General features: G+C 41.3%; 12 protein-coding genes and 1 long non-coding RNA gene across 38 annotated transcripts; 5 read left to right on the top strand and 8 right to left on the bottom strand.

The window, feature by feature from the left end:
* Positions 1-1331: 1331 nt before the first annotated feature.
* On the bottom strand, positions 1332-15330 carry Atg16 (Autophagy-related 16). 4 transcript variants are annotated; one of them, XM_002050864.4, is made up of 11 exons: positions 15006-15330; positions 14634-14895; positions 14414-14576; positions 13690-13778; positions 12602-13053; positions 12395-12537; positions 2260-2560; positions 2105-2189; positions 1898-2041; positions 1630-1760; positions 1332-1567 (listed from the first exon to the last, which is right to left on the bottom strand). In XM_002050864.4, exons 1-10 carry the CDS (start codon positions 15103-15105, stop codon positions 1667-1669), a joined length of 1833 nt encoding a protein of 610 aa, XP_002050900.1. In that variant the 5' UTR covers positions 15106-15330; the 3' UTR covers positions 1332-1567; positions 1630-1666. The 4 variants fall into 4 exon arrangements, with proteins under 4 accessions (XP_002050900.1, XP_015030170.1, XP_070065819.1 ...); XM_015174684.3 differs by having other exon boundaries at positions 12602-13077; XM_070209718.1 differs by lacking the exons at positions 14414-14576; positions 14634-14895; positions 15006-15330 and adding an exon at positions 14217-14336 and having other exon boundaries at positions 1439-1567.
* Positions 3708-13484, top strand: LOC6626146 (uncharacterized). The gene is made up of 9 exons (XM_032436019.2): positions 3708-3927; positions 7782-8194; positions 8281-8449; positions 8871-9031; positions 9151-9352; positions 9510-9761; positions 9838-10772; positions 10967-11215; positions 11276-13484. Exons 1-9 carry the CDS (start codon positions 3893-3895, stop codon positions 11443-11445), a joined length of 2586 nt encoding a protein of 861 aa, XP_032291910.2. The 5' UTR covers positions 3708-3892; the 3' UTR covers positions 11446-13484.
* A 1459-nt stretch (positions 15331-16789) lies between the features above and the next one.
* Positions 16790-61964, top strand: Liprin-gamma (liprin protein kazrin). 8 transcript variants are annotated; one of them, XM_015173562.3, is made up of 12 exons: positions 16790-17556; positions 47340-47865; positions 48416-48941; positions 51663-51971; positions 52621-53523; positions 53579-53639; positions 53716-54401; positions 54481-54642; positions 54806-54950; positions 58816-58927; positions 60413-60436; positions 60501-61964. In XM_015173562.3, exons 2-12 carry the CDS (start codon positions 47752-47754, stop codon positions 60939-60941), a joined length of 3483 nt encoding a protein of 1160 aa, XP_015029048.1. In that variant the 5' UTR covers positions 16790-17556; positions 47340-47751; the 3' UTR covers positions 60942-61964. The 8 variants fall into 8 exon arrangements, with proteins under 8 accessions (XP_015029048.1, XP_015029047.1, XP_015029044.1 ...); XM_015173559.3 differs by lacking the exon at positions 16790-17556 and adding an exon at positions 38935-39213; XM_070209776.1 differs by lacking the exon at positions 16790-17556 and adding an exon at positions 46816-46962.
* LOC6625801 (uncharacterized) lies at positions 44772-45314 on the bottom strand. Its single transcript, XM_002050863.2, has one exon. It carries the CDS (start codon positions 45312-45314, stop codon positions 44772-44774), a length of 543 nt encoding a protein of 180 aa, XP_002050899.2.
* Positions 61965-64133: 2169 nt separating the features above from the next.
* LOC6625799 (uncharacterized) lies at positions 64134-64555 on the bottom strand. Its single transcript, XM_002050861.4, has one exon. It carries the CDS (start codon positions 64501-64503, stop codon positions 64339-64341), a length of 165 nt encoding a protein of 54 aa, XP_002050897.1. The 5' UTR covers positions 64504-64555; the 3' UTR covers positions 64134-64338.
* A 436-nt stretch (positions 64556-64991) lies between these two features.
* On the bottom strand, positions 64992-67491 carry pgc (polar granule component). Its single transcript, XM_002050859.4, has 2 exons — positions 67391-67491; positions 64992-65590 (listed from the first exon to the last, which is right to left on the bottom strand). Exon 2 carries the CDS (start codon positions 65556-65558, stop codon positions 65346-65348), a length of 213 nt encoding a protein of 70 aa, XP_002050895.1. The 5' UTR covers positions 65559-65590; positions 67391-67491; the 3' UTR covers positions 64992-65345.
* On the top strand, positions 65665-67433 carry T3dh (Type III alcohol dehydrogenase). Its single transcript, XM_002050858.4, has 5 exons — positions 65665-65789; positions 65845-65929; positions 65990-66364; positions 66426-66567; positions 66627-67433. Exons 1-5 carry the CDS (start codon positions 65740-65742, stop codon positions 67367-67369), a joined length of 1395 nt encoding a protein of 464 aa, XP_002050894.1. The 5' UTR covers positions 65665-65739; the 3' UTR covers positions 67370-67433.
* An 804-nt stretch (positions 67492-68295) lies between the features above and the next one.
* On the bottom strand, positions 68296-86390 carry Gp150 (glycoprotein 150). 3 transcript variants are annotated; one of them, XM_015174681.3, is made up of 8 exons: positions 86254-86390; positions 85969-86040; positions 72129-72720; positions 71933-72069; positions 71724-71855; positions 71327-71657; positions 69590-71276; positions 68296-69525 (listed from the first exon to the last, which is right to left on the bottom strand). In XM_015174681.3, exons 3-8 carry the CDS (start codon positions 72702-72704, stop codon positions 69221-69223), a joined length of 3168 nt encoding a protein of 1055 aa, XP_015030167.1. In that variant the 5' UTR covers positions 72705-72720; positions 85969-86040; positions 86254-86390; the 3' UTR covers positions 68296-69220. The 3 variants fall into 3 exon arrangements, with proteins under 3 accessions (XP_015030167.1, XP_002050893.1, XP_070066385.1); XM_002050857.4 differs by having other exon boundaries at positions 86274-86327; XM_070210284.1 differs by lacking the exons at positions 85969-86040; positions 86254-86390 and having other exon boundaries at positions 72129-72731.
* Positions 86391-87029: 639 nt separating this feature from the next.
* On the top strand, positions 87030-90412 carry YME1L (ATP-dependent zinc metalloprotease YME1L). Of its 5 annotated transcripts, none has more exons than XM_015173564.3 (9): positions 87030-87287; positions 87373-87800; positions 87864-87923; positions 87993-88182; positions 88245-88337; positions 88609-88691; positions 88749-89065; positions 89135-89525; positions 89585-90412. In XM_015173564.3, exons 1-9 carry the CDS (start codon positions 87261-87263, stop codon positions 90243-90245), a joined length of 2250 nt encoding a protein of 749 aa, XP_015029050.1. In that variant the 5' UTR covers positions 87030-87260; the 3' UTR covers positions 90246-90412. The 5 variants fall into 5 exon arrangements, with proteins under 5 accessions (XP_015029050.1, XP_032292327.1, XP_002050891.1 ...); XM_032436436.2 differs by having other exon boundaries at positions 87032-87287; positions 87990-88182; XM_002050855.4 differs by having other exon boundaries at positions 87033-87287; positions 87990-88182; positions 88752-89065.
* On the bottom strand, positions 87990-90727 carry LOC116650989 (uncharacterized). The gene is made up of 2 exons (XR_004304001.2): positions 90623-90727; positions 87990-90547 (listed from the first exon to the last, which is right to left on the bottom strand). It is a non-coding gene; the product is annotated as an uncharacterized lncRNA (long non-coding RNA).
* Positions 90728-90788: 61 nt separating this feature from the next.
* EMC8-9 (ER membrane protein complex subunit 8/9) lies at positions 90789-92281 on the top strand. Of its 2 annotated transcripts, XM_015173565.3 has the most exons (3): positions 90789-91061; positions 91131-91541; positions 92097-92281. In XM_015173565.3, exons 1-2 carry the CDS (start codon positions 90864-90866, stop codon positions 91539-91541), a joined length of 609 nt encoding a protein of 202 aa, XP_015029051.1. In that variant the 5' UTR covers positions 90789-90863; the 3' UTR covers positions 92097-92281. The 2 variants fall into 2 exon arrangements, with proteins under 2 accessions (XP_015029051.1, XP_002050890.1); XM_002050854.4 differs by lacking the exon at positions 92097-92281 and having other exon boundaries at positions 91131-91868.
* On the bottom strand, positions 91605-99304 carry PIP5K59B (Phosphatidylinositol 4-phosphate 5-kinase 59B). Of its 8 annotated transcripts, none has more exons than XR_001450315.3 (18): positions 98869-99304; positions 98280-98314; positions 98031-98180; positions 97766-97963; positions 97557-97699; positions 96976-97491; positions 96807-96911; positions 96607-96739; positions 96463-96550; positions 95824-95886; positions 95558-95575; positions 95323-95406; positions 94912-95259; positions 93758-94004; positions 93517-93689; positions 93332-93417; positions 92540-92711; positions 91605-92462 (listed from the first exon to the last, which is right to left on the bottom strand). XR_001450315.3 is itself a non-coding variant. In XM_015174675.3 (17 exons), exons 1-17 carry the CDS (start codon positions 98954-98956, stop codon positions 92703-92705), a joined length of 2472 nt encoding a protein of 823 aa, XP_015030161.2. In that variant the 5' UTR covers positions 98957-99304; the 3' UTR covers positions 91605-92702. The 8 variants fall into 8 exon arrangements, 6 of the variants coding, with proteins under 6 accessions (XP_015030161.2, XP_015030165.1, XP_002050889.3 ...); XR_001450314.3 differs by having other exon boundaries at positions 91605-92474; XM_015174675.3 differs by having other exon boundaries at positions 91605-92711; positions 96807-96899.
* Positions 99305-99547: 243 nt separating this feature from the next.
* LOC6625121 (uncharacterized) lies at positions 99548-102728 on the bottom strand. 2 transcript variants are annotated; one of them, XM_032436440.2, is made up of 6 exons: positions 101838-102728; positions 101583-101776; positions 101259-101421; positions 100437-100545; positions 100179-100370; positions 99548-100079 (listed from the first exon to the last, which is right to left on the bottom strand). In XM_032436440.2, the coding sequence occupies exons 1-5, from the start codon at positions 101899-101901 to the stop codon at positions 100181-100183; spliced, it is 720 nt and encodes a 239-aa protein (XP_032292331.1). In that variant the 5' UTR covers positions 101902-102728; the 3' UTR covers positions 99548-100079; positions 100179-100180. The 2 variants fall into 2 exon arrangements, with proteins under 2 accessions (XP_032292331.1, XP_002050888.1); XM_002050852.4 differs by having other exon boundaries at positions 100189-100370; positions 101838-102725.
* Between the last annotated feature and the right edge of the window lie 517 nt (positions 102729-103245).

The raw sequence follows: 103245 nt of genomic DNA on the forward strand, positions 1-103245 counted from the left end.
CAAGTGTACCAAGGTAAACGATCTTTGCCAACTAGTCTATACACACACAGAGCTCTACCAAGTGACTTAGTTGCTTTCATTTAATGCCCAACGCTTTGTTATAAAATACATACTTACCTCTGGTCGGCTATCCCAGCGAACTTAGCTGAAAATGTTGTGATTTTTATGATAACTCTTCATGACTTAAATGTCACTAAGGAGCATTGACATTGCATTTATGTTCGGCTCTGCCTTGACAGTTAAACGGCAACGTTCTATGGAGCTCAATTGTTGAAAATATCTTGCAAATCCTATGATCTTTAAGCAATTAGTATTCTAGTTTTCTTAAGATATCTAAAGAATAAACATTTCTTTCGTGCAAGTTGTCGCCCTTAAGTTCCCATGACGGCCATCGTATGATATACTGGTGCGATCCGCCCGGCCTGGACATATGTACTGGCGGCGTGCAACTTTACAATACCCTCTATTTATCCAATTTTAACGGCTACCACAGGGTATTAAGCACTTCAAATTTATAACGATGAAGGCAACATTATTTTTAATGCCATAATGACTCGGCATTCTTGCGGCTGCTTAAATGCTGCTGCATGCCAACAGCAGATGATTTAAATTGTTGCCTCTTACGTTTTAGATAAAAGAATGTTGTTAGCCAAAGAAAGGCAGACTGAAAAGATGAGGCGTGTTATAACTAACGCTTTCATTTGGCCAAGTCAGAGTTTTCTGTTCTACGCTTTAATATTTCAATTTGCCAAATATTTTGATTTAATTAAGATGTAATAGATATTTATAGAAACAATATATGAATAAACGAGATATTAAGAGTATCTTGGGTACGTACAGGTACCTACTTTTCGGTCCTATGACAGCTTTGTCAGTCCGATCCGGCCGGTTCCAATATATGTCTACAACAGAAAGTCGGACCTATGACAAGCTAAAGGACGATAGCCTTAAAGCTGAGCTTTAAAACAGGCAGACGGACAGACGTACATGGCTATATCAAATCGGCTGCTAATGCTGATCTAGAATATATATACCTCTTCGTGTAGGAATGTCTCCTTCTACGCGTTACACATCTCATGACAATATTATAATACACCCTAAAAGGGAAACGAAATATATTATTTTTTGTAGTTTATATTTTCATATTTACATATTTAAAAAATATTTTTTACATTTTTTTTAATCAGTTAAAAAATAATTGTTACGTGTTTATAAAATAAATATTTTGTTTTGAAATAACATATGTATTAATTGCTAAATTCGTTCAAACCTAAATACACAAAAATTCAAAACTAAATATTTAAAGAGTAAAACATACATACATATAAAAAAGGGGTAACCATCTAAAGTTAACTCTATAATAAGAATTTCATACAAAATATGTGTGGGTGTGTGTGTGTGTGTGTGTGTAAAAAAGTTGATTACATAAAAATTTGAATCGGTAAAAAGCTGGTTCAAGATACATATAATATAACATGAAAATATATATAATAATTTTAAGGAGGTGGTAGCCAATGACCCAAGGCTGACTTGCTATACTCAGTTACAGGCATCCGGAACTATATGCCTGACAAAAGTAAGTGTAGCTAAATGATAAAAAGCTGAAAGCGTCTGGTGTTAGTCACATACTTATATGTATTCATTTGTTTCGCAGTTTCAGTTTGGGCTACGAGTCGGAGTAAATGATGCATCTTTTACTCTTCCCCACAGACGCCAGCGAATTGCTGTTTGGACTCCAACTGACTGCATTCACGGCCGTGCTGCAAAAGAAACCGGAACCAGAACTAGTTGCGTTAGGATTGACAACATGACAAAAAAGTGCAAATAAAGGCAAATAATACAAAGGTGTGTAACTACGGAATCTACGGATTGTTGCCTAGTTTTGAGTACAACACACCTGTGGCCCTTGAGCGTAGTTTCGAGAAATCCGTTCACATTCCATATATATATTGCACCGTCTGCCGATCCGCAGGCGATCTTCGAAGCGCAATTATTAAAAGCTGCCCGAGCGAAATCACAGCTGATCTTAAAATGCTCGTTTCTGTGATATGAAAGCATATTATTTGTATTATTATATTCGGTTCGACAGTTGAATTGAACTTACGAAAATGTGGATATAACTTGATTCTTGCGTAAGTCTAATAGTTTTATTGTATCATCTCGCACAGAGCATATCAGATAATTGCAATCTGTTGGAAAAAAGATTATAGATTAACAATGAGTTTTTCTTAGTCTCATCATAGTTTGAGCTACTCTCACCCTTTGATAAGTCCAGCGAGGTGATTTTGGCAGGCATAAGCACATCGTCAGCTTGTTTTTCCGTTCGTATATCCCAGAAGCGGATCTTCTTATCATAATGGCCACTAATTATTGTCGAGCCGAGGCTATCCGTTGTGCACAGATCATTGCAACTGGAGCCGGCAAACTTGGTCTCAATGCAGGCAATGCTGCGTAAGTCCCAGATCTTTAAAGTGCGGTCGTGACTTCCGGTAACCACTTTAATTGGCTCTTGGACATATTTGGCGGCCATCACCTTGCCACTGTGACCCGTCAGTGTGTGCTTTAGCGTATGGAAGATAAGTGTTAGTCCGTTAAAGAACAAATATATGCAGGCAATTACATAGTTACAGCCGGGGGCAATATAAACTGAGCGCGTTGACAATATGTGAGCAATAAATTTTGGGACGTCTAAGATGTACGTAATACGCTCAAAGTCACTTACTAATTACTCGGCGAGGCCAAGTTTTACCAAGAACAGCATGTAATTAAAGTTGTCGTAAACCCAAACCATGGACAACAACAAACAAATTATTGAATTATGTTCTGTTCAGTTCTGTCTCTGGAGTTCTTCGCGTTTGCTCCAAAAAAGAAGCTAAATAAAAAACTGGGTGGACAAGGGTTAAGAGTGGCAACACTTTAATGTACTGGAAGAAAGTTACGGTTAGGATCAAGAACGCAGCTATTCATGGCCAAAAGCCATTTACCTTTGCGGCTAAGTTTGTTTAACTCTAAGAATTTTGACTTTAATTTAGACTTTTTCAAAGATTGTATTAAAAACTTTCAAGATGAGCGATCACAAAGTTTGCAGCCTCTCGTTCAGTGCACATATCAAATATATCGGCATATGTATATTTTCTTTTTTTATGGGGTCGACTTTAGTGCGTAACACGTTTCATGCCAAAACATAAATATATGTACAAGCAGACATGCATGTATATATCAATGCAAATAAAATTGTTGTGGGTATTGGTAACCAGAATAGCCTGTTCATGTCCCTGACCAAGTTTTTCTTGGCAATAGCAAGTGATGCGCAGCTCCTACTGCTCTTAACCGAGCTCCGAAAGAGCACAAAGGGGAATGTTATCAACCCGGCAACTGAAGCTGAACGGTCAATGCACGCTCTGTAGACTTGTAGACTGGCAGGTAACCAGAATAAGACAACAGGTTTAATAGTTGGCTTCTCTGTGCGCTCTTTCATTCGCTCTTCTTTTCTCTCAACGTGGAGACTTCGGCTTAGAAGTTTGGCACAGGTTGACGTATTGTCAGAATTTAAACATAGACTTCCTCTCTTACATTTTCACACATTCAAACTAAGCTTAGTGCCAGGTTCAGCTTCAATCTTGAATGGAATGCTGAATGAGCATGCAACTGTTCGCTGTCTAAGTGCAGCGAGGAAAGGCCTCTTAACTTATAAATATAAGAACATAACATTGGTCAAATGTCTTTAGTTCTGCGGCAACCTTTCAGTCATCAAGTACATCCTCCAATTGTGCAGCAGTTGGATCAGTACACGAACTTCTTTTATTGAAACTAATATGATTTAAAGTGTTGTGCGTCGGTGTCAACTAAATACAGTTAAATCTAAATTAAAAAACATAAGTATATAAAAATCATGTACGAGACAGAAAGGTACTTAGTGTCGCAAAGGTAGGTTGTGTCTAAAATATATAAACAATTAATGAAATTATAAATTGTAATTGAGAACATTTCAATTAAGTGCTAAAAAGGCAACTAGTTGCACATAAAATTGATAAAAGCGTTTTATTTATAGCAGTCAGAGGAAGTTGCAGTCAGGTGCAACAAGAGCGAGCAACAGGTGGAAAAGTATCTTTTTGGATTATTGAATTGTTTATTTGACATCTGCAGAGGCGGAAGTCTGACTCGATCTTTCGTGAAGGTCGCACTTATGCAATAGCATAAGCCGGGCACCTAAAATCGTAAATTCTTATGTGACAGGGTTTTACACTTTTCATTTTCGAAATTGGAAATTTTTCTTTTTCGGCTAGTTTTGCAACTGACCTTCACAGTTATGTTGTTGCAGATTCGATTCGCTATTTATCCGTGACCCCAAATTGAAGAACTTTCTCTGAAATATATGCATTTCATACATTCAAAAGAGATGGGGGGACGGGCATAGGAGAAGATTTAGTATTTTTCTTTATTTAATTAACTAAATTTAAAAATGCATATGCTATTTATGAATCAAAAATAAGAGAATTTCAGAAGCAAGAGTCCCGAAATTTGATATGCATTTAGAGTTAGAAATAGTATTTAGATTTTATTTTTCGCTGGTTCGCAGCTAAATAAAGATTTAAAAATGAAAAGTTTGCTAAAACCAGCAAGGTTTAAGGTTTTTCAGGTGTGTAGTTGTAAGTGTAGTTATACTAATATTATTATTATTAATTGTAGCTATATTAATCCGAGCTACAAGAAAAATTGCTGGTAGTTCGGGTTACGGTTCGAGCCAGCCTTCTTTCGGTTCTGGTGGCTCGAAACCTAATTTTGGATCTAAGCTTAATTTTCATATTATTAATATTAAATTTTCAATGTAACAAATCATTATTTTACTTATAAATGCCCGTTCTAGTAAAAATATTGCATACTTATGCATATTTTCATCTGGAAATTGCGGGCTAGATTTGAGCTCTACCCAAAATTGACATCTACCAAATATGGTTTAATAAATCCAATTGTGGGAAGCCAATTTAATGGGACTAGAGTTTACTACTTCATTTTACTTATTAAAAACGAAAACTTTTTTAGTTTATGTTTTGCAAAGTAAAATACATAGCTTATGTAATTTGATGCAACAAATTAGGCTGTTGAGATATGAGGATGTGTTTTACACACAAGTCAGGTGCGCTGTAGTAAACTGGGTTACGTCTGCCCGAAAAGGCCCATTAAAAGGCCGGCGGATAATGAGCACAGTTTTGAGGCTGAGAAAAGGTTTATTAAGGAATTGGGTCGCGGTGGCAGAAATGCAATCGGGCATGTTTTTCGTTTTGGGCAATTAAATAACCAGCCGAACAAAATGTTGGTATTGGTATTGGTATTGGAAACCGTTTCGAGTGATCTCCGCGCTTGTCATTAATTCAATAGCAATAATTCAGCCGAGTTGTGGAAGCAAGTTGGAAGTTGTCGCGGGAATCGCGGCATGATAAGGAGGAGGCAGCTTAAGTCAATGTGCTCATTTCAATGCCCGCGGACAGCGGGACTATCTCAAGATGTGCGCAAAAAGAACCGTTTAAATGTCAATCCAGAAATACCAGTTAGAAAAGGTGGTGCAGCAGCCGCCGCAGCCGCAGCCGCAGCAGCATCAGCAGCAGATACTTCAGATAGATGCATAGAAAGAGTAGGAAGAAATCGTACTTATATGTTTAGTCACATGCTCGCAATGTGTAGCACCAAATGCTGCTGCTGCTGCTGCTGCTGCTGCTGGTGCTGTTAGCCAGGCCTAAGTTGCCTTGATGCTATTTAGGCCAAGTCAATGCGGGTTGTTCTCAGCCTGTTGTCATATTTAACAATTTATTTGATTTGCTCGCAATGTGCACATGCATACCAAAGGAGGACGCCTGCGCCCAATCAATCTGGTTCTTCATATATATATACCTCGAGAATAGTCAGCAGAACTATTTTCTCCAAATTTCTCCTGGAAATAATTTGGTAATAAATCTCTTTACTTTTTTTTACTCTGCATATGCAGCTAAAAGAACCTTCATCTAGAATATATATATATTCTTATATTCGTATTCGTATATATTTATGTATCTTTAATTCACAGCCAATCTCTACCAAAAGATAACTCTCTCTTGTATCAAACGCGATTACTCTTAAGCATATATCCCAGATATTAGCTGCACAGGCAACACTTTGTTTCCGTCTCGTCTGAAAATGGGTTATAATGCAGAAATGTCTGTTACCTTTGTTTACAATCTGTAACTAATTTACATAGGGTCATGTGTGGAAACGCAAATAAATTAAAATGCTAATATCTTGCCTGGGAAATGCAGCGGTAACAAAAACCCACTAACATATTAAAGTAGTCTGCTTTCATCTCATGTTTACGACATGCAGCTAAATCCATAATTTCCATTTTGATTGCCACGCCGGAAGGAAGGTACTCTCAAATAGTTATTCAAACTGAACAGAGTTTCTAGATCGTGCACCTGCTTTAAGGATTAATTCGCATCGCTCACTTTCGATTGAATCGATATAATTCTAATTCTACAATAAGCCGATAGTTATCGATTTTAAGAGATAGTTAGATAGACTCCTTTATACCCTGATCGAAAGACTGTTGGTAGATCGCCTCACCTGATCAAGAATATATAACTTTACTCTATTATCCCATTTGTTCATTCTACACAAACAAAGTTCCTTCTGTTCTGCTGTTCACATTTTAAAACTTATACTAAGTATAATCCACAAGTTGGTCTACGTCGAAAACTGTCAATCAGCAGATGTCACTCGTCAATGTTGCATTCAAGATGTTTGTGTCATTCCATAGATGTCAACTAAAGAGTTCAGTAGCCTCGTTAGTTGGCAGTGTTTTATTTTTTCTTCTTCTTAACTGTAGCGTCTCATCATTGGGATTGTTTGCCAAGTTAACAATGGGTTGGACTTAAATCAATATTAAAGCATTTCTTACTAAGAAAACATTATAGAAACCGTCAAAGGGCAGTTGCTCGAGTAGAAGTAAAGCTAGTTGTCGAGCCTACAATAATTCTTGTTTTTCTGACCATATATATCTTAAAGTTGATATGCATCTTCATTTCTTGATCATATCTGGAACTTAAGAATGCTTTAGTTTAGGGATACCTCGCCTCAATCCCTCTAGATATAGAAGAAAAAACTCTTTTGTTAAGTTAAAACTTGCACTTGGGTATATACACACTTTAGCATGCTATATTTAAGACCATAAAACGGCATAAGGATCGGACTATAAAGACCGAAGTTAGCCAAGAATGCATTTCCCATACATAGAGTGCGGCAAAGAAAAGAAGAAGAAGAAGCACAGTCACTGCATAAGGTGCACAGTTTGCGGCGCGCGTTCGTGCATAAATGTGTATGTATGTATGTATGTATGTATGTATGCATGTGTGCATAGAACAAAAGGTAGAATGCTTTTAACTCGATTCAGGGTGTCTAACTTGTTAACTATTAATAGTACTTAAGCTATTGGAAGGCTTGGAGTTGCCTTTGGGCATGCCCAACTCTAATTTAAAATAACAAAGATTGTTTTTCTAAAGATTTTATTGTAAGAGAAAAAGAGCCTCTGGGTTGTCTGATAGATAGATAGATAAACGCAAAGGTCATTAGACCATAATAAGCCTATTAGGCTTATTAACAACAACTACTTACATACAATTAGATGGGCATAATGGTATCTGCCCTGGCAGGGCGCCAGAGCAATTGAACGGACTAAACGACACCTCGTGAAGCTGGCACGAAAACATAATTAAATTAATACCTTTGCTATTGTTTTTCTTAACGTTTTCCAGCGTGCCGGCTACGAGGAGCTCAAAAATAGACAACGTGCGCAGTCCACGCATATCGAGGAAAATATTTCCAATGAAAAGCAGCATAAAACCATTACGCAGCATGAGGGAAACGCACTCACTCCTTCTCCTACTGTTGCTCCTCCTCGCCTGCCTGTGTCCACAGCCAGGAGATGCGGCCGCAACACTGCAGCCAGCTGGAGGCAGGGACAATTTGGCGGACCTGGTGCCAGTCGTCATTCAACTGGCACCACCACCACCACAACAACAAGCAGCATCAATGCCTGAAAGTGACAAAACAAAGAGTACCGACAGCAAGGCAGCTGATCCCAGCCAGAAGAATGATCAATCATTGTACGTGGCCAATGCCACGGGGCAGCGAGGGGCTGCGGCAACAAAGACCAAATTGGTTGACGGTAAATACCTGCAATACAGTAGCTGCGGCTAACTCGGCCCGATAATGCCGCGATTAACCATGACACTGGTCATTTTCTACCGATAGATGCCAGCCAGGCAGACGCACAAATGCCCTTATCCAGCGAACAGACACATCAGCCCCACATCGATGAGGACATTGTCTTTGAGCGCATTTTGCCAGCCACCCATTCAAACGATCACAATTCGGTTGAGGAATGTGACCCAGATTTGCTGGGCTTTGAAATTATTACGGGGTAAGGTAATTTTTAATGCATCTTAAATATACAAAAACATATATATTGCATTCTATTGGATTATGAAGATTATTTTCTGTTGTGAACCATGAACAAGAAGGTTGCTGGTTCAAATCTCAAATGCCAACGTTATATAAAAAGTTAGACAGTTTATAACTATATCCTATGTAATCCTAATCAGAATCCACACTTAAATCAGATACAGCCTCATCCAAATCCTACAACTTTATTATATAGGAACCATCGATTGCACATATGGTTTATTTTTACTAAGTGTATTTAGTCTTCGGCTAGCCGAAGTTAGCTTTTATTTCTTCTGCATAATAACAGCTACTTTTCTTAAGTGTTCACGATCTTTAGGGCAGCATATATGATTTATTCATTATGACTTATTATCATTGTAATTGAATATCATTTACAGTTATGTTTTCTCAGCGCCGGGAAGACTGCTGGACTCATTACCCGGCACTTTGATGCTCACAGACTGTTTAGAATCTTGTCAGAACAATGAAACATGTCAGGCCGTCAACTATGAGACAGGACTTTGTGTTCTATTCTCATCTAATGCTGATATTTTGCCGGGTAAGTTAAGGCCAAAAAGTTCAAGTTTTTATTTGAAAGTTACATTTATATTTGTGTTTAACTCGTAAATCAGTTTAATGAGGTTCATTAATGGTTCCATTTTTTTTTTTTTTTGGTAGGTGCCCTAACAAAATCACAATTTCCAGTTTTTACGATATATGCACAAAAAACCTGCTTGGGAGTGCGCCCGTGTGCCAGAGCTTGGTGTATTGATCGAGTCCAAAACTACAGACTGGATGGACATGCTAAACGGGTCATTTCGGTCACATCTCGTCGTGATTGCCTCGAGTTGTGTCTCGGCGAAACTGAATTCATATGCAGGTGAATCAAGTTAGAGAGAGGGTTTCTATTGCGACTAGTTAAATTATTAGAAGAAGAAACTGGCGGGCAGAATTAGGTTCTTGTTTTTATTGTGACAAGAAAAATATAGATATCTAGTCAAATATTTATTTCATATTTTGTTCAAATTTTCTTGCAGGTCGGCAAACTATTATCGCGAATCCAAAACATGTGAGCTAGCCGAAATGGACCGCTTTACATTGGCGGGTTCGAACTCGTTCCAGGCACATGTCGGCACAGAATATTTGGAAAACAATTGTGCGGAGGAGCCGAATAAGCTATGCGAATTCAAGCGTTTGCCGGGCAGAATACTGAAAACTGTGGACTCGGTATATCAAGATATTGGCAGCGTTGACGAGTGCCGCGATCTGTGTCTTAATTCGCCGTACAGGTTAGAAAGAGGACAATCAATGCATAATTAGAATCATTTGTTGAGAGAGCATTTAACAAAACTCTTGGCGTTTCAGATGCCATTCGTATGATTACGGAGACACTGGCGACATGGTCTGCCGCCTCTCGCACCACAGTCGAGCAACGCTTTCGGATGTGCAAGATCCCTATTTGGAGGTGCCAGAGGCGTCTACCTATGAGCTGTCATCCTGTTATAATGTGACCATCGAGTGCGGCGCAGGAGACATGGTCGCTCGCATACGCACATCTAAGCTCTTCGACGGCAAGGTCTATGCCAAGGGCGCGCCCAAATCTTGTGCCGTGGACGTGAGCGGTTCGTTGGACTTTGAGATACGCATGGGCTACCAGAATCTCGAGTGCAATGTGCGTCAAAGTGGCTCGGGTCGCTACATGAACGATGTGGTCATTCAGCACCACGACACCATAGTCACGTCTTCAGATCTGGGCCTGGCAGTTACCTGCCAATATGATCTGACCAACAAGTCGGTGACAAATGATGTTGACCTGGGCGTGAAGGGCGATGTGGAGACAGCGCTCTCCGAGGAGGTTATTGTCGATTCGCCCAATGTTCTGATGAGAATCACATCCAGAGATGGCTCCGACATGATGCGCTCCGCCGAGGTGGGCGATCAGCTAGCACTCAACTTTGAAATAGCCGACCCACAGAGCCCCTATGAAATATTCGTACGTGAACTTGTGGCGATGGATGGCGCTGATAACGCAGAGATAACGCTTATAGACTCACAAGGCTGCCCCACAGATCACCTCATCATGGGGCCTATCTACAAAAGTGCATTGTCGGGCAAAATTCTATTTTCGAATTTCGATGCCTTCAAGTTCCCATCGAGTGATGTGGTACAGTTCCGTGCTTTGGTAACGCCCTGTATGCCCAGCTGTGAGCCGGTGCAATGCGACCAGGACGACATTACGGCGGAGTTTAGGACACAAGTCTCTTATGGACGCCGGCGGAGGCGCGAGACTTATGCAGAATGTAAGCATGTGCTATTGCATAGTTGATTTTTAAGAGTTATGCGTCTAAAACGACATATATCGATATTTTGAATATGGGAAGAGTTGGTGAAGCAAATGATAAACAAGAATATATATTCAATCTTTCCTATACCTATATCTTCTATATCCTATAAACCAATCAAGTCTGAAGAGTTCCAATTTGTACACTTATAGCAAATGTTGTGGGTCACCAGCAGCATCTGTTGTGGCGCACAAGTCGCGAGGCTAAGGCTGGCATGGTCAAGAACAAGCCCAGCCAGGAGGATTTGCTTCTGGTGCAATCGATTCAGATAACCGATAAATTTGGCTTCGCTAAGAAGCAGCAACAGGAGCAGCAGACAAATAGGGCCAAGGACTACGATAATTATGACAATGTGCTCTTTGTCAACGACACAATGCCTGGTTTATGCTTTGATGGCATCGGTACGTATAAGGGAATACCGGATCAAAGGTATTTATTGATTTATATGTGTTTTGTTGCAGGCTTTATTGTGGCTGCCACCGTGTTTTTTGTGGCCCAGTTCATTGTTATTGCCATTTGGTCATTTTTATACCGTCAACGACAGGTTCACCAGCCATATGTTAATCATTTTCCGAATGCGGCAACAAAATACCGGGGCAATAACTGCAACAATATCACATTTGATAAATAAACTGATAACCCACCCAGCGAGCGGACTCGATATACCCACTTTGGCAGCCGGGCCCCAGCCTGGGAGCCCGAACGATGGTAGTAGTTAGTATGTAATTGGGGCCTTTTTAGAATTGTGAGAAATCTTGGAGTCGGTGCAACAACATGATGCAATATTTTAGATATGAAAACGTAGGAACGCGTAGCTTAATTTAAGTGAACAAATTAAAATTATAAACAAGTGATATTTCGAAATTTAACAATTTGCTTAGTGTCAAATTTTGCAAAACATTAATATAAAAGTAGTTAATACTTAGTAGCAATAACAAACGATATTAATTTATTAATTTTGGAAAAATAGATGACTGTTTTCTAATGCACTTGTCAATTTTTCTGATTTGTTTAATAACTGTTTTAATTAAATTCGTATATATAAGTTAAATAAAATTAAATAATTCCATCATTAATATTCATACAAGAAGCTTGCAATTCTACGAAAGAAATATTATAAAAATATGTCGAATGTTTCGAATTTGAACAGGGTGTGTTCTAGTCGGGCACACTAAATAGCTTAGAGCACTATCACTTGATTTGAATATTAGTTAAAGGGAAAACAAGTAAACAAGTATTGCAATAAAAGGCTAGACAAGTTTGATAAACACTTGCTGATAATTTTATCAACAAGTTTTTAGCTCTTTCTAAGAATTAATTAATCTGTACGAAAATCTCGAAACAGGGTATAATATATAATAGCGACTCTTCAGTATACAGTAAGATATATATATATTAGATGAATTCGTTTAGAATGCAGTTTTGTATATCATAGTATTTTCCAGTTGTATTTAGATAAAGATAAGAACAGGCACATTATTCGTCGGCAATGAGAATTACCCATAGTTATGCCTTTGCCTTGCTCAAATAGTTTTTGTTTTTCCATTTTTGTTTTAATTATATTCCTAACTACCACTCACCCTTAACCGGTTATCCATTACAGTCCATACTCGAGCGCCATAATCGTTTGATGTACCCAGAATGTAAGCGCCGGTCGAGTCAAAATCGACAGAGTTAATCCCGGCACTACTCCCACTAAGCACAGCACGGGGCTCCGTAGAACCTAATTAGAATTGTATACAGTTAAAAAAAAACGAACAGCTTTGCGTCTGCAGCACAGTAATTACTTTTGCCGATATCCCATAGCTTGACTTTTCTATCGGCGCCGCCCGTAGCTACCATGCGCTCTACCGGACTCCAGCGTACTGCATGCGACTCGTTCTCGTGGGCTTCAAACTTCATCAGTATTTTGGTCGGATTGGGCTGGCCCAGATAGCCTGCCGCCTTAAGTGTTTCCATGGACATATTCGTGCCGATCCGTGCTAAATCATGGCCAATTTCACCGGCTGTGAATCTTGCACTGATATATTCCTCATCATTGAGTCCCAAGGCTTCCATGGCGCCGTTTATAAGGCCCTCATCGATTTCCTCGTCACTCACAGTAGTCCCGCTAAACTGGGCTGGACTCGAGTTACGATGCAGTGGGGTGCTGCCGGTCGCAGGAACTATCTGGTTTATTGCCGAATTGGGTTCACGAACGGCGTCTTCCAGGTCACGTTTCAGTTTTGCCGAACGTTTTCTGAAAATTGACGGCAGTCTTTTTCTAGATATTTTTGAAATCGGTTACATATTTTATGTTGAACCATATAAAAGCAAAACAAGAAAAACAAATCATTAAATTCGAGAATGCCCGTCTGTTGAGACAAATCAGCATTATTTACCTTGAATAAAGCAATGTGTTTAATTAATTAAATGATCCAATGAACAAGCTTGCGAATTATTGAATTGTCGAAGTTCTACTAAGTTATTTCAATCTGCCATCAATCTAGAGTTCGTTTTTTCGATAATATAAGAAAAATAGATGTGGATACAAAACTGTCCCCCAAAATTCAGAGCTGTGAGAGCCTAGATTGTCTTCGATGTGATGATAACTTTTTGATAAGCACTTAAGAAGACAACTTTGAAAACTCTTGATCTTGTATATAATACTTTATAGACAACCCTATAAAATACAAATTCGTAGACTTCTTAATATGAGAACTGATTTGACATGAAACCCATGCGCACCAAAACTACGTATATTCAAAGTTTTGTCCAATACTTATCAACATTTCCATAAAAATGATATGTTTACTATATCAAAAGCACGATCCGGTAATTGAAATATGAATATAGTGCAATGTATAATAAAAACCATTCTTTACTAATTGATTACCTTATGATACTTTCGTTTTCCTCATTCAGTTTATCGGCATCTTTGGCCCTATAGCGCATTAATCTTTCCAACAAGTAGCGATTTTCATCCTGTAAGTCAAGAGAAGATATGGAACATTATAACAAATAATTATATATAATTTTTCGCTTGGAATACAGCTGTATATGGCCTGGTAAAGGAATCTGTATATAAATGAGATCAAACGAACAAGTTGAATGGAAATATTATTGTTATTATTAAGTAAATCAATTCGACTCTTTCTATCACATAATGCCTCGCTGCATATACGATTAAATAAGAAAAGTCGATCAAAATAGCAAAACACATCTTCACAGACAGACGGACAAGACTATATAAACGGAATATATTATTGAGCAGAGCATGTCTTGTTTATCCATTTCAAATTTAGTCGAATTTTTTGTGGATTGGATGAGTACATAATTAACTTAACTATTTAAAAATATCTGACTATTTGAACCACACACATATTCTGTGCTATAATATACAAAGATATATTAACTACTTACCAAATTACTTCAAATAGCGATTAGGCAATAATAATGACATACAATTTATAATATGAGATAATTTGGAAAAGGTTACAATTTTTGAAAGCTTACAATACTAAAATGTTATGAACAATAATTGATAGAATTTGTTAGCAATGCTACCAAGATGACACCTTTTAGTCAGACGTACCTGGAATGACCATAGATCTACTGACCTGTACGTTGCGCATCTTATCCTCGAGGGAACTGAACGCCAGTTGAAGCGCCGTGTGCTCATCAAGCAATGTTGTATTCAGTTTCTTAAGTTCTTCTAAGCTGGAGTGTAGCAGCTGCACCTCAGCCCGTAAGCGATTGTTGGCAGTTTGTTGTTCGTAGAGACTGAAAATACAGCAGGGCTGAGTCAAATCGACACATCGATAGGTATTCTACGCTCACCTGTGCTCCCGTTCGGCAATAAGCTCCTTTTGCTGTTCCACTTTCAGATTTAAATCGACAATCATTTGGGAGTGTTCACCCTTCCGCTTGTGCAGGTCCGTAAGTTCCTCTTGTTGCGCTAGCAGCTTCTTTTCCAGCGTAGCTATGGCTACATTGGGGCCGGTGCCACCTGTTGACACAGCATTTCGCAGTTGCTCGTTCTCCACAGACAATTTCAGGTTGTCCGATTTGAGCTGCGCAACGTGATCTATAAGCCGGTTGTCTATGATTGCAAAGAGAAAAGGTGTTAATAAGTATAAGACGCAAATTAAGATCTGGGCGCAGTCAGAACCTGCTCTAGCTACACCATATTTGTATACGTATGTTTCTCACTTTGCACTATGATCTCCTTGAAGGTTTCACACTCCTTGCGGTCTCGCTCACGCAATTTCTGGACAACGTGGTCGCGCCACACGTACTCCTCGGTGGACATCTTGCAGCAGTTCCAATGAGTTTTAGCTCGTCCCAATATTTAATTGCGCCTTGCTGCTGTTGCTGTCACAATGCGAATGCAGGCATATTTACAATGTCAACGGAGACCTATTTAATTTCCAGAATCTATGCTGTGCTGTGCTCAAATGTAAATTATTTTGGTATCAGAGAATGTTTCCTTTCTTGTTGCAAGAATTTGTTGTGACCGGACGATAATTGTTGTACGCTATCTTGCTGAACAGCTGTTTTTACTGTGGTGGTTGCACGATACCTTGCCAATCGATAAATATTTTAAAATACTAAAAATACCAAGTTCAGGGTAAGTGGCAGAAAGTTTCCGTTATTTTTAATTAATGGCGGTTGTAAATACCGCTGGGTGAAATATATTAAAAAACTCGATATAACTCGGCAATTATACGACTTTCAACTTGCATAACAGTAATTCATTATATATTAATTATATAATGGGAAAACCCTAGTCTTTTCTCTATTATTTTTGAAGTCCTTAGCGTAAACTTAAACAATTTTTTGTTTTATGAATAGATAGAAAGCTTAATTTTCTTTTTCCTCTAATCAAACAGCCTCATTTAAACAGGTACGAAAAAAATATACTAGCCACTTGGCTGGATTAGAAACTTGACATTTTCAGTCCAGGTGTGATTTTCACTTGTTTCAATTGTAACTACTTAATAGAGTTTCCCAATTAGCTGAAGTGAATGAAGATTTTCCCTTAATTCTATATGTTATAAAATATCGCTAAGACTTGTCCACTTGTCTACTCTATATCCATATTTTGTAGTCAATAATTTTATTTGACCATATCAAATTTTCGAAATAAATTAAACGCAATTGAATTAAAACACACCTGTCCCGCTCAAACAAGTTCAATCAATATTAATTAAAATACAGGTATTTTCCCTTAGGCGCAATCCCGTTCCTGACGTTTTGCATGGGTGCTTCTGTTGTGTGCAGGGTTGCTGTGGAGTGCAGGGGTGTTGCGGTGCCTGCTTGCACCGAGTTTCATAATTCGACTTAAACGCTACGAGGCAATTTGCAGTAGCTACAATAACAAAGCACAAACAACATGAACAAAGTGCACATTCCTGCCGCTAAAACGCCGCCTGCTGCTGCTGTTGCTGCTGCTGCTGCTGCTGCTGCATTATTACAAACACAATAATAACAACAACAATAACAACATGTGGTAGAGAAGAACCATTCACTCACACACGGACACAACTCAAACAGACCGCAACCCCTTGCTGGGCAACCACCACCCACACGCGCGGGGAAGAAAAAGTACGAGAGAGAACGAGCTGAGCTTTGAGCGCGACTTGCGAACAATCATTTCGCCGCATGCGCATAACGAGCAGGGTGCGCTGAGCTTTTCAACGACACGCGTCGTTGGCCATTTTTGGGTGGTTGTCGTTCAAAGCTCGTCGCGCTGTTGCGTCGCATTTATTGTGCCAGCTTTGTGTTATTGCACAGTCAATGCCGCCTCCAACTCTGACCAAGCAGGCCAGCGTGAACGTGTGGGTGTACGAGTGAGAGTGAGAGAGAGCGAGAGAGCGATTGCACTGAGAGTGTGCTTAAGCGGAGCTTTTGAATAAACGCTTTCAGTTGTTGCTGTAATAAACAGCAATTCTACTTTCCAAAGTTCAATTGAGAAATTCTACGGTGAGTGTGCGACTTTTTTGCCAGTTTGACGAAAGACGTTCGCGAGTGCGGTAACGGTAAACCCAAAAACGAACAGTAAACAAAAATAAATGTCGCTGTCTGTCGCAAAGGCGCAGGGGGTTGAAATTGAAATTAACATTGCATCAGCATAAGGCGCAATAACTTTTCTGCAAAAAGTGTTCGAAGTGTAGTGAGGATATACTCTCTAAACATATAAATAATAATTACAACATTATTATCATCTATGTCTGTATGTATGTATGTCTGTTGGTGCAAGTGCAAAGTTAAATAAAAAAATCAAATAAACTGCAACATTAAACACACACAACGTACACTGTGCAGTTTGCGGGCTAGCTGTGACTTAAACACGCCGTGTTGCGCCTCTATCCAAGGGTGAACGGGAGCGTTCCAGCCACCCTCGCCCACCCTCGGCCGCCTTGAATAAACTTTCATCCCAATCGTGTGCTGTGAAAATCACACAACAAAAACAAGCGCAGAGTTTTAGTTTTTATTCGCACAGCCATTTGCTTAGTGCCACAGCAAAGCCGCGGGCGTGGCGTCCACGGAAACGGACACGGACACGGCTAGGGACGCGGCGACAGACGCTCGCACACACAAACACACACACACACACACGCGGAGACAGTAGCGGCAGTTGCAACGGGACCATTTCAATTTTTTGTCTCTCGTTTTCGTCGTGTGTTAATTTGTCCTGCATTTGCAGCAACTGTGAAAAATAACTGCGCAAAGTTTTACTTTCGCTCGTGGAAAATATTTGGTGAGTGCTGTACAAATAAAACCGTTCGATCCATATCATATTTTTTTGTTATACTATATATATTGAAAAGTTGTGTATATATATCAATTAATGATATCTATATATATTGAATTTGATGATTATCTTAAAACCTTTTTGAATAGAAATTTATTTATGGAAAATGAAAAGCTAGGTCTTTAAATATATTTAGGAAATTAAATAATATTAATAATATAATAAGAATAATGTTAATTGTTTTTAAATTTTGAATTCCTTTTTAAGCAGAAAATTTGCATACGAAAGTATCAATGTCCCATTTTCATATGTAATTTAGTTGATCTCCTTTCGCTCAGTGTAGGCACAGGCACTCACATGTAAAATGCGCAACTGGCGTATTGAAGAGATTTAGTCAACAGCTATACAATAAAGTAGTTAAGGGTTTTGGTAAACAAAGATGGCCAGAGTCGGCTCGTATTAAGGGTCAAATGCGAAATCCATGTCCGAAAACAAGGAACAGCCCAATTCGAAAATCCAAATTCAAATTCAGAGCAGAGCTGAGCTGAGCAGAGCTTCCCCTTGCGCATCTCACATACATATGTACATATGTGTGGCACAGTGGGCAGCAGTCAACTAACTAAACAAAAGAGGGCAATTCTGAAGAGCTTAAAATGCGTTTTGTCAACATTAGACAAAAGGTTCGTCGACTCTGTGTGTGTGTGTGTGTGTGTGTGTGGGTGGTTGCTTGCTTTTTGTTGGGGGCAGGGTCAGGCGGTCGAGTGTCATGTGTGGATAAGGGGAATGATTAATGCTGCAGAAATTGCTTTCGAATTGCCACCAAACACAACAGCAGCAACAATGTTGGATTTCTAATGTGGATATTGTGGATGCGGGAAATGCACAATGTAGATGCCATCGCCGTTGCCGTCGCCTGTTGCCGCCAACCCTCTCAAGGACGGCACGCTGCAGGGTCGTGCGAAACAACCCTCGTTTTGCTGCAACTGCCACTGCAACTGCAACAATGATGAATAATTCAAATTCGGGCGCGCATCTCGTATGCATGTGCATGCAGGTACAAAAGGCGAACAGCAGCAGCTGAGTTACGGTAACTTGCGCAATCCCTACCAGTTTAGGGGGCTTAAGTGCATTATCCTTGAGCGAGTTGCATGGCAGCGCTGCCTAACCCTCAAAATAATTGCTTGCATCTTGCAGCCAACGCCAAGTTCAGTCATGCCTCCAAGCAACGCCTGCCTGCTTTTGGGTGGCCTCGCAGCCTTCCGCCGGGTCCTTGACTCGAGCTGTTTCCCCTAACAACCCACCAGTCATCCTCTTGCCCGCCTTCCTCTGTGTCTGTGCACCTGTAGTGATCAATCATCATGGGATGCCTGGCTGTTCTGGCTGTTTGTTCAATTTCTTTATGGACTGGCAAGAAATTTCATATTTCTCTTTTCAATTCACAAAGGAAACCCATCAAAAACAATTTACCTGAAATGCTTGACTAGCTGATTTAAGACGTTTTCAAGCGCTGAAGTAAATTTTATTGAAATTTTATTATATATAAGATCACAGTTCGAAAGCCATTTCCTTGGGTTTGCTGTCTGAAAGTCGCTAGCCGAATAACGAAGAAGACTCTGAACAGAGTATGGCGCAGTCGATTATAGTTGGACGCAACGTTCAAAGTTGTTAGCTCCTGAGTTGCTGCGATTTTAGTTGACTTTATGGAATTTAATTAGGAGTATTGACCAGCACTCAATATGAAGATATCACAACTCAGTCAGTTCCGTATCCTGAGCTCCTTAACGATATTAACAGGCGGGTGTGGCAAAGGGGGGGGGGGGCGGACTTTGGCCTGCTATTTCCACGCCGGGCACGTTTCTCTGTTCCAGCTAAATTAGATTGCGTGCAGAATGTGGGCGAGCTGCTCGACAGGTGCAAACTGCGGCGTCGTCGTCAGCTTTGGCTCAGGCAGGGGGCCGAAGTAAGTCAGCGCCGGCATTGCGTGTGCAACTATTGACTGAGACCGAGACCGGGACAGGGACTGGGACTGGGACTGGGACTGGGACTGGGACAGAGGGCCATGGCTGGCGACTACGCGCCGGATCTACTCTTCACCCAACTGTGCTGTTGTGTTCTTGTGCCGCGGAAACTTATGCACAGCAACTAATCTCTTTAGTGCAATTAATTATGTGCCGACGCTATTTTGTTAACCAGGGCAACCCGAGCCAAAGACTGAAAGAGCGTTACCAGGCCATTCTCTGGGCCCGGCCTGGTCCGCGGCTTGGCCCAAACAGTTTTAGATGTTTCGTAAAAACTTTATCCTTCCGCCTGCCCGATAAGCCAGCCACAAAAGCGAACGCTTCACGCAACTTTTTCGCAGCGCTTGCATATTACTCAACACACCATCCGTCCAAGAACTTTGCACCCGGCTCAGCTGTTTGCCTTAGTTCTTTGATCAGAACAGTATACACTATAAATAATAATGCAGCATAATATTGGTATGTTATAGGAGAAGTCTTGATTAACAAATGCTGCTCTGCTCAACTGCAACGAGCTAATCAACAACTTTCTAGTAATGGGATGTAAATTGAACTTTGTTTTTTTGCCAAAATCTTAAAGAAATTTATGTGAGTGCACACATAAAAGCTAAAGTCTAATAAGTCTGTCCGAGCATATTCAGAGGAAAGCTTACCTATCGAACGCTTCATTTATTAACAATTTTGGTAGGTGTTCAATGAAAATCCAGTTCTCATCAGGTAAATGAATGCTCTATAAGTATTATTATTGAAGACTCAAACGGAAAAATGACACAAATTGATTACTTATACGACCCGTTGCCATCATATGTGAGAGAGCAGAGCAGACTGAAAGACTGTGTGCACATTTGAATGTGGGATGCGTAATTGCAAAGCTTGTTTCTGGCCAATTAAGTGCAAATTACATTATAAAACTCGCTGTGTATATATATAGTATATACGCCACGTACGCCCACGAAATTTCCACGATTCAATTTCAATGTCAGTCCGTCAGCTGCTCGGTTTGTCACTTTGTCAGCGTCAGCTTCAAAGTACCACCACAACAAAAACAAATCAGAAACAGAAGCATGAGCAGAAGCTGAGTCCAAGAGCCAACCATTCGGATGGGATCTCTATGGCCTGGTGAGTGCGTGATGATGTTTCTTGGGGCCTGGGCCGCACTGTGCATAAGTGAATGAAAATGAAAAAGTGCTGGTGGCACACAAGTTACGTGATCCGAATGCCAAAACTCGACTGACATTAAATGACGGCAACGCGTCGGGCGAGAATGACAAGTGGCGAGTGGGCGAGTCGGCGACTGGGCGGTGAATGGTCACTGGCTGCCCAACCATGACTGGCGACTGGTCAATGCCTCAGCCCTCCCAATATACAATGCGGACCATGCTGAGTACACATTGTGCTCCATACACAGGCAACAGAGCTCAGAGCAAATTAAATAATTTGTATTGCTGCAATTGTTGGTATTTGAGGTTGAGTCCCCCCTCCCTTGTTATGTTTACTTGTGGATGTCACTGTCGGACCATCTCTAACATACATTTTTTGAAATTAATTAGATTTCTCCAAAAAAAGCAGCAAATTAAATTCAAAACGATTGCGGAGAGTGTCGTAAATATTGAAGCAGTGCGGATAGCTACGATTTGCCTCGCTAACCACCGCTTACTGAGATTTCTGTCATTTCTTTAGAGCTTTGAGATTGTGTTGGCTTGTTATAGGCTCGCCAGATGTGCTGCTGCTGGTTGTTATTCCCGGGCTCAAAGGTCACAGGAGCTGACCGGAAAAATGCGTAATTAAAATTTTAATTAAAACCATAAAAGCCACTGCCACATGCCAGAACTCACAAGATTTGGTTACTTTTTGTGTACTCCATATTTTGTAGATGTTTAAAAGCGTACGTGCTTGACTTAAAGAAGATATCAACCTAATTCATATTCGTGTAACCTTACTCGCAAAATGTCATTAAGACACCATTAAACCATGAGAATCGCAAAGAAAGGCGAAATCTATGCAGATATGAGAGAGCAGCGAAGTAAAAGCTGTATCAGGTATGAAAGAAAGAGAAAGAAAGATAATTCCTTATACAATAAGTACATTTAATTAACGAATAAAAATTGAAAAGAATAAAGAAGCTTAAAGGGATATCAGTAATATTAATAAGAACTAGTTCCAAGTTCAATGTTAAATCTTTGACTGTCAGAAATCGTAAAATCTCTTTAAAGAGTTTGTGAATCACATTATTACTGGAAAACTACTTATGTATGCCCATTTCCTATAACACGAACCTATTAATTTTTATCTCTTATTAAATCTTAAGGCGACAAGCGAAAAACAATATTTGTTTACCCCGAAAAAGCATATTAAACAAATGGCAGCTAGTACTATAAGATATTATATTCAGCCTAATCAAGGTAATTTAAGTGTTATACGCCTTAAAAAACACATTTTCTCACAAATTAACCAATTTATTGATTAGATTGCGATTGAATAGGCAATAATACAGCAGTAACACCAACCGACTTTGGGGATAAATATAAATAATAGGAAATATAAATCAGAAGCTTTGCACCTATGAATGCAGCCAGGTGGTTGGGTATTTATAAAATATATACATATGTGCTTCTGGTTATCCACATAGTATGTTTATGTTTGAATCTTGTCGCAATAACAAATGAATTGGTCAATTAGTCGGGCTTCAAATTTATCTATGGGCCAATGAATCAATGCGAGCCTGTGAATCAATGGAATGTCGCTGGTTCAAGACAGTGACATATTCTCTGTGAATAGTGTATTTAATACAGGTAATAAATTACAGACATGCGATAGCTGCAATTCATCCCGGAAGCTCAGCTTTACGGGCATTCGGGTAGGGGTCCGGGAGCATGCGAAACCATTATAATTGAGCACCTGCAGTTGTTCCATATAAGCACCCACCCACCCAAGCACACACACCCCCCGTAAACCATTCATTTATTAGATTGCATGCAGAAATGATGTCAATATAAAACGAACCCAAGTTTTAAAGGTAAAAGCAGAAAATGTGTAACCGTAAACTCAGCTGGTAACCACAAAAACAATTTGGTGGTTGGGCGGGTTCACGTACGGCTGTGCATGTTAATGGTCTGGCCTGGTTGGGTGGGTGTCAGGGAAACAATTGTGTGTCATGCACTTTCAACCCCAGCGCCGTCATGTCTGCAACTCTCTGTTCAGCCGTGCTGGACGTGGGCGTGAGGAAGGGCAGGGGCGCGTTCGGAGCTGGGGCAAAGCTGGCCATGAGCAATTGTCTGGCGATGGGGTAACTAGAGCCAATGGACTAAATTGAGCAGCAGCAAGAACAGAACAGAAACAAAAGCAACAACTGCCAGAACAGCAACAAAGAAGCAACAGTCTGTCGCAGTTGCTGGCCCAGTTGGCGCAGCTTTTTGATACATTTTCATTTGGGTTTTCCGTTGAGTGACAGTTACGCCGAATTCCCCGCAACTGCAGCCCCGCGGCGCGAACACGTGCTCTGGGCCGGGGTCGGCTCCTGGTGTTCATTATTTTAGCCAGTGGCAAATGTTTTGCCAACCCTTCAGCCCTGCAGCCTGCCTTCACCTCCAACCGCCGTCTGCCGCAGTGCGTTTTAATTTCGTTTGATGTATTACCCAAACCCCCCTTCTCACTTCCCGCTCCAAGCCCGAACCCGAGCCAAATGCCACCCACGCAAACAGTTTGCTGGCAATTGTGAGTGGGGTAGTACGACTCTTTTATTTGTCTCTATTGTGTGCACATATTTAGATAAAGATATATACATATACATATATACGTGTATGTATATATGTATGTGAGGCAGCATTACTATGCAGATTTCTGTGATTTCCATTCAATATTACGCACAGAGCAAACAGCAATTTCCGCACCCAAATTCAATAAGCCGTTTCATCAGCATTGTCTAGAATGGGCTCTTAGCCAGGCCAGCATCCTGCCAACGTGTGCTTCAATTCCAGCGAAAAGTCCATAAAAACTAAAAGATGGCCAACCGCCAAAAATTGCGTTTTGTTTTTGAGTGTAGATTGGATGGAAATCTTTAAAAGGCAACCGCAGAAACACTTGGACCGTGACGAAAAGCGAATATTTGGGAAATACGAATGAGAAATGCCCTCACAAGCAGCCTTACAGTTCCTGTTAAGAAGAGAAGGGCATTCATTAAACCTAATCCGATCAAGACTCAAAGCCAAAGGTGGACATTGCAACTCCTAATTACTCTTAAGCCTGAATTAAATCCTAAAGTAAATCAGTTAGAAGACACCGCTTAGCAAGCCCAACATAAGGCCACAAAGCTGGCTTAAACCTTCAGCTGGTAATAGGATATATATATTTTCTATATTCTCCTGTATATACAGATAAAGATCCGAAACTGGGATTCGATTTGGTGTTTGTACTTTATCAAATATGATGACAAAGCCCTTGTATCTTTCGTAGAAAAATAAAAGTTCCATCAACATCAACATCAATGCAATTCCATTAGTACGAAATGATTTGATGCGCTCCGTTATCTCCGTAGTGTCAAGCGTCCAAAGGGACATGGACGGGGCAAACAACAGGAAGGAGTAGCGATTGCGATTGGAAAGCCATAAAACGCGCATTCTGTGCTGGGGGCGTGGCCCTTTGTTAGCTTTTGCCTTGGGAAGGCAGACAGTTTTTTATGGTCATACTGAGTGAGAGACAGCCACTCAGACCTCAGGCCCTAGATGAAACCCAGCTGGAGTAGCACCTAAAGCATAAAAACTCGAGCAATAAAGTATTTTCCTGTGTTTTTTTTTTTATACCCTGAACCCATTAAAACTGGGTATAAGGGTATATTGTATTTGTGCAAAATCCAAATGTATGTAACAGGCAGAAGGAAGCATCTCCGACCCCATAAAGTATATATATTCTTGATCAGCATCAATGGCCGAGTCCGTACGCAAGGATCTCAGATCATATAAGAGCTATAGACTTGAAATTTTAGATGTAGGTGTTCCTAGCTTCTAAAATAGAATATATATATATATATATATATGCATTTGATGTTGAAGAGGGAGAGGGTTCAGGGTATCCCCTAGTCGGGAGCTCCTGACTAGAACCTCTTACTTGTTTTTTAATACGACTTTGCTTTGTCGATTTAAGCTGATGTGTTTACTTTGTGCTTTATAAAACCCGAAAATAGCCCATTCGCGTGGCATAACCTTAAAGTTATGCTTAAAACGCATCAGTGCGGTGCTAGTGCAGGTGTTGTTATTATTTACCTGTGGACAGTTGACCTCAATGGGACAAATTTCACATTCCTAATGGCACTCTGCACCAGAGGCCCGAAATGTGTGTGTTATACCAGGCCATGGGAAGCGGCACACCCAAATTAAATGATAGCAGCCGACTGGCACGGGACCTGCGCGCCTGCCACCTGCCACGGTGGCCACTAATTGAAATGGACTGCCACTGCCCCGAAAATCCTATTACCCTTATCCAAGCAGCGTGCACTTCTGGGCGCTATTCGCTGTGTCCATTTGACCATTGCGTAGATGCTTCATGTGGCATTTTAAATGAGGACGACAAATAAGGCTTGCTAAAAGTACCCAGCAAATCTGTGTACTTTGGTATTGCTGCCAGGGCTGCAGGCTAAAATTACAATTTACTTTTTAACATGAATCGATCCGAAAAACTAACCGAGTCATACTTTTATGCATAAGTCTTTTGGTTTAACTCGAATAACTCTTGGGGGTACCAAAACCAGATTCACGAACTAAACCAAACGACATGGAGCTGGTTCGAAGCGTGAGCTGAACCAGCAGGAATTTAGTTTCGCTCGCAGCCCTGATAAAATGGGCAATACTTGAGAGACAGACAGTTGTAAATATTAACTTAGCTAGTTAGTTGCGTGATTCAATTTGAATGCATCTTTAATTTGTTGCCAAGCACTTGACGCACTTCTCTCAGCTGACGACAGACATTGGCAAACTCGATGGGTTTCACTTTAACTACTTAGAGCTGGGCCAGCATATGGCACACAGCCCCGAGGAATGTTGTGTAATGTGCACCTGCCACGTTAGCTGGCAGGGAAATGGGAAATGGGAGACAGCTGCCTCGGGCGAGGCATTAATTCCGGCAGCCGCAGCTGCGCGTCTAGAGATGCAGATGCAGCCAGGGGCATATATGAAATGCCGACAGAGCCGGCGCGTTCCAATACACAGAAATGGGAATTCTGGGGGCGTTCGTCGGTGTCGAACCCGGATGGCGTTAGTGTGGCTCAGCAACAGGAAAATGGAATAGGAAATTGAGTGTGTCTAATGCGTGCTTCTGGAGCACATTTTAAATGAATTTTTCACAGTCATGTGTCGTCAGACTCCAAGTTGCAGTTGCACTCGCACCTGCACATCTGCAACAGGTGACGTTGCCAGCGACTGATGCTCTGCCATACTTTTTATTAAAATCGTGCTGGCTGGCGGAGTAACTCGATTTCGTGCAGCTTCCTTATGCCACAAATCGGGTCTCTCAGTTGCCATTTGCATATAACTTTTTGCAAGCCGGAAGTTGGCAAATTTCTATCATTTTCTTTTTTTTTTTCTGCTTCTTCATATGTGGCATGCTACAATATTAAAGAAGTTGCATTTCGTTATTTGTGTGCACAATATGTATTCTATGTACTTGTCAGGCACATACACAAAACTCTCCGCATATCTGCACTCAAGTCGCGTTTGCTGCTGCCGTTGCAAATAAATTTGTCAAATTGCATTCGCAATTCGCTGTTTTTCTTTGCTCCGCTTATGAAAACTGGGCGCTGGCAACTGGGCGGCCGTGTGGCAGTTGCAAGTGGCAACTGAAGCTGCAGCCACAAACAAGCGACACAGCAATGTGTCTCCTTGTCTCTGTCTCTGGTCTGTGTCTCTGTCTCTGGTCTGTGTCTCTGTCTCTGGCAGAGTCCATACTCACGTTCTCAGCTCCCCCTTGCCCGCTTCTCACCACAGACAGCCTTTACACATTTCATTTTATTGTCACGTACGCGTTCATTTCGTCGTTTCTCTTTATGGTAGGTCGGTTTTCCACCAAAAATTATCCACTGCCAGCCACCATATAAGGCCATGCCTAGATGTCGTATTTCGCTGCAATAATAGACGTTCATAAGTTTTTTGTTCAAGCTACATTTACCTACAGGGTGTTTCAAGTGTAAACAATTAATTTTCTCTCAAATTACGTGAAATGTTCTCAAAAATATGCAACTGTTTCAAGTCAACATTAAATACACCGAGCTGAGAAGCAGCCAAGTTTATTTTTCACTCAACTTGAAATTTTTGCTGAAGTTATCATAGAACTGCATTTTGGCTTTGTATTTTTCAAATACAAAAGCTAAATATATATATAACGACAGGAGGAACTGAGGAACTGAAACTTCTGAAATTAAATTGAAGAAAAAGTTTAATAAAAAAAAGTTGTAAAACTGTTTGCTGTCAGCTAAATAAGTTCACTTATTTTGTTGCTTTTAATGGAAAATCTACGGAATATTCAGGTTATTCTATTTATTAAGTTGGAGCTTATCAAAAGCACAATGTGATGCAAACATTCAATGTAAGTGGCAGAAATGAGTTGTAATCAAGTCATGAAAACCTGTAGGACTTACTTGAGTTGATGAGAATTGCATAGTAAGGTGGTATTCAAAAATAGCAAGAGTTATCACGAAAACAAACAGTCTCTGTTTTACGGTTAAAATTAGTTATATAAAGATTAGTAGAAAGAACTATTTTCCATTAATTTGTCATCACATAACTCAGTCTCTCAACTCTTATGACATGAGTTGTCAGTCGGACAGTCAGACAATCATTCGGAACAGTTTTATATGAGTAGATGCGAGACAGTTGAACATTTCTTTATTTGTAATTCCTGCATTGACATCTGTAACGCCCAATTTCCGATGGCATTTCGCCAGCAGCTGGCAAATGCTGCATCTGCATCTGCATAGCTCGGCAATTCGCAGTTGCGATGCAATTAAATCGGACAGTCCGTCAGACAAAATAGGGAAGCCAAAAAAGCTGATAAAAGTCAAAAGGAAGAAGGAAGCTGATAAAAGTCAGATGGAAGCGTTACGGATTGTAGCAACAGTGAGCAAAGGAAAAAAAAACAAGTACTCGTACTTGGTGCCTCAGACGTAACTTGTGGCTGAAGGAAACACTGCTCGAGCTGAAATGAAAGAGCAGCTGCACTTAGTTAATTGACCATTAGAAGCACTTTGCCATTCGCGTGCAACGTTAGCTTTAACTTTGGTAATCTGCTCAAAGTGAGTTTCGCAAAATGAATTAAAATTCTTTGCAATGAATTAAAGAGCTCGCGCGCAAGTGTTGCCCGGGACACAAAAGCTTGCCAGCCAGTTGGCCATCCATCCTCAGCGGCTGCCAGGAGCAGCTAGCTCCGGAGCGGGCAGATTCGTGCCGTGCTAATTCAGTTTGGCCGTATCATCTTTCTGTTTTTGTGCCGTGCAAAAAGTTTGCTTTTGCTCCGTTTTTTTTTTGTACATTTTTTTATATCATTTTTTTTTTTTTTGGCAGTCAAGACTCCGGATAGCTGTGGATTACACGCAGATGCAGTTGCAGCTGCAGACGGCAGGAAATATGAAAACTAACAGACTTATTGCATTACTTACGCTAAATAACCCACTTACAAAATGGCGCACATGAAAAACGTGCTGTCGCAGTCGCAGTCGCTGAATGACAAAACGCAATGGGAAGGGGAAGCACAATGGGAGGGGAGGGGGAACAAGGTAAAAATGGCAAATGCGTACGGCAAACCGGTTACACTCGAGGTAAACGTAATGCTGATGGCGATAATGATAATGATGATGCGACCAACTTATTAAATTCTCCAACGGATGCTCACAAATAGAGTTACAACCGCTGACAGGCAGAGCAGAGGCAGAGTGCGCTCTTCAAGAGAGACAGAGAGACAGAGAGAGAGAGAGAGAGAGAGCATGACAATTGCACAAGGCAACTTGACAGCCCCAGTGACAGCTTCCCTGCGGAGGGGTGAACTGCGGCGCAGAGGGGGACGGGCCAGGCAAAGTTTTGGCATTGCCTGCTGAATGCATGAAAAATCTGAGATACGTGTTCCACGCCACACATGCGAGCATGTGAGTGTATGTGCGTGTGTGTGAGTGTGATGTGAGCGTAAACAGGTATCCAGGATACGCATATGAAAATGAATCGACGTGGCTTTGGCTAACCATACCCTGTTCTCAATTAATGAGTGCTTGAATGAAGCAGTTTATATTTATCGACTATTCTATTTTGACATTTAATATTGCATTGCATTGCTTTTGAGATTGAGATTTAAAATTTCTCAAGAACTTGAGTGTATATATGTATATATATTTTTTTGTAAGCTTGGCTTAAGATCTCGATTTAAGCGATTTCACCCAACTCATAAAAAATACGTGCTTCTGAGTATCTGACAGTCTGGCAGGGTTCTACAACTGCAGCAGCCTTATGCGTAGTTCTTTGGATAGTTTGCATTCGCATTGTTCGGTCGGGTCATAAAATTTGCATTCAGAGAATTGTTTTACGCTCTTCAGTATTTGTATTTTTTCTGCTCGCATGCTTTGGCTGCTGTCTTTTGTTTTTATACTTGAAAGCTCTTGAATTTCACATCTGACATTCGAGTATCGCAAAAATCTGCATTACGCTGCACACAGATACAAACAGAAAGTGCGTATCTTAAATTTGGATGCGAAGAGCAGCTGCAAGTATTGTGAGCTTTAAGTTTGCAGTTGAGAGACTGGCTCGGATGCATTTGTATTCAAATTTATGCTGATGCCGAAGTGTAGGCTGGCTGGGACGAATGGGAGACACCACCAGGATGAGAATGGAAAATCTAATATGCTAGAAAACCCAATTAAATGTTGCACAAAGCAAGAGCAACGCAGCTGGAAATAATTTTGTTTACGCTGAGCAGCACGACAGACAAGTTAAATCTTTTCTTCTGGATGTTCATGGACCAGCTGTGCTCTGGTCCAGGAGCCCAGAGCGCCTGGGGGTAGGCTATGAAAAAGCGCAGCGTTCACATTTGATTGGATTTGCAGTGTGCGTTAAGCTGCAGCTACACAGCTCCAAATACTCGGCTGCAATAATGCTTTAAATGAAGCCGGTCTGCTTTCTAATTGGTTTTCAGTTCTTTTTTATTATTACTTTCAAAGCTTGGCGACAGTTGTCAAGTTGTCGCATTTAACAACTAGCTGAGGTAAGTCGAAGCATTTAATTTCGATCAATTTGGCATTTCAGTCACGACATCTGCAATGGTTGCCCAAAAAAGGAGCCAACGCCACCAGCAAACAGCTCAGCGTATTTTTATGGCAATCGTCACGGGTTACAACTGAAATACGTGAGACTATTTCCGACCAATTGAATTACACGTATTTTTACAATTTCTGTTACTATGCTCTGCAACTGACAGAAACCAGAAATTCGCAACAAGAGTGCGCGATATTGAGATACCCTGTTTTCAGCTGCGTTTGTGATTTGCAGAAGAATGGAATTTTAATGGATGTGAGCTTTTCTGGCGTATGCTATGTGTAGACGTAGGCCACAGTTATTTATTTTTTATATTAGATATATTAGCAGACAGGCAGACATCGGCCCAATAAGGTGTCAAAAACACCTTCCAACTCATACACTTTTCATTCATCACCGATTGCCTTTGAAAAGTAGCCTTGCTTAATTAAAAATCTTTGCTTTGATGCCTTGCGTAAGTGCGGCCACTTTGACAAGATGTAACACATTGACTTAATATAAATTCTAGCCTCGACTTTGACACACAACAAAATCGATTCGTCTTCAGCTCTGCAGGTACTCCTAATGAGCTCCTGTGTGCGTTCTGTGTTCTGGGCTCTTGTGGCTTGTCGTACTTGTGAGTTTTTCACAATGCGGTTACAGCTGTGCCACAACAAAGTAGCTCAAAGTGTACGCATTAAGCCAGTCAAACACAAAATCAGCATACAATATATACATATGTGTGTGTGCAGTGTGGAAAAGGATTAGGAAGGCAACCGCAAGCGCTGTCAGAGAGCCGAGCACTCACTCATGCACACTTCTGAGTATGTGGAACAGTGGAGCATTAAGTGTGGCCTGGTGACTTGACTCTGCCTTTTTATACTCTACGCGCACTTGTAATTTATGTAACTATTGCTTGGTCACAAGCGAATCAGCGAAAGCGGCTACAAATGTGCGCTGTGCTACTAGGTACGCACACACACACACGCACACCTGCTCCACTTCCCATATTCTGGCACACATCATTTGCTTGTTGACCGAGTTTAGATCGATGCTCTGACCGGGTCAACTTCTGTGATTGCGACGCCATCAATTTAGTTGGGTGCAAAGCGAAAGGCAGCAAATATTTTTATACCCTGCATCCATGGAAACGGGGTAAATAGGGTACATAGTTGTGTGCATAGCACATAAGTAGTAAATATTCTTGGTCAGAACAAACGATCGAAATATTAAATATATATGTTCGTTCCCCATATCTTGGTATCTAGGTATCTAGGTTTATATTATATTAAGGTTAGGAATATTTCGCCTTTCGGATACCTCACTTCATTCTGCAGAATTTAACTTGCGCTAACTTCTTTAAAAGCGCTTTAAGATCAATTTTCTCAGCATAAGCTTAGCCAAACTTTCTTTCAGGACACATCGAACCAGTGTAACATTGCATTATTATGGCAACAGGGAGCCTTTGCAATGCGTTTACAGTCTTTATGGCCGCACAGAATACACAAAGACTCTGGTATTTGTGGGGGTAGCTTCGGCGGGGCCATAAAGTGTCAGGCCAAGAACTAATCGGTGGCGCTCATAAAAGTTCAACTGCCGCAGTTTGGACCACACAGCACAGCCAACTTAGGCGGGCACAGAAAAGTTATTGGCCAGTAAAAGGAGAAGCCAGCACTGGCAACTAGAGCTTCGTCTGAACAGGTTGAGTGCCACATGTGGCAGCTGCTCATGTAGCGTCGGCTCGACTGGCTGACACTGCGGCGGCAACTGTGGCTGCAGTTTCGTGACATCTTAAGTGCATCCCAGGGTATCCTGGCGTTAGCTGCCGCATTTATGGTCACATTTTCAGCGGCAGACAATGTCAAATAGAGCCTGCACAACACTGTTGTCTAGAGAAGTTTTGCTTTTTACTCACTTTTTTTTTTATTAATTTGCGTATATGCGCTTGTGGCTCGACGTGCCGCGAAACAAAAAGCTCACATTGTGGTTTTTACGCGTCAAATAAAAAGGCACGCGAGAGCGGAATTCCCGCACAGATTCATGAAAAACTATATCCATGCACGCCGGAGCAGACTGCACATTTATTTAAGCAAATATTTTCATAGGCAGCCGTGTCAAAAAGTCTGTCAACCTACTTTCCACATATGCTCTCGGGCTTAAACTCGTTAATGTTTTTCAAAAAAGCCCGCAATAATTCAGATTAATGCTGGATGCAGGCAAAAGTGGCATTGTATTTCCATAAGACAAACGAATCAAATTGAATCACGATTGTCAAAGGAATCTCATTTTAAAAATCCGATGTATTTTATTTCACAATATTCAAATTATTATCATTCATTCAGCTCAGTTAAGTTCGGCTTGAATTTTGTGAAATGTTTTTTAAACTTTTGAAATTAATAGTAAGAATCCGTTCAACAGCAGCTCCCTTCGCTTTTCGACACCTCTTCAGCTACTCCAGATAGAAGAAAAAAAACTCTAATCGCTTACCTAACTGGCAACTAAAACATATTTTAGACAGACAGAACTACAAATATATTAAACAATACTGTCGGACATCGGAATACTTACTGAAGAGCTAAGAAATTGTTGTTCTTTCTTAGCAAATGACAAATCGCAATCAAAACTCGTTTCGCTTAATATTTTATTTATAAAGTGTGTCCCAATCGAAAAATAGTTTTCTTTTTGACATATGGCTAAGTAGCTTAAAGGCTGACTGCATCAGTTTCGCATTTCCAACTTGAAATAAAATAGATTTTCGCTTAAATACACACACTCACATATATCCATAAGTACACACATGTACGATTATAAACATATGTGTGCGCGCGTGTGTGTGTGTGTGTGTGTGTGTGTACAGCAGCTTATAAACTGCGGACGCACGTTCCCTGCTTCCACAAAAATTTTGCGCAATAATATTTGTAAAATGCTTTTATGAAGAATACATGAAATTGTATCGTGATTGTGTTTTTCCTTTTTTTACATTTTCCTCATCATATTTTATGTTGTCAATGTCAGTGCAAAGAGGCAACAAACCATAAACGAGTATTAAGTAGCGTACTCAGAGCTTGAAATATTTCGATTCGCTTGTTGGGTTTGCTGAAGATCTGTCTACATGAATTTACATAGAAATGCACAGAAATTTAAGTTTAACCCACAAATTGCTTTTCCTAAATCAACTAGTTTGTGCTGCATTTAAATGTTTTCCCACATAGGTCGGGGGGCATATTAATTACTGGACGCTAATAGCCGCAAACATAACCACAGACGGCATACAAAATGAAATCCCAAATAGCCAATTCTGTTCCAATGTGGGGTAGGTGTTCAAAACGGTCAGTCATTATCCTGTTTAGGAGGCGGGGCACCCCTGATGGCCAGGGCGGGCAACACAACAAAAGGACCCAAAAAGAAACCAAGCAACGGATGAACAACGAACCCCGCCCGCTCTCTCCCTCTATGCCATCCTGAATGGAACTTATTATCTGCGTCAGTTGTACACAAACACGTACGTTTGACTGAAACGGGCACAACCCGTGACTCGGCGCAATAAAATCTTATTAAGGCGCTTTACAATAAGCGCTCAAAGGGGAATGCGAATGCCTGCCTGCCTTCAAATAGCGCAAATGGGGACAAGGATCTGGATCTGGAACAACAGCCAAAACCTAAGGCTGTCCAAAATATTGCGATTTTACAAATGCGGCGCCAAGCATGCGGGCTGGGTGAATATTTATAACTCGCTGGGTATCGGTAATAAAATATAAAACTGAATATATGTATATTGCGCATACGCCGCATTGTGCGCAGCTTCGAGTGGTCTCTTTCCTTCTCTCTCTCTCTTTTTTTTCCCTCTCTCTCTCTCTGTCTGTCTCTGGCTGGTGCTGGCAACCATGCCAACTGCCTTATGGTCATTAATAATATATCGCTGCTTCCGGTCGAAGGCGTCCCTCGGCTAGCAAGTGCGATAAACCGTTTAGCAATATCCGGCAAAACACACAAGAGCGCCAACTAAACAACGTATACGTAATACAAATAATTGTTCTTGTACTTATAGTTCCTGACTCGTCGTTTTCCAAGTTTGCTTTTCCATTCATTTTCCACTGTCACATAGAAAGACAAAGAATGGGCAAAACTACGCAAAAACTTATCCATAAAGGGGCAAGAATATGAAAAAAAAAAACTGAAGCAACTTAAAAAAATGCAATCAATTGCAAATGCCCATAAATTACGGCGAGATAAGCCGAGGTTTATCAATATATAAAACATGTACATGTACATGTGCATAAGAAATATTTAATTTACATATATAACACACAACAACATATAAATAAAATATGCATTTGAACAATGATCTAACTTAATCAGCAGCTTTATAAATTTGCACTTCTAAACATATCATGAATCGTAATTAATCAAATTATTTAGCTATGCAACCTCCCACTTTGTGTCCATCCACACTTGTGGGAGGATAATTTTGTTGTCCTATTTATAATTCAGAGAGCCAAAAAGTTCTCTATCAATTCTAAATATTCTATAGATTCAAATTGTGGTCAGGCAGAGTTAAGCTTTACCAAATGATGTGTATATATGTATATGGAAAATAATCAACAAACTAATAGAATTTTAACTGTTTATATACTGGCATATTTTTGTTAGTTCTTTGCGAATCCGAAACGTTTAGTTGATATTTGCCTTTGATTTTCATTATTCGAGTTGATTCAATTTTCTAAGAGCGACTCTAGAGATTATCTGTCGTTAAGAGATAAGCCTGACACTAAGTTCGACAACATTTGTGCTAAGAACATAATCCGTTCACTAAATTGCCGAGTGGCATATGATGCAGAGACACATTTGACTCTCATCTGAAGCCACATGCAACATATGTCATCCTTTGACTCTAGCAACAGTTGGATGGCTGCTTGCTGCCAGCTTATTTAAGTTGGTCCTCGACTATGTCTTGGGTTGCAGAGAATTTGAGAATTTGAATGGGGAATTTTAATAAAAATAAATTGTACAAATATTTCGCAAGCGCACACACAGACGGGTTTTTTATTTGTGGATGCGTATATTATATGCATGCTTATTTATGTATGGGTTTGCTTGAACAATGGCAAAACTTTGCCGACAGCAATACACACACGCCCACGCACACACCCATACACACACCCACAAACATATACACAATACCTTGTGCTTGTTTTCGCACATCTGTGCAAAAAGTTTTGCCAATAAATGAAAATAGGAAGCGCACAACGGATAACAACAAGATGTTGAAATAAGTTGTCAAGCTAACGCCAGCCACCGCCAACCGGCCTCCCCTTCCCCTTCCCCTATAGCCAAACACCAATGTCGTGGGCTGCCAGTGCCCATTTCCGCCAGAGAAAATGGCGGCTGTCGGCGATAAGCGCACAACATTGATAAACATGCCCGTTCTACAAAGCGGCAGAGGCACGGGCAACTCGCTTGTAGTTTCACAAAGCGTAGCATGAGTTGGAGCAGGATGATGCGGTTGCCTGGCAGCGCATCAGATCTTTGACAAAGCACACACACAATCACACACACACACACACACACACAGAGAAAAAGAGAGAGAAAGACAGCAGAATAGACAATTGCATCTACATCCATTTTAGTTGAGGAGTTGCAAGCGACAATCGCAGTGGAAGTTGAGCTCGAAATGCTGTGGAGTGAGAGCCTCCATTCTTGTTCTTGCCACGTTTGCTGCTTTTGTCAGCATTTCTAATACCCTATAAGTTGCGCTGTCAATGGGTTGCCTGAATTCACAGCTGGCCAACACTTACATAACTGGTAAGTTGCCGGCTCACAAAATGTATAGAAAGAGAGCGAATGCTCAGCTGCTTGTCTTTTTAAAGCCTTTCTCTTGCTTTATCTTATTGACTGGCACATTCATATAGTACAGGGTGTCTATTGGTTTCTCTTGTTAATCCTATTATTTCTACTTTGTTGCAATTCTATTGAGAAACGGCTTGCACGTCTCTCCCCTAGGTTTATGAAACACTTGCTGCGACAATTGCTGCTCAGTCACATTTGACTAACAACTGAGCCGTAAATTGCATTGCGAAAATGTTGCTCGAAGTGTCTGAAGACCTATTGAGGGGCCAACTGTGACGAATAGTTGCCATATTTATCAGTTTATCAGTTTTTTGTGAATATGTGCATATTATAGGCATATCCTAGCCAGATGAATGAACCCGCCTTCTGTGCGGCCATCAATCGATTGCTTATACATAAAAGTATCTACATACGTATATGTATATGTATATCAAGTTTATATGAAGTTCATATTGTGCTGCTGTTTCCTGCTCACAGCATCTGCCTAGTCGATAAAAATATAATTCATACACATATAAATTTAGGCGGGTATGTGAGTGTGTGTTAAAGTTGTGTTCTATGCTCTCACGTTTTGCTCCATCAAGATGATGCCATGTTGGCCATGTTGATAAACTTATATTAGCCGCTTGTGAAAAACGGTTGACAATGAGCAAAATAAGTTTGACATTCAGTTGATAACATTTTGTAAGCAGCCAGTTGGGGCTGTCGCCTGAATGCAGCTCTGATATGCCCTGACAGTACAATGGATGTCACTCTTGCACACACACACAAACACACAGAAGCACATAACGTACACAACAAAGATATTTGTATATGGAAATCACGCACTCAGGCCAGGTATGCTCGGATTATGAACGCATTCCGTAACACAAGCTATCCACAATACACAACAGGCACTATGCTTAATTAGACAGCCAGCCTCATTTTCATATACGTCCATGTATCAATCCAGCCAGCCACCCATCCTCCACTCGTCCAGCCAACGCATGCAATGGACAAGGCGTATCTGTAGATACTCGGCGTATTTGCACAGACGAAACGAGCATGTATCTGCGCATGTATTTGGCCAGACCAACCAACTAATTACTGAGTCGCTAGCGTATCTCTGCAAACAAATCAAATTAGTTTGTTCAATTTCAATGCAAGCTGAATTTGCTGGAATAAATCATAAAAGCAAGAGAGCTTAAAGTATCTCGACTTGTTATATACCCCACCTGCTGATTTAAAGTGGTTTTGTATGTGTATATGTGAGTGTGTGTGGGTGTGTACATGGAGGGCAACTTTCCTTTTAATATTAATTATTGTAATAAAAATATTAACAAATATGCATTCAATTATTGAAAGTGTGCTTGAAATATCATTTAATATAAAATATTCTAAGCGCTTAGCTTTATTTTAAGTTTTTGTTATATTTTACATTCTTTTTAAACGTCAGCTGATAGAGTATCTGAGATTAAGTTAATATACGATACCCTGTACTTTTCATTTAATTTGCAGTCCTATTCAGTCCATTGCATTTATGCATAACTTCTGCCTTTCAATCTATTTTTATTAATTCTGCAAAGGGCTGACTGATACCAACTATTAATTTCTGAAATATTTAATCTAGCTTAAAAGGAATTTTAAAGAGTACCCAACTTGTTGTACTCAAATCTGTTGACAAAGCGAACAGCTATTTTAATGTAGTAAAAATGTTTTTTTTTTTTTTGCTAAATTTATATTTTCTTTATTTGTTAGCTTATTCAGTGTGATTGTGAGCAATTTTAACGGCAATTTTAAACAGCTGCTTTGAAAAATGTAAACAACAAAATCGGATATTTATTGAAATCAGAAAATGGGAATTTATTATTCATACAATTTATTTTTGTGCTAAGATAGACGCTGGCATCAATTTTATTCGTCAACAATGTCGGGCTCAAATAATATATGTTTTGGAAGAATATTTTAAGTATTATAAATAATTCACTTCATGCCCGGCTTATGAACTTGTTAAGATAACATGTGAATGGGTCGACAACTTCAATTGTGTCTATGAGTAGGTATTGTTATTCAATCTATCCCGATAGACCCATCGAAACTTGCCACACAATCACTTGTGGCTGCCAAGTCAATGGATAAAGGAGCGGCAACAATGACATCGAGTGGCGAACCCAAATGATAGAGGGACAGTTGCAGAGCTCAAGAAGGCAAACAATGTGCACAAAATAAATGAGTGCGGAAAAATCGAGAGACAGCTTGCAGCTTGACTGCGAAATGTATCTGTTGGATTTGTTGCTAAAATGTTAATCTATTTAAAACGTGACTCAGTTAGGAGCTTCATAGTTTGTTTTAAAACTATGCATCCAATTGAGTGTACGCCTTGTGGGCTTTATTTTAATGCAACTCTCATAGGACTCAGGCAGTAGTTTTAATTGAGGATTGTTCTGCTGCAAATGCAAAGGAATGTGCTTTAGCTATTTCAATTTGTTGTCAGCACAATGCTGGCAGCTCGTAAAATATCTCTGCATTCGTCTGATTGTGAGTTCGTACTTACGTCCTGGTTAATTGGGCTGCTTGGCGCAGCAGTTGAGTAGAAGTATCTGTTAGTCACTTGCAGGCAAATGCGAGAAAGACATGATCTATTCGGCACGCCGAAGAATGAATACTCTTACTTTGAAGTGCTTTTATACAAACACTTTACCACTTTTACCCAAAGGAGCCGCAACAGATCATATAGTAGTATAGAATATTAGTGCAAACAAAATGTTGACAAGTTGTTTTCCAAGTTTGGTTAAGATATCTTCAACAACAAGGTCTCTTTCTATGCGTTACACAATTTGCGACAAAATAAGAGTACCCTCTAAAGGACGAAGGCAACACAACCTCAATTTATTTTGCATTGCCATTTAAAGTCCGCCTCGACGACGATGCTGAGCAGCCGATGGTGACCTTCGTCTTATGCTACAGCCGAGGCATAGGGACAGGGATCAGACTGCGGATAGCCGGAGTGCCCGGCCAGCAACATCAGTAAAAACGTAAACAAACACTTGTGCATGTTGGCAAGGGAGCCGAGTGGATGGGTGGCTACCTCCGAGGCGACTTTAGCTCATTAAAAGCTTCGCCTCGACGCAGGCGCCCTGCGCTCCACCGTGCACTCGGCTGCAGTCGGAGCTTTAAGTGACGTCAGCTCTCCAAATGCCAAGGACTCTCCCACTCGGATCTGGCGCCAGGCAATAAAATGTCCGATGGCGGCTGCTGGCGCTCAGTGACGCTCGAGCTATACGCCGTATCGGACGTGCCTGTGGCCACACGGCTCGTCATCGTATACCCTCGAGTCCGCCTATAAGCGTTTCCATTCGTGTACTATATACATATACACACACTCGTCTACCTCAACGTGTGTAGGCGTGCGCTCTGTCTCTGTGTGTGTGTGTGTGTGTGTAAGTGGATGCTTTTGAGCATCAATAAAACAAACAAGTTTGGCAAAAAACCACCACAGTTTCCACCCAGTACGAAATACAATAACAACAATTAACGTTGCATTTGTGGACATTGTAAAGGTAAATTTTCTGATATACATATACTCCACAAATACACACACACGCACACATTGCATTGGTGTGGGTTTTCATGCGTTATTTACGCACTCACTTTTAGGCAAATGCCGCAGACAATGAAAACAGCGACAAAAGCCACGCACACACACACACACACACACACACACACACACACACACACACACCACTAAACCACACGACAAAAGCGACCAACACGAAAAACATGGCCAAATTCGCCGAAATTCGGTCAATATTTGCCCTCTGTGTGTGCGTGTGTGCGTTTGCGAGTGTGCCGAAAGACCGCTGAAAAATAAGGGAAAATTTTCAAGTCTTGCTTTTTGACAGTGGACCCAATTCGATGTCAGCATAAAATGCGATATACGCGATGCGCTTTAAGCTTTTCAAAAGGAGCAGTTAAATGAGAAAAGAAGAAAAAACAGCTGTCGTGAAATAAATACTCTTTATTGTATGCTTAAGTATTTTGTTTTCTTCGAAAATATCTTTCATTTTAATCAAGTTTGTCTGGAGGAAATTACTTAAGACTGTGCTCTAAAACCAAGGGGCTGCATAGAAGAATTCGGCTTTCGATTGTTAGCTACTTGACAATCAAATACTGAAGATTTTGTCAGCTATAAGAATATTATTAGCAACATATGTTAGAGCTAGAAGAAGAGACAGAGAAAATCAGATCCGCTTTCTGATTAAGCATATGTGTACTTGAGGGGTTCAAAGATTCGGCTCGTCATTCTGTTTTGAATTCTTATATTATAATCGACAAATAATAGACCAAAAATTATTTGCGCTTACTTAACTAATATATCTTATTTGCTACAAAGAATCCATTTTCAATCTAATCTCTCGGGATTTTTCCTCTCTGCTGCGTCCACATGTATTAATGAAAAGGTTATCAAATAGTCTATTATTATTATGATAATTATTATCTCATTATTATTGAGAGTTTATTTGCCTCTTTGAAATGTATCCTGATAGCAGCCTTTGCCTTAGCATTAAGTTTTATATTGCGTTTCCCAAATATTGTATTCACATTCTAATTACTTTATTGTGAATCAGGGCCGCAATTTACCATAATTATATGATTTGCTGCTTGTCGGGAAAATAGTGTCTGATGGTAATCGGCGGGCATGTAATTGACACCTGCGTACATGACAATTGACAAGCGGGAAGCAAGTTGTGTCAAAAGAACAACAAGCGTTGACACAGCCGAAGACAGGTCAATTTTCGTATAGCCCTTAATAAATGAATATAAGTATATCTGCTTGCATATTTAATATGTACCTCCTAGGATGCATCTCAGCGTTTCATAGCCATATTGAAGAGCAACAAGAAGCATGTGGAACCAAGCAATGCTGCCGTAGTGAAGCCACAGGCAAAATATAACGTGCATTTTATTACAATTATTGTTACGCATACGCCATGTGGAACAGCAGCAGCGACAGCAGCAGCAGAGCGTCGCCCGTTGCGCGTAATAAATCGCATGACAATAATTCAACCGAGCGGTGGCAGCAGCAAAAAACCAAAGAAATGAAAATGCTATCAAGGGGCTGAGACGCAGAGACGATAACTTAAAAAGGCAGGGCTATTAAGGCAAAGGACTTAAAGTATTTCCCAAGTGGCAAGCTGTGCGCACTGACGCCCAAGCCACGCCCACAGCTCACAGCCCACAGATAGCCAACCGAACATTGTAACAAAGGGCTCATACATCCGTGCCGGGTTCCGTTTCCCGGTTCCTGCCCCCAAGTAACAAAACGTAGACACAGTTTGTAGGCTGCACAGTGTGAAGCCACGCACCTTCCTGTATCTGACCCGACGGCTGATGCTGCTGCTGCTAATGCCCCCTTCTGCTGTGTGTGTAAGTGTCCCCACGCACTTGGTGACTCGACATGCTCTTAATGCCAAACAAAAACATAAGCTCAAGGACATGAGTGCGAGTGCGAATGTGGCCCGTGCCCCGTTCCCCGTGCACCGAGCAGCGAGCGCTTTGTGCTGTCTTCCAGCTGCTGCTCAAAGTGTGCCTCAATGTCATTATGTGTAAATTTTTAATGTTGCCAACCCAAACACGTTGCAAGCAACAGCAACAACAACAACAACAACAACAACAACAACAACAACAACAACAATAACAAGACAATTCTGAAAGTAGGTTATCAAATTGTGTAAGTACAGGGTTAGGTCTCGGGGGCTTGAGACCGTGTTGTTGCATAGAAATCTCGCACACAGCTGCCGCAAGAAACAAGAAACTTTTACTTATCACAAAAACGGCCCTTCTCTTTCACAGACACACACACATGCGCAAACATTTTAATGGCAAAATCATTTACTGACCCAAGATTATGCGGCGTTATGAGCCTCCCCTCATGCGCTGTGGGGTAAATATTTTGCATGTTTTTTCATCAGCACTTGCTGCCAATTGGGTCAAGCATTTCAAGCATTTTCGTTTCGCGCCCCATAAAAATATTCAGTATGAAGCACTTTTCGTTATTCGTTTTTGCTGTTATTTTGTTAGGCTTCGCAAAGCTGCCTACGAGCTGCAGCTGTAGCTGGAGCAGAACCGGAACCGGAAACCGCTTTCCAAACTTGCCGTGCCAACACAATAACAACAAAAAACGAGCTGAAGCCGCATCTATTTAGTTTTTAATGAAAAACACAAACTCCACCCAGTACACACGCGCTTTAGTTTGTGGCCCCAACCGCTGCCAGTTGCCACTAATTAATTGCAAACTAAATGAGTTGCTCAACGCAAACTTTACCTTCTGTTCGGTTGAACAAATCTGCGGGCGGGCACTGCCGAAGTGCTCAGCAGCAATTGCAGCCAATGTGAATGAATCACAGATAATGCATGCCACAAAGCCATAATAAAAAGCCAAAAGTGCTGTATACTTGACCAGAAGTTACCCAGTAGTTGAGTCCAATTCCACTTAAGTACTTGATGAGAAGTTCACATTTCGAAAAAACTCTTGGAAATATGAATGTATTGTAGAAGGCAGATTAAGATTAATTCATAAAAACGTGGCAAGTTATGGATAGTTTAAATTATCGATTCGTTTCAATAGTCTGAGGATACGAACAAACGGACAGAGCTATAGAAGATAGCAATGGCTGCATCCATTTTACTATTGTTGCATATATTTATATATAAACTTTATTACAAAATATTCATGTACATTTGCATAACGCTAAATGTCATTTTTACCTATTCTTTATGCTTATTTTAATATCCGCTTTGATAATAGTTTAAAACATTCTATAAGAAAGCCTCTAAGCATAATGGCACACACATTAAACAAGGTGGCAACTCTTAAGAGCAGCAATATACATTTTTCAACACTAAACCATTGTGAAGAGTCACTGTGCAAAGTGATTTTTCAGCTATTTTATGGTCTGCCTTGGCAAAGTTTTAATTCAACAGAAAGTTAACTTAGGCAAACAACTTCATTTGCCTTTCTCAAATGAATATACAAGCAACAAATATGTTAAATACAATTCATTAGCCCAGGCGCCTCAGCAAGTCCTCGGCAAGTTAACGTTCGGAAATATGCTGAAGCCTGCAATAAAATTTGCATATCAATGCTGTTCAGCCCTTGGGCCAACATAAAATCAGTGTGTTGATAATGTTCTTAGTTTGGCTTTGACGTGTTTTGGACAGCTAATCGAAGTACTTAAACTTTTCGCTCGGTTGTTGTTTTAGATTGTTTCCGTACGGTACGGAAAAGTCAGTCGTAGCAGCTAGCCAAAGGGAAATTAATATTAAAACACAGCTCCATATATGGATGTAGGTGCTGGGGCTCCTCCGCATAGTGAATCATGGCAAAACATATTTGTGACTCACTGCGATGTTAGATTTATGGTGTTATTCACCAAATAAAATGCTGTTTGTGCTTTTCAGTTGTCATATGCAAAAGCTACTGTCAGTCAACAAATCGGCGGGCTTATTGGATGGCGCAACTCGAAAAGTTTCCATGCAGTTGGCACATGGTTTGGTGCTGTAATCGGAAATGAAGTGAATGAGTTTACTTAACTAATTAATTTCCAATTAATTTCTGTTGGCTGTCGAGTGTCATCATGACAGCGTCATTTCCATGGGGGGACACCGGCAGCTTGAAAAAGCGACAGGACCAACAAATGCTGCACCTATTTGTGACACGGCGTATTTATTCACAAAATATCCACATTAGTTTTTTGGCACCAATTGAACAACGAGATCCCTAAGGCTGACAGACAGTCAAAAGGGGCTTTAGATACATTGGCACATGTGTGCAGATTCAAATAGATGTTTATATTCCGTCCTATCCTATTACTGTAAAAGCTGAAGAAGTCCAACATTTGCATCATTCTCTATTCTAAATAATGTTAGTCTGTACTTTTTCTAAACATATCTTTTCGATGTGGATTTAAATTTATGTTTAGAGCAAACACGTTTTCTTATCAAACATCTTAAACCTTCTTATGTACCTTCTTATATATATTATACAATTGTGTTTCTTTTAGATACTTTAATATTCTTGGGAAGCACAAATCTGTAAAAATATATTCTCACTCAAACTCACTCTTAAGACTACATTAAATATAATTATAGAATTCAGTGGACCGAATGGTATTCACATGCAGTTCTTTCTTGGAAAGAAATAATAATATACTATAGACTAATATTCTGCCAAGTGTAATGAATATAATTCAATTGCACCACCCTAAATTAATGCTTTGTAATGGGCTCAAATTATATTATGCTTATGATCTGAACCGAGCACTGAGCACCGGGTCTAGTGTTAAATTGAATAACATGCGGAGGCCAGAGTTTAAATATGTTTTCAAACAGGTCAAGTATTTAAGTTGAACTTGGCACATGCCAAAGACTAAGAAGAACGCTTCAAAGTTCCTGAGACAGTCAAGTTGTCGGTTACTTTTGCATTCCAGCAGCTCAAAGGAGCTTTGCGAGCTGCTGGAATGCATATGAAATTGCACTTGAGTGCACATGATTTCGGTGCACCGGGCACCATGGGAACACGCTGGAGCACTGTCTTTGACGCTGCACAAGAACGGTTGCCAACCTCAACCCATAGAGAGGAATACTTGTGCTTAACCAAAAACCCATAATCGCCACTTGATTCAACCACTGGGCGAGAGTGTAGCGAAGACCTGGCTAATTATGGCTTATTTGATGCATTCACGCAAACTTTCTGCAAAGAGAAAACTTTAGCCACAAAAAACTACAGCGAGAACCTTTTGAATCGAGCATATTTATAAGCAAATTGCCCTGACCCCCATTCAATGGAGTGGCATTTGGCTTTTGTGGCTGCCAGGCAGCTGATTTTATGCGCTTTTCTATGAGTCATGCCAAAAACGGAATATGTCAGAGGTTGACAAGTGATTTAGTTGGAGCTAGTTTCATGTTAGAACATTTGACGCATTTAAAAGTCCTTTAACTTTTGAGCTCGTCATTGCCAGTTGATGGTTTTTACTGGACCCGGACAATACATAGACATTATTAGTGGGAAATATGTTCAGAGCGAGGCTATTTGCCACAGACCTGAATATATTTCCAGCTAAAATATTCCAATGCGTTTCCGTTTCTCGTCATGCTGCAGTGCAATGCGTGTCAGATAGTTTCTATATCGCAATAGTTCGCTGCGCTTTTGCACCTGCTTATTATGGGCACGTAGTTGCCTCACGCGCATCATCAACTTGAGCTGGTGTTTATGCAGATGTTTCTGCATGTCCTGCACCGAGTGATTCCGCAACGTTAACCAGCTGTTGTTCCGCTTGGCATGGTAGTCAGAGGTCAGCAATGCCACTTTGGCTAATCTGCTCGAGAGTCGATCCACGCGCTGATTAATGAAATGCTTCCTGCACTCCTCGGCTCTTTGGTGTCTCTGCTCCGTGGTCTTTGCGTTAAACTTGCGGCGATAGGCCATAACAAATGCCGGATACTGCTCCTGCACCGCATCCTGGAGGTGTACATAAAAGGCTTCGTTGGGCTTCCTAATTACAGGCTTAGGTGGGCTCTGTAAGGGTATGTAAGGATATTGAATCGCCCGATTTTCGTAGACTTCTAGATCATCGAAAAGTTCGCTATAATTCAGTTCCATATTTAATTTCGATCAAATTTTCCAAATAGTAAAAATCTTTAACGGAAGACAACACGGTTACCATGATCATAAATAAAATAATAAAATAATTATTATTGATATATACGTGTATATTTTTAATCAAGGTTAAATATTAAGTCTACAGTTGGGCCCTCAACGAGGTGACAACTTCTGCAAGTACAGCAATACACGTTTCTCAACACTGACACTGTAAACAGTAATTTTTCAAAATGATTACTAAGCTATTTTATGCTGTAATATAAAGCCTGTTCGGTTAGCATATTTCCCAGCAGTATTGTCCATTATATTCAGAATGCAGAATTGAAATAGTGCAGAAAATAGAGCGCTTCAATTATGAACCAGCTTGTGTATTATTAAACCCAACCCTATTCACAAACTGCAGATATAAATTTTCCTAGTTGAAATGAACTTGTTTGCATATATGTATGTAAGTCTATACATATGCACAAGTATATATATGTATGCCTTGGTGGGGGCATGTAAATGTATGCTCGGATTTAACCGAAAAGTTGTGTGTTATTATTATGATTAAAGTTCCTGTTTTTGCCACATGCAAACGAAGCTCACTTCTCCCACTCTGGCGCCTCCAGCTGTCCCACAGTTAAGGGAATGGACGCCCACTCCGCCAGCTCACCACCATAAAACACATTAGTCCCATTTGAGGCAGTGGGATTCCCCAGCTTGACTTCACTTGCAGCTGTGCTGCGTGTGTGGCTGTGGTCATGTTATTCTCATATCCCAGCAATATGTTTGTGGTTTCGAGTCAAGGTGCACCAGAGATAGAGCTCTTTCCGGTTGAACACCGCCCGCTGGACAGTCACCAGCATATGAGGCCGCTACTAAGCCTGCTATTTGTGAACATTTTTTCTTACCTCAACAAAAAAAGATTAACGTGAACTGGACACCATTCATGGTCTGTTTTTGTTCTACCTTTGGCTAAATCGGATTAAAATCTGAATTCAGAACTGCACTCCACGCGAATATAAAAAGAGGCACTTATATATGGTGCTATTTGGTTTATATAGGAGGTTAAAAAAGCTATATACATTTGTATATTTTAAGATATTCCACCCACAATTGTTGGAGAACTGTTGAACGAAACTTTTTGTTATTCATTCGATCGGCTTTTGATAAGTAGAGAGAGTATTGTATGAGGCGAAGTAACATTAATGTTTTACAGTTAAAAGTTAGCGCATGAAAAATATTAATGAAAACATAACTTTTTGCCGATTTTGTAAAATACTCAAGCTGCGCTCATAAAATGGGTGCAAGAACTGATAGTTAAGGCTCTGAACAACGTGTGCGCATAAAACTGAAATTGCTTAACCGTAAATTATTTCTGGAAAGCACTCAACATAATATATATGTACCAAATCAACACTTCTGTATAGTCCCACCTAACCCTAACCCATTTGGCGGTACCCATTACCGTTTCTATTACAAGCGTTCTGCTTTTACATTTACTATTTTCCGGACGCAGTGCACTAAAACCGACTCCTGACACGCAACTGGATGCATAGAAGAGTGGAAACAACTCAAAACCGATGTTATGAGCAGTGGATTACATCTATACCCACACATATAAGGTCCGACTGCGATAAAGTGTTTACAGCCAGCAGTAAAAAGGGTACGAAAAGAGCTTTAAGCCCAAATCGACTAAGGTATATACCCTCAAATAGTACTAATGATGTTCAAGGAACCTCCGGGCAATACTAGAGATAGTTGTGTTCGGCAAGTACTGCATTAGCATCGATGCTATAAAGTGAAAAGTATCGATATATCGATGCTTTGTACGTTTCGCTTCTGGAGAGCTTTGGAGATTCACTTTTTGCGCATCGTGATTTTGTAGGTTAAACTTGAAAATTCTTTAGTATATTAAAAGAATGTATAAATAACTTAAAATGCCTTCCTCTTTATATGTATTTCTGGTAGATATATATATAATTAAGAGCCCACAAGCTATGGAAAGAAATGGCTCAATAAAGCTTCTTCATTTATTTACAGATGCATTCGCAGTCGACGGCTACTGAAAACGAAAATCATCAAACGAAAAGTTGAGCAATTAAGGGATTAAAAGCAAGGATTCGAACTGGGACAGAGGAAAACATCATCATCGGAATCAGCGGCCAACATCTGTGGCATATCGGGTGTGTGTCTCTCTCTCTGTCTCCCCCACTCTGTGTACGTATTTCCTCGGGTCTGTTTGTAATGGTAGTCAGAATGTTAGAGCGGGCTGCGCATGGTGCAAATTGTGGCAGTTGAAATACTTGCGGTCGGGCGCAGCACACTTGTACATTCGTATTCAATATCTGGGCAACTAGCAACTAGCATAGAGCGACTGCGACTGGGACAGACACAGGCACTGGCTCTGGCTCTCGGGCACTAGGACTGGGAGCGCTTCAGTTGTGTGTGAGGTATGCAAATAAACGGTCTGGCTGCCGGACCAACCATGGCCGCATCAGAGCCACCAGAGCCGCCGCCACGCAATCCGGATCGCATAAATGCCTCGCTGCACAAGCTCGGCGAATCCGTAAGTACACCAAGTACAACACAACCAATCCAAGTGCCAACCCTGCATGCCCCAGCCCCGCTACAACAACAACAACAACAACAACCACAAAAAAAAAATACCCCCCATTCACTTGATGTTTAACCTAATTGGGCCTCATTCATTTGCTTGTTAGCGCCGCTGGTGGTAGGCGGGGAATTGGGGGTGTGGGCTGGGTTAGGGTTAGGGGTCAACATACAATTTGCATGCCACTCGCCATTCAGCGCTGTTCCACTTTCACATGCTTATACTTTATGCTTGCAAAAGTTTTGGCACATCTCCACTTTCCACAAATTTTTCAATTTACCCCCCGCTCACACATTTTCATTGACTAATTGACTTCGGACTCGGACAGAGCTCACGTGTACAACATCAGCCTCTATCCGCCTTTCTCTCTCTCTCTCTCTCGCTCTCTCACTTTCTGTCTCTCTCTGTGTCTCTCTATTTTTGAACATCTCTACTATCCTACTTATGCATAGACGCTGGCTAATTGAAGTGCTTGCATTCATTAAACGCTTGTCCAACATTGCAGAAAATTGTCAAGTCACTGGACTCGAGTGTGGGTGCGCTCAAAGAGAAGTCCGTCAACAACAACAAGCCCGTTAAGCCGGTGCTTTCCTTGGACAACAGCAGCAGCAGCTGCATCAACCAGGCGGCTGGTGGAGGCATCGCCTCCTCGACCTCATCGGCAGGCGCAGCGCCATCCGCATTAAAGCAGAACAGCCTACTGGCAGGCAAACGGGAACTGACACCCTCTGCCTCCGATACCAGCAGCAGCTCCCCGGCCAGCTCGAATGGGAGCAATCAGACGCTCACGCCACCCATGACCATCGACAACCAGAATCGCCTGGCCGCCAAGGGCGACACATTGGGACAAGCACAAGCTGCGGTGATTGGGATTGGGATTGGTCTACCACAGTCGCAATTAGTGAATGGCAGCAGCGCCAACTCCGGCACCACAATATCCACGGCAGCCATGATCCATGCGAATAACTCAAATTTGATTGCCGCCGGTCACTTGGCCCAGGTCAACGCCAGCGGCAGCCAGCTCAACGCCGGTAAGTGCCAGCCTGTCCCGCTCCCCGAAATGCATTTCTATAACATTCCAGCTGAGTGGGTATGTGAGTGGGCGCAATTAGCTCAGCTGCATCTGGATAGGGCTTAAAGCACTTACATGTGCACACATGCGTATATATATATATTGCATATGTATATACATATATATATATATATGTGCGACCCAGCACGGGAACGACCATAAACCATAGTCACAAATTGTCCTCTTTTGTTACACTATCTGCCACACAAAAAACAATTTAAATTCTGCATATACGTACCTTAATTTGATGTCCTGTATCCTTGCAATTGGATAAAGAGGGTAGGTTGCTTTTCGTGCGTATGTAACAGGTGTAGCAGGATATATAATTCTGATCAGGACAATAAACTGTCAAGATCTGACCATTGCTAATATATATGCTCCTATACCAAACTTACCACGAATCTATCCTTTTTCTTTATCGATGTTTAATCCAATTTTTTTCAACAAAGGTCGAAATTCAGAGCTGGATTTACCAGCATAATTTAACTTTTTGGATACCATTTCCAATCACCCGAAAAGAGCCTTGCGCTTTGGTATATAGACAATTTAATATGCCCAAAATTGGACAAAGAAAGGTAAAGAAAGTTAGAATGTTTGCCAGCGTTACGTTGGGCTTAGGGTACCTCTTAGTCTGGCACACCCAACTAGTGCACTCTTGCTTGTTCCTAGTCCCCTCTCACATGTTAATTACACCATTCACTTTGGTTATTCTTACCGAAAAGAAACTTTGTTTACCTTGAGCACATATCGAAAACAGGTGCCATAATAAATGGGTTTCAATTACAGGAATAGCATTTGGGCACATTTTCCGTATGCCTTGTATCATCTGTGCTATTGCTTTTCGATTATGATTTACGAGAGGCAAAAAACAGTTTGGGCTGAAATGGTTTTTAGTCTGTTGCATTAAAAATTCGGAAAACTGAATTTACTTGGGTATTTTGCATATGCCACAATCAGTTGCACAGTATTTGCATCAGGTATTGAACAGGATACGTTAAGCTGCCTTCACTGGACACTCTCTGCAGTTGCTTTTGCGATGTTAGTCGTAAAATTAAAAATTAAAATTAAAATCGGGCTGGTTGACCAAATCAGAGCCGAGCAGTGGAAAATATGCCAGAAAACAAATCGAGGAAACTCGAGCAACGAGCACATGAAGAAGATGACAAACGCAAATCTCTTACTTACTCGAATTAGGAACGGCAATGGGTACGCAGCTGGATTTGGAAATGCGGCGGCTAGCAAAAACGAGCCAAAGTGCAGTTGGGGTTCAGATTATGTTGGGGTGTGCCAAAGAGATGGAAATTCGCCTGCCCGGCAAAACTCTCGCAGAATGATAGCAGCAGCCATTTTAATGGCCCGGGCACAAAACGTACCGAAGCGCTGTACAAGCCGCTCTGATGGATTCAGCTACGGAGACGCGGACCCGACCTGCTGTCATCAGGATTAGAATCGAGATTGCGGCAGCTGTTGTCGAATAGCAATCGAGCTGCAGGGAATCGCAAATCACGCTGCCAGACGAGATGCACATCCCTATGTGATGCGGTCGCATTAGCATAGCCCCTCAAATTTGCCACATCTTGATGTGGCTGCAACTGACTACTCAGAGCAGTTTCCTTTTTAAAGAGTCAGATATTCAATATGAGACTTCTTAAAGTTGATTTTATCCAATCAAATAGTTTCCAAACACGACTCAGTCTTCGATATTTCATGGGTTTATATCTTTCATAAAGCGTTACAAATTTCATCCTATACAAGTCTGTTAAAACTAAATGCAATTTGATATTTTTTTAACCTGACTAGGTATGATTAGGTTATGGGTATCTATAAATAATTGCCAGCATTTATTGTAGCTTTTTTCATAACTTATGGATTACTGCGAATTTATTTCCCGCAATTGTTAAAATGGAATTTATAGCCTTGCCTTTAATACAAATTATTAAGAAAAAACGTGCAGAGTTGAATGAATAAATAATAATAAAATAGATGTGTGAGCCAACGATTTAAGTTAAATATACACATGAATGAGTTTGAAATTCATTTAAAGTGAATTCGCTGATAAAAAGTCAAATCGAATTCATCTCCAATTACTATAATAAAATATGATATAAATGTAATTACGTATTTTAGTTAAATGTTGAAAATTCAAAATGCATATTGATTGTTGTATATACATTTTATGTTTGTTAAATATCCTTTTTAAGTATGTTTAAGTACTTCGGATGGCATTTGGTTTTCACATTGTATTTAGCTATTCAGAATCAAATAGAAACCTGCACGTTCCACTTCCCTGTGTGTGTGTGGGTGCGTCTGTGTGTGTGAGTGTGTACGTGTGTGTGAATAATCCAAATCAAAGATCTAATCAAACTGACACTCACATACACACATACGCAAACATACTCAACTCCATTGTGTCAGCCCTCCTACATAATCTTAAACATAATAATCCTTAACATAATCATTAACATTTACATTAACATTAACATTTACATTTAACATGATGTGCTTAAATCGTTGCTGTTGCTGTTGTTATTACTGTTGTTATTTATTTTGTTAACACCCCCAACCCCCATCCATTTGGACACTCAACCCACTTATTGACGAAAATCACGAATTCGATTGAAATTCCCCATTTGGTGTGTATTTGGGGGGAAATACTCAATACACAACAATATAAATGCAGTCGACAAGAGAAATGCGAATGATGTTTGCTCGATTGTGAAATTAATGGAACCGGAGCTGGCAGCGGTCGGCGCAGCCTCATTACCTACCATATCGAAGACAATGAAAGTTAAATCCGCAACGGCAATGCCCGTACCCATGCCCACGGCCGTGCTGAAGCCGTTGGCATCCCCAACGTCCTGCTCACCGACATCGGCTGCATCCGCCGCGCTGCTGATGCTAGAGGCAAGCACCACAAGCCAACACATAAACTCGAACAGCATTCCTGATGGCAATCGCAATGACGAGTCAAAGTTCATATTTCGTCCAGGTAAGTCGATCCGAGACTCGTACTCTTGCACCCGCACCCGTAATAAAGCCATTCCCCATTCGCCATGCGCCATTCGCCATTTCAATCTTGCGTTTTCCTCACTTTTCATCTGCCATTTCCGCTCTGTACTTTTAATTGGAGCACAGCAGACGTCCTATCAGCACTCGCATTAACATTTAACCCGCATGCCCTACTCACACACTCAACCCCATCCCCCTCCTGGCTAGTTGCCACCCGTTCGGAATTTGTCCAGATTGATCCTTGACCTAGCCCATTTAACTTGTTTTCAGTTTAAACCGAAAACTTTTCCTGCTCAAGCGCCATTCACACACTGCACACTCTTTAGTTTTGCTCGTTCGTAGTTCTGTGTTTAGAGATTTGGCATGCAAAGTAGTTGGCAGCTGACTGGGCGACATGTCAACTGGAAGTGTTGGCGGGATGAGTTGGCCTGGGGGCCTGAAGTATGGTAGAACGCCTGGCATATAGATAAATAGTAGCTATAGGAGCCATGGGGCAAGCTGCTAACTAACGTGTAGCATCATCGACAACGACACCGTCCCCGCTTTTCCACGGCTTGAGCTTAGCGCGGCACTCCATCCGGCCAGCTGGCTGGCCACATACTCATCTAAAACCCAACGTTCTCTTGCAGAGACAGCCATGAAGCTGCGCGAGGAGAACGAACGTTTGAATGCGGAGCTGTTCCGCCTGCGCCGGCTGCTCGAGCATTCGACGGACGGAGCCGTAGGTGGTGCTGAACCAGGCGCCGCCGACCTGGATGCAGCCCAGCCATCTGCGTCGCAGGAGCGCGTAGAACGGCTGGAAACGGAGCTGCGTAGCGTGAAAAATCAGTTGCTGACCATGCGGCTGGAACGTAAGAAACTGCGCACCGACAAATCCGATCTCTTGGGCCAGGTGAAACAGTTGTGCGCCTCGCTGCAGGAGAAGGAGCAGGAGTTGCGCGACTTTATACGCAACTATCAGGAGCGTGTGCGCGAGACAGAGTCAACCAATGCCAAGATCTCGGGCGATCGTGACCGTGAGCGCTTCCAGCTGCTGAAGCAGGCGCGCGACGAGGCCGAGCGCTCACTCGCACTGGCCCAGCAGCTATCGGCGCGCGATCTTCAGCTGCAGCGGCTGCAGGAACAGCTGCAAGAGGCGCGACGCCAGCTGACGGGCTGCTTATCCGACCAGGAGAGCCTGCATTCATTCGCACCATTGACGCCACCATCGGCTGCGTCCGGCATGCTCAGCCAGATGGCCGGCGGTTCAGGTCTAGCGGGCAACCTGAGCGGCCTGCGTGGCACAGCCGAGGACAGTGGCCGTGGCAACTCGAACTCATTGTCGGCGTTTAGCGGCAGCCTCAGTGGTGGCTCCGGCGCCACAGTCGGAGATCGCAACTCCTGCTCCAATGACTCGGGCCTACGGAATAGCAGCGATCGCGAGAGCACCGGCGGGGAGCTCAACTTCAGCGACGGCACCTGCGACAACGGGCCCTGCATCACCGTCGATCCGGACAGCATCTCTCTAGTCTCCAGCCAGAACATGTACCAATGTGAGTAGCCGAAAGTTTTTCCAGCCCATTTTGTACTCATCTTCTTATCTTGCAGTTGGCACGCCCAAGGAACGCAGTCCTACACTCTCACCTCTGAACTCGGGCGCCTATTCCAGGTAATTTAACACAAGAAAAAAAAAGTCTTTTGGTATGCATGTATAATTGTTGTGAATTTATATTTGTTACGTTTAGATCCGTGGAGCAGCTCTCGCCGGATGCCGAGGGACCAGGCGGAGCTGGCGCCATAACTCGCAAGTTTGGTAACAAAAGCGGACCGTTGGGCGCACGAAATGGACGCGGCGGCACCTGGGGCAGCATCTCGCGCGTCTTTGCACGCTCCCGTAACAAGAGCAAGGCCATGTCCGCCGATGGAGTGACCGAGTACAGCGACTACTCATGGAATCCACTATCCGAGGAGGGCTATGCCGAAAAGCTGCGACTGCTACGTGAGGCATCCCAGCTGCCCATAGAACGCTGGCGGGCCACACAGGTGCTGGCCTGGTTGGAGGTGGCGCTGGGCATGCCACAATATAGCGCACGCTGTGCGGAGAACGTGAAGAGCGGCAAGGTGCTGCTCGAGCTGAACGACGTTGAGCTCGAGGCCGGCTTGGGTTTGGGCCATCCCATGCATCGCAAGAAGTTGCGCCTGGCCATTGAGGAGCAGCGACGTCCAGAGCTGGTGCGCTATCCACTGATCACACAACTGGGTCACACTTGGGTTGCCACCGAGTGGCTGCCGGACATCGGATTGCCGCAGTATGCTGAGCCCTTCCTGCAGTCGCTGGTGGATGCCCGCATGCTGGACACCCTGTCCAAGAAGGAGCTGGAAAAGTTTCTCGGTGTGACGCGAAAATTCCATCAGGCCAGCATTGTACATGGTATGTAATAGCAGCAGCAGTCCTTAGCTGGAATATGCCCAACTGACAGCTAACATATTGGCTTCGCTCCTGCTCTTAGGCATTCACGTGTTGCGCATTGTCAAATATGACCGTCAGACGCTGGCCATGCGACGGGTGCAATCGGAGACTGTCGATACGGATCCCATTGTCTGGACTAACCAACGCTTCATACGCTGGGTGCGCTCCATTGACCTGGGCGAGTACGCGGACAACCTGAAGGGTGAGTTCGTTGTACTCCATAATGGAGCATCCCTCTGCTTGTTCCGTTGCAAGTGGATATCAGTTGCATATTGGATAATGATAATGTGCCATTTAAGCACTTCAGTGTTGAGTTTCAATTGAAATGTTCTGAATTGAACCCTTGTGTCCGGCTCCATTTGCAGATAGCGGCGTCCATGGCGGACTTGTTGTGCTGGAGCCATCCTTTTCGGGCGATACCATGGCTACGGCGCTGGGCATTCCCCCATCAAAGAACATAATACGACGACATCTTAATACGGAATTTGATGCCCTCATCCTGCCCGCAAGGTGAGTGTCCGCCCCACGCCCGCCTCCATTCACATCCACATGATTAGTGTGTGTGTGCGTGTGTCCCTTATGTAACCCTGGTTTCGGTTGTCGATTTCGATACCGAGACAACTCTCTGTCCAATCTGTATACATAATAAGTATGCATGTAGCGTTAAACAGCGTTTTGATTACTGTACCCATTCGATTAGAATTTCTATTGTTTCGTTCACATTTGATTGGGTTCTTCCTATTTTGCATTTTCTCCCATTGTCGGTTACATAATCGTACATGCCTGTAATTTGATTTGTTTATTGCTATTGTGCTCATTATTTCATTCATTTTGTTTGTCTCATCATTTTTGCATGGTCCATCATAAACACAAACATCCCCATCATCATCATCGGCTTCATCTGCTTTACGTTAATATTCAATATCATCAGAGAACTGCTTTTGCCCAATTAGTATAGGAATTTCACCTAGGGCAGAGTATTAGTGTTGAATAATCACTTTTAAATATATTTTTGGAAAAGGTTTAGGTTGAATGCAACATCAATTGGCTGCTCAGATCCACCTGAGCTTTGTTCCCAACTAGCTTTAACTATTTTACATTAATATAGATGTTTATGTTAATGTTGACGTTAATGTTAATGTTAATTTTATTGTCAGTGTAAATGCTGATGTTAATGCTAAGGTTCATGTTAATGTTTATGCCAAAAAAACGTTAACGTTAATTTAATTCAAATATTGTTCATTTCATAATCGGAGATAGCTTATAATTAGGATTTATCTATGCAAGCTAGAAAAAATATAAAAAACTGTACATAAATAATTAACATAGGAGATATTTTAAAAATTTGATGAACTGAATATTGCTAGAATTTATGAAATATTAACATTGCATTTCGGATCTACAAGAGATAATTGAAAAGAATACCTGATTCTGAAAGGGACAAATTTGTCTCCTATAAAGGAAAGTAATGTGCCAGCATTTATTTTATATATTTACATTGTATATGTGTGCTTCTTCTTCTTCATTATTCACTTCATCCAACAGACACACACATACACACACACACACACTCATATAAAAGCATTAGAGACGCTTTTCTTGATTTTAAACGGCTTTGCATATATTCTCGTACATATCATCACTTTAAGCTCAGCCTGCGCTCTATCAATCATCCAGTAAACCAGTGTGGAAATAGTCCAGAGACGCGTTTAAGTGTCCTGATTGTTGTTGTAGTTGTTGACTGAAGACTAACCATACTCTCGTCTATAAACTTTGTTCATGCGCCGTCATACGTTTCCATATACTATGTGTAGCTGCACTATCATCTAACTATATCTGTCTTCTCGTACATCGTAAGAGTATCTGTGTGTATGTATTATATGCCTATATATAGATATATATATATATATATATATAATTACATACATGCAAATGTGGCGTGTTTGTGTGCGTGTTTTAGAGCATGTCTGAAATGCCGTCAAAACGCACTAATTGGCTTGTGCCTTATTTTTCTCTCTCTTTTCTCTTCCAACATCTCTCGCGATATCTACATATTTTCTATTTTGCCCAATGCAGATACATAATATACTGTCAAATGGAAGAATTTCAAATGGAAAACTCCCGGCAATTGGCCAAATTGCAGGGCCATTAAATCAAGAAAAAAAAAAGAAAAATCAAAATTCAAATCGAAATCAAAATCACAAAAAATTATTCTCATAATGCCAGTGGCAAAAAATGTGTGTATTTGTAATCAACAAGTAACTCGATGGGATTCAACTCGATTCAATATTTAATAATGTATTTAGCTAAGCTGATTGGTAATTCTAGGAAGAGAACAATAATTGGAGCACAGCGCTAATCAAATCAACATAATTAAATACTCACTTAGTATAGCAAAAAAATTGAATACTTATGCATAAGCATCGAAATAACTCGTAGGACTTGTAATCAGACAAAACCACCCCACCCCGATGCTCATGACCCAACAGAAAACAAAACAAAACAAAAAAAAAAAAAATTTTGAGTGAAATCCCAGCAAATCACATATCGAAAATCTGAAGAGCTTTGCATTATCGATATGTCCATACTATACTAAATATACTTAGTGCAAGTCGGGTCGCGAAATCGGAGTACGCTTTGCAGCTTAACACGTTTACCACTTACCTACAAATATATAGTATATATAGTATATATATATATGGTATATAGGTATATTACACAACTGAAATCTTTGCATTTAAGCCAAACACCACAGCCGCAAAAGTGAAAACGCGACACAATAGAAACTCACGCGAGTCGAATAGAGTTATTAAAGCATAAATAGAATTCTTTGTATCGATGTTATTTGCATTTGCAGCATAAGAGATCCGCACAGATATTGGAGACAACATAGATGTGTGTTTAGGTTTAGCGGGCCAGCGTAAATTTGGGTAGCAAATCTTTAAGTAGCGAACGCGATTCGTTTATAGTTTTATATATAAATATGTATTAATCTATAGCCAAAACATATTATGCATAGAACAGATACCAAAAACGAAAAAAAAAAAAGAAAACACAGCAGACATTAAATGTGTAATAAAGCATTCTTCTAGCAACTATTTATATAGATATATGTGAAAACACAAACTGGGCTCAATTGCCCGTGTAACTGATGTGGACAGCCGTCCACTGTGATACAGATACAGATACAGATACAGATACATAAACTGAACATTATACTAACATAAATATAATTGGATTATCTGCTAGATTTTCCAGTTAAACATACAAACATGTACATTGTGCATTCACACCTGAACCACCAATACATATACATACATATTTATATATAAATACATACATACATGCATTAGCTTGTTTTCTTCTCAATGTTGCCTACTTTTGTGCGCCTAAGAAAGACGCCGACTACATTTCGAAATGATATTTGGACGTAGTTCATATGTCTTAGTTTTCGTTTAATTTAAACACAACCGCATCCAAATCCCAAAACCCAATATCCTAGATATTAATTGCCAAGTCAATGCAATGTCAATTGTAAGTAAAACTCAAGTGATTTTTCGAGTTAAAATTAGCACACTTTGTCTAAGTATGTGTCTATATTTAAGTAGATTTTTCGTTTGTCTACTCGTTGTCTATCTATTTAATATACTCGCCGTACTCCACATATACAAATATGTTTCGATGTGAATGAAGCAATGCTTCTACCAAATTTATTTCATATGATATACTATGCTAGTGTTTATGTAAACCTTATAATTTCGGGGCCCCACATCATCTCTCTTACATAAAACTTAGACATCATTTTGTTGTTTACGCTACAAGTAGTCAATTATGCAAAAATACAATACAAATATCGATACACACCAATTTCTCAATATTATTAACCGTTTTTTGTCTTTGTCCTGTTTCTTTTCTACTTTCTATTTTTTCATATATACTATTTCTTTCAATTTGGTAAAATCCTCAATTCAATTGTATACAAAATCAACGGCTTGTTGTTGCTATCCTTGTGTCTTGATTGTTTACAATAATGCATTATACAACACTACCACAACAACAACAACAACAACAATAACAACAACTGCTACAACAACAACACTTTTGGCATCTGTGCGTGTCTGTGTGTGTGTGTGTGTGCGTGTGCTTGCCTGCCGCCTGCCTATCTATGCCTCTGCCTCTGCCTCTGTCTCTGCCTGCCCCGTTTTGTGTCTACTATTCATTTGTGCCAAATGCAACAAAATTCTCCACATGCACAAACATATAAACACCCGCCCAACACCCACTCCCACATACACACACACGCCCACAACCAAACGAACACGCACACAAACCTAAACGAAAACAATCCGGTTGTATTGCAATGTTTGTTGTGTAGAGCAACTTTGGGTCAAGGCATTCGTTCCGGTTGCGGCATAGTGCCCCTAACTGGACCCGGCGGACTGCAGCACTATGCCACAACAGATCGGCGATCGAGTGGCAACTTGCGGGTAAGTCGAACTCCAGCCTAATCATAACCTACATCTATATGTATCTAGCGCTATATTGTCTGCACACACGAAAGTCAATTGGAACAAATAAATGAAAATTGAAAACAAAAATCAGAACGGAAATAAAAAATGATTAAATTTCTGCCTCTGTATTTATCTTAGCCTGATTTGACGTGAAGCTTTTGTTGTCTCTCTCTCTCTCGCTCTCTATCTCTCACTCTCTATCTCTCTCTCTATATATATATAACTATATGTGTGTGTGTGTCTATGCCTCTATAAATTAAAAACTTATCGCTTACAGTACTTGTGTAGAATGTCAAGGATCATATTAGTTTGTGTTATTTTCCAACTTTTTATTTACCACAAACAACATAAGACAAACAAATAAATGTCCACTTCTCAAAAGTACTTTGAGCACACAGTACAACGATGTTTCGACACTTAGAGTACTTAGTATTAATATAAAACTTCCGAGTTGAACAGAATATAAGAGACACTAATATAACTTCTATTTAAATATATATAAACTTAAAATTTTTGTAAGGATGAGCATTTCATTTTCATGAATAATATTTCTCACCAAATTCTAATAAATTCGCATGTTTATTGAAATTGTGTGGATTCGTAAATTCACCAAATCAAAGCATACGTAGCATCAACAAATAAGAGATATTCTATTGATTAATAAGGAATTAGCTTACAAGGGAGCTAAGCTGTGTAACATGAAATTTAAGCTCTTTTTTTGGTAAAATTATATGAAACCAAGTTTTAAAAAAAAGTGCATGGAGTGTGATTTGGTATTATAAAAAAAAACTTGAAGGAATGTTTTGCATTAGCTAGTTCAATTATTTAGAATATATTATAACGGTATAACGTGTTTGAGTGTTATAAAAGAGTGTATTATTCGTTTTCAGTGTTGCAAAGCGCACATATAGTATTTAAAAGGCTACCATTTAAACACGTTACAACGTTTACATTTAATCATGCATTATATACATCAATAATAAATGAATTGCGAAACAAAGCAAACAATACATACAGAACAGCCGAAGAGCTATGAATATATAAAATAAAAAATATATATAATATACTCAAACACAATGCGTAGTTATTGCAAGTAAGTAACAATTAATGAGCATTTTGTAAAGTGCACTAAATATGAAAATTAATTAAAATAAATATAAACTGTTTAAACTGCGCTCTTTCATTCGACAAAAGAGCCCGTTTATTTGACTTTTGACTACTAATTAACCATTTTTAATATATATATATATATACAAAAAAAAATACCCGATACCAGAAGTTTCACGGCAAATCGCAGATAAATGTCAGATGCAACTGGCCAAAGGTGTTGGCAATTTAAAAAATTGACATTGATTGGGAGATGGGTTGGGATTGTACTCTGCTGGTTATCAATTATTCAACGAATTTAAAACTAATACGAATTATTTTGTTTTTTATTTTCTCGTCTCTTCTACCTTACAGATTTCGGCATGGAAAGGATCTCAGGTAATGGAAACTATAATAGTACGAATGCAAGTTCTCTTCTGATTGACTTCTTTACCATTTTCAGAGCTCTCTTTCAAAAGCCTTTCGGTTCAACAGCAAACCCCATCGTGCCGGCGATCGCAGCTCCTTCGGAAACTCCACCTCCCCAACGCCATCGTACAGCAGCAGCGAGGGCGGCGGTGGAGGAATATACGCTACAATAGGTCCGCAGCAAATGCTGTCGCATCACCATCATCCTTCCCATCATTTCCTACCGCCGCCCACAACCGCACCGCCACCGCCGCCACCAAGCTCTGGCAGCTCCAATTACGGCCCACCCGGGCATCGTGTGAGTGCCCCACCCGTTGGCAGCATCCTAGATCCCAACGGGCTGGACAGCCACCTGCTCTACGAGCAGAATAGTCGACGGGTGAAGAGCATCAGCGACATTGGGGTGGCAGCCAGCGGCAGCATGGGTGCCTGCAGTCTGGGTGGCATATCCGCATCATCAGACTCTCCTGAATGAACATCTGATTGCAGCTAACATATTCCCTTTATATGATCGGAACCAGCTAATCGGTATATCATATAAAATATTATTTCACCTATTTCCCTTACGCCTCATCTGGCATTCCAAAGTGATAAGTTAAGAGTGAACAAACCAAAGTTTAGCGATAGTAATTTGAAAAGGATGCGATTAGATTCAACTCAACACCCACCTCAAAGAAATTACGTTACATTCCACAAGATACAAACACACAACCACTAAGCATATTTGATTAAATCAGATTGAGGTAAACTACAGAACAGAAAACTTGAATATTTATTGAATATATATGTGAAAACATATAGGATAAGTTCTATGCACGCAATTAAGAGAAAACATTTAATTAATTGAATTAATTAACCACAGAGCATTCGGGCCATTTGCCCGGAAAACAAGCTCCAACTAAAAACAATTTAACTTTATTATAGCCTAATCAAATCGTATGTAATTGTACATTTTTTTTTTAAATGAATTTCATTTAATACTCGACCACAATTGCTGTGAGGCGAGTGGGCAATATATTTAAATGTCAGCGGAGATTGGATTTGAAATAATACCCTTAAGCGTAATTGCAATTTAGATAAATTGAAATTATTATTTTGTAAGCGCCCAACCAAACTATCGTGTAGCTAAGCAAATGTGAAACCACCCCCAGAATAAATCAATTTTGCAAAAGTGCAGTATTGTGCAAATTGTAAATGGCTATTAATATAGGTCTAGGTAATATAAATAAATATATGTATTAATCACATGTGTATGTACTTTTCAACAGAATTAATTGAGACTAACAAATCACAGCAAACGTAATCCGCAATAGTCATACTGTTAAACTTTTCCAAAATATAACTGAAATATCTTTCCTACCATTACGACAACTGAAACATATATTGTATCAATAATATGAGATGTTTACTTTTAAGCAGACCAATTTAATTCTAGATTTACAATTACAAGCCGATAATATAAACGAATAAATTAATGATCAAAAACCTCGATTGTCAAAATATCACACATTATTTTGATATCTGCCACGCCCCAGGTGAACAGACAATCAAAACCTATGGTTCCTAGATGACCCATATATCATTGGTTTTACCATACCAAAGATAACGTCCTGGTGAACCTTAATGGCCGAAATGGTCAACATATATGAATGCCTTTTCCTTAAAGGATATTTTTGCAGCTTGTGGGTAAGCAATGCAATTTTTCATTCATAACTCCGCAGCTGATCGCCATGATCAGCTGATTATGTCAGCTGATTATGTCGTTTTGAAACGACATATCTCCGCCGCTCTAACAACAACATTTTTACAAGAAAATTTGCAAAAATACCAAGCGAACAGAAATGACTAGCAGGTAGATGCACAGAAAACTTTGGCGGCTCTAAAAACAACATTTTTACAAGAAATTTTACAAAAATACCAGGCGAACAGAAATGACTAGCAGATAGATGCACAGAAAATTTCCGCGGAGATATGTCGTTTCAAAACGACATAACTCCGCCAAGATAATGGTCATGTGGGATTATAATCGTTTTGAAACGACATATCTCCGCCGCTCTAAAAACAACATTTTTACAAGAAATTTTGCAAAAATACCAGGCGAACGGATATGACTTGCAGGTAGATGCACAGAAAATTTCCGTGGAGATATGTCGTTTCAAAACGACATAACTCCACCATGATATTGGTTATGTGGGATTATGTCGCTTTGAAACGACATTTCTCCGCCGCTTTAAAAAAAACAACATTTTTACAAGAAATTTTGGAAAAATACCAGGCGAACAGAAATGACTAGCAGATAGATGCACAGAAAATTTCGGCGGAGATATGTCGTTTTAAAACGACATAACTCCGCCAAGATAATGGTCATGATGGATTATGTTGTTTTGAAACGACATATCTCCACCGCTCTGAAAACAACATATTTACAAGAAAATTTGCAAAAATACCAGGCGAACAGAAATGACTAGCAGATAGATGCACAGAAAATTTCGGCGGAGATATGTCGTTTTAAAACGACATAACTCCGCCAAGATAATGGTCATGTGGGATTATGTTGTTTTGAAACGACATATCTCCACCGCTCTAAAAACAACATTTTTACAAGAAAATTTTCAAAAATACCAAGCGAACAGAAATGACTAGCAGGTAGATGCACAGAAAACTTTGGCGGCTCTAAAAACAACATTTTTACAAGAAATTTTACAAAAATACCAGGCGAACAGAAATGACTAGCAGATAGATGCACAGAAAATTTCGGCGGAGATATGTCGTTTCAAAACAACATAATCCCACATGACCATTATCTTGGCGGAGTTATGTCGTTTTAAAACGACATATCTCCGCCGAAATTTTCTGTGCATCTATCTGCTAGTCATTTCTGTTCGCCTGGTATTTTTGTAAAATTTCTTGTAAAAATGTTGTTTTTAGAGCGGTGGAGATATGTCGTTTCAAAACGACATAATTTCACATAACCATTATTATGGTGGAGTTATGTCGTTTTAAAACGACATATCTCCGCCGAAATTTTCTGTGCATCTATCTGCTAGTCATTTCTGTTCGCCTGGTATTTTTGCAAAATTTCCAACCAAACCTTTCGCCCCCCTTTTAGCAGTGGTATGTTAACTAACAGTGTAGATATAGCTTTTAAGCGATGTTTTGCCAGGATTTGGAACTATAGATTCTCCAGGACTTTATCAATGGTATAGGAAAACCAAGGATATATTTGTCGTCTAGGAACCATGGTGGGAGGAGGGGCTTATGCTGGGGTAATGGGGCTGAAAGAAAACGCATACATTCATGTTTCAGGAACATTTCCGAGTGAATTTCGCATGGATTTGGAACTGTACGTTCACCAGGACTATATCAATGATATGGTGAAACCAAGGATATATGGGTCATCTGGGAACCGGTTTTTATTTTTTGTTCGGCCAGGAATGCGACAGATTTGGCTGAAAATACAAATTTGTCATAGTTCAGACATTTTGACCGATGCCATCGACTCTCTCGAAGATATGACGAAGATATGATATGCTTTGAAGCGATATAAACGACAAATCTCCGAGCGTAGGTATGTCGTTTTGAAAGATCATATCTAATATCAGTTAACTTAACAGCTGCAACTACTGACTTTACAGTCGACTGGTAATAATCGAGACATTTTTGATGATCTTTTTTATGTTTTGAAATGTAATCATAGTATACGTAAACAATTAACTGGTGCCAATTTGTTTGGTATATTTATAATATTACAAGAGTAAAACTTCAATAAATTGCATTTGTTCGAATCCAAAGCATTTCACCGTAACCAAAATATTTCCCGTTTGTGCATCACGAATCTGTTGCTGTTTGGTGCATCTTATGGGATTGGGCTGCTAGCGCCGATTCTCGTCGTTCTCATTCCTTGGGCGACGGGTTGTGTGCGGGCGTCCCTTGGGCTCTGGTCCCGGTTGCGGGACAGGCTCGGCGGCTGTCAATGTACCAATGCTGCCGACCAGCGCCAAAATACCGAGCACTAAAAACAGATTGAACCACTTCATACTGAAACAGATACTATTTGGAAGCTTTGCTGCTGACAATTGGCCGTAAACTGATGACTGAATCTAACGGAGCGTCCCTTTTATGGGCGGAGGTTCATGTGTTTATGTAAATGGCGATGGGAATATCTATCAACATCGTTTAGTGTAGCTTATGTTTTAAGATCGAGTATTGCGATTTTATAAAATTGAGTTGTAAATCTCGCGTTAAATATGGGCGGACATACACTTAGGTAATTGACATCAACTGCACTTAACAATTGTTTTTCTCATTGCAAGCGAACGAGAATTGTTTCTCGGCGTGGGATCGGTAGCGGTGACATCTATAACTTACAACTGAATCTTTGATAATTATACACATTTAATTGTGTTTGAGCTTTCGTAAAATGTGTATATTTTCTACATATGAGATCGTAGATTTAAATACTGATCACTTGTTGTTATACAAAATTAACACAAACATGCTGTCGAAACGAAATTACATAATAATATTAATAATAATAATAATATAATGTATAATATGAAAGAAATACATATATTGTTACATTGACAGCATTTCTAAGTGCTTGTTAACTTGGTCCATCGCGATCGATTATTATAAATTATCAGAGAGAATTTGAATTAATAATCGCAACACAGGACAACGAATATATTAAAAAATATGAACGACATTTTTTTGATCGGAGCCTATCTCACGTTATTTAAATAAGTTAATATTGACTGTTTTTAAGTAAACGACGATTGTACAAACAATATCTTAAATATCTTAAAGAAAAGCGCATTTGTCAAAAATGCGGCTGACTAAACGAAATGAACATACAAATTATATATATAGGGAGAGATTTTTACATCCACGAGTCCATTTGCGAGCAGCATTGCAGCTTAAGCTTCTCCTGAAATATGTGATCCAGCTCGTTGATCTCCTGTTCCCGCCGCAGCTCCTCACCAATGCGTTGCCACATGCTCTCGAATCCGCAGTCCCACGGGCGGCCACTGAGCTCATTTTCCAGTGTGCTCTCATCAAACGTGAAGGAGTATTCGTGCTCGTAGTCACACATATTTTTTTTGTTGTTTTGAATTTAAATTGGAACTGCAACAAATGAAAAGCACCGTTATAGTTATCGATATACAAATGAGTTCGATTAATTTGAATGCTATCGTCGATCGGAGTGGGCAGCACCGCGGCTGTTATCAATAAGGAGGAGCAGCTGATTAGAAATTAGAAAACAATTGCTGAGAATGTCGCGCAAGAACGTTTTAAATTTGATAAACACAATAGTTTCGAACTCGTAAGTGATATGGAAACTTGAACTAAGCACGCAGCTAATTCGCATATTTTTATAGCTGCAAATGTCCAGCCCATGCGCATAATTATGGATCGGCTGCAGCGGCCACAGCTCAAACGGGCCCCAAAGAGTATGCTTTTGAGGTAAGTTTTGGCGAGGGGCAAAGTCCAGCATAACTTATCATGTTTAATCTCTGTGCGCAGATGTCGGCGTCCACTGTGCGCTTTGGGCCGGGCGTGAGCGCGGAGCTGGGCGCTGATTTGCGCAACTGGGGCGCAAAGAATGTTTGCCTGGTGACAGATAAAAATGTGGCGAAGCTACCCTCCGTTCGCGTTGCCCTGGACTCGCTGGCTCGTCATGGCATTAGCTACCAGGTGTACGATGAGACGCGTGTGGAGCCCACGGACGAGAGCTTTTGGCTGGCTGCCCAATTCGCGCGTCGCCATCAGTTCGATGCGTTTGTGGCCATTGGCGGGGGCTCAGCCATGGACACCGCCAAGGTGGCAAATCTATTCTGTAGTGATCGGGAGGCGGAGCTGCTGGACTACGTCAATGCTCCCATTGGACGAGCCAAAGAGGTTAGCCGTTGATATACATGCTAACGATTCTTCCATTTGATGATCTTTTCAATACTCGCAGATTTCCGTTAAACTGAAGCCACTCATCGCGCTACCCACCACATCCGGCACGGGCTCGGAGACGACGGGAGTGGCAATTTTCGACTATAAGCGTCTGCATGCCAAAACTGGCATCTCAAGCAAACATCTAAAGCCAACCTTGGGTGAGCGTCTGGAGCAGGATTTAAGATTTTCTCCAGCTGACTTTTTGCATCTGTTGCAGCTATTGTCGATCCCTTGCACACGCTGACGCAGCCGGAGCGGGTGATGGCATTCGCTGGGTTCGATGTATTCTGCCATGCCCTGGAGAGCTTTACGGCTGTCGATTACCGTGAGCGTGGTCCAGCGCCAGCTGATCCCAGTCTGCGCCCGACGTATCAGGGCCGAAACCCTATATCAGATGTGTGGGCGCGTTTTGCGCTGGACTCGATACGCACCAACTTTCTCGACGCCATATATCAGCCCGACAACCTAAAGGCCCGCTCGAGCATGCATCTCGCCTCGACCATGGCGGGCGTGGGCTTCGGCAACGCCGGTGTTCACCTCTGTCACGGTCTATCGTATCCCATCTCGGGACATGTGCGCGATTACAAGCCTGCCGGCTATTCCGGTGAGCACGCACTCATTCCACACGGCCTCTCGGTTGTGGTCAGTGCGCCTGCTGTCTTCGAGTTTACCGCGCCCGCTTGCCCAGAGCGGCACTTGGAGGCCGCCCAGCTACTGGGTGCCGATGTGACTGGCGTCAAGGCCGCCGATGCTGGACGCCTTTTGGCAGACACTGTGCGCGGCTACATGCAGCGTGCCGGCATTGAAAATGGCCTTCGAGAGCTTGGCTTCTCCAGCAGCGACATTCCCGCGCTGGTCGACGGTGCCCTGCCCCAGGAGCGCATCACGAAAATGGCGCCACGTGCGCAAACACAAGCGGAACTGGCCCAACTTTTTGAGAACTCGATGCAGGTTTATTAATTATAATTAAATAGCACCTACCTCTCAAAATTTTCACAAGCCAAAACTAACGGATCTTTAAAAATGAAGTTGGCTGCATTGACGAAAGCTTTCGCGATATCGATACATAAAAAAGAACAGTTCGTGAACTGAACTAGTTCATCATGCAATTACACAAGTTACAGGGGAAATTTAAACAAATGACCTTGTAACTTAATATTAATTAACATTTATGAATTATCTATAAACCTAAACTAAACATCAAAAGCCACTTGCAAATGAAGCATCATATGAATATATCTTTGTTATTGAGCATAATTGTTATAGTGTACACTCTTCTAATTGGACATAAAAAATATCCAAATCCTAGCGCGCGAACATTTAAATCTAGTTTTCTTAATGGCTTTCAGTTTCGTTAACACAAATTACAATATACTCAACATTTACAGACAGCAAAATCAGAAAGAAAATAAAAATATTTTAACAAAGCTCAGCATAGGATTTTTTGTTTACTTTTTCGCATTACGCTCGCAATTTTTGTTTACATACAGATCGTATTCGAGAATGTTTTTGTCTTCAATTTAAGAGAAATTCCAGCGAACTTCAAAATAGACATTTGCAGAGGCTGCATATTCGGTAATTGTGGCGAGATGGTCTGTGGATCGCTTTTCATTTTATTTGTAATTACGGTTGAGAAACATTTACTAAGGAATTTAAAAGTAGAACGAACTGTCTTATACCCTGCATTCAAATATTAATTTTGATATATTTTAATTTGTAAATTAGTGTATTTGCATATTTTAATTGATGTAATTTTATATTGAATACAAAGAGAGGATTACCGTGCCCTTTTTTCTTTTATTTGATGTTAAATTAATCAAATCCAATTCATAAATAATTATATTTTATTGTATATTAGTATGTGTTTCTACAATTTAAAGATTAAGTTCATTTTGGTTAAAATAATTTATTGAATTCAGAATATGTTTCAGAGTCGAAAATGTACTTGATTTGATTGATAAAATAATAATAAAAGACTTAACGTAGTAATTAATATGCTTTGCGTCTTTTCTTTTCGTTTCTTTTCTTGTCCAGATTTGATATCAAAGGTTTATTTTAAGGAGTCTGGCAGGTTCAGATCTACAGATACATCTCCAACCATTCCATTATGACTGAGTGTCTGTTTCAAAAATATGAACCTCTCTCTCTCTCTCTCACTCTCTCTTTATTATAATATGAATTTCGGCAAAATGGCACTAAATCTTCAAACTGTTCCAAAAGTATACAAAAAATCATCCGACATCCGATACGTGCATGTGTATGCCAAAAGGATATGAAGAATAATACGAGGAGTCCAATCAGTTTAAAGTCCGTTGCTCCCGAAACGGTTGCTAATTGTTCGCTCGCGTTCTCTGCCCTTTGCCCTTTGCCCTTTGCCATCGGTGGCTGCAACCGAATTAAGTACAACAACAACTATTAGCTAGATCGATAGATCGATAGATAGATAGTATGTATATATATATATATGTATGTGGGGGGGGTTATTTCTCAGTATTTTCTTTCAGTTTTTGCTAATACTTTCTCACGCCTTACGTGGGCGCTCTGTGTTTCTGTCAGTGTTGACAAACGGTTAAACTCGACTTGAGTTGGATTTGAAAGTCGAGTCGTACCGTTTATTTTATGAATTATTATTATTACTGTTTGTTGTTCTTGTATTTTGTATTTCATGACCTTTTGCTTGGAATTTCCACGTGTTTAACTATGAATTAACTTATAAATTAAAAAAACAGCGCAACACACTCGACTACCGCGCTCCGCACTTAAACGAAGTCCCCGGAGCTAACTGCTAACTAACTGCTGTGCGGTTGGGACTTAGACCTGATTGATGGGCGCGTATCGGTGCACCTTTGGTTGTTTTGGCTCGTTGCTAGTCGGTTTCACAATATCCTCGGTGAGTTTCTGGTACACGAAGGAGTTCTTCGATGCCAATATGGCCATACGATAACGTTCGCCGCGCTTGCGCAGAATCATGGCGACCATCTTGGCGAGGCCCAGGAGAATCACCAGCAGGCAGGTGATCACAATAATGGTTGGTATTAAATAGTTGGAGCTGTTGTAGTAAATGCGTCCACGCTCAATGATGATCTCCTCCTCATCGCTGTCAATGCCGAGTTTGTCTATAATAAATATTCAGATATAATTAGAGACAAAAATCGGAAAAGGATAGGAAAAGTTACAAACCTAGCATAAAGGTTTCGTTGGTTTCCTTAGAAATGTCCACCTCCTCAACCTTAAGACCCTGATCCTTGATCATGGGCTTCAGTTCGGTTTCGATGTATTTCTTGAAAGCGTTTTCGGTCTTTGTCTTTTCATTCTGCTTCTTGGACTCCTCATCATCTTCTTCATCGCTGTCGCTGTCATCATCGTACTCGCTGTCCTCGTATGCGAAGTCATTGGTTTCCTTTTCCTCGCCGCCATTGTTCAGGTCTTCCTCAGCGCTGTCGGAGTCCTGATCCTTATCTTTGTCGTCAGAGCTAGCCGAGCCCTTCATTATGTTTTGCATGTTGCTCAGCTTGGTCTTATCCAGCACGCTCTTGTCCATTACGCTGAGCAACTGTTTTTCGTCATCGTCCAGTTTCTTCTCGCTCTCCTCTAAGCGCTTCTCAAGATCCTCTTCCTCATCGGCTGATATATTACTGTGCTTACATACCTCCTGAGCCAGCTGCGCCCAACCGACCTGCGATTCAATTTGAAATACGGAGGCGAGATCCTCCAGATTGGCCAGCACGGGCATTTTCTTGGGCATCATTTGTGTGTGCAACGAGACATAGCTGATAAATTGTTGGAAGTCCTCATCACACTTCAATGGATTGTGGGTGATGTCCAATGAGCGCAGGTTCTTAAAGACCTTAACATCAGAGTCGGAAATCCTCTTAATCAAATTGCCAGACGCATTAAAGGAGCGCAGCGTCTCAAAGAACTTATAGTCGACACCGAACTGCTTGTCGGTAAGCAACGAGGTCAGTTCACAGTCGTTCACGTCCAGAGATCGGAGCTGTCGGAGTGGCATGAAGAGGCGCACAGATAGTTTGGTAATGGGGTTTCCGGCCAGGTTAAGCTTAGTAATCTCGTTGTTTTCAATAAAGAGAAGATCATCCAATTGTGTAATCAGATTGTTGCTCAAGTCTAGGTCGATAAGCTTGGTAAGATTGGCGAACGTTGCATGGGGCAGATTGTTAATGTTGTTCCAGGCCAGCTTCAGTGTGGTCAAGTGCGGCATTGTCGAGAAGGTCTTGTGTCCCAGAGCGCCAACGGCACAGTTAGAAAGATCCAAATAGTAGACGGTGAAGATGCCATTCGAGCTAAGGAAACCGTCAGTTGGCAGCTGACTCAATCGGGGATTGTCATTCAGTCGAATAACGTCCAGCTCGGCGTTCTTGAAGAACAGCATGCTGGAGACCTGGTCCAGTTCGTTCATCGACAAGTCAATGTGGCGCAGGGTTTCCAGTGTAAGGAATGAGTCTGGCTGAATTTTGGTGATGCCATTGCCCTTTAGGTTCAGATTAGTCAAGCCGGGCATTTTGTCGAACATGCTATGATGCACATGAACAATGGAATTGAAGCTCAAGTCCAATTGCTGCAGGTCCTTCACTCCAAAGTGCAAATCGCCAGTGAAAGAATTATATTTCAGATGCAGTATCGACAAAGCTGTGCCATTGAAAACGTTGGCTGGAAGTTCCTTCAGCGAATTGTAGGACAAGTCCAGTTCCTCGATGCTGTCAACTGTCTCGAATACATTCTCCGGTATCTTCTGCAAGTTATTCTGAGCCAAGCTAATGTATACGATGTTGGAGAGCTTCGAAAACGCGCTGGGATTCAACTCTATTAGATTGTTGCGCGAAAGGTCCAGCTCCTCAATGCTGGAAGACTAAAGGAAACATTTTAATATAATCGATTTCTAGAGTATGTACCACATACCTTTATCAGGTAATGAAGACTGGACATAACGCTCAGATCGTTTCCGGAGATGGTCAGCATGCGCAGCTTCTTGTTCTGGGCAAATGTGTCCGGATTAATAATGGCCACCCCAACATCAGTCATATTGACGGCATAAAGCTCATCCAAGCCGTGGAAAGCCTCCGGGTGCATGTATTCGATGGTGCAATTGGCGATCTTGATAGAGGCAACATACTTCAAGCCCAGCTGCAGGAAAAACTTGGCGCCCAGCAAGATTGGGTATTTAGGGCCCACATTAGTAACCACCAAATCGGTGATATCCGAGCCGAACTTTTGCGTGCCAGGGTCCAGTCTAATAAATAGAACAAACGTAGTGTTAATCGACTTCTTCTGGTACTTTTTAAATGGATTTACAAACCTGCTGCAGGTGGCCACCAGGTAGCTGTTGACATTATGCGAACAGGTGCAGTATCTGGGGCATGGCACATTCTCGCTAAAGACGACCTGTTCCTCATCCGTCAGCTTGTCCGTTTCGTCGTCAAAGTCAGACCTAGAAGTTGCCAAAAATGAGTGCAAGTTAATAATTTGAGCAAGGCCAAACAAATTCCATCTATGTATATGACTTACTCATCATCATCATCATCATCGTCGTCGTCATCATCATCATCATCATCATCTTCATCAACCCCAATATCGTCCTGATTTACGGAGTCTGAGTCGCTATCAATTTTATTGCCAGTAGCATCATCCTCACTGATCTTGGCCTGCGAGCGTATTTAATGGGTTAGAGTTTCCACAAACTGAACAAGAGCTTACGACTCACCTTGGAGGAGGTGCTTTCCTCAATGGGATGCAGCTTAGGCGTTGTCGTCTTGCTGGGCTTGGCCTTTTTGGGGCGCACGCTGGTCGTATCCTTGACATCCTCGTCGTCTTGCTCGGACTCGGAACTGTCGTAGTTGTACATATCATAATCGTAATTCTCATCATACTCGTAGTTCTCGTCGGTGCTGTTCTTGCTGCTTGTGGCATTCTCCGGCTTCAGACGGTCCGGCAGCATTTTGTTGAAGCGCGGATCCTCAGCGAGGGCAACACTGTGCTTGGCTGCCTCCACCAGGTCGTTCAATGTCTCATCGCTGACCGGCAGCCTTGAGGCCAAGCTCTCTGACTTCTTTGCCCTTGTTGTTGTCGTATCGACGGGTAGCTCCTTCACCTTGGGCGTGGAAATTTTGATGCCAACCTTTTTAGAATCGAGCTCCTCGTCGGAAAAGATTTCATTACTCAGCGGCTCATCGGGCACTGTCCTGGCGGCCTTGGCTGGCTGCAACTGGATCGAGTGGCTCACATGCAGCACAGCCAGGGAGATGGCCAGCAGCAACACCAGTCTTGACTGGCGACCCATCTTTAATGTTCGCTTACTGAAACGGAACGGAAAACAAAGACTTGGCTATGATGATATCAAACACAATATAATCTGCTTCCTTATGTCAACTTTTAAACCCTTGAGACTTCCCCTGGGTCCACATAAAATACCCATGGAACTGTTCATTTCTACACCGAGAATGCTAACGATATCAAAGCTTATCTTATCTCAGCTCTGCTGCATACAGATAAAAGAAAATAAGTTTATTCAAAAAAAAAAAAAAACAACACGAATAAAATGTACGATATGAATTGCCCTGGCGCACACTCACTTGGAGCGTGGAAGAGACCTCCACATAGGAGAGGTTTGTCCTGACTGAATGACTGACTGTGCGGTTGATTTTTTACCGAGTGTCTGACTGAATGAATCAGGCATGCGGAAATTCGCAACATAAATATCTTCTGTGTCACAGAAATGCACGCTAGAAAGCGGAGCTTTTTAAAATTCCACTCGAAACAGTGGAAGATTAGCGGAAGATACTTATTTGACATTTTTTGCTTACCAACCAATCAGCTTGAAATCTATCTTCAAAGATCTTTGGAAAACAACCCATCCAACCATCCCTTCTGTCTGAGAATCAAAGGTTTTATGAGCTTAGTTTCGAGCTCAAACTCGTTATATTATGTTTAATTCAGTATCCGGCTATTGGAAGGCTGCTGACGTGCTTGGATTTTCGTGAAAGACAACGCTAAAGGTGGTACTTGGTAAGTATTCTGTTGATACACTCAATTAGCGCGTCTCGATGCGAGCAGTTGATGTCATTATATCAAATGCGAATGCTAAACTCATTGGCACATACGCTTTGGCTCGATCCTGGGACGACAATAGAGCGCGGGGGAGGGCGATGGGGCAGTTGTGCTCAAAGCGATATCTGTTTTACGGAACTGTTTGCTTATCAGTTACGTGCTGTTGATAAACAAGGCAATGAATCTCTCGATATTTTCGATTTGTTAGTCAGAATTTGGCAAAAATTTAACAAATTTCTGATTTGGCAAACAATTACTTTCCTTTTGCGCTGGCAAGCCCGGTACTTTCCGCTCTGACTCGCTGAAATATCGCTTGCCAATGCAAATGTACATATATTATTTTAAGCAATACCGGGGACTTTAGCTGTACGACAGCATTTGGAACAGGTATTGGAAAATCCATAAAGTCGCTTAAAAATATGTGAATTTAGTTTCATTTAAGTAAATACCATATACAAACAATTTGCTGCAATATGTAATTGAAGCTGAATGTAGATCAAGAGAATTGTTTGTCGAGTAGTCACCTCTAAAAGCATAACTGGTTTTGTTTGTATTTCCTGTTTTTTCCAATAATAGTGCACTTTATTTAAGACTTAATCAGAAGTGATAAGTTATCTACATTCAAGTGCTGTCAAAGGGCAACAGCATATGCATTATGGATTGCCAGTTTTCGAGACGTGAGTTTACACTAAAACAAATGAGTTCTCTATATCGTAAAATAGTATCCATTAAATAAACTCAAATATTCTTTTAGAGAACAAACTTTTCTTTGCGTGCAATGTCTATTGAGCAACGCGTCTAGCCTCTCATGTGGCAAAAGGCGCCTGGCAAGGCAGACCACAGCCATAAACATATGAATAAATATGCATAAATATTGTGCCAAGTGACATTTGTACATGTTTGTATATAAGCCCAGCCAAGTGGAGATCGTGTTTTGTGCGGCGAGCAATCCGAGCCCAAATCCCAATGGACTCGGCTCGACTTGCATTGGTTTTTTTCGACCAAACCAAATAAATATCCGTATATAAACCGAAGTCAGGCAATGTGGTAAACAAAAAGCGCTTAAGTTCAATTTGTTGTTCAGTAGGGCAGATACAGATACACACACACATAGCTAGAACTTTTTCGCAAATGCAAATGCGCAGTTAAATTATTTGCGGCGCCAATGGCAAGAGCGAAAAAAAAATGGCATTTATCTATAATGAATGACCATATCGAGTGGCTATACTATATGGATACCCACACGGCATGTAAGTCGTTTAATTAGACGTCACACACACACACACACAGCTCACCGTGCCAGTAGATGTTGAGATACTTATCGGTTGTATCCATGAAATCGCTTTTGTCTGCCACAATTTGCGTGGGTGTCAACTCGACTGCGACTGCTTGCAACGCCCGAACGGCTGCGACTTTCAGCGGCAACACACATACATAAACAAATGCGTGTGTGCAGTCACAGATACAGTTACAGTTGCAGATAAAGACACAGATGTAGATACAGATACAGATGCAGATACAGATACATATGCATAAGCCAAGCTGGCCAGGCCGAGCTGCTGGCTCAGTTTCCCCGAGGGAAAATTCAGCTCTGTGCACAGGCATGGCAGTAAACGTGTTTAGGTCTAAGGCGGGCGGGCCTATTGCCTATTGCCAGCTTTTCGTCGAGTCACGAAGACCGCTTTGAACTCCATTCGGCTGTGCCAGCAACTGCGTCTGCGCCTGCGTCCGCGTCCGCGTCCATTTAGCTGGGCTGGGTTTCAATGGAGGAGTTGCCGTTTGTTGGCGATCTGAGGCGCCGTACACGTCGACACGATACCATAATTAATTCCATTTGCTATTGCATTGAAGCTGAAGTTTGTGTGTGTTCAAGTTTAGAAAATATGTTAAAACCGGTACGGGCACTGGCCATACTTGTACGTGTATGCAAATCAGCTACGAGTCGGAAATCATGAGTCAACCAATTCATCATCATATGTTTTTCTGTATATCGATTAAACTAAATTGTATCTGGATACATCTGCGCCAACTGTCAACCTTATACTAGCTTCATTCAAGCTCCGCCATTATCTGTCTCAGAAAGTTCTCTACAATTGTTTTTTTTTTTTTTTTTTTTTTTGCCTCCCTGTTTACTTTCGACGTACGTCGCATTTGTTGACTTTCGCATTATATGGATGGATGATATGCATAAATAGCACCGAGTGGATTTTTGTGTTGTGCATATAATTAAGTTGGGGCTGATATACATTCCTAACTTCAAGCCGGTTAATATTTATTTAATAGGCAAACACACCTCAGGGACGGAAGTCAACAGCTTACGTAAAACAATACACAGTTAACCAAACAAGGTTTTAATTTTAACTTTCTTTCTATTCAAGAATTAAGATATATAGATATGGATCGTAGTGCTGTTTAAAAAATACCCAACTTGTATTTCCTGAATAGAACATTTTTCGCATTAAGTAAATGATTATTGTTCATAAACAATTTGGTATTCCACACGAGTATGGCTTATAAACAAGCTTACATGAACATTCCTATGGAAACAACACGTACTTTTCTAGCTTGAAAGTCGCTCGAATACCTTAAAAGGTTATCCCAGTTCCAATATAACATTACATATCTATTTTCACCATAAATCGCAAACAATTAGACCCAAATAGACCAATTATTTTTGGTATCTATTCACTTTTTTATGCGATTCTTGAGCCCTGCAAATATCATAGAGAATGGACTATAAATTTCATGTATTTCCTATACATAAAAGCCAAGCGAAGAAGAAGCTCAGCAGCTGTGTTCTTGTATGACCTAGTTTAGTTGGGGACCAAAACATAGCTTCAACTATTTAAATGATATTTGTGTAAAGCTCGAACCCGGAAACCATGGATCACAGTTACGATTTAAGAGATGGCCAAAAGTATCGTATGTCAAAAAGTTGTTGACAAAACTGCGTTTTGTTGTTAAAGAAAAAGAATCAAATGTGCATTTCGATGGGTTCGAATTTAGTTATTTATTTATTATCGAGCCAGCTTGGGGTTTGTCAACACGAGCGCGGTCGGACGATCGGTTTGACCGATAGACTTTTCCCATGTGGCTGCGGCTCCGGCTGGCACACCCGCATACGTCTGGCCCCCTCAAGAGCAACAGCCACAGTTTCATGTTACAAACAACGCCGGAGACAATAACAAAATGTCATCTGGCGGCGACTGCATGTGGAGCAGCACCAGCTGGTGTCTGCCCCATGAAAGTTATCAAAGTCATTTTGGGCGCAGTCGATTCGAAATTGGGTGTGCCATGCTATGATAAATAGTATATATTTACAACAACAACAATGTAATAGCAACTCTCTACGAGAGATCGGCAATCGGCAATCGGCGATCTGCGCATGCGTCACAAGGTCTCTCGACGAGTCGCGGCGACACCATTGACCGTTTAGTGAGGGTAGCTTAGGTAGTTTCGCCTTGACAGTGGCTTAAGATTTCAAATTATCAACCCAAAAATTCAATCGAAACACACACACACACACGCACACACTCAGACAATGTGTGTGCGTGGGTGCTTTGTGTGTAGACTCGATTGAGTTGTCTCGTTAAAAATAGCCAGGGTATTCAAAGTATTCGCTTTTGAACAGGAAGTGAAATGAGAGCCCAGTCACCTTCTGAGCATGTGTTCGTGTATTTTGTGTACCCGGTGAACAGCAGGTAGACGCAAAGGACAATCTGTTGTTCCTTTGGAAGAGAACAAAATGAAAGAAACAAAAAAAAAACTGCAGCGGAAGTAATTCCGCAATGTTGTCAATGTAATGCGTATTATGTCAGGCAAAATAAGTAATATGCAATCTTTCTAAGTTAAATCTTAATTGAAAATCTGTCCATTAAATAAGACGAAATGAGTGTGTTTTGCTGTTTTTACGTTTCAGCGTCTTGATTACAGGTTTTTGGCGCACCTTGATCACGACCTAATCCCGTTTATTGACACTTCATTAACAGCCCCTGACAGCGTGATATGTTTCATAATTTGTTATTAAGCTGCCAGAATAAAAGCAAAAGCCACAACAAATCCAGCTCTACATATAGAAAATCTCTATCATTTGTAGCTGCAATTACAATTGGATATATCGGAAGCACCAAGCCTTAACGACTTTTAAATATTAACGGGTTACGAACCGGCTCCGTTTCTATTGCTCATCATGACCGAACCAGAACGTGAACCCAAACTGAAACACTTTAAACATATATTAAATAACTATTGAGATTTCTCAATGAACTCCAAAGCATTAATAGCTTGTGCCCCAAACATTGGAATTACCATATTTGGCAGCTGCTAATTGCGCGTAGAGCTCAAATATAGCCCACAATTTCTGTATGAAAATATATAAGACTTGCCATATTTTCAGTTGAATGGGCAATTATAAATAAGATAAATACAATTGATCTTTTATATAAACCCAGATACATAAAGGCCTGGCTCACGAACCGAACCTCAAGACAATGAGTTCTTTAGAACCCTGAACCGAACCAGCGACATTTTTGGGCTTGCAGCCCTGATGCATGTATGTATACAGATAATTCCAACTACTCGCCATAATTTCTGCGACGTTAAGTTTTGTGCTAAAAATGTTTTATATGAGAGTTGCAGAAGCGTAAGACGACAACAAGCTCGTACAATGGAAAAATTGCTCAAGGCGTGCACATAAAAAATGCCGACATTTGACCACACACATGAGCACACACACACACACACACACACACACACACACATACACATACACAACCAAAGACACACACAAAGTACACACAAAAAAGATAAAAAGAAGGGGGGAAACTGTTGAGCAGCCGCCGCCGCAGCAAAAAAGCGGCTTAAAGAGATGGTCAGACTGGTTTTCGGCTGGAAATTGCGACTCGGGGCAGCAGAGCTGACCGCAGTAGCCCGAAGTCAACTCTCGAGCAGCTGCTGTCGAAGCCAAAAACGTCACAGACCTTCCAAGCCAGCGTCAAAGTCCGAGCTCGAGTCCGAGTTCGAGTCGGAGTCCGAGTCCGAGTCCGAGTCAAGCTGTTAGCCAGACAGACCCAGAACAGGCCCGACAGATGATATTTCAAGTTATTCGAATTCTTGCTAAAAACAATTTCAATTTACTTTGCAAATAGCGCACCGCCGAAAAAGGCATATTTCAGTCACAGTTAAAGCGAAACTACACTGCCCAACAGTAAGTCATCTACCCCGCGATGGAGACATTACTGCCGGCTGCCACTGTGCTCCATGATGCTCATGATTAGCAGTCATGTGCTGAATTTAAAAAGTGCCATAAAAAGCTGTTTCGAAATCGGATTTCTTTGATTTCGTTCACACCGCAATGTGCTAAGCAAAGCTAATAAAAAAGAATAAGAATATTAATTTAATATAATATATATTATTTGATAATAATAACACGTGCTTGCCGCCAACTAAAATAGACTCTTGACAGGAACTGGATATTTCTGTTTATCTGATAAATATAATATATAGAAGTATCTATAGTCACACTTTGCCTACCAAAGTATCTGTTTTCTATTGTTCGAGCATTTTTTTTTTTTAATTTAAAAAACTCGAAAAAGTATTTAATTATAAAAATCTATTTTATATTTTATGTAACGAGCAGCACGAGAAAATTCGAATAGCTTGGAATTCCATTTATTTAACAATTTATATTTGCTTTCATTATTATTTTTTATTTAACTACGTTCTGAGAACATTAAGAAATGCAATTAATTGCGCAATCTGTTGCATACAATATTTATAATAATCAAAAAACTACGTGAATTCTTTAATATTTAATTCGAAAACATTCGTGGCTACAAGAAACGCGAAAGCTTTAGGTTATTGCGTGGTTAATCGATTTGGCAGTGCTTCAATAATAAATTCTGGCCCTTAATTTGGGTCAACCAAATTGTATTTATGCCCCGCTTTTTTTTTTCTTTTTTGGTTCCTGAGAAAGTGGGGTCAAAATGTGTGGGTTAAAATCAAGTTATGCTCGCAAGTCGTGAATTTTCGAAATTTATGCATTTAATCAGGATTAAAAGTTGCCCCTGCATGGTTGCTTAAGCTTGAAGCGTGAACTTCACAGAGAGATTGCATATTTGCTGACAAAGCAGTCTGCGTAGATATCAACGAGAGCACTTTGTCAAGCATAGAAATATATGTATGTATGATTATATGTATGTATGTATGTATGTATGTAGGTATGTACATCACGGGCAGCTGTCAACGGAGGGGGCTTTGCTTATCGTTGAATGATCCCGCACTGAAAGTCCCTGGCCTGGTAGACAATACTTTATGGTAGACGACGGCACATGTGATTAATCGAGCTTAAAATTTCAATTGCCCAGCATTTTCTGCTACAACATTTTGTGCTGATAAAATGTTATCTGAGTTGAGAAAGGGTTGGAGCTAACTGCCGAGCTGCCGAGCTGCCCGCCGGCCATTGGTCAGCTCAGGTATATACCATATTTCTTGTTTCTTATATCAATTGCTGCTTGTATTTATCAGGAAAGTTATTACAATATTGTTAAGTGATTTTTGTAAGATATTTCGAAAGCTTAATGCACAATTTATGCTCTGTTTCCTTGCCCTGGGCCTTAATTGATGCCAAGACAAGTCTCTCATTACGGAGGCATATGCATATTTGCCATATTAAGCGGGCACATGATTGTGCTTTGTTTTAATTTTAACCATATGCATATATATATATATAGTAATACATGCACCGATTATTGGCAGGAAACGGCGCATAAATTAAGTTACTAAAAACCCAAAACCGGCTGCCAGTTCCTTAACCGCGTACGGTTCATTAGCGTGTACTTGAAAAAACTTGGCATTCAGTAGAGCTGACCCTAGTCCAGACTGGCTCATGCGACATTAGGGGCAAAAATAGTTTTTATTGTGCGCTGAAAAAAAGAAAGAAAAAAAAACAGATTTTTCCACACCCAAGTGTGACTTTTGGGCCGAGCTTTGACGATAATGTGACACATATTCAACTTTGCACCCAAACCCAGACCCAGATCCAGGCGCAGTACTCGGTTTTCCCATGCCTATGAAAATGAAGCGATTATTGTGTTGCCTTTGTTTGGGGCCTTTGCGAAAACAAAGCTAATTTTTGCTAGATATGTGGACAGACAGACTCGAGTGGTGCCTGTCAGCACGTAGTTGCTGTAAGATTGCAGGGGCTTTGCCGGAGTTGAGTTCATGAGACTGTCAACGTGCTAATACTCGCGCGCAATGCACTCAATATATTTATGAGTATTGACGTCGCAAATATTAAAATGTTATACCAATTGACTAGCATTAACTTTTTGCCTGTCAAATTGCAGCCATTATCAGCGTGCGGTCTTGAAATTCAAATGCCATACTCCGGTGCGGGAGTACGTGGACCTCGCCCTTACCTCGAGGCTTGCCATATTAGCATTGGCATGCTGTGAAGTTGAATGCCGAACAAGTCGAAACTGAAATTCGTCGATCTCTGAATTAATTAAGTGCAGCAGAAATGGAATCTGAAATGTCATTTCTGTAGCTGCAAGCGCAGGCGTGCGCCATAGCCCAGCCAGAGAACCACAATCAGAGTCGAAGCCATGCTTAAAGCCAACACTGTCGCTGGCCACGTCCACATTCCTCGCACCAACCGCACGTAGCTGTTGCCGGTATCCAAAGCGGACAAATCGACAGACGTCTAGCGGTGCACGTAACCACACAAATATACACACTGCCCCGCCCCGCCCTGCCGCCTTCAACACTGACTCATTTAGGGGCCCACAACGGCAAGTCTCTGCGTCTGGATCTGAGTTCGGCAAATCAAAATCGTTGCATTTCATTAGCCATCCAGCAATCCAGACCAGCCCAGACCAGCCCAGCCCAGCCCAGACCAGCCCAGACCAGACCAGGCCAGACCAGGCCAGACCAAGCCATATGCCAGGCCGTTTAACAGACGCCTCTGTTTTGGCCGCAAGAGCAGACCTGGCTGTGTTTGGCTTAATACGTAATTTATGATTGCGACTAATGTGTGTAAATAAAATATATTAGCTTATGCATTTGTCATGATCTCGACTGTGAAAGTATTTACATAAATACCTATGCGATGTGACATGTCAATTTGAAAGAGAACAAAAAATGTGTTTTATTTAAATATATGCAAATCGCCTAAAGCAGATCAGCGGCATCTGATCAGACAATTCCAAGCAACCTATATTTTGTTAAAGAGAAATTAAATGAACTTAGGATTTATATCAGATAGAGTTTGTTCAAGCAGCATAGTCAAGTTCAAAATATGTTGAAAAGAATTCCATATAATTGAATTTAATATAATAGAATAGAATATATGTGAGCGAAGTAGGGCTCGTTACCTTGATACCATATCTATGTCAGCTATATGATATAGAATCTAGCCAGAGTTTCCTGATGTCAACTCTAAGGCTTTGAGACTTTATGGGCATGGTGAAATCTCTTTATTATAAGCATATAGCTTATGGAGTTACGCACACTTTTTGCAACAGAATTAAAATACCCTCTACAAGTGCATACAAAGAGGGTGTTCCAGCCAAGAAATTTGTATGTATTTGCCCAACGCAAATGGTTGGCCAGTGAAAGTTAAGATCCGCTGCAATAGAAATTCAATTATGGCGACACAGCAATGCACCTCCAAGTATGTTAACAAATGCCTCGGCACGTTGCCTCGGAGTTTGTCACTTGCCTTGATCTGATCCGAGGGCAGCGAGGTGGAGATTGGCATGAGTCCAAGTGTGGGCCATGTGCATGTGTATAAAAGGCTGAGACCGTTGCAGAAACTGATTAACTAATTATTTGCCATCGATTAATCTCGCAGTCAGGCTTGATTGATTCAACTCAGGGTTAAGGTAAATGTCACAGTACTCTCCGAGTCTGAGTCACGCTTAATTAAACAAAGAACATATACGCCTAAACATACCCTATACCTTGGCCACATTCATGTACATATTGTATCTTGTATCGGGAAAGTGCATTTGGCTCTGACTTACTCCACGCTCTGTTTGGAACTGGCAGCGATCCGGTTGGCTTTGGGCATATTGGCCATATGACATCATTTGCCAAATACTCGAAAATCACTTAAAATAATAATAATTCGTTATTTAAAGAATCGCAATTTTGGCATGACAGTCATGCGCCGATTCTCTAACTAGGCAACAGCAATAAACAAATTAGCGAACTAGACGCACTTGGCTGCCGCTCGACTATGATATACCCTATAAAAACATATTACTGAAGTTATACGATATAAATAAATCCAAGCTTATTTATAATACACACATTCATTTTGTATAGGTCCAAGTCTTATATGCTCGATTTTTAGGTGCTCAATTTGCATATATTCGTTTTAGCGAATTGTCGTGATCTGTTTACGAATATTTTCATATATATGTTTAGGTTCTCCAGATAAGACATTTTAAAGCTCATTAAAAAAAGGCAAGTATGTTAATTTAATGGCCGCAAAGATGTGACAAGCTGGCAGTAACTGGTCGCTACAGGGTGTATATATAGATATATTTAGATATATATATAGGTGTATATAGGTGTAGTTGGCATTACGCATACGCCGCATGTGCCGACACTTAAGTTTCTGTTTTTTGAATGCGAATACAACTAACCGAGTTTGCCCACACACAAGCTGCGCCAGTTGCCAGTTGCCAGTTGCCAGTCGGCAATTGTTATTGTTGTTACTGCCAGCTCGTTGAACAACATTTAATTTAGCCAAATGTTTGTCTGGCACTTTGACGAATTCGTTAAGCTGCTCATAAAGTTTAAGCCCAGAGTGTGCTCACAGATTTGCCCTCCTCCCAAGCGGAGTTCAACTAGCCAAGCCAGCAACAATGTTTGCAGCCAGCTTCTTTATGAGCTGTTGGGCCCAGAGCACACACCCGGGCATCTAGAGATCGAAGGAGCTGCCGTTTCGAGCTGGCAGCCCCGAGCCGAGTGCTCTGACCTCAATTAGCCCGCCACACGAAACGCCGTCGGAGCTGCTGTCAGTTGTACTCTATTCGTTTATGTTAGCACTATCTTTCTTCTTTTTTTTTATCTGTGGGCCGGCTTATGGAACATATCGCGATAAGATAATGTCGCCACTGGGCCTGGCGACACATAGCCACATGATGGAAAGGTCTCAGTACTGATGCAGCTTGACACGAAAAAGCAAGTTTTAGAGTGGTCTACTCAAGAGTGCTCGACTATGAGATACCCTGGGTAAAAGCTTTTCTAATTCAGTCTCGTTATTTATAGATATTATGGGCATGGGAAAAGATGTCAAATAAAGTATAATAAACTGTTTCTATGCATACTTGAGGAGAATATATATTTCAAGTTTCTAGCTCTTGTTGTTTCCGAGATCGATGAGTTCATACTGAACTACAGACGCATGGACGTACAGTTGGACATGGCTAAAGCGACTCAGAGAAGCGGTTTCCTTCTGTGAGCCAAATACATTTCTAGAAACTTTTAAACGATTTTTAAATTGTCATTCAACAATTGGCTAATGTGTGGGGGAATCATTTTTGGCAACCTCTCGAACTGGCGCCTTTAGCGAGGACTTGCTGTTCCCAGCTAATTGAATTGTGTGCGAATCAATTTGCATACAAAACACTCGTTTTTTTTTTCATGGAATTGCAACACACCTAGTTTTCAGTCAATGTTTGCCTACCTAACGTAATCATGTCGCACCTCCCAAGTGCCCAAACGGGGTATTTATGTATGTGTATGTACAGGCACATAAATTCATATCTCTTAACGTTATATATTACCCATTAGTTTACGAGCATGTACAAAAGTAATATGTGCTTGTGTTCGTTTATTATATTTCACTCAGCCACGAAATTGATAAGAAATTCTAGACGTGAATCAAAATGTATATTTGAAAAGAAGAAAATAAAAACAAATAATAATAATAATAAACACTTGTTTGAAAACTTGTTTGGAATTATTGATGTACATAGCTCGTGATTTTGTGATTGGTGTCGCCACAGCGCTTAGCCGGGTAATATTTTCGATAGCCAACCATTCAGCCCAACTGAATTTATTCACATTCCTTTTATTGCCGTGCATTCCCGCACAACATCGAAGAAAGCTCCAGCACCAGCTGTCTCCGATAAGTTCGCACCTATAAGATAGATAGCATTCCGCGGTTGATAATGTCACAGCTGCAGCTGCCGTTTCCCGGTGAATGTCAGCGAAATGCTAAAACCTATCTCGAATTGGGTTCAGGGCGTCTCGGGTCTCGGGTCTTACGATTTTACTAGACTTAACATCGCTGCTGCCTCGGCTTGCAACGAGTTGAGTTTTATATGAAGGTGACTTCTTTTCGAATGCATTACCGGTTTTTTTCCCGCTCCCGCACCCGCTCGCTGCACCCCTTTTCCAAACAAACGCCAGTACACTGAAGGAAAAGAGTAATGGAATATGCATGCACACACACAGACAACCACATACACAGGTGTAATCTACCTTTACATACCCTAGGAGCGGCTAAAACAGCTTTGACATAAAGCAGAAAATAACTAAGAAAACTTTCATTATTATATAAAGTGTTTTTTTTGTACAGCCCTTCGCTTAATATTATTTAGTATTAATATCATGTTAATTTATATTTTTTTCTAGTAGTTTTTTGACAATATTAAAACCTATTTTTTTTGTTAAGTGTATAACGACTTCGTATACTTGCGAAAACCTTTTCATTTCTCTTGCTATTCGGCACATTTGTTGTTTGGAAAATAATGCCCGTTTTTTTGTCTGTGGACTGTAAATGTTTGTCTGTCCACATGTATGTCCACTACGGTGTCATATATATATTGTGAGTGTGTGCAAGTAAGTGCATATCTTTGCGGTTACAGTTGGGCTGTCTTTTTTTGTCTGTCTGTGTCTGATAAAGCTGCCAAATTGCCGGAGGGAGAACTGGGCCAGTGCTGGCTCAGTAGTAAAACGGCAAATGTTTAGATAATGCCGACTTAAGTTGAAAATTTATATGTCATTAATACATACACAGTACACACACACACACACACACACGCACACACTGCTGCAGCTGCTGACTCTGTGTGCGTGTGTGTGTGTTTTGGTATGTTTTAGATATGGCACTGCACAGCCAAAGGCAACAGCGGGCAGGTAATGAAGCCACAGGTAGGTAGACGACAAGCAACTCCACACACATACTCTCGCATGCACACAGTCACACAGACACACACACAAGCAAGCGCATGTACAAGCAAGAGCGACTCGTACTTGGCAAGCACGTGCGGTAGAGCGAGTAAACTCTTGTTGTCTGATCTCTGATCGCTTGTTGTTGCTTTCGCACTCGTGTTCCGTTTGCCTACTCGCAAATGACGAAATCTCATCCCTCATTTCCATTCAAATTCAATGTCTATGGCTCTGGCTCTGGCTTAAACTGCACTTGAGCTGCCACCAAATTTTGCATCTGAGGAAATTTGCATATTTAGAGCTACACTTACCGTGTTTTTGGGGGCTGCGTTAAATACGTTGCTCTCGAATGAAGCGAAGTAATCCAAATTGTAATATGATCGCTAAAATAAACACACAAACGTTATCCAAAACGAAACAAATCACAAAAACTTAATCTGAAGGTTTTGTCTACCACTGCAGTTGTTATTTCGTGTATTTTTTTTTATAAAATTTATATTTTGTCACGTTTTTGAAAATCAGTTTAGCATGTGGTTAATTGAAACTATACATTGGCTTTTTATTAGTTAAGTGAAGCCGTTGGCTCCCTATGTTACCGATATATCGTGTGCGGTACCGATTCTCTCGTAACGAATGCGTTTTAACACCTGTTGAAGTTCAAACTCGACTGATCGTTGGGCCGTTGAAGTTCAATATTCAACAGATACAAAAGTATCTGCTGTTATCGCTCTGTGCTGTTATGCCACTGTAAAATGTGTTGATGACACTTCAAGCTATCGATATTTGAATTATGCCTAATCATTTACGCCATCTTGTGGCCATTCTTTAGGCCATTGAATTGCTCACAGCTCACAGCGCCATCTTGTTAATATTTTGTTAAAATGCTAAATGTATTGCATACTTTTCTCTCTTGGACCTTTCTGGAATGTATAGATAGTTTTTATTTGCAGCTTACAAAAGTATGCAAGAATATTACCATTAAAATTAACATTACTTTAAATTCGTATTCTCGATAGATGACTCCCTCGGGCCAGCGATCGAGTTAACAGTTTAGGCGATCCAGCCAAACAGCATTTCCAAGTTCGGTTCCGGTTCCGATAGTCAGCGAAATAATGTATCGATTTTCGGAATGTTACCTATGCCACAGCCTAAAAAAATACAAATCTATTGTACGCTGTGAAAGTAAAACTTTCTGTATACTAGTTCAACATAAATAATAAATTATATTTTATGTGTAGTTCACTTTCCATTTGTAATCATTCATGCAGAAAATTTAAAAATTACATATTACAGTGTGAGCGAAATCAATGTTGTCCTTTACTTAAAATATAATATATATTTTAACAACATTTGAGTTGAAGCAACACGCAGAAAAAGTACTTATTGTCAAACTGTTTGGAGGAAATAAAAATTCGAAATTGCAGTATTTTAAATATTAGACTGGGCGGGTTTACACAGAACGAGGGCTGCAAACAAAACAAACAGGGATGCAAGTCGGACGCAACAAGATTATGACATTTTCGCTTGTCAAAAATTTTTGTCGTCCGCTCGCCCGATCTAAGCCTGTTATTGTAATTAATAAAAATTTTTGTATATTCTGAGAATGTTTTCTGCCAACACACACTCTGTGGTAAGTGCAGGCCAACTACGATGCCGATACACAATTCATTCCACTCTCACATCCACTGACTTTTTGGTTTTTTATTCAATGTCAGCCCTACCTTTATCTGGGTAATTTTAGTAGAAAACCGCACTATTACACCGTTAAGCGAACCAAACTGCAGACAAATGGCAGTGTTCCGCGTTTCTTTGCCGACAAATCAAAGTCCTCCAGCTCCAGCAGCAGCAGTAGCATCAACAGTAATACGCCGGCGCAGGGTAAACGCCACGACCTCGTGCTGGATTTCAAGAATCTGCTCATCAAGTCGGGCGCCAGCTTGCAGAGCATTGTGGAGAAGGCAGCTCGACTGAATGGAATCTTGGACAGGGAGCTCGTAAATGATGCACTCATCAAGGTGACAAGCATGCTGCCCTCAATGCGCAACATCCATGTCACACTGGAGGAACCAGCAACACACAGTGCTCGTGGCAAGCAACAAAATTACAAGTTTGAAGTCTCACTGAACTCCCCGCAAAATATTGGGTTTGTGTGCATTAAAACGACACGAAGTGTTCACTTATAAAAAGAATACCTTTTCGATTGCAGAAGCATATATCCAACTGTCATGAGAGGCCTGCTGAACCCGCTTTTAACGACCCATCAGCTGTAAGTAGAGTGAGAGATTGCAATAGCTGATAGAAATGTTTTTAATGTGTCCCATCATTTCTCCAGTAGACAGCTGCGGGACTTCAAGACAGACCGTTCCATAGAGGCGGAACAGAAACGCAATCCCACAATGACAACCAGACTGAAGTCTGCACTCCAAGGAGCCCCACATAGACCAGATGGGGAGCTTAACATTCAGGCCGAGAAGCTTAAAAAACTACTCAGCAAATCTGGCGAGCAGGGAAACGCTCAAAGTGCGGTACGCCTTGCGAGTTCATTTATCGAATAGAATTGGGTCTTAACATTAAACTGTGATTGCAGGAAAACTTAAAAATTGCCTTTGCCGAGGGCTATTTGGCTGCATCGAATGCGGAAGATTCGCAGAAATCTGGAAAAACAATGAAGTATCTGAAGGTATGTCTCATTAACCCCCTTATTGTTGTCTTTCGTCTCTTAACCCATCGCAGAAAGCATCTCCGATCGTGTACCTTCTGTCCGAATACGAGTTCTTAGAATGGTTAATTTCTTGCCTGTAGCAAAGCACGGTATTTCAATTTCGCCTAGGTATTAATATTGATTAAATCTAATAGCATCGTGTCGATTTTTCGAAGATAGCTTTAGTTCCTGGTTTTGTAGTCTGTTCGCTCCTTAGTGTTGTGAATAATGATCAGTAATTATCACGCAGATTTTCCAGACACTCATTGTTATCGTCGTTTTCATTGGAATCTTCATGAGCTTCTTTACCTCTTCGAATGGATCCGTTTTCCGGTAAGCATTCAAGTCTCTCTTGCCTCGTATTATCAATTCTAAAAACTTGTCTTTTAGCAGCATACAACTGGGCAGTCAGGTTGAAGTCGATCCGGAGGAGATACACGTTACATTCGATGATGTTAAGGGCTGTGATGAGGCCAAGCAGGAGCTCAAAGAGGTGGTTGAGTTTCTCAAGAATCCCGACAAATTTTCGAATTTGGGTGGTAAGCTGCCAAAGGGTGTGCTCCTCGTTGGCCCGCCTGGCACCGGAAAAACCTTGCTGGCCCGCGCTGTTGCTGGCGAGGCAAGCGTTCCATTCTTCCATGCCGCTGGCCCTGAGTTCGATGAAGTCCTGGTGGGCCAGGGAGCCAGACGTGTCAGAGATCTGTTTAGTAAGTACTGGATGCCAAATAAATAATTATTATTGTATCTCTTATTTCCACTGCATCAATTGTCAACAGAGGCAGCCAAGGCACGTGCTCCCTGTGTCATATTCATTGACGAGATCGATTCGGTTGGCGCCAAACGTACAAACTCTGTACTCCATCCATATGCTAATCAGACCATAAATCAATTGCTTTCCGAAATGGATGGCTTCCATCAGAATGCCGGTGTCATAGTGCTTGGTGCAACGAATCGTCGCGATGATTTGGATCAAGCATTACTTCGTCCTGGTCGCTTTGATGTTGAGGTTGTGGTGTCTACTCCCGATTTTACTGGTCGTAAGGAAATTCTGTCGTTGTATTTGGAAAAGATTCTACATGATGACGTGGACTTAGATATGTTAGCACGTGGCACTTCGGGCTTTACTGGCGCGGATTTGGAGAATATGATTAACCAAGCTGCTCTGAGGTGAGTGGTCTCTCCAATATTTTTATTCAGCAATGATTTCAGTTTTATTGTTTCCGCAGAGCTGCCATCGACGGAGCGGAGACTGTGAATATGAAACATTTGGAAACGGCACGTGACAAAGTACTTATGGGTCCGGAGCGTAAGGCGCGTCTGCCCGACGAAGAGGCAAATACAATAACAGCATACCATGAGGGAGGCCATGCGATTGTGGCCTTCTACACAAAGGAATCGCATCCTTTGCATAAGGTTACAATAATGCCGCGTGGACCCTCACTGGGACACACAGCCTACATACCAGAGAAAGAGCGCTACCATGTCACAAAGGCCCAACTGCTGGCAATGATAGACACAATGATGGGCGGTCGTGCCGCCGAGGAGATCATCTTTGGCACCGAGAAAATCACGTCTGGCGCAAGCAGCGATCTGAAGCAGGCCACGTCAATTGCCACGCATATGGTTAAGGATTGGGGCATGTCGGAGAAGGTCGGTCTCCGAACAATTGAATCAGCAAAGGGCCTGGGGTCCGGTGAAACTTTGGGACCAAACACTGTGGAAGCCGTGGATGCCGAGATCAAGCGAATTCTGAGTGACAGTTATGAGCGTGCGAAGGCCATTCTCAAGAAGCACACAAAGGAACACAAGGCGCTGGCAGAGGCACTGCTAAAATACGAGACTCTGGATGCTGATGATATCAAGGCAATATTAAATGATAACCAGTAGTATTTGTTTTCTGATTGGCTTCAGTTTAACGTGCACTGCATATAAGTACATATAATTACATATATTTTAGTTACAATATAAACGTAAACACTCTGAAAAAGAATACCAGAAAAAGATCGGGACGCAGACGAACAGTTAAGAAATAAAATGTTATAAATATTTTTTTATGTATGTTTTTCTATAATATACACCGAGTGAACACCATGAACAAGCATATTTGTAGTTTATCATTTCTGCTAGGGTGGATTGTTTTTTCTTTACACACCAGGTACGTGCTTCAGCTGTAGGCCAACTAACAGGAGCTGCAATGTTATTAAACGATGTGCGATAAATAAAAATACTGTCAATAGTTAATAGAAAAAATACGATTGACTAACTTATGGCTAATAAATGTTAAGAAACCCGGACCAATGGGAATGTTGATCTATCTGCCTATGCCTGGAAATATATAAAAACAATTATTTTCTGTAAAAGTCGAATTCCAAAAAGATTGGTATTTTTTCTTGACTATCGAGTATTTCTATAGTTGCCATGTACGGTCATACTGAAAGTTAATTGATTGGACAAAGTTACAAGTCAACTTTTCGAATAGGAAAATTTACAAAATAATCAGTTGAAATGAGTGAATATGAGTTCTCCGAGACCGCATACACTAAAATAATATTCCATGCGGCCAAATACCCACACCAGGCTGTTAACGGCCTACTGCTGGCCGAGAAAAAGCCAAAAGGTTCTAAGGTCCAAATCACAGATGCAATCCCTCTATTCCACCAGTGCCTTAATGTCACGCCTATGGCAGAAATAGCACTAATCCAAGTAAGTTGAATAATTTAACATATCAGAGGTTTCCAAGTGTTCTACTCTCTAAAATTGACGCAACTGCAGATTGATGCCTACGCTGAAAGTGAGGGGCTAGTTATAGCCGGCTACTATGCCGCGCCGGAGAACTTTTACGATAACCAAATCGAAAAGGCACCAGCTGCCAAAATTGCTGACAAGATACAGGAAAACTTTAAGAACGCATGCTTCGCAGTCGTTGACAACAAGCTGGTGTCCCTGGAGCACAATCGACCGGCGCTACAGGTGTACGGCTATTCGAGTGAATCCAGTCGCTGGTCAAAGGCCAAATATTCGCTGGTTCAGTCGTCACAAACTTTAGAAGGTGTGTCGCTGCTGCTGAAGAGAGGTGCCATGCGGGACGTTATCGATTTCGATAACCATCTGGATAATCCCGAGAATGACTGGACCAATCAGTTCTTAAATCAATCCCTGAAGGACCTGCAAAAGTTGTACTAAGTATGTTAAATTGTTAGCAAATGTGCATTTCCGATCAAGTAGAGCATAGCCGAGGGCAGAGAATTTCAACCTTGCAATTTAATTTATTGTATGTAATTACAATTGGATTTCAGTAATCTTTAGAATAATGCATATAAGTTAAATAACATTCAACTAATTAATAAATAATCAATTCTTTCGTATTTGCTTCTCGAGTACAAGACCTAGGCCCTATCTGATCCGTTGAGTCCGTCTGTCGTTCCCGTCATGTTAGTTTGTTTTTTGAGTGCGCGTCCTCTAAACCTAAGCATGTTTACAATTACCATTAATAAATACAAATGAATAATATGCATAGAAATTTGATTTTTGGTTGGTTGACTGTCCTATAAATTTCAATATTTTACAACAATATTGTAATATCGCGATTGCTGATTATACATAGGTGTACATAATACGTATGTGGATATATCGGAGATCGAAAGTATAGCAAAAATGTTTCCTTTTAATTTGATCATATATTTGCTTTAATTTTGCGGTATTGTATAATTCGATATTATTCATTCACCCTTCTTCTAGCAAATATCATCGAGCCGAACGATTTTTTTAGTACACATTATTAATATAATTATTATATGGAACGCGGGTCAAGGAACGGGAACTGGAATTGCATTTTGTCAACGTTTGCATCATATTTGATTTGTTTTGTAATTTGTATATATATATAATATCAATTATAATTATTGTTGCCTTGGGTATGCAAATAGATAAATTTATTGTATTCGTATATTATATGTATATATGTATTTTGTTTGTATATATATATATATATTTCTTGAACGATATCTGTTGCTGGTATCCTGTAAATATACGAATGCATGTAGAAATTGCTGGATGTGTGGGGAAGTGTTGAATCTGATTTCCGGGTACTTCATTCATGGAGCTCTACAAGGTCGCCTTTTGATTATATCCTAGCTATACACGTGCACTCCATACACAAATATGTACATACATATACATACCCAGTATCTATTATATATCAAAGTATGTGCACACCTCTGTACCTAAACACTCGAGCATTATCCTTGCAATATGTTTGTCTGTACTTTTATTCGAATTCTGTTTGCCTCATGTATACGAGAATTAGTTGCTGCTTTTGTTCTGTGTCCATCATCACATGCTATGTTAGTTGATCTATAAGGATGTAATATATGTCGACTTATTAAATATATATGTATATGTATGTAAGTGTGGAAAATAAAACTGTGTGCAACTGAAAAAAACAACAAAGGTATTCAAGTGGATTTTGGAAAATAAGAAGAAATACTAGATGTGTGAAGCTCAGCGCGAGTTAGTGGGTTTGTGGGTGGGTTTCAATGCCCTTGTAGAGGGTATTTTAATTTTGTCAAGAAGTGTGCAACGCATAGGGAGACTATATAATATAGCTGAAACGGGTGCGATCAGTTTCTTTTTCAAGATTTCGCGACCAAACTTGGCCTAAACACGCTCCACTTATCACATCGGACCATTATATCATATAGATTTGTAATAATCATTTTTTGTGTAGAAAACTATTTTGTTTTCAAGATATCTTGTCTAAGCGCAGCAATTGGGAACTGGAGTATGCAAGTCACATATCTTGAAAAACCGTAAGCTATATGTCTACAAGGGTATTTAAACATCGGTGTGCCGAATGTGGTCGTTCTCTCTTGTTTGTCGTGTTTTTGGAGAAGTTTCGTTTGTGTTGCCTTAAGCTTATCAGTGTATCTAGAGTCGATCTAGAAATTGCCACCACGATCACCAGCGATATTTACCATTCCCGAGGACAGAGAGTTGATGGCATCTTCCACTGTCGGCTTGTGTCGATCGATTTTAGATGAATTTATGGGCGAGAAGTTGTCTACGATTGTAAGCGTGAATGAAAATATACACATATATATATTTATACACAACACAAAATGATTTGATTTGCAAAATAGAAATGACAAGTGCCAATTACCGAGATCACCACTCGAACTGGAGTCCGTAAAACTGGGTGTGCCCTCTGTCCAAGTGGGTGTTGAGCCCTCACCTGATGCCGGTGGCGTCCAGGCCAAGCCGCCACGTGAGCCATAGTGACTGCTCGTTGAGGTGTCCACCGCCAGAAACGTGTCCAGATGCACCTCAGAGACGCTGCCAATACGCAGACAAGTTAGTTCCAGATCCGGATGAGCCCGATTATTAGTTAGGCATGCAATTACCTCACGATATCCTCCTTATAGGAGCCACGATAGGCGGGACCAATATTCATTTTTCGTTCCAAATACTGTGGCTGTTGCTGATAATAGGAAGGTTGCTGCTGCTGCTGCTGTTGCTGGTGATGATGATGATGATGATGATGGTGCTGCGACCTGCGCCCAGTCGAGGATGTGCTGTTCTTGTTCGAGCTGTCCTCGGAGATGTCGTCAAAGGCAGGGGGAGGTGTTGAACTGCATGATGGAGTTGTGCCTAGCAATACAATGAGAACCAAAGCAAAGGAATTAGAAGGATGAGCAGCAAGTCAATCAGAAAAGTGGCTGGGATATGGGAAATGGAAAGCATGCTGCAGTCTAGGCACAACTATTGCGTCTCAAGTCAAGCGAATCCCGCAATGTGCCGCCCATCGATTGGGTGTCCGTGCTCTCGGGTATGGTCGAGGGCGCCGCTTTCGGTGCGCGTCTCTTGGCACGTTTCGGGCGCTGTGGTGCTGTGGACAACTGGGCTGGCTGTTCATCCTCGTCGGACAACTGCTCTGCCGGCAGCTCCAGCACGGGCAATGCTCTCTGCCGCCGGTTGGTGCCCTCCAGCTCGCGCTTGACCTCGAGAAATGTGCTCACCGACTGCAGCAGATTGTCCTCCTGCGCCTCGCAATTATCCTCACACAGCGCCATATCCACAAAGTGCAAATAGCGACTGTGCTTCTGGCGGCGTTGTGGCCGCCTGGGCGAACGTTCCGAGCTGCCGCTAACTGTCGTCTGGCCGGTGCGATAGCTGTCGGCGCGTATCGGCGGAAAGCTACGCACAATGGAGCCCACCGAGGATCGTTCGCTGCGCGCAATAAAACTGTTCTGTCGCTGAAAGATGTCCACATGGTTGAGCAGACGCGACGGCTGCTGCTGCTGCTGCCGTCGGTGGCAGCTGCTCTCCGAACGTGCCGTGGAGTAGGCGGACTGCAGCGACTCCCGGCGACGCACTGGCGCCGGACTAGCATTGTCACACACATCGAACAGATCGTGCAATTCCAGCCAATCCTGAACATTGCTGGGCGAGCGACGCTCCCCGAATCGCGGCATCTCTACGCTGGGCAATTGGAGCGTATTGCTCGTGCCGACTGTGGCTGGGATTGTGTTTGAATTATTATGATATGTGGCTATACCTGGCGTGGTGGAGTGCGCCCGACTCTCCTGTGTATCCTTGCGACGCGGCGAGCCGCGTGGTGGCACTGGCGGAGGAACGCGCGCCTTCAGATTGCCTCCCGTCGCAGTCGTGGCCGTCGTCGACGGATTGGCGGACGCGCGCTGCCTCACCGGCGGTGGCACATTGCTCTGGCCAGGTGTGGTGGAGTGACGCCCACTTTCCCGATCCCGATCCCGATCCCTGTCCCTGTCCCTGTCCCGGTCACGCTCCCTTTCCGAAGCAGCTGCTGCTGATGTGCCCTCCGTTGTGGGCATCTTCGACTGCTGGAAAATTTTGCCGCTGCTGTGGGAGTGCGAGGCGTGCACAGCTGAGGCGGAATGGATATAGATATAAGTTTGTCTACCATTAATATGCTTCCAAGGAATCTTACCACGTGTCGACTCGTTCTCGCTGTCTATGGAGCGCTGTATGGCCTTGGAGAGGCTTTTTCTCTTCGAAGGCGAATGCTTAAGCGCTATAAAATTGAGCAGATATCAAGAATTAACAGACAGCGCAGAAATAAGACAAAAAACTTAAAAAAGGTATATGCAGAAGATAAGCCATAATGGCAAAGCCAAACAGTTCGGGCTATATATAGATAGGTTACATAGAATGTGAACACTAACGTGAGATTGAGAGGCATGCTTTGCGTCCGGTTTGATCAACCAACCAGGTGCAGTAAGAGAAACAGGAACACAAATCAAAATGAAAACCAAGTGGAAACAACTTAATAAATATAGAAACATATTTTACAATATTTGCTTATAAACTGAACAGAAATATTCAAATTAAGCTAACTTAAAAAATATGGAAACAGAAAACACGTAATTTTTTAGTTGAAACGAAGAGATTAAATTAATTTAACAAATATTTTGTTGTATTGTTTCTTTACCTATATAACTGGTTACCAAGGTACGAAATTTTCTGTGATTTCCTTTGATCTCTGGGAGATCCACTACGCGTACAAGTGAGTAAGGCGCCAAAGTAAGATTGAAAAGAAAGCAGAGAACAGCTGATTTTTTGTTTTGTTTTTTGTCTTTGATTTTTTCATAGAATACAAATTTAATTACTGATTACAGATTAAATTGATAACAATTTAGCCGACTACCGAATAATAGCGCAACCAGGGCAAGTGTACTATATTGCACTTTTGTTGCATTAAAACGGAATTAAACAAAATTAGCAATTTTACAGTTTGTGTGTGTAAAGCAAGGCTGCAAACCGTACCGAATCGAGCCGTAAACCAGATCAATTAACCAACTTATAAGCGAAGGAAGACTCACATTCATTTACGGGCAATTATCGGATTTCAGGTTCACGAAACGTTCTTAGGTTTACAGACGCGTATTTGTGTGTGTACAACTGTTGTGTGTGTGTGTGTGTGTGTGTGTGTGTGGGCAGCTACGCAATGTCAACATGATTATGTTTAAGAATTAGTTTGTCTCATTTTACTGGATACTTTGCCAAATTGCACAAAAGTGCCTTATAGTACGTGCACTTGTCCCAATTGCAACAGCCTGCTTGCACTTACGCGATGGTATCTTGCGGAATACGGTTTTAGCCATAAAGTTTTGAAATCTTTGAGCATAGAACGAGGGCCGACAAACCGAAACGGTCTCCTATGATTGTAGAAACAAGATAAGCATGATTCTGCCAGCGATCTCGCCTCACTTACCCCGTCGTGTATTATGCTTTTGAAAGTGTGCTCCAGCTTCTTCTTCAGCCTGTAGGATTGCAGTATGTCGATGATGCCAATGTAGAGCAACAGGCGTTCGCCCTTCTCGCTGCGTGCCGGAATGCCGCCGGGTCTGGACGATAAATGAAATTCAACATAATTAGTCAGGAGCTATGGCGTGATTGTGTGTAAGTACTTACGGCACATCCTCCTCATCGTCGATGGGTTCGCTTTCCGCCTGAATGCTCTCCATGGCCGTGGAGTGCGCGACCAGGCGCTGCCGATTCACCGATCTGTATGCCACACTGGATTAGCATTTCATCAATTGCTCCTCTTTGGGACAGCTAAAGTCAACTGGAATATACTCACTTGTTTCTGCTGATGCCCGTTGCTGCGTCGCGTTCCTTGCCGTCGCCCTCGGCTGCCTCTAGCGGCTCGTCGACATCAGAATCCTCGGCCAGCGGCGCTCTCAACGGTTTCCTATGCTCGCTCAGTTTCTCCTTTAAAGCCACATCCAAATTGTGCACGCCCAGCAGCAGCGAATAGTCCATTATCTTGAATGATTCCAGCACTGTGCAATCTCTTTGTATGGTCTTAATGAGAGCCGAATATGTTTCAGCCTCCAGAAAGATGCCGTTCGGATGCTGCTCCATAAAGTCCAGATCCTTGTATGTGGGCGATTTCTTGGCCCTTTCCGCCTTCGATGCCTTGCGCTTAAATGTCGAACCCTTGAGATCATATTTCAGATGCATTCGCACCGATGACGGCAGCAGATTATTCATCACCACCAGGCGAATATTTTTGGCATTGCTCGTTTGCAGGCAGTAGAGGCCGAAGAATTTCGGCAATAAAGTGCGCGGATTTTGATTGAGATTCATATAATAGCTGTGGAGTTAAAGCTCTTAGCTGATGTATACGATCTGGTTAATATACTTCAATGGCCCACTTACCCAGGCAGTAGTTTTTGTAGAAATTCACCCTCTTTATGTTGCACCGTTTTGATAATGAACTCGTCATCGTCCGTTAAATAGAATATTGAGCCGGAAGCACCTGGATTCGATAGTTCGCGCAGCGGCGAAGTGCACATAGACATCTGTTGACAATGATGATGATGACGTTTGAAACTCGGTTAATAGTTTATCGATTTGTGCATACTGACCATGAAATCATCCGGCTGTATGCCAAACAGATCACGAAAGTAACGAAATGCTATGGGCGCATAGATCTTATATCTGAATTCACTATAATGGTGGGCAGGTGTAAGGCTAGAACCCTCTGGCGGAAACGTAATGCTCTCAATTTCCCAGAAGTCCATCATAAGTAGATCACGTTTTGGCTTCGATGCCAGACTGCCGACCTGTCAATAAGACGAACTTAATTGATTGATTGATTGATTCATGAATGGCATGCTTTCAGCCACTTACCGTATGCTGTATGCCCAGCTGTATGGAGCCCATGATTTGCGATGTCTGTATCTTTTTGTAGGTAATCTCGCCGCCCTCACCGACCCGCCTGTGTCCAATCTTGCGCTCCTTGTCCGCTTTGTTCGCCGAGCGCAGCGGCCGACTGCCCAGCTGAGAGTAATACACAGAATATTCGACCTCAATGCTAAATATAAAAGCCCTTCCACCCACATACTATAATAATCTATATGCCCAAATGGCTGTACTTACGTCGGGCGATGAGTTACCCACATGGTCGGTGGAGACTACAAAGTTGAACAAAGCGTATTATTAGTTAACTACTTAACGTGGCTCAGTTCATGTATAATTTACAATGTGCAGGACATGAATAGCGAATGACCCAAGTGGGAAACAATTCAAATTGAGCTTGAACTTGGGTTAGTTACAAATACACTCACACGCTATATACTATATATACACACACACACACACACGCAAACGTTCTCACTGTTTATCCATAAATAGTTGACAGGGTTGTTGGCCGTTTGAAAGTTTCTTTTGTTGTTGTTTGTTTTAATTTGTGTTTTCGGTATTCTTAAAATACAAATAACATTTGTAAACGTGCTGCTGGCATTGGCTCTCAGTCAGTCAGTCAGTCAGTCAGTCAGGGCGGAGGGTTGCGCCCACTGCCGCCCACCTACTTTGAGACACATGCGCCACGGCCACTTCCATTTGCCATTCATTGATTTTTTTTGGAAGGAATTTGTTCATGTTTCGCACAATTGTTGAGGAAAGTTTTAGCTGGCATTTGTGTCTTCTTGTTTTGAACAAATAAAAGTTTATTTAGCTAATTAATTACCATTGCCTGGCTCCGCCAGTTTGGCCTGCGATGTGGAGGAGCTGTCCATGTCAATGGTGTGGATGGTGTCCCCGTCGCCGGACGCCATGCTGACGCATTGGCTGCTTCAGCTGCTGCTGCTGCTGCTGCTGCTGCTCCTGTTTGACACTCGTCCACGTTTCCACCTAAGCTGCTTAGCTACTAATACTAGGACATGTTGCTTGGTTTATTGGGGCTTTTTAGTGTATAGCAAATGTGAATATCTAAAAGCTACTTTTGTTTAATTTGGCTCTTGTGCTTCGGGATTATCCAATAACAATCAATGGGCCAAGGGAGCAGAAACCTTGGCTCTCGCCTGTATGTCTGGCCTGTGGTGGCGTCAACCTTTTTGCAATTTAAGTTCACGACGATGTTGATTTCTCTGCTGCTGCTGCTGCTGCCACTGCTGTCATTTTCACTGCATACTCATAGGCACACTGGAAGGCGCACTGGAAGTGCTCGTTTGTGCATGCGCGCCAGGGCTGCACACTCAACAAACAACATACAACAGGGCTGTAGGCGATTGTTATGCAAAATATACCGAAATATACCAAAAAGTCTAAAATTTGAATTTAATTTTCTTAAACTAGCAATTAAATTTGACAACTGTTAGCGTATACTTAATATTCGAATAGAATAACATAAAAACAATTGCTAACAATTTATTTAATGCACTTTTAATGTTTTCGTTTTTTATTAGCGTTTCTGTACTCAATTAGACCTATACATCATACATAACTATTTATATATATATTTTTTTTATTTATGTGGTAAATATATGAATACAATAATTTGTTTTAGTTTTGTTGTTGTTTGTTTCTGCTGTTTTGTTGAGTGTTGTTGTATGTTTCACTTTTCCTTTTATTTTCTTTTTACTGTCTGTGTGTGTTAGTGTGTGTGTATGTGTGAGTTAGTGTGTGTGTGTGTGTGTGTGTGAGTCATTTCATTTCTCTTACATTTACATGCATTTACAAAATAAGCGCTTTTTTAAAAATACCGCAAAAAATTACGTTTATCGTTTAAAATTCTATTTAAAAATGAAAAAGTTGTAAACATTCTAAACGAACATAAAAACAAATCGTACGTACATAGCCTACAAAAAACACTATCAAACTAACTGCTTAAAGCTAAAGATGCGATCGACATAACTACGGCGACTGTTGTCCATTTGCGTTGTATATTTGTGGCCTTATCTGCAATGGGGCAACCAGAACAAGGTTCAAATTAGCAACTGATCCCGGCGAGGGCTCGCCCGCCCGCCTGCCCGGCTGGCTGCCCGCCATCCTGCTTACCTCTACTTACCATAGAAAATAGTCTCCCTGCGTTTGGTATAGTTTGTGCCGAGCAGGAAAAACGCACATGTTATCGGTGTGGGTGATTCGAGCTGATCTCTAGGAATGCGCGTCCGCACTGTCATGCTGTACAGGCCGCTCGGGTTCTGATCCAATTGCGTCAGCACCGAGTCCAGTATGTGTGTATCAAAGCTGCAATTGGCCAGGATCAGGGCATTAGATGCATCCAATTGGCCAATGTGGCTGAGCTTTACTTACATGACCGAGAGCACCGGCTGTGGAAATACGTTCTGCACCGCGCACATTATGTCCACATCCGTCTGTTCGCCACCCATGCGTGCCTCCAGCATGAAATCCGACTCAGGAACTGTTTGCGCGGATTGGTTTAGTTTCGGAATGGGGATTGTCAATCGACGATGACGTGTGGGTCACGGCAAACAGGGCAAAAAACCGTGAGAATTAATCAAGTGTCAAGCTAACCAACAACAAAAACAAAAACAAAACTTTCGAAATAGACACCACGAAAAATAAAAAAAACAAAAATACAAACAAAAACAAGAGGCGGCGCTGGGCTGCTGGCTGGGCGTTCTGTAACCGCAGCGACTGCCACATGACACGCATGCAAATATGAGTCGCACGTGCCACAAACATACACACTCACACACACACACACACACACACACCCAGCCACATATGGCAACACACCTACCCAACACCTATGCAAACAACTTCACGCCATAAACAGGTGAGGAGGCAATAGCTGGGCATAGCCGAAGCATTTTATGCCCTACCATTACAGATACTCGGCCGGAAGAATCGTAAGATTAATTCATAATTATTTGTTAAATTAGATTAACATTTAGATATTAAACTTTAAATAAAATTCACTTTCCTCAAGATAATAAGAAGTATCTAATGTTACCTCAAATTAAAAGGAAGGGCTGAGCAATATGATTTTTTGTGAGGCCGCCTCTTTGACATATAAGTGAATAAATTAATAAAACCTTGTTTTGGTTAGTGTATATGGAAATAAATAGAAAAACAAAGGGTATATGCAAATTGTAAACCCCGTTCACATACCGATTATTTGTAAGCGGGCACTTCGCTTATCCGTGGACTCAAAGGTTTGCACGGCACAGGTGTATTCCCCCGTCATGTTCCAGTCGGGATTCTTTATCGATATAACACCGGGACTGCCCTCCATGCTGAATATTTTGGTGTCTATCTTTGCCTTCATGAAGCCCTACACGAGTCACAGCAACAACAACAACAACAAGAACAGCAGTAGAAACAATGAAGAAGCACAAGAAGAAAGCGAAATTTATGTTAATTAATTTTTTGCCTTCACACGCTTGACTCTTGCCCTCCTTGAACGGGGGTGGACGACGTTCAACTATGACTCACCATGGCGAAACCCTTTACGGAGGGTATCCACTGATAGATGGAATGATTGTTGAACAGCCACTTGAGCACAAAGCCCTTCTCCCGCGGCCCCATCTCGTACTCGCAGTCCAACACCAGAGGATCGGGCTCATTATCACGTTCGAGTGTGTAAGTGTGCGGCACACGGAGATTGGTAATGCGCACCGTATGGGTCACTGTGTGGGGTCATCAAGGATTAGGCTCAGCTAACAAGCTTAAATCTCAGAATTAACGTACCCGTGAGTAACGTGAGGCCGGCGAGCAGCGTTGCGCACAAGATGCTCCAGCTCCAGCTAGCCATGTGCGCGTTCTAGTCGTCGACCTGGTCGTGGTCGTCGTCCTCGTTGTTGTTGTTGTTGTTGTCGCCGTTGTTGTTGCAGCCGTAGCTGATGCTTAACGCTGTCCGTTACGCGGTGTCGCTCAATAAAACACCTCTCAGCCCGCGGACGCAATTCGTGGCAGGATTCGGCTCAGGCTAAGGCTGTCTGTTGGCTATGCCTCCGGCTCCGCTGTGCATTGCTCAACAGCCTTTCAGGCGCTTGGTCACACGACTTATCAGCTTTCTCATTGGCATAAACATAACATCACAAAAGAAGAGGTCAACTTTGGACCCCGGGACTCGCAACACTGGGTTTTGTTTTTGCGGCTAGCGGGCGGGCGGGCGGTCGGGCGGTCGAGTGGTTGCAAGTTTCGTAGCTCCACTTTTCTGCGCTCTACGATGAGCTCAGCATTCCGATTAGCCGAATGGGAATTAAAATCGAAATGCTGCACTCTTTCTATAACACACGCGAATACTTTTGTCTATATCCGCGCAGTTGATATTATTTAATTTTCTATTCTCGTTTATATCCACAGCAATTGAAAGTTTTGCGCATATACAACTTTATGTTGGTGAAAAATCGACTTTTTGCTGTGTGTTCGGCTGTGTGTGTTTCTGTGTGTATGAGTGTGTGTGTGTGTGTGCGTGTGTGGGGAATTATGCCAAATGGAGTTTGCAGCTCCGTACCGCTGGATACCAATAGTGTTGGTATCTTCTATTTAACTGTTGTCCTTTTTCCAGCCTAGCTTTTAATGTTTTAACACTGGAATACCACGTTACAAAAAAAAATAACTACCGAGCACTGCACACACAGACGGCGAGCTTTTGGCAAAAGCTTCGCTCCGCGCCGCGACGCGAGCTTTCTCCGCTCTGACGCATACTCAACGCGTTGTCCTTTTTCGTCCTGCACAAGAGCCGCAATCAGCTGAGCGCCAACGCGTTGGCGCATGCGTCACATTTTTGACAGCTGCTGTCACTTCCGTTTGACAGTTGGTTAAATGTCAGCAATTTGGAGAGTTCTGTGCCAAAGAGAATTCGGGGTTGCGTTGAACTTGTTGCGAGTGTCAAGGCAGAGTTCACAGTTAATCCTTGACTAACTTCTTGCTTAATTAACGCTTAACCATGCCGCTGTTATACACATTTAACTCACAACGGGCTAACAGAAGAGTGCATATTGCCTACTTATTGGGGCTGAATTTGTGAACAGAAGTTGTTCTAAGGAATTCGATTGGAATAGTTAATTATAGTTATATTTTCAAATTAATTGCTAAACTCTTATTGATATTGTGTTTTTCAATAATTGATAAGCAATATATTATTTATGTA

The sequence above is a fragment of the Drosophila virilis genome, chromosome 5 (genome assembly GCF_030788295.1).
Source record: "Drosophila virilis strain 15010-1051.87 chromosome 5, Dvir_AGI_RSII-ME, whole genome shotgun sequence".
Classification (NCBI taxonomy): Eukaryota; Metazoa; Arthropoda; class Insecta; order Diptera; family Drosophilidae; genus Drosophila; species Drosophila virilis.

Bases quoted from the DNA above. Each gene is read 5' to 3' on its own strand.
- LOC6626146 (XM_032436019.2), top strand. From the start codon at position 3,893: ATGTACGAGACAGAAAGGTACTTAGTGTCGCAAAG. The intron at 8,195-8,280 runs GTAAATACCTGC...TTCTACCGATAG, and splicing joins AAAGACCAAATTGGTTGACG to ATGCCAGCCAGGCAGACGCA. The intron at 10,773-10,966 runs GTAAGCATGTGC...GTACACTTATAG, and splicing joins GCGCGAGACTTATGCAGAAT to CAAATGTTGTGGGTCACCAG.
- Atg16 (XM_015174684.3), bottom strand. From the start codon at position 15,105: ATGTCCACCGAGGAGTACGTGTGGCGCGACCACGTTGTCCAGAAATTG. The intron at 13,078-13,689 runs GTAATCAATTAG...AAAAATATCTAG, and splicing joins GAAAACGAAAGTATCATAAG to AAAAAGACTGCCGTCAATTT. The intron at 12,538-12,601 runs GTAATTACTGTG...AATTCTAATTAG, and splicing joins GCTATGGGATATCGGCAAAA to GTTCTACGGAGCCCCGTGCT.
- LOC6625801 (XM_002050863.2), bottom strand. From the start codon at position 45,314: ATGGAACTGAATTATAGCGAACTTTTCGATGATCTAGAAGTCTACGAA.
- Liprin-gamma (XM_015173562.3), top strand. From the start codon at position 47,752: ATGCAAATAAACGGTCTGGCTGCCGGACCAACCATGGCCGCATCAGAG. The intron at 51,972-52,620 runs GTAAGTCGATCC...GTTCTCTTGCAG, and splicing joins AAAGTTCATATTTCGTCCAG to AGACAGCCATGAAGCTGCGC. The intron at 60,437-60,500 runs GTAATGGAAACT...TACCATTTTCAG, and splicing joins CGGCATGGAAAGGATCTCAG to AGCTCTCTTTCAAAAGCCTT.
- LOC6625799 (XM_002050861.4), bottom strand. From the start codon at position 64,503: ATGAAGTGGTTCAATCTGTTTTTAGTGCTCGGTATTTTGGCGCTGGTC.
- pgc (XM_002050859.4), bottom strand. From the start codon at position 65,558: ATGTGTGACTACGAGCACGAATACTCCTTCACGTTTGATGAGAGCACA.
- T3dh (XM_002050858.4), top strand. From the start codon at position 65,740: ATGTCGCGCAAGAACGTTTTAAATTTGATAAACACAATAGTTTCGAAC. The intron at 65,790-65,844 runs GTAAGTGATATG...ATATTTTTATAG, and splicing joins AACACAATAGTTTCGAACTC to CTGCAAATGTCCAGCCCATG. The intron at 66,568-66,626 runs GTGAGCGTCTGG...CATCTGTTGCAG, and splicing joins ACATCTAAAGCCAACCTTGG to CTATTGTCGATCCCTTGCAC.
- Gp150 (XM_015174681.3), bottom strand. From the start codon at position 72,704: ATGGGTCGCCAGTCAAGACTGGTGTTGCTGCTGGCCATCTCCCTGGCT. The intron at 72,070-72,128 runs GTGAGTCGTAAG...ATACGCTCGCAG, and splicing joins AGGAAAGCACCTCCTCCAAG to GCCAAGATCAGTGAGGATGA. The intron at 69,526-69,589 runs GTTTGTAACTTT...TATTTATTATAG, and splicing joins CAACGAAACCTTTATGCTAG to ACAAACTCGGCATTGACAGC.
- YME1L (XM_032436436.2), top strand. From the start codon at position 87,261: ATGTTTTCTGCCAACACACACTCTGTG. The intron at 87,288-87,372 runs GTAAGTGCAGGC...ATTCAATGTCAG, and splicing joins CTGCCAACACACACTCTGTG to CCCTACCTTTATCTGGGTAA. The intron at 88,183-88,244 runs GTACGCCTTGCG...CTGTGATTGCAG, and splicing joins AGGGAAACGCTCAAAGTGCG to GAAAACTTAAAAATTGCCTT.
- EMC8-9 (XM_015173565.3), top strand. From the start codon at position 90,864: ATGAGTGAATATGAGTTCTCCGAGACCGCATACACTAAAATAATATTC. The intron at 91,062-91,130 runs GTAAGTTGAATA...ACGCAACTGCAG, and splicing joins CAGAAATAGCACTAATCCAA to ATTGATGCCTACGCTGAAAG.
- PIP5K59B (XM_015174679.3), bottom strand. From the start codon at position 98,956: ATGGCGTCCGGCGACGGGGACACCATCCACACCATTGACATGGACAGC. The intron at 96,740-96,806 runs GTAAGTACTTAC...TTTATCGTCCAG, and splicing joins GACGATGAGGAGGATGTGCC to ACCCGGCGGCATTCCGGCAC. The intron at 93,690-93,757 runs GTAATTGCATGC...GCGTATTGGCAG, and splicing joins TATAAGGAGGATATCGTGAG to CGTCTCTGAGGTGCATCTGG.
- LOC6625121 (XM_002050852.4), bottom strand. From the start codon at position 101,901: ATGGCTAGCTGGAGCTGGAGCATCTTGTGCGCAACGCTGCTCGCCGGC. The intron at 101,777-101,837 runs GTACGTTAATTC...GACCCCACACAG, and splicing joins CGGCCTCACGTTACTCACGG to TGACCCATACGGTGCGCATT. The intron at 101,422-101,582 runs GTGAGTCATAGT...TGACTCGTGTAG, and splicing joins CCGTAAAGGGTTTCGCCATG to GGCTTCATGAAGGCAAAGAT.